Source organism: Cynocephalus volans, chromosome 11 (genome assembly GCF_027409185.1).
Source record: "Cynocephalus volans isolate mCynVol1 chromosome 11, mCynVol1.pri, whole genome shotgun sequence".
NCBI classification, from domain to species: Eukaryota; Metazoa; Chordata; class Mammalia; order Dermoptera; family Cynocephalidae; genus Cynocephalus; species Cynocephalus volans.
This window is the reverse complement of record NC_084470.1, coordinates 122,948,028-123,051,206: the sequence shown is the minus strand read 5'-3', so window position 1 is coordinate 123,051,206 and position 103,179 is coordinate 122,948,028. Positions and strand designations below refer to the sequence as shown.

Below are 103,179 nucleotides of genomic sequence, written 5' to 3'. Positions count from 1 at the left end.
GTTTTATGCCTGTTGTTCTAGCGTAAATGTTAACAGTGGCCCCTTTGCATTCTCAAATGTATCCCAGTTCAGATAATAAATTGCACGGCTACCTTAACATGATCTAATGTAATCATTAAAATTCTATGAGACAGGGCCGGCCCGTGGCTCACTCGGGAGAGTGCGGTGTTGAGAACACCAAGGCCCCGGGTTCGGACCCCATATAGGGATGGCCGGTTAGCTCGCTGGCTGAGCGTGGTGCTGACAACACCAAGTCAAGAGTTAAGATCCCCTTACCAGTCATCTTTTTAAAAATAAATAAATAAATAAATAAATAATAAAATAAAATTCTATGAGACAGATATTGTTATCCCAATTTACAAAGACTTAGAGGCCCAAGAAAGCCATAATTTGCTAGGTGGTCATTCTGGGTTCCTATGACAGTTTTGTTCTTTACTTCCGAGGACTCCCATCCCTAACTGGAGAGCATCTCCAGGAAATTCACAGCAGCCTAGTTGGGAGAGCTGGGGAGCTCGAGAAGAACCCTGGTAGGTTGGGAGAGAAGCGCCCATCCAGCCTAGGCCAGAAGAGCTGCTCCAGAGCCCAGCTGCTGGGAGGGCTGGTGGCCTGACCTTGAGGGTTGGCCCTGCCACGCCAATACACATGGGCACTCCCAGGCAGCCCCAGGTCCCTCCTGATTCTGTCACTACACTGGCCTGCCTTCCTTTTCTTTTCTCTTTTCATTCTTCCAATTTACAAATTTTTAAAAAGTTATCTTCACTTTGGACCTTCTTTCTCTTTGGCCAGACCTAGGACATCTTATTGTCCTAAGAGCAAGGCCTTTGAGGCACTGAATGTCTGGCTTTAGGATTCTGGGAGTGAGAAAACTGTGGGTGAGGCCAGAATAACAAAATTGCCATTTATTTGACATTTGCCCAACTCTTGCCATGAATTACCTGATTGTATTCTTCCACTTCCGTAAAGAAATATGTACTCTTCCTGCCCTCACCTTACCAAGTGGAAACTGAGGCAGAAGGGATGCCCCAGGTCGTCATGAAATGGTGCAGCCAGGATTCAGAACTGGATATGTGTGAGGTCCCTGGATTAACCCCTGGGCTACAGAGGAGTGTGATGAGGGATGTTGAAGAGGTAGCAGAAATGTACTGTGGTTACTCAGAAGTGGTTAGGGAAGTTTTCAGAGAAGAGTTGTGCGTTCACTCAATAAGCATTTATTGAGTACTTGCTGTGTGCCAGGCAGTGAGGGCAGAAAGATGAAAAAGCCCCAGCCCCAGCCCTCAAGGAGCTCACAGCCTGGGTGGATATGTCAAGTAAACGGGTTGTGGAAGAGCGATCTAAGTGCAATATTTGAGGTGCGTGCTCCATACAGTGGGAGGTAAGAGGGAGTGATTAACCCCGATGTGTAAAAAACAAACACATAATGATCGAGAGCTTTACCATGCACCAGATACTGGGCTGTCAAACAAGACACAGGAGGGAGAGGGGCGTCCTACACAGAGCAGACAGACTGCTCATTGTGGAGGCGTGGGGCACTGTGGTCACTCAGGGGTCCAGCATGAAGTTGGACACTGGGGTGCAAACAGGGAAACAGGGTTGGAGAATGAGGCTGGGCCATATCATGGAAGGCTTTGCAGGCCTAAGTAAGGAGTCTGGATGTTACCTGTGGATGGAGGCTTTCCCAGCCTTGTAAAGTATGAAAACTCCCCTTTGCAAGAGCAACTTAACAACTTCCGAGGAGCCTCCTCACGCTAGGAGTTTGGCTTTCCGTGTGTTTATATTGAGAAAAATGCATGCACGCTGTGGACTCTCACAGGGTCCATTTTTCTCCTGCATTACTGACGTCTCTTTCCACAAGTCTGTGTTCCTCCCTTCTCAGTCCTCTCCCCACTCATTGCAGCCCGAGGATCTTTCGAACCTGCAGAACTGGTGCTGTCCATCCCCTACTTAAAGCCCTTCGATAGCTTCCCTTTGTCCTTAGGGTCAAGTCCAAGCTCCTTAACCCAGCTCAGCAAGCTGCAAATGACCTAAAACTTGCCCATCTCTCCAGCCTCATCTTGAGCCTTTCAAACCTTTCCCCTCTGTCTGCTCCGATCATGCTGGCCTTTGTGACCAGCTGCCTGCTCTGTGGAGGCGCTGACACGCTGCTCCGAATCCTACTTCTGCATGGGCCTACTTTCCTTATTGGCACCCCCCCTCCCCGCTTCAAGGTGGAATGGAACAAGGAAACAAGCAGTCTGGTCAACTCTGAAAGATGCCTTAGGAAGCTGTCCTGTGCCCCAGACTTCCACCCGTTCCTACAGCTAACGGCGGGAGGCCAGTGTGGAAGGCAGCTGGTGCACATCCTTCAGGCATGCAGCACTGCTCCCACTCTCCTGCCCATCTCCTGCGTGCCTCCCGCCTCTATCCCAAAGTGTAGGGAGGGCCCTGGGTCTCCTATGTCAGGTGTGAAGTGAGGTGAAGTGGATGTCAGCCTGTGACCTCCTGGACTTGGAGCTCTGTGGGGAGTCTGTGTGCTGCTGGGGTGGTGAGGAGGCAGAATCCTCAGGGTCTGGTCTGTCTGCAGAGGGACCCAGTCCCTCTCTTGCCCATTTGGCTTCAAGTCCTGAAGGTGACTTTGTCCTGGGCAGGTAGGGGGTGATTTCTCAGGGCAAGGTAGACCAAGGCACATGGAAAGGCTTACTTCTCCCTGGTAAACTTCTCTTCCTGCACTAAAGGGTGCTGCAGAGTGGGATATTCTTGGAGGAGGCCTGACATCTGGGGCATGTTTTGGGGCCCCAGGCAGCCTGTTTAAGACTTGAACCCATGGCTCAGGTGGTAAGAAGAGGCTAGCATTTGTCCCTTAGCAGGTTGGTGAGACCAGCTGGACCGCCGGGCTACTTTTTAGCTCTGACTCTGCCCATGTTGGTTTCATGGAGATTGCCCCTCCCCAGACTGTGAGGAGGGGCCCTGGGAGCTGGAGTAAGGGGGGCTGGATGAGGGCAGGGAGGGAAGACACACAAGCCCTGCCCACGCCAGGCTGAAGACCTGGCACTGGTCTCCCAGCAGCCTATAAAGCTGTTATTCTAGAACCTGATAACTGCCTGGGCTGGGCCTATGATAAGAGGCAGCTGTTTGAAGTCCAGAGTGATAACAGCTTCAGAAAAGCTTGATAAGAGGAGTGAGATGCACTGGGTTAAGCTCACCTGTCTCACCTGTTTGCCTTTTGCCAGTTTTAGTTACCAGCACTTATCCCCAAGTCAGATCCCCCAGCACAGCGAAGGACCTCAGTGTCACTGGTCTCTTAATAGGTAGTCTGTGCATCTCTCTTGATTGTTGGCATCTGGGTCTGCAGGCCTCAGCTCTTGCCTTGCAGGATGGCTCTCAGCAGCCCATTTCCAAGCCCATTTCTTTGGTGCCTGCTAGGCCTTCTTTCCACTCCCTCATTTATTCATTTAACCAATACAGTATTTATGAGTGCCCATCGGTGCCAGGCACAGTTCTGGGCACCGGAGATACAGTGGGAAAACCACCAGACATGGTCTCTGCTCTCAGAGGGCTTATTTTCTGAGTGGCTGGGGACAAACTACAAACCAATAATTGCAGTGAGTAGTGAGTGCAATAGAGAAAGTGCTAAGGGGGTGTGGTGGGGATAATTGGGGGGAGACTACTGGGTGGCTTTAGGGTGGCCAGGATGGCCTTTCTAAGGAGACTTGGAGGATAAGAAGGAGCCAAGGCAAAACCTCTCTGGAGAGGAGAGGTCCTGGAGCCAGGCGTGAGCATGATCTGTTTGGGGGACAAACCGAGGCTGGAGAGTGGATGAGACTAAGTGAGAGCTGGTGAGTGGGTGAAGCTGGCGAGTGGGTGAGAGCAGGTGAGTGGGTGAGAGCTGGTGAGTGGGTGAGAGCTGACGAGTGGGTGAGAGCAGGTGAGTGGGTGAAGCTGGTGAGTGGGTGAGAGCAGGTGAGTGGGTGAGAGCTGGTGAGTGGGTGAAGCTGGTGAGTGGGTGAGAGCAGGTGAGTGGGTAAGAGCTGGTGAGTGGGTGAGAGCTGGCTAGTGGGTGAGAGCAGGTGAGTGGGTGAGAGCTGGCTCTTGGGTGAGAGCAGGTGAGTGGGTGAGAGCTGGTGAGTGGGTGAGAGCTGGTGAGTGGGTGAGAGCAGGTGAGTGGGTAAGAGCTGGTGAGTGGGTGAGAGCTGGCTAGTGGGTGAGAGCAGGTGAGTGGGTGAGAGCTGGCTCTTGGGTGAGAGCAGGTGAGTGGGTGAGAGCTGGCGAGTGGGTGAGAGCAGGCGAGTGGGTGAGAGCTGGCGAGTGGGTGAGAGCAGGTGAGTGGGTGAGAGCTGGCTCTTGGGTGAGAGCAGGCGAGTGGGTGAGAGCTGGCGAGTGGGTGAGAGCAGGTGAGTGGGTGAGAGCTGGCTCTTGGGTGAGAGCAGGCGAGTGGGTGAGAGCTGGCGAGTGGGTGAGAGCAGGTGAGTGGGTGAGAGCTGACGAGTGGGTGAGAGCAGGTGAGTGGGTGAAGCTGGTGAGTGGGTGAGAGCAGGTGAGTGGGTGAGAGCTGGCGAGTGGGTGAGAACTGGCTAGTGGGTGAGAGCAGGTGAGTGGGTGAGAGCAGGTGAGTGGGTGAGAGCTGGCTCTTGGGTGAGAGCAGGTGAGTGGGTGAGAGCAGGTGAGTGGGTGAGAGCTGGTGAGTGGGTGAGAGCTGGCTAGTGGGTGAGAGCAGGTGAGTGGGTGAGAGCTGGTGAGTGGGTGAGAGCTGGCTAGTGGGTGAGAGCAGGTGAGTGGGTGAGAGCTGGCTAGTGGGTGAGAGCAGGTGAGTGGGTGAGAGCTGGCTAGTGGGTGAGAGCAGGTGAGTGGGTGAGAGCTGGCGAGTGGGTGAGAGCTGGCTAGTGGGTGAGAGCAGGTGAGTGGGTGAGAGCAGGCGAGTGGGTGAGAGCTGGCGAGTGGGTGAGAGCTGGCGAGTGGGTGAGAGCTGGCTAGTGGGTGAGAGCTGGCGAGTGGGTGAGAGCAGGCGAGTGGGTGAGTGCTGGCTAGTGGGTGAGTGCTGGTGAGTGTGTGAGAGCTGGTGAGTGGGTGAGAGCTGGCGAGTGGGTGAGAGCTGGTGGGTGGGTGAGAGCTGGCTACTGGGTGAGAGCTGGTGAGTGGGTGAGAGCTGGTGAGTGGGTGAGAGCTGGCTAGGTGGTGAGAGCAGGTGAGTGGGTGAGAGCTGGTGAGTGGGTGAGAGCTGGCGAGTGGATGAAGCTGGCTAGGTGGTGAGAGCAGGTGAGTGGGTGAGAGCTGGCTAGTGGGTGAGATCTGGCGAGTGGGTGAGAGCTGGTGTGTGGGTGAGAGCTGGCGAGTGGGTGAGAACTGGCTAGTGGGTGAGAGCTGGCAAGTGGGTGAGAGCTGGTGTGAGGGTGAGAGCTAGCGAGTGGGTGAGAGAGGCAGCGATAGGCCCAGATAAGAAGATTGGAGATGACTGTATGCAGAAGAGGAAGACTGGGGAAGGTGAGTCAGAAGGAATCTGATTCACATTTTGAGAGTTCACTGTGGCTGTCGTGTGGAGAATGGATCAGTGGGACAGGTGTGATGAGCAGGAAGAGTGGAAGGATAGAATCCCCCCGGCTCCGCCACTCACTGATAGACCCTGGCCAGTGGCTTAACGTCTCTGTGCTTCTGTCTTCAGAGCTATGAAGTGAGGTTTCGTTCCACCTGTCCTTACTGAGTACCCAGCATGCCCCACTGCGGCTCTGGTGTGGGACCCCGCGCTGCAGGAGGCGGATGCTGCCCTTGTGGGGCTTACATGTAATGGGGGAGTCAGACATGGAACCGGAAAACCCGCAGGGAGTGTGGGACTTAGAAGGTGACTGGGTGTGGTCAGAGAAGACCACTCTGAAGAAGTGACATTTAGCCTGAGACCCAAATGGCACTGCCAGGGCCTTCCAGCAGTGAAGGGCCCCAGGAGGAAAGGAGCTGAGATGATGGCGGCAGCTGCCTCGCTGTGCTGCTGGGATGAAAGGAGCGTGCAGACAGACGCCAGCCTGTGCTAAGTGCTCAACCAAAGTTAGTGATTTTAGAAATTACTATTACGGCCAATCAGTCAGGAAGAATTGAGGATTTGAAAATTGATCAGATGTAGGGACCGAGGGAAAAGGAAGAATCCAGAAGACTAAGGCTTTGGCTTTATGGTAAGTGGGAGATGTTGCTATTTATTGAGGTACTGCTGTTTACTTGAAGGGTCCCGTGCCCTGACCACAGGCTGCCCTCATCTGGGCCTTATCTCATTCCAAGGAATTTTGAAATCTTTTAGATACATCCTTAAAAGGTCCTCCCATGCCCCGTCCCTCCGTACCCTGCCTCACTCTGCCTGCTGGTTCTCCCCAGAGCCTGTGAGCAAACTGCCCCTCTCAGCCCCACCTCAGCGGCCACCCAGGCCACCCCGGCACAGCCTTCTGACTCCCGGAGATGGATGAAACCGCAGAAATCCAGTTTAATCCCCTCCCATTTTCCACATGGGGAAACTGTGGCCACATGGTTTACCTAACATCTCTTTTCCTGTATTCTTTCAACACCAGTCATTAAAATTTTCATTGAGCTCCTACTGTGTGCTGTTTTAGGCACTGGAGATACAGCAGCATCAGAGCAAAACAGACAAAAATCCTGTCCTCATGGGGTTAACGTTCTACTTGGGGGGACTGATGATCAAAATATAATGAACGAAAAGTAAACTAGTGGGGGAGGGGGGGAGGGAGAAGGGAGGGAGGTTTTGGTGATGGGGAGCATTAATCAGCTACAATGTATATTGACAAAATAAAATTTAAAAAATAAATAAATAAATAAATAAATAAATAAATAAATAAATCCATGATAAAAAAAAAAAAAAAAGAAAAGTAAACTAGTGATTATATCAGGTGCTGATAATTTCCCTGGAGAAAAACGAAGCAGGAGGAAGGGATGGAGGTGGGGCTGGGGAGAGGCTGGGCCCATCCCAGGAGGTCTCCTGGTTAAGGGAATGTTTGAGCAGAGGCCTGAGGACGTGAGTCCAGGACCATCTTGGGGTACAGAACAGCATGTGGGCAGTTGTTGGGGCTTAGAACATGGTACCCCGAAGTATGGTGCTTTGGAATGCTGAATACTTTGAACTCAAGGAGATTGGAAGGCCTCAGAAGCAGCCTCGGAATCGAGGTCTCTCTCTGACCTTCTCCTGCTGTCCTGTCTCCCGCTCCTCTTTCTCCCGATTTGAGTCACAGTGACCAAAATTCCTCTTCTCCAAAGCAAGACATAAAACCTACAAAGTCACTTCTCTCTTAAAACCCCTCATCCCAGAGGGGTCCTGCCCTATACTCAGGAGAAGGAATGCTGTACTCAGAGAGGCCAAGAAGCAGCTGAGCAGACAGCCCTTGCTGGGTTTCCCCCGCAGTCTATTACCGTTAGATCATGCCCTTTTGGACAATCACATTCCTACACGGCTGTTCGTTCTTTATCGTCCTGAGCAAACAAATGGATGGTTTTCCATGCGTCTTTGGGTCTTCTTTTCTGAAGGCTCCTGTGTCACGGAAAACTTTGATTAAATAAATCTGCTATGCTTTTCTCTCGTTAACCTGTCTTTTGTTGCAGGAGCGTTGTGCGGGCCTTCCCCAGGTGGGTGAGGAAATTGATCACACCTTTCGGCCCAGCGCTGGAGCCTGAAGCTCTCCTACGGAACAGCAGGGGGACCTGAGCAGCTGGGAGAGAATGAAGGAGGGAGGGTGGGAAGAGACATGTCTGGAGCAGGGCAGGTTTCACAGGGCCTCTGGAGGACTTTGGCTTCTACTTTGTAAGATGCCAAGCCATGAGGGTTTGAACTCTCTGGCTGGGCTGCTGTGTGAGGAATAGAGAGTGGGGGCCTTGTATCCTGCCTTGAACAGTACACTAAATTTCCTGGGTCAGGACCCTAGGCCACACACCAGAGCCCAGTCAGGGGCTCAGTTCACTTGGTCTGCTGGCCAGCCTGCTGTCCTTGACCCTCAGGTGCCCATACCAGCCTGGCCCGAGGATGGCATAGTGACCCCATAGACAGAACTAGTTTTCACAAGTATTTGTAGCAGGTATGTTTTTGATGTCATCTCAGTGCATTGCATTTGAATCCCTGCATTTACTCATATCTGTCTGTTGCCTGTTATCTATTCCACCTCTGTTTTGTTTTGCTTTGTTTTGTTTTGCTTTTTTAAAAGATGACGGGTAAGGGGATCTTAACCCTTAACTTGGTGTTGTCAGCACCACAGTCTCCCAAGTGAGCTAACGGGCCATCCCTATATAGGGATCCGAACCCGTGGCCTTGGTGTTATCAGCACCACACTCTCCCAAGTGAGCCACGGGCTGGCCCTATTCCACCTCTGTTTGAGGGACTAGGTCTCCAGGCATTTGAATTAACCCTGATCCTTACCAAAGGTCATAAACCCCTGTGGGTGACTGCTGGGAGGGAGACAGCCTGTGCAGAAAAGAGCAGGGATCCACATCCATGGCCCAGAAGTTAGGAAACCTAACTTCTAGCCTTGGTTGTACCATCAAACTTATAGAGTCATTTCCCCACTCTGAGCCTCAGTTTCCCCATCTGTAAAATAACGTGGACTAGTCTAGGTCAGTGATTCTTAAATTACTTTGAAATACCAATAAAATCTACAGATCTCTCCAGAATAATGAATAGGTGCACAAAACTTTGCATGTGATTGGGAGGAGCAGGGTCACAAGCAAGTGACCCTCAGGCCTCTTCCAGTTCTGATAACATAATTTGCTTCTCTCTGATTGTAGCACCAACTAGGGAGGCTCCAAGCGTGGGGGAGAGACTGGTTTTAATCTCCATGTCAGTCATTTAGGACTTATTTTCATTGGGTTCTAAAAAAAGGCATGTGGGATACATTTGTGGAGGCAAAGGAGGAGTGTGTGGTCTGGAAGCTGTGTGACCTCAGTTTCCAGGCCTGGATACACAGGAGGGATAGAGCAGCGGAGGCCATGGGGGTGTGGGGCCGCCCATCGTTCCCATGTGGGAGATGCAGGGGAAGTGGGGAGGCCACAGGGTGGGTGGAGGAGAGATAGGAACTGGGAGGCAGGAATGGCTTGAGGGTGGTGACAGGCAGAGGGCTAGAGAGCTGTGGGCAGAACAGGGGACCTGGGTCATGTGTCTCAGGGCAGAGATTCACTCCATGCCAAAGCAAGTGGTAGAAGAGGCCCCTGTAAGTCTGAGGGGTAGTCCCCTCCCTTGACTGAACTTCTGGGGGATGGGGGGTGGCCCTGGGCCAAACCAGGCACCACCCTTTCTCACCAGGTAGTGCCTCTCTGCACGTTCACACCCAATGCTGCGCTGGCAGGGGCTGTAACCTGAGCCCTGGGTGCCAGGAGGAGGAGAGACCCACCCTGTCGTCCTCCAGTCTCCCCCAGCTCCCTTTCCACTTCAAGGCTCACACAGGCCCAGCCCAGGGAAAAAAGGGTGCTCTCAGTGGGCTTGAGACAGGTAAGGATTAGGGGCCGATGACAGGTTGTCACCGGCTCCGAGGACAGCTTCATAATCCCCAGCACCCCGAGATGCAGTGCCCTTTGATCCAGCCTCTGAAAGCCTGATTATGAGACACAGCCCATGTTTCCATAAAGGGGAGAACAATTGTTTCCAGCCTAGACAAAGGACTCTTTGTACGGCCCTGGGACCCGAGGAGGAGCCGCTGGGGAAGAGGACAGCTCCGCCCCGGGGTGGGGAGGGGGGTTGGGACAGGGTAGAGCTGGGTGAGGCAGCTGCAAGGCCCCCACCAAGCCTGCCTGTGATGGGCAAAGGGCATTAGTGACGTCCCGCTGCCCGCCTACAGGGCACACCCAGTCTCAGCAGGGGGTGGAAGGGTCCCCCCCCGACCCCGTTCTGAATGCATGCAGTCTTTATCCCTGTTAAGGCTCATGTTGGGGGGCATCCAGCTTTCCCCCTCTGTTTGGGGGAAGGGCTGGCTCCTCATTGCCAGGTTTCCACCCCTGAGCAAATAGGTATCAGGGTAAGGAGAGGGCTTTGGGGTGCAGAGTGAGAGCTAAAACATGGAGCATGTTTGGAAATAGGAATAAAGAAGGGGGCATGTTGGGGAGGTGGTCATAACTCTGAATGCAGCAGCGTCTGTCCAGTTCAGAGCTGCCTTGTGCCCACCTCCACCTGCTCTCATAGCTTCCCGGGGGGGCCTGGGCAGAGAATACCCTTAGATTTTGCAAAACAAATCAGCTGTTTGAGAATACAAGCACATTGCTCCCCTTCCAGTGCAAGGGAGAGAAGTCTGGATTGACGGGCTTCTGCCTAGCCCCAGCTGCACCCCTCAGCCATTTGATAGTTAAATCCAACCCCTTTCCTCCCCACCATCCCTCCTGTCCACATGCGAGGAGGCCTGGGGTTGGCCTAGGCTCTGGCCTCCCAGTCAGAGGCAACCATAGGGCAGGGAGTGGGCTTGACCCTGAGGAATTCAGGAGACACATCTGTTGAGAGGGGATGAGGATCAGGTTTGGGATCTTATTGGGGCTGCACCTGTGGAGACCAGAATGGCTCATTTTTGTGAGGAGTAGAAAGTGTTGAATGCTGGCTCCCCAAACATTACCAATACAACCTACTGATAACACAAAGCCCAGCTGATTGTTTACCTTGGTGAGGGAGACTGCCACCTGGACAGAGAGGCTTGGCAGCCTCTCGGAGGGGAGAAGGCAAGGTCGGGATTAAGTATTAAGAATTGGAGGTTTGGTTTGAGAAGGGCCTTTCAGTGCAAGGGGCTTTTATTAGGATTGGGTAAATAGCACGACGTAACGGTCAGGGATTGGTACAAACAGCAAGGACGATTTTTGAGGCAAAGGATTCAAAGCATCCTTGGGAGCAAACTATTTCTGCTGCTTCCATTGAAGAGTGGATGGGCTTTTGGGGAAGTTCCTATAGTGAATAATTAAGTCTTTTACCTGGGCGCAAGTTTACTGGACTAATAAAGTCATGTTTATGGACACAATGGACTAGTAAAGCCATGTTAATGTAACCATAAATTGTGTATGGGGCAGAGAGTTTCTGTTTTAGGTGAAAGTTTAGAGGGTGTGAGGGTAGAAGCTCTCTAAGGGCTGGTCAGGGGTTTGGGGTGAGGAGAGGCTGGTAGGTCTGTGGTCCTGAAGAGCAAGACCAGACTGCACGATGGAGACAGACCTGGAGAACTAGAGGGAGAGAAACTCCAGCTGACCCCAGGAGAGGCTGCGACCCAGGCATGTGGGCTGGAAACCAGGCCTGCAGGTGATAAACCAGTCCTTGCCCATGGAGACGTGTTGTGTTGACTTTGGCAGCCCCACCCTGAGCCTCCTCCTGCCCCAGAAGGGCTTGAAACTGACACCCGGCCCTGCCAGGGGCTGGAGATGTTCCCAACCCAGTCCTGCTCAGGCTGGCTGTGGCAGGTTGCTGCCCTGGCAGAGGAAGCCAGTGGGCCTGTATGGGAGAGGAAGGCTGCTCCGGGAAGGGGCTAGTACCTGGGCCCTGCTGGTTGAGGCCAGGCTGAGGGACATCAAGACTGAACGGGTAGGGTTGGCTGGTTAGCTCAGTTGGTTAGAGTGCAGCCTTATAACCCCAAGGTCATGGGTTCGGATCCCCATACCTGCTAGGTGCCCCCCAAAAAGAAAAGACTGAATGAGTGGCCTCTTGGTCTCAGACTGAAGACCCAGACAGACAAGGCAAAGGGGAAAGATGGGTTTTGGAGATACAGCTGTCATCCTGTGGACTTCTCTTTATGGCCCACCTAAAATGAGCTGAAATCTAGATAAGTACTAATCATCATAACAAATCATTTTATAGATGAAGAAATGGAGGCCTGGAGAGATTCAGTGTCTGAACAGAGGGATGAAATTCAAAGTCAAGTTTCTGTGGCTTCCAAGGCCAGCTCTTTGCTGGGCCACTTGGCAGCATCCCTCTGGGCTATGCAGGCACCTCCTTCCTGCAGATGCAAAGAGGGGAGCTCATATCACTCCAGTCTTGGCTGAAGGGATGAGGTGATAGCTAGAAACAGACCTGGGAAGAAGAGAGAGAAGTTAAGAGAGAGAAATGAGGAAAAGGGCAGTCAGTCCAGAGAGATAGGCAGGGACGGAGATGGGAAGGGAAGGACAGGAGGGGAAGATGGACAGTGTGTGCGTGCGTGTGCATGTGCAGGCACGTATAACACTAATATCATTCCAGGTGTTAAAGGTCACTTCCATATCTGTTGTCCCTTTTGAAAAAGATAGGAACAGGTGAAATGAGGACCTAAGAGAGCCAGTGAGGGACAGAGAAGGGCAAAGACAGGTGCAGAGTTGGGGTGTGTGTTTTCAGGGAGGGAAGGAGGCAGGTAGGAAGACCAGAGAGAGGTGCAGAGGGAGCTCGGGGTGGGGTGCAGAGACAGGCTGAGACAGATCTGTGTTCTCTCCTCTGGGCCAGCTCCTTCCAGCTTGTCACCATGGCGATGGCTGGCTGAGGACTTGTGTCACCTTCTTCTACCCATGCGTAGTCCTCAGGCCAAGATTTTGCCTTGCTGCAGGTTGAGAGGGGGCAGGGAAGCAGGGTGGGGCAGGGCCTCAGGGGTGCACTGAGATCTGGGCATTAGGATTTGAGGGATGGTCTGTCCATAAGATTATTTTCTGTCTGGTGACAGGTGACACTATTTTCAGTACTCCAGACTGAGAGAAATAGAATGCCCGGGTCCTTTGAGAAGCCGACAGCCACATTTCTTGAGGAGTCCAGTCAAGGGTGAAGGGGGGAGGGGAAGAGAGCAAGACCTGGGCTGGACCCTGAGGTTGCTCCAGCCCCAGGTCCTGACCTTCATACCACCTCTCAGCCACACCTCAGTCTCCTGAAAGGGACTTAATTATAATAACAACAAAGTAATAGCAGCTGTCGTTTACTGAAAACATACCTTGGGCCAGACATTTGGTTAAGTGCCTTATTTTAACTTTATTTCTAAAATTTGCAACAACCTGGCAAGTTAGGTATTCTGTACCCATTTTACAAATAAGGAAACTGAGTCCCAGAGAGGTCAAGTAACTTTCACACGTTGTCTAGCAATCCTTTAAAGATCACCAGTCCTGATGGCAGGGCTGATCCCTTTCCTAGTGGTTACTCCACCCTCACCGCCAGCATCCTATGGAGACTGTCCTCTCTGGGGATGCCTCACAGCCACCCAACCCTGCGTCCCCACTGCTATCACCTAAAACGGAAGCCCCTTCTGGCTCATGTCCACCCCTTCATGCTCAGCCCCTTGCTATTCTGAGCTTCCTCTCACCAGACCAAGGCTTCCACTGCTTCCTTCCCTTCCAAACCTTTCCATTTTGCCATCTAACATTCTTTCTTTATTTTTTTTCTGTGGCTGGCCAGAAAGGGGATCTGAACCCTTGACCTTGGTGTTATCAGCAGCGTGCTCTAACCGGCCAGCCCCATCTACAATTCTTGATTCATGAAAACTCTCTACATGTTCAACCCATCCCTTCGTGGACTATTCCCAGCACCTAGGGCCTCAGCTGGGAACCCAGCTCACCTAAGGATCCCACTTCCAGGCAGCATCTCCAGGGAGGCCGTGACCTTCCCGCACTCCAGGCACTGCGGAACCCTCGCTCATGAGTGGCACGTCCAGAAGTTCCTGTAAGGTCTCTTCCCTCCAGCTCTGCCATCTCTCCCCTTTGTCACCTTCTCTCACCTGCTGGTTACTCACTCTCATTCTTTACAGGTTCGAGGGCCTGGACTAGAGACTCTCTTCTCATCCTGCCGTTATTCTGAGTGACTTCGTTGTCCACAGAGTTAACCGTCCAACAGCTTAATCTCTTTGTTCTTTGACCTCAACTCCAAAGATCTTCCTCTTCATTTTACTTCAGCCACCTATTTCCATGATCACATCCTGTTTTGTTTTGATTTTTATTGTGGCTGACTGGTATGGGGATCCAAACCCTTGACCTTGGTATTACAACAGTGCTCTCTAACCAACTGAGCAACCGGCCAGCCCTGACATCCTGTATTCTGTCATCACTAGGAACTGCCCTGCCACTTAAATCTTAAATTAAAATATCCCATGACCTCCCCGCCTCACCACAGCTTCTTCTATTCTTGATTTCTTCTATCAACACCATACTCTAACCTATTGAGCTAACCGGCCAGCCCTCTAATGCATAACTTTGATACCTCCAATCCCATGGTACTTCTGCTTTGTCCCTATATATCAGCCACTTTCTTTGTTTCCTCCTAATCCAGTTTATTTTTTTAAAAAAAGATGATTGGGGGCCGGCCGCGTGGCGCACTCGGGAGAGTGCAGCGCTTGGGAGCGCACGGGCGTGCCCGCTGCGGGTTCGGATCCTATATAGGAATGGCTGGTGTGCTCACTGGCTGGGCGTGGTGCGGACGACACCAAGCCAAGGGTTGCGATCCCCTTACCGGTCACAAAAAGACAAAAAATAAAAATAAAAATAATAAAAATAAAAAAGATGATCGGTTTGGGGATCTTAACCCTTGACTTGGTGTTGTCAGCACCACACTCTCCAAAGTGAGCCAACCGGCCATCCCTGTATAGGATCTGAACCCGTGGCCTCGGTGCTATCAGCACCGCACTCTCCCGAGTGAGCCACGGGCTGGCCCCATCCTAATCCAGTTTAGGCTGTCATCCCAACCCCTATCCAACTCCCTGTCCCTTTATCCTTTTGCTTAAGTTAGTGTTCTGAAGTGCAAACCATAGAATCCATTCTATTTTAAGCAAAAGGGGATTTTTTTTTTTTTTAAGGAAAGCTCCTGGAATTGTTGGGAGGGCCCAAAACACAGAATCTGGGATGAGCTTTCAGAAAAAAACTCCCAAATGCACATCACAGAATTAGGCTGCCTCTGTCCCAATGGAGAAGTGGTGAGCAGGTGGCCACTGCCACGGTAGCAGGCTCAGAACCCACACGCGCCTCTGCCATGGCCCACACCAGCCAAGGTCCGTCTTTTAGGAGCTTTCTGTGCCATGTTGGGGGTGGAATTGGCCTTTATTCTCTATTTGCAATGCTTCTGTATTACTCCTTTTATAAGAAGTGCATTATTTTTGTAATTAAAATGAATTTTAAACATCTTTACCCATTGTCTGCCTCTGTCGATATCCAATTCTACTCCTTTCATTCACACACCACCACCTCTTGCCTAGTGTACGTAAGAGCCTGCTAACTGGTTTTGCAGTCTTCGCCCTTTTCCAGCTCCCCAGCTGCCCTCGAATTTATTCTCCACAGTGTAGTGGAGTGATCTTTCTGAAGTGTGCCTCTGATCTCATCACGCCTACTTAAAGTCCTTCAGTGGCTCTCCGTTGCCCTCAGGATAAAGCCTAGAGGAGGCCCTTCACCATCTGACTGTATCCTCCTTCTCTACTCCACCTGCCAACTCCACTCTAGTGTGGCCCTGCTTGGCCACTCTATGTCTCTGGGCCTTTGCCATCATATTCCCTCTGCTAGGAAACTCATTTTCCCTGCCTTTGCCTGATGCACTCCTACTCTATGCCCAAGGACGTTTTTGCTTAGATGGCACCTCTTCCAGGAAGCATTCCCTGATCACACCCCCTTGATTGCCCTCCCAACTATTTCCACAGAGCTCCATGACACTCTGTTTTGTCACTGCCTTTCTCCACAACCTCAAGTGTGAGGATTATGCCTTGGTCACCGCTTTTGGCCAACACCTAGTGGAGTCTGATGGGTGTTCGATACGTGCAAAATGAATGAATTAAGGAACATTGCCCAAGCTCACGTAGCCAGGAAGTGCCAGACAAAACCAGGTAAGTTGCTTTCCAAGACTCATATACTTCCCTTCCTGCTGTGCTGCTTCTGTGAATTGGTCAGAACAATCTGGCTCTTGGGGTTGTTTTTTAAAAACACCTTCAGCAAATAATAATTGATATACAATAAACTGTACATATTTAGAGCGTACTATCTGATAAGTTTTGATGTATGAATATACCCACGAAACTAACACCACAATGAAAATAGTGAACATATTCATCAGCCCCCAAAAGTTTTCTACAAAGTAAAAGATAGAACAATGGATTTTAATGTTACAAAGCACGAAAAGTTTGATTATATGGTTTCAGATTCCACATTACAACTAACCTCTAAGATATTCAGTTTTCTGAGTTTTGGTGTACTGTCAAGGAATATCCACAATGATATGAAAAGGCTATTAAAATACTCCTCTCTTTTTAAACTGCAGTTCTGCATGAGGCTGGATTTTATTCATACACTTCAAATAAACATATCACAACAGATTGAATGCTGAAGCAGAATCAAGAATAGAGCTGTCTTCTGTTAAGCCAGATATTAAAGAGATTAAAAAATGTAAAACAATGCCATTCTTCTCACTAAAATATTATATGGTTTTGGAAAATGTTAATTTTAAAACAAAAGTTATTTACGTTATCATATAATGGGCCAGAAGTTGTTTGTTTCATAGATTTGCACAGGCAAGTGGCATGTTCGGTGACTCCCCACCTGTAGTTTCAAGTAAACATTTTTTTTTTTTTTTTTTTTTTGTCGTTTTCGTGACCGGCACTCAGCCAGTGAGTGCACCGGTCATTCCTATATAGGATCCGAACCCGCGGTGGGAGCGTCGCTGCACTCCCAGCGCTGCACTCTACCGAGTGCGCCACGGGCTCGGCCCTCAAGTAAACATTTTAAAACTTAAAAACATCAAAACAAAGTTGCAAACTTGTAAACAACAAAATGGAGTTACTTATGCTAGGTTGGTATTGCTCTATACAACAACAATACATATAATCCACATAAACTAAAGATCTTTGGAGTCTTCAACAATTTTTAAGAGTGTAAAGGGGTCCTGAGACTAAAAAGTTTGAGAACTGCTAACAGACCAACAGTTAGGGGAGTAGACTCCTAGGCTGGACTGCCTGTGTTTGAATCTGGGCTTTGCTCCTTACCAGTTTGTAGTAGGACTTTGGGCAAGTTTGTAATCTCTCTGATCCCTAGTTGCCTCATATGTAAAACAGAGGTGATTATAATGGTATTCACCAGGAAAGACTGCTGAGGATTAAATGAGTTAATACATGGAAAACACTTAGGACAGGGCCTGGCACACAGTAAGTGTCCATTAAATGTTAGCTGTCACCATCATCATCATCGTCACCACCACCACCACCATTATCATCATTATCGTCTGCAACAGCAGCAGCATGCTGAACAGCCCAGAGAAGCAGAGAATGCTATCAAAAAGAGCCCTCAGAGTTTAATCTTTTATTTTAAAGACACCCTCCCTGCCCCAAGCATCAGCAAGGGTTCTATGGGATGAGAACTGCCCCAATGACTCTGTAGAACATAGAACAAGTATACACAGGCCCCTGTTCTCTAGGAGCTCATAACAGAACAAGCCGCAGTGGGTGGAGAGGGGTGGTATATGAAACAGATAAGAGCTCTAGGATTCTCTCTCCCCTTGACCATTTATGGCCCCTGCAGTAAGGTGCTTTCATACGCAAGTCCCCATTCTTCCCCCACAACAACCTTGTGGTAGTAGGTAAGGGAAGGGAGTAGTATCCCTGTTTGTACATGAGGAAACTGAGACTTGGAAAGCTTAACGGAAGTGGTAAACGAAGGAGGGGAGATAAGAAACCAGTCCTCTGGCGTTCCTTCTGGAACCCTACAGCGATTTGCACCGTGCAGGAGATGGAAGCCTCGGACACCCAGCAGAATGCTCTCCATGCTCACCGCAGAGCTGGGAGAGATTCCTCCCACCTGCAGACACCTGCGGATTCCCCCCACCCTTACCTCCTTCCCACCCATCTCAGCAGAAGGGAGAAGAGAGATCGCTCCGCTTCCTGCTTCAGAAATCCTCCCACCCACGTGTGTGCTCACCAGCTCAGGGACCTTTTCCATCCCTTCTCTCCTCCAGCTTCATGGAGATATTTTCATACAGTAGAATTCACTCATTTTAAGTCTACATTTCCATGAGTTTTGGCACATGAGTGCGTCATGTACACATCACCACTACCAAGTTTGGGGCATTTGTCACTCCCCAATTGCCCTCAAGCCCCAGTCAATCTTCTCTTTCTACCCCCAACCCCAGACAACCACTGGTCTTGTTACTATTGCTTAGCTTTTTCTAGAATGGAATTATGCAGTCTGTATTCATTTGTGTCTGGCTGCTTTCACCTAGAGTAATGTTTCTGCCTTCTACCCATGTTTTATGTGCCAGTAGTTTATTCCTTATTATTGCTGAGTAGTATTCCACCATGTGACATACCATAATATGCTTATCCAAGCAAATGTGGTGAACATTTGGGTTGATTCCAATTTTGGGCTAGTATGAATATGTTGCTATGAACATTCCTATATAAGTCGTATGGACGTATGCTTTTATTTCTTTCAGAGGATACCAGTAATGGCATCGCTAGGTTGTATGGTAAGGATATGTTTATAAAAAATGACAACACTGGAGGTGGCTCCGTTGCGCAATGGATAGCGCATTGGACTTCAAAAAATGACAACACTGGGCCGGCCTGTGGCTCACTCGGGAGAGTGTGGTGCTGATAACACCAAGGCCCCGGGTTCGGATCCCATATAGGGATGGCCGGTTCGCTCACTGGCTGATCGTGGTGCTGACACCACCAAGTCAAGAGTTAAGATCCCCTTACCGGTCATCTTTAAAAAAAAAAAAAAAAATGATAAAACAGTTTGTTAGTGTCCTATAAATACTCTTCCCTCTATTTTAATGTGACATACAAAGCCCTCCTTTCCCACCATGACCTCAAATATACTCCATCGAAGTATAATTTCAAAAAAGTTAAAAACATGAGTCTCCTACATAAATAGTAAGCACACATCAAAGCTTTATTTGATTCATTAGTAAGTTAAAGCTGGTTAAGTGGAGGGTACAAGAGACCATATACATAGCTAATGGAAAAAAGGATGCTGTAATAAGACTGTGATGTTGTGTACAAAACTGGTTAATGCCCTAAAGACAATAATACTATAACCTTTGATACTATCTTTTCTATCAGATAAAAATTATTTGCAACTTACCAATTTCCTACAAATTAACATCTGAATTTACAGAGCCCTGTGGGCCCTACTCTGTAGTAAATAGTGAGTTAAATGGAGCTATCTTCTCTAAAGTATCCAATGATGCTTAGTTTGGCTTGTTAATTCTCTTGGATGATTTTGAAAGACCATGCAGTCATTTCTTTTGCCTTCTTTTCTTTTTTTTTTTTAAAAAGATGACTGGTAAGGGGATCTTTTTTTTTTTTTTAAAGATGTAAAGGAGATCTTAATTCTTGACTTGGTGTTGTCAGCACCATGCTCTCCCAAGTGAGCCATGGGCCCTTTTGCCTTATTTTCAAATTTTGGATTATCTTTTTTAAGAAGGCGTACTAAAACATGCAAGGTTCTACAAATACTGCACTCTTCCCTGTCTCCCTCAGGGTTCAAGCTTGCTTCTCCCCTCTTCAAACCTGTCTTTCTCCAACTCTTCACCTGGCTGACACTTCAGGCCTGAGGTCAGATGTCAGATCTGTGACCCCTACCCCACCTCGAATGCCAGGGTTCGGGCACTTCCTTGGCTGCAGCGTCACTCTGGCTTCCCTCCACCATCCCAGCAGCTCCGCCAGTCACTGCAGACTCCGTGTGCTCGTTTGTTTGCTCGTTGGCCTCCAGCAGATGTGGTGGGATTGTTTTTTCATTTCTGTATCCCTAGGGCCTAGCCTATGCCTGGTACTCTGTAAGACTTAATAAATGCTTGCTGCATAAATTGGGTGTGGTGCTGGCTAGATGCCCCTCAAGGTCTCTTCCAGACTTCTTGATGAGTCTCCATTTATGGATTGGTTGTCATGGTTACACACTCTCTCTCTTTCTCTCTTTCCCTCTCCCCCCACCTCTCTGTCACACACACTCCACCCTGCACTGCGCTGAGAAACAAGCAGTTCTCCGTGCCTGAGAGGGTCCACTCAGCCACTGTGAGTGTGCATGTGTACACGGTCCAGGGAGACCCTGGCTGGCTAAGGGATCACATCTGCATGTAAAGTCATGTGTCAATGAACAAGGGGGATACATTCTGAGAGATGCATCACTAGGCGATTTCGTCATTGTACGAACATCATAGATGGTTTGTACTTACACAAACCTAGATGGTGCAGCCAATCACATACCTAGGCTATAGGGTATACCATTATAATCTCAGGGGACCACCTTCGTGGCCCATCTTTGACCATCTTTATGTGGTGCCTGACTATTGGGGAGGAGGATCTCCTGGTCTCCACACCTTCACCCTGGGCACTCAGGCTGGGCAGAGGTAGGTGGTCTGTGGGATGGCTCCGCTGAGGCCTCAGAGACTTAGAAACACAAAGAGCTTGACTGTGTGGTAATTTCCTCTTTCCATACTTGCTGGGCCTACTGAATTCTTTGTATGTTTAGTGCTTTTTCTTTTTGACTTCCTCAATTAAATAGGCCCCAGAAGAGGGGACTTTCCTCCTTAGGAGGTACCGCCAGACTTCACACCCTCACTCTGGTCTTCTCTTGACAGGTGTCTTCATGGTTTCCCATTCCCTACCCATTCCCCTTACCTAGACCCGGGCTGGGATGGAATATTCCCTCAGCACCCTGCAGCATGGCTGGGAAAATGAACGCAGGGCCAACGAAGGGAAATAATCGAGAAGAGTAGCGAGGAACCTTTGGCTGGAGGGATGGGCTTCCCAGGCTGAGGGCGACTATAAAATTTATTGTTTAAAACCTGGATGCTTGGGCCGGCCTGTGGCTCACTCAGGAGAGTGTGGTGCTGATAACACCAAGGCCATGGGTTCGGATCCCATATAGGGATGGCCGGTTCGCTCACTGGCTGAGCGTGGTGCTGACAACACCGAGTCAAGGGTTAGGATCCCCTTACTGGTCATCTTTAAAAAAAAAAAAAAAAAAGAAAGAAAAAACCTGGATGCTTGGGAGGGTGGAAGGGGGTGCTAATAACCATGAGAGGACAACAGGAGAAACCACGACTGTCCTGAGCACTTCGGGGTGTACAGTCAGCCAGCCCCCTTTCACGGGCACAGAACCCCAGCAAGACATCACCCCAGAGAGCCCATTTCTTCCTCCCATTCATTCCACAAACTGCTCGCTCCTACTTCTGCTGGGAATTCGAGATAGCAAGAGGTCCCCGGCCTCGGGAAGCTTACGTCTGATGGAGGGGGCGATGCACCAAAGTGCACAGCGTAGGGTAGGCGTTGTGATCAGCAGCAAGAGAGAGGAAGCAGAGTCTCACGGCAGCACACAGGACAGGGGCCACGGTCTGGGTTAGCGTCTCAGGGGAGGCGAAGCCAGATTTGGGTGCCGAAGGAGGAGTCAAAATTAATTTGGTAAAGAACAGGCTTAGAGGGAATAGCAGAGTTCTGGTCAGAAAAAACCAGCCTGTGTAGAGGCACAGAGTAAAGGGTGTGCTGGTTTTTGGCGTAACAGAAAGCTCCTGTCTTTTTCTGGCCTTCCCTTCAATCCATCCTGAGTACTCTGCTTCTGGAAGGATCCCACTCACTTCCATTTTGGTCAGAGGGGCACTTCCTCACTGGCTTTCAGAAGTTTGTTAAATAAACGAAAGCCAAGAAAGAGTTTACACTAGTCTTACGTAAGTGCAAGGTTTAGAACTTTGGTATATTATCATTAGTTCTCCTCTGTTATATTTGTATTTTATCTTTCAAAAATTGAGCCCACATGGCTACAGGCCAGTCATCACGCCCGATTAATACACAGGTGATTTCATTTAATCCGCACATCAATCCTGTGAGGCTGTCTCTTCCCTGGTTTACAGAAGAGGCTTAGTGAGGTCAGAAACCTGCCCAGGTCTCACAGCTGACTGGCGACAAGCTGAGATTTGCTAGGATGACCAATACTCTGAATTCTCTAAATTCCACCCGCTTAACCACAATACTCTGTGTAGTCAGGGAAGGCCTGACTTGATGTTATTCATAACCTGGCCCCGGAGAGATGACTTAGTCACCCGTCGCAGCAGCTCCAGGGATCCTGGGTTTCAGGGGGAGCGGAAGGTGGGCAGCAGAGGGAGTTTCGGTAACCCCTCAGTCAGTTGGCCTGTTCCATAAATCAGTCACGAGACCCACACTGGGATCCCTTCACCCTCCTTTCCAGGGTGGAGCCCTTCTTCCCAGCAAAGCAGGCCCAGCCTCATGATGTCACACCACTGGGCAGGGCTTCCAGGGATAGGTGACACCCTGCTGACGTCAGGGAGGCGGAGAGGCCACAGGGCCCCCTGTCCCCAGGGCAGCTCTGGGGCTTGACTGCATTTTAGCAATGATTGCAATTGCAAATCTCTCTCTTGGAATCTTTTCCCAGTAGGCAGCCAGTCTGGCAGGGCAGGGGAAAGCTTGTTGAGAGTTCTGCTATTGGCTCTGGGGTTTGAACCCAGGCCTGGCTCAGGAAACCCAAGAACACTAACTCATTGTGTGTTGCTATACAAGTCACTTGTCCTCTCTGGACCATTTCTAGGGAGCAGCCTCCTAACTCGATAAAATGAAAAGATTAGAAAAGAGATTTAAGAAGACCCTCTCAGAAGTCTTAGAGGAGGGGAGCATGGGGCCTGAGTCAGCCCTGATCTGTCCTGCCCCCATCCTCCACTCCCTCTCTCGTCCCTGGTGGCCACGGAGCCAGGGCATGACTCACCCAGCTCCCAGCACCCGGTTTCAGCCTCACCCTGTGCCCGCCCCAGGCCTTCTATTTGCTGTTTACTCCCAAGCAGGTGCACCTGGGTCACCTCACCACAGGAGGGAGAGATATGAGGCTCCAGGCCGGGGATGCTAGAGCACTACCTGACCCCACACCCATGGGTGCGCCAAGGCCAGGATGGTGTTTTGGGGCTCCCTAGCAAGGTGGAGGGGTGAGGAGTCATAAAAAAGGCTCCGTACCTGCCCAGCTGCTGAGTCCTCAGCTGTCTGCCTTTAAACTCTTCCCCAAATCTTCCAGCCACCCTGGTCATCAGTGGTTGCAGTGGCTCAGCCCCACCCTCATCCCAAGGCCACCCCATAAGCAAGCCCAGGAAGGGGAGGGCATCTGAAGGTGGTGGGGAACACCAGAACTGCTTCTTACCCTGAGGAGGTGTGGAGGGCAGACTCTGGCCCCCACAAACCCTGTGCCAAGAAGAAAGGACAGGGTGTGTAAGGGGGGACTGGGCTGGGCGATCAGTAGCCTGGTTCAACCCGGGATGGAAGAGTGAGGTTGGGGGAGAGGAGAGCTCTTGGGGAGACTGAAAGGTATGGTGAAGGGCACTGTGAGTCTAGAAAGTTGGCTTTGAATCCAGGCTTGGCTACCACCATCCTTTGTGACTTTAGGCATGTCAACTGTCCTCTTGGTGCCTCAGTATCCCCATCCATACAAGGCAGGGGATCAGTTGGATAAGTCAAGGCTCCTTCTAATCCTGGCAGTCTGTTGTTACCCAGGTGGGCCTCACCACCCTAGTGCCCACCTTTCCATATTGCCTACCAGCTCCTGAATCTCCTCCCCCAGGGAAGAAAAAGAGACCCCATTGGCTGTCATGGAACAAGGGAAGAATTGCAATTCCTATGTGGGGTGGCTATCTAAAAGCTCTCCTCCAGATACCTGAGGCCCCCCCCCCCAGGCCTAGGATCCAGACCACAGAGCAGACAACAAAGCCGTGCAGGTGGAAAATTCCCTCTGGCGCTCTGCCCAGGCACCCTGGACGGCAACTGTGCCAGCCTGGGCGGGCAAGAGCCGGGAGTCCAGGGTATCGACAGACAGTCTGGCAGCCACAAGGAGCTGGCCAGGGGCCTGCCAAGACCTCCCCAGCTCAATTGCTCCCCCACTGCCCAGACACAGAAACTGTATTCTGCTCAGGTAGACAGAGGGGAGGAGGGTCGGGTAATGCCTGGGAGTGTCTCAGATTTGCAGCCCTGGGCAATATGATTGTGCCAGCTCCTCCCAATACCTTGGGCTGAGTGGTCCCCGGGACACTAAAGGAGGACCAGGGGCTGCAGGTGTTTTTGTGGATAGGCAGAAAGAGAGCTTTGTCAAGTGCTGTAGGAGGCAAATGTCCCCATGTCAGCTGGGCTCCTGCTGACTGACCTTGGGCAGTGCATCTCTCAGGGCCTTGCTAGGCCTATTCCTAGCTCAAGGATAACCGTCCGGGCCCCGCCCTCCTGGAACCGCATGAAGCCACGCCCACGCCAGGCCTCGGAGAGTGAAAAGCCCAGTGTGGACGCGGGACTGGAGGCTGGGAGGCCGAACGTCCACAGATCCCTGTGTCTGAAAAGCCAGAGTGGTGGTCCCTTTCTGCCCACACCCTCAGAAGATCCTGAGCCATCATGGGAACATCTCCCTGCCCATCTCCCCAGATGCCTTCCCAGAATCTGGAGTTGGTTTCTAGATCGTTTACCCATAAACGCTTTCATGTTGCCAGTCAGTTCAGTGGGTCTTTGGAACTGAGGAAACCCCTTTGTGGCTTTGCCAGGTCACACCAGGTGGCCCCTCAAATCATTCCTCTGGAGGGCACCATACATTGGGCAATGGATGGCTGAGGAGTTAGGGTGCGGCCGGGTCAAGCTGAACCCACACACAAACTGCTGGGAAAGCTACCTAAAGGGCACGTCCCACTGACCCGGAGCCAGCAGCCTGGGAGCGTCATTGCCAATACAGGGAACATTGTCGTCTAGGCTGGCAGGAGGAGGCCCTAAAGATAAGGCAGGGCACGAACCCACCCCCATGGCAGCAAATTAGCTCCGCTCCAGGAACCCAACTGCTGTGACTCACTGACAGCCAATCAGGAGGCCCTGGGCCAGGTATCTTTTCCAGCCAGACACACCTATAGCCTGCTAGCCATCTGTTGGGGCACACCCCTGCCCCTATCATTCTAGAAAGAAATATAAATCTCTTTATACAGCCGCATGTGGAGAGCTCTTTGACTCTAATATGGAAAGAGATGCATACTGATATGCACTGAGCACAGAGACAGACACAAATGCATAAATATGTACCTGTACAGATGAAAATCCACCCACCCTTAGCTCTGCTCCTTCCTGCCTCTGCCAAGCTCACCACCATCTCCATTCTCCCCCACCTCCTGGGCCAGAAGTTGGGAAGAGAGAAAAGGTCCAGGATATTGCAACTGACCTGAATATGTCTCTCCAATGTCCACTGGTAGCTTTCTATGAACTGTTAGGCCAACAGTGGTCTAGGAATTTTCTAATTTTTTTCTTATCCTCAGCAAGAAAACAAACCAAACAAAACAAAACCATCACCTGGGTATCATCCATAGAGCTTCCTCTGGGAATACTGGGGCTTGAAGGAGACTGAGATGCCCCTAGAAAAGCCCTATTTTATAGATGAGGGGTGTGGCCCAGAGAAAGGGTTTCTCTATCCAGAGGGAGGCTCAGTGCTCCTTATGGTTGGCAAAGGCATCTTGCCAAAATTTCAGGAGCCAGGTCAGACGTTGGTTCCGTGGTTCCACACCAGAGGACTTCCAGGTATGCCCAGAGGAAGACCTGGAAAGGGGCAACGTGCTTGTATTGTCCTTCCAACCTTCCTGTCCCTCTAGGACCTGCCCCAGTGCTGGAAGAACTGGCATCTCATGTCTGTTATTAGGGAGAAACTGTTAGTTCACAGGTGAACTGCAGGAATTCAGTGCTGTGTGCCAGAAGGGACCTCAACAGAGGGAGATGGGGACAACCTAAATGTTTCACCTGTGTAATTCTAGAGTGTTCAGGAGAAATCTACAGTCATGTTTTCAAGCTATCCAGATGCAAGGTGCTCATGCTACTCGGAACCCCTAGACATGGCCTTGACTGAAGTCTGCCATACCCTCGAGCAGAGCCCTGCTCAGAACCAATACAACTCATCCGTATGAAGTACATGCTCGGTGTCAGAGCCTGTCCTGGGCACTAGGCAGACAGGGCTGCACAAGGTGCTTATGCCCCTACTTCAGCAGAGGACCCCTCTCAGCTGCCAAGGTCACAGGCCCAAATCCAGGCAAAACAGTGAGCGAGTCTACTGGTGAGTCCTGCAGACCTGCAGAACTTTCATGCTGGTTTAGACAGGAGAGAAAAAAAATGAGTCCCAGGAAGACTCAGAAGAGGGACAAAATTTGACCTCCATAGCCAAGGAGGTGGGAGGAGTTTTGTCTGTGGCTGGAAATCATTCTATTCATCCATAGGTCAAGTCTCACTCAAAATCTTGGGCAGCCAGCTTGGCCCTGCCTATTCCAGGGAACAGAGGCTGGGGCTATGACTCCAGGGCTAGGTAGGTCCCAAGCAAAACTCAGCATGGGATTTCTGTGTCTATCTTCTTCTTTTTTTTTTTTTTTTTTTTTGGCTGCTGGCTGGTAAGGGGATCTGAATCTTTGACCTTGGTTATGTCTATCTTTAGCCTCTTTTGCATACAGGGAATTTCCTCCATCATTTACAGGGATCTCTGTCCCCCCTCTCTTTGAAGCACTCTCTGCCTCTTCTCCACTCCCAATCTGCTGCAGTGGCTAAGATGGGTGTAGAATAAACTCCTCACTGTAGGAGGGGGAGAAGAAACACTCAAACCCACCCCTCAGATGCCTGGGATCTTAGCAGCATGGACCGAGATCCCTCAGCAATCTAAGTCAGGGCCACATTGCCAAGCTGGCAGGACAGCAGGTCCGTAGACTTCCCAGGGTGGGGACTTCAGGGGGGCTGCATTCTGTGAGCACAGGGTCCAGGGGCATTTGAGCAGTGCTGTTAGTGGAACCAGGGGGATGAAGCAGGTGTAATGGAGGAGGGAATAGAGGGAGAGAGGAAGAGAATTAACATTTATGTGCATTCCTGACTCTGACTCTGTGTCAGGAATGCACTACTTAAGTTATGTAATTTAATGTTTAGAGCAACGTTGGAGGTAAGTATTATAGTCCTCGTTTACAGTAAAAAGAGCTGAGGTTCAGACAGGTTAAGTGGCTTGCCCAAGGCTACACAGCTAGGAAATGAGGGAATGTGGATTGTGTGAATCCGATTTCATGCTACGTCCAGGACAACCCACCAGCTCCACAGAGGGGCAGGAAGAAGATGCTGCTCTTCAGCGCAGAACGACTCAGGAGTAATTCGACCCTTTCCCCTCCACATCCACCCAACCTGCCCCCTGAAAGCTGCGCAGGCAGGTACAGCCCAGGGAAGGGTTAACCCCTCCTCTTTGGCTCCGGCTGCATTCTTTTGTGCTGAGCGCTCTCTCGGTCTGGCAGCTTGTGTCAGGACATCAGGGCAAGAAAGCAGAAAGGACACGGCCAGGGCACCTGGCAATGAATAATCTGCTTGTCTTGGCCCTGCTGTCCTGAGGCTGTGTGGTGCGGGGTGAAGACGGGAAGATGGCAGCAAGTGTTGGGACCTTAGGGCAAGGGGCCCAGGTGAGGGGCCAGCCAGCTGGCAGCAGGCCCAAGACTCCTCTATGTCTAGAGCTTGCATCATCTCCCAGACAGTCACCACTTAACCAGAAAATGTCACAACTTTCCTCATTTCCCCCGGCTGCAGCCAAACCCATCACAGCCATAGCCTGGGGCTTGGCTGTACCCTAAGATTTTATCCCAACCCACTCTACCCTCCCCAGGGCTGCAGAACTAAGTCCCAGACTCCATAGGGCCCTCCAGCCAGCCCTCCAGCTGCCTGAGGATGAGAATCTGGTACAGGTGTCTGCAGGGAACAGCTTAATGCGCCTGGAGCTGCTGGCGGAGGGGAGACTTGAAAGGATGCAGGATTGTCCTCCATGGGTTTTCCAGGCTCCTCCAGCCTCACCTACCCATGCCCCAGCTCAGCTGCCTGGTCTTGGGATTCTGGGGCCAGACTCTCTCCTCAGTGGAGTGACATTGGGCTCTACCCAGCACGCTGGCCCTTTCTGGAGTCAGTCTGTCCTTCCCACCAGCACCCTCCTGCCTGGAACTTTTGCCCCACCTCCTTTCTGCCAGACTAGCTCCCCCACTTCCACCCAAACTCTGCTCCTGAAGAAATCCTTTATAAGACTTCTCTCTAGGAAGCCTATTTTGACTCCCCCTAGCCGACACGATTGTCCTCAGACACTCATGTTCTGCTGTCCTCCCTCACACACCCCTCCTGTCGCTGGGGCCAATCCCTACTCCTTACATATTTGATTTTATGTCTGCTGACTGTGTCTCATACCTGGATCGTGTGTGTGTGTGTGTGTGTGTGTGTGTGTGTGTGTGTGTTCGTTCTGTCTTTTCCAGGGGATCGTGTGTGTGTGTGTGTGTGTGTGTGTGTGTGTGTGTGTGTGTGTGTGTGTGTGTGTGTTCGTTCTGTCTTTTCCAGGGGATAGAACCAGAACCACTGAGTGGATTTTCTCTGAGTCGTATTTCTAATACGGGAGCAACTGGCACATTATCATAGCCATCTGAAATTGGAATGCGCTGCCTTGAAAGGTAGTGATCTCTCTGTCAATGGAAGGGTTAATAACAAATGTTTTCTAGTGTAATTATGTCTCTGCCACATAATATGTTCAGTAAACATTTGTTAAACAAATACCAACATGACTTACTCCCCTCCTACATACAGTATGTATGTATCTCATAAAAATGTGGGGATTTTGTTCTGATGGGGCCAGCCAGCAGGGGGTCCTGAAAGTTCAGATCCTGTAGTTATTCTGATAATGAAAGAGTCATTGCTGGGACACTCTAACCTAGAGGGCAGTCTTTAGGTAAGCAGGAGAGGACCTCCCCCTACCCTCTTTCTTAGTCTGGACTTGGAAGAGAGTATGTCTGTAGATGAGTTCCTGGTGCTGAGTGCCAGCTAGGAGCATAGTGAGGTACTCTGGGATCTGGACAGTAGGATGACCCCTAGCAGGACAGGTCTTTGGGCTCCTTGTATCTCTTGGCATCCTTGAGCCTTCCTTGTGTTTGAACATTCCAGCCTTGACTAGCTGTGCTGTAGTATACTGAGCAATGGGTGAGATATGTTTGGAACGTGGCATTTGCGGGGAGTGAGCTGCCATGGCTGGGGTAAGAGTCACAGTGAGACATCCCCAAGGAAAGGACATCTTGGTTGAAGCTTTTCCACTGACCACCTTGGAAATTGTAAGTTTAGACGTTTCCTTACCTCCCACCCCCATCGAAGGGATTTGACACCATGTAACAGGCAGGTTTTGGTGAGTGGTTTTATGCCTCCACTTACCATTTATTGTTCTCCCCCTCTCCCCCCTCAAACACATGTATCAATCACCTACTGAATGCCAGGCATGGAGAACGCAGACAGGAAGACAGGACATGGGCCCTGCTCACCAGATGTTCGGTGAGTCCATGGTCTGGTAGCTCCCCAGGGCCAGTGTTCCTCCCCAGTCCCCTCCTGTAAGCACCTCCCCTAGGCTTTGCAGAGGGAGTGCTCCCCTCCCTGCCCCCCTCCCCATTTGAATGCAATGGGAATACTTGACATAGTAGCTCTCAGACTCCAGCTTGCATGAAAATCCCCTGGAGGACTTGCTGAGACAGTTTACTGACCCCACCCCCAGTGTTTCTGATTTAGCAGGTCTAGGTGGAGCCTGAGAATGTGCATTTCAAATAAGTTTCCAGGGATTGCTGATTTTGCTGATCCAGGGACCACACTTTGAGAACCACTGACTTACATTATCATAAAACTCTTACCTTTTAGAAATGCCTTCACAATGACCACATTTTATTTTGATAGCATAGTTGTGAGACCTCAGGCCCTGGATAATTAATACTCCTTATCTTTTTTTTTTTTCCTGACTGGTAAGGGGATCACAACCCTCCGCACGCACGGCGTTGTCAGCACCTCGCTCAGCCAGTGAGCGAACCGGCCATCCCTATATAGGATCCAAACCCACGGACTCGGCGCTACCAGCACCGCACCCTCCCGAGTGAGCCACAGGGGCTGGCCCAATACTCCTTATCTTTGATGGAGGAGAAAGTTGAAGGGCAAAGAGGTTCCATGACCTCATGGCACCCTGTCCTTCATCACAATTTATAGTTGTGTTATTTGGGGTTTAGTTTTTTCAGTGACTGCCTCCCTCACTCAAACAGAAATTTCACAAGGGCAGAAATCATGCCAAGTTGGTCACTCTGTTTCCCAGTGTCTAGGACAGTGCCTGGCACATAGGAGGCACTCAACAAATATTTGTAAGATGAGTGACTGAGTGATTACTGACATCACAGAGCTAGTTAGTAGCAAAGTTGGGACCAGGTCCCAGATCCCCTGACTTTTGGAAGCACACTTTCCAACTAGCAGGCCTTTACCTATCTTCCAGAGCATGACCCAAGTACACTTGGGTCCAGGAGCCCAGAGCACAGAGAATTGGCACAGCAGGATCGGGTAGGGTCAGACTTTCTACACCTCCCCTAGCCCCAGTCTGTGCCATCTGCAGGCTGATGAAGTCCCTGTTCAGGCTGGAACCCTGGCAAGGGGAAGACCTTGCCTCAAAATTTGCCCTCCCTACCTCTTCAGCTGCCTCCTGCCTCTCTGTGCTTCAATTTCCAAATCTGTGTAATGAAGATAATAATAGTACCCTACCTCATTAGGTTGCTGAGGAACAAATGAGTTAATTCTAGCCAATAGCTAATATTTATATAGTGCTTACTATGTGCCAGATATTGTCCTAATAATTTACATAGATGAACTCACTTCATCTTCATGACAAGTCTTTATTATCCCATGCTACAGATGAGAAAGCTGAGGCTCAGAGGTGAAGTACATGACCAAAGTCACACACACAGCTAGTAAGTGGCAGAGCCGGGAATTAAATCCAGGCAGTCTGGTTCCAGTGTGTGCATGGAACCACGGCAAATGCATGGCACATGGAGTCTGCTCAGTAAAATGTGAGCTCTCATTAGTTTCCTGAGTAGCACTTCCACATTGGCCCACAGGTCTTTACCACATTCCATGCCAGGGGACAGCCCCAGCCTCTCTCCCACCCTGTCCTGCCTAAGTACCTTTTCTGTAGTCAGCATCAGGGAAATTCCCAGGGAGAAGAATGGGGAATTCCTGGGATCATGGAGAGATATTCCCAAGGGCTAGGAAAGTCTTTGCTTTCTGCCTGGCATGCTTCTGAACAAGGTCTTGGTGCAGAGAGAGGAATCTTCCTGAAGCAGGGGCAGGGGTTGAAGAGCACCTTGGGGGCCATGCTAGGCACCCTCTGGAGGGGTGGGGTGAAACACTAGGCAGATCCCACTGTCCCCCATGGTCTCGGCCCCTGGGAACCCCCCTCTCGTTTTTCTTCAGATTGCCTCCTCAGACGGCCACAGAAAGTCTGTGGGCAGGGCTTGCACAGTGGGGGGCAGGTTAGGTTCCTGAAGAGGGAAGGCCTGAGGTTGGGCCCTTAACTTCCATCACTGATCATTTGGTTCCACCTAGTGGCCTCTGATGTTCCAACTGTCCTAAAAGAGACCAGCAGAGGGGGTGCCCTTTCAGGCATTCAGTGTTTATTGAGTACCTACTTGGTGAAAGGCATGACAGGAGGTACAATGAGGGCACACTCATGAGCGTAAGGAAAGAGCAGAGAACTCAAATTTACTGCACTCGGCTCTCCCAAGTGAGCTAACCAGCCATCCCTATGTAGGGATCCGAACCCGTGGCCCTGGTGTTGCCAGCACCACACTCTCCCAAATGAGCCACGGGCCGGCCCTATTATTTAGGTCAACAAAGGATTGGTGTAGATCATCTGCAGGATCTCTTCCCATGTTAAAAGTCTATAAGGCTTTGTATACAAAGGAGTGGTTAAGAATTTCAGCTTTGAAATTGGACAGACCTACATTCGGATTCCAGGTGTCACCCACCAGCTGTGTGCCCTTGGGCAAGTTACCTTACTTCGTTGAGCCCGGGGTAATAATGTAAAGATTAAGTGACAACCATATCAAGCATTTCGCACAGAGCCTGGCACTCAGTTAGTGCCAATAAATAGCGGTGATGGTGCAGGTGGTGATGATTCTGTTCACCCAAACAGCCACACCACAAGGCAGAAGGTGGCGGGTTGCAATGACAGCAGCCGAATGCCGTGGGAGTCGGGAGGAGGGAAGGCGCTGACTCACTCCAGGGCAGGTCCTCCGGTCAGTTCTCCAGCAGAACTGGGGAAACACAACTCAGAGGATGGACCACACGATGCTTAGGGTGAGGTGTTTGTAACGCCATGTGTCTCCTACAGATTTCCCCCAACTTTTCCTGAGGATGTGAGACGCGGAGATAGGAGGGTGGCTTCTTCCCTCCTCCATGGGGGACCCGGGTGGTGGTGACAATGAAAGCCGCAGTTGACTTATCTGCCTGACTTCTGGGTGACCTCTGCAGCTCTGCCGTGACACCTTGTCTGAGGTTTGCCAGTCTTTTCCTTTTCTTCTTCCTCTCCTCTTCCTTCTCCTTTTTTTCTGGGGACACAGCGTGTCGGGGCCCCTCTCTCAGGACGGTGGCCTTCCTGGCCAGAAAGTCTTCTAGGAAAGCTTCTGGGCTGTGGATTCTGCTCCCTGGAGGCCCTCGCTGCCTGGTTTCCAACCCTGGCCGAACAGTCCAGTTTCTCTCTTTCTCTAGCCTCTGAGGAGTGGGAGCGAAGCTACCTGCCCTGTCCTCACGTTATTCCACTTTCCTCATGAGCACCCCTTCCTCCGGCTGCCTGCGAGTGTGGGGGCTCCCGGGTCCCTGCCCTGCACCCTCCCTCTGTAAGCTCCACACTCTCTGGCCGTCTGATCCACCCCCCACCTCCACCTCGTGCTCAGTGCCAAAGCCCCCGTATCTCCCTGTGTCCAGCTATAACTTTTCTCATGAGCAGCAGATAATTCTTTCCTGAATCTCAATACAAGTGACCTGAGACACTTGGAGTTCCATGTGTGCAAGGCAGAGTTTTTCTCCCTCCGCACTCCACCAGGGCTCCTCGTCTTTCCTGCACAGGTGAATGGACTCACTGGCCACCTGGTGCCTGGGATCAGCCTGGCCCTCTCTTTCCAGGGCACAGCCAGAGCTCCTCAGTGCTGTGGGCTTTCTTTGAATCTGGGCCTCTCTTCATTCCCCCAGGCTGCTGCCTCCCAACAGTCTCCCCTGCCATAGCTGCCAGGACCCCAGCTGCCCATCAGGGACCCCTGTAAAATAACATGGTCAAGTCATTGTTCCTCTGCTTAACAACCGTAGTACTCTCCATTGCCTTTGGGATAAAACCTAAACTCCTTGCTCAGGCATCCAAAGTCCTTCTGGTCCCTCCTCTGCTGCCCTCTCCAGGCTCTGCATCCTGAACGCCGCTGCTCTCTGCCCACACTCCCCGGACTTCCAGCCTCCATGACGGCCTTGCTGTTTTGCAGGCTTGACTTCCAGCCTCCATGACGGCCTTGCTGTTTTGCAGGCTTGACTTCCAGCCTCCATGACGGCCTTGCTGTTTTGCAGGCTTGACTTCCAGCCTCCATGACGGCCTTGCTGTTTTGCAGGCTTGACTTCCAGCCTCCATGACGGCCTTGCTGTTTTGCAGGCTTGACTTCCAGCCTCCATGACGGCCTTGCTGTTTTGCAGGCTTGGCACCCACTGTCTCATCACTGACCTTTGCACATGCTGTGTCTCCTGCCTTAGCACCCTTCCTTCCTCTAGTCTATCGGCTCACAGCCATTTTTCAGGATCCATTCAAATGTGCCCTTGCTTGGGAGGCCTCCCAGATCCTCCCGGGCGCCTCTGGGCTCCCTCAGCCTTGTGACCCTTGTCTTTCATAGCTTCTGTCACACTGAATTATAATCATTTGTTTAGATATTTATTTCACCCTCTGGACTGAAAGCTCCTTGGTGGCAGAGATCTTTTACATTTTTGTATACCGAGTGTCTAGAGCATAGCAGGTACTCAGTAAAGATGTGTTATAGCAAATGTACATCTGTTTTGTGTCTGGATCAGAACGGTGTTTTAAAATTTTGGTTGTTGCTGCTTTCTTTGGGGAGTTTTTGCGGTCAGGAGGCCAGAAGGTGGGCTCTTGCCTGTTGAGAACAGCAAAGAATTAAAAGGCTCTGTAGTCAGATCCAGGTTCTGGGCCAGGCTCTGCTTTGTATCAGCTATGTGGCAAGTGACTGACATCTACAAACCTCATATTTCAAATCTAAAAATGGGTAATAATAGTACTTCCCATAGGGCTGTTAATTGAGAGGATTAACCAAGAAAGCAGCTAAGTGCTAGGACCTAGTAAATGTTCAATAAATGACAGTGATTGTTATTGTTCAGTTTTGAATGCAGGAGCTGCCTCAGAATCAGGTAGAATCAGAAGACCTGTGCCCCAGTTCCAGCTCTGCTGTCACCTCACTGTGCCAGAGGCCTGGAGCAGGTGCCTCTGAGGTCCCACCATCTGACATGCTGTGGTCCTGTGGCCTGAGAAGGAGTGTGAGGGCAGCAAAGATTGCTCTGTGTCCAGCAGAGGGCCCTGCCCAGCCCATGGCCTGCAGGGTGGGAGGGCGGGTTCGCGACGCCAGCCGCCTGACTGGAGGCGGACCCAACCGGCCAGCTGCCTCTCTTGGTTCAGCCCAGCACTTGGGTCCCCTGCCCTCACCTGCTCTCCCCGGGGCAGCTGCCTCCTGCTTGTCTGGCCATGCGGTGGCTGTGGCCCCTAGCAGTCTCTCTTGCTGCATTGTTGGCTGCGGGGCTGAGCAGGGTCTCTGGGGGTGCCCTGTTGTCTTCAGGCAGGCACAGAGCCGAGGCCCCAGAGCCGCAGGGCCGATCCAAGAGAGGCACTGAGGATGAGGAGGCCAAGGGCATGCAGCAGTACGTGCCTGAGGAGTGGGCTGAGTACCCCCGGCCTATCCACCCTGCTGGCCTGCAGCCCACCAAGCCCTTGGTGGCCAGCAGCCCCAACCCAGACAAGGATAGGGACACCTCAGGCAGCAGGCTGGAGCCAAAGAGCAACCTGACGGGGACACCGGGTCAGAGGCTGCGGATACAGAACCCCCTGTATCCAGTGACTGAGAGCTCCTACAGTGCCTATGCCATCATGCTCCTGGCCCTGGTGGTGTTTGCTGTGGGCATCGTGGGTAACCTGTCAGTCATGTGCATCGTGTGGCACAGCTACTACCTGAAGAGCGCCTGGAACTCCATCCTTGCGAGCCTGGCCCTCTGGGACTTCCTGGTCCTCTTTTTCTGCCTCCCTATTGTCATCTTCAATGAGATCACCAAGCAGAGGCTTCTGGGTGACATTTCTTGCCGGGCCGTGCCCTTCATGGAGGTAAGTGTGCATCCTGCTAGATCTCACCGTGGGGCTGCAATCCAGGGAAGGGGTTCAAAGTCTCCATTAGGCCCTTGGATGTGGGATTTGTGGGTTTGCAGAACCCCAGAGCCCTGGAGCTCTGACTTGCTTCTTCTCCTCTACCCTGGGGAAGGTAGCTCTCAGGAGAGTTAGGCAGGTGGGGCGAGCAGGCAGGTGTGCAGGGCACCTGGGCTCCAGCCCCAGCTTTGTCTCCTGCTTCAGGAGCAACCTCAAGGCAGGTCTCCTCCTTTCTCTAGACCCTGAGCCGCTCCCTCTTCTGCCTCAACCTTCCTCCATCATTCCACCCAAGAAATCACTCTGACCTTTGTCTTTCTCCTTTTTCTCCCTTTGTGCCCACAGCAGCTGCCCTGAGCCCACTGATCCCCTTCTTTACTCCTCAATATCCTGCCTCCCTAAGCAGGGTCTGAAGGGAGATCCCACTTTCCTACAGACCCCCCGGATCAAGTCACTATAATTCCCCATGAATACGAACACCAGAAGGAAGACCCTTTCCCCCCCGCCTTACTGTGATTATTGCTATTGCTGCTGTCATCTCCATCAGCAACCTCCTACGTCCTCTCTGAAAGGCAAGACCTAGGTCTGGGCACTGGAGTTAGAGGGGGGTTCTAGTTTCCGCCACTGACATACTGGGTGTCATTGGGCAGGTCTCATCTCCTCTCCAATTTTCTTACCTCCCAATTTGGGAGAGGGAAGACCAGATGGTCCTTCCAGGTGGCCTTTCTACAATTCTAAAGTATATCATTATGTTGTCACTTCTGGGAACTTCCACATTAAGATAAGCTTATGGGTGTTGAAGGATGCATAGATCACATGGAGACAGCTTAATCAAATCACTGCAAAAATATACCAATGTATGTGCATCTTCATGAGACACAGCAAAGCCAGTGTCTCTATATAAGAACACAAAATAAGCAAGCAGCCTTTTCACTTTGGGCTACATGGGGGTTAATAATGAGGACTGTAGTGACAGTGGCCTCCCTGTGGAGGCTGCTGTTCCTCCTGAGAATGGATGATGCTGCCTGACATGTGTGACCTGCCTGGCTAGAGAGGGACATTTGTTTTTTTTTTTTTTTTTTTTTTAAAGATGACCGGTAAGAGGATCTTAACCCTTGACTTGGTGTTGTCAGCACCACGCTCTCCCAATTGAGCTAACCAGCCATCCCTAAATGGGACCCAAACCTGGGGCCTTGGTGTTATCAGCACCACACTCTCCCGAGTGAGCCACAGGCCGGCCCAAGAGAGAGGGACATTTGGATCAGGCATTTGGACACAGGTCCTATTCCCAGCTCTGTCCCCATTTCACTGTGTATTAGTAATGATTTCAGAGCTGGACAGACTCTCTGAGGCTCAGCAGTTGAGATGGTCCTTTCCTGTCCTTCTCAACCCAGAGAGACCATCTAATGTTGGCCCAAAGGTGCTCCAACTCAAAAGAAGACCCTAAAACTGGGGACAGCCTCAGCATCTTAGATATCACCTCATGCTCACAGCCCAGGTGAGCCGAGTGGTTAGACACAGAACGTTGGAACTGGGCAGACTAGATAAGAAGCTGGGCTTTGCCCATCACTAGCTGAGTGACCTTGGTAAGTTCCTTTACCTGCCTAAACCTCAATTTCCTCATCTGTAAATTAGAGATGATGATGATGATGATAAGGATAATGATAATAATAATAATAATAATAATAATAATAATAATAATAGCAGCTATCTGAATGAATTCTTGGAGGGTTAAATGAGTAATGTCTGTGAAGTGCTTGGAATTATAGAAGGTGGGTTTTATTTGGGAATGGTCTAAGGCACAGAGGGCAGACCCATATGAACTCTTGTTTGCATGTGGTTGATAGGACAGTGAATGCCTGGCCCTGCCTGACTGTGGGTGCCACATCCCTACACCTAATACACGGGCTCTGGCCTTGGTCCTCCCAGGCCACCCCCTCCATACCTTCCGGAGGGTAGAGATGATCTACAAGCTGACAGAGAGTCCTCTCTCTAGGCTGGGTGATGGGGTGGGGGTGGGAGAAAGAAATATGCCACCCCAGAGCCCTTTTATAGGGAAGATCTCAGGATGGCCCCTAGAATGGAGCAGGGGAAGGCAGCCTGGAAGAAAACTTGAAATATCTTTTGAGATGTAGGGAAAGGAGAGAGAATGGTATTTTTGTCCAAAACAAAAACTGCTCCTCTGCAGGCCTGGGCTCCACTGCCAAGGGGGGGGGGGGGCTGGGTTCTCACAAAGGACACAAGTGGCAGTGCTAATAAGCCAGGGATTGTGTTCCCCCTGTCAGGAGATGGAAGAATCTGGGCAGGAGGGGGATCTGAGCACAATCCCCGCGTGTTGCTGCTCATCGCTTGATGCCCGGGGCTGCTCTTCTCCCTTTATGCTCGCTGGCACTTGCTTCCCTGCTGCTCTGGCTTCTTCCTCTTGGCTCGCAGGGTGGTTTCCTGTGTGCTCAGTGAACAGCGTGTGGGGATGGTGGGCACAGGCTGGCTCGGAGGGGGGCTGCTTCCCCAAACAGCCGGGCCCCGGGCTTCTCAGGACAGGGCCAGGAGGGTGAGAGAGAGCGTGTGTGAGTGTGTGAACCATGTTCCCCAAGGCCGTTCACCCCACTGAGGCACACAATGGGGTGTGGGAAGATAAAGGACCTGCAAATACCCAGAACTTCCACGTCTTTGTCTTCGTTCTTCCTTAGAGATGATTTTCCAAAGTCTCTAGAGAGCATCAGGGGCTGTGGGATCCAGGCCATTCATCCCCTAGTGCAAACAGCAAAGAGACAAGGCGAAGGAAGGGGCGCGTGTGGGTCCCAACGCTGCCATTCACTATGGCAAGATCCTGGGCAAGTCACTTGTCCTGCCTGAGCCTCAGTTTCTTCTTCTGTAGGATGGTTGATTGAGGATTTGACGACATATGTAAAGTGCCTGTTGTGTAGAAAATGCTCGCCAAATGGTAGTTGTTACCATTACTGGTATTTTTGTGCTTATCACTCAATTTGGCATCTGACTATGGTGGAAACCAGGGTTTTGACCAAGTGCCCCCTTCCTCCTCCACATCCCTGCCCACAGGTCTCCTCTCTGGGAGTCACAACCTTCAGCCTGTGTGCCCTGGGCATCGACCGCTTCCACGTGGCCACCAGCACCCTACCCAAGGTGAGGCCCATTGAGCGGTGCCAATCGATACTGGCCAAGCTGGCTGTCATCTGGGTGGGCTCCATGACGCTGGCCATGCCCGAGCTCCTGCTGTGGCAGCTGGCACAGGAGCCCATCCCCGCCACAGGCACTGTGGACTCATGCGTCATGAAACCCTCGGCCAGCCTTCCCGAGTCCCTCTACTCACTGGTGATGACCTACCAGAACGCCCGCATGTGGTGGTACTTTGGTTGCTACTTTTGCCTGCCCATCCTCTTCACTGTCACCTGCCAGCTGGTGACATGGCGGGTGCGGGGCCCTCTGGGGAGGAAGCCGGAGTGCCGGGCAGGCAAGCACGAGCAGTGCGAGAGCCAGCTCAACAGCACGGTGGTGGGCCTGACCGCCGTCTATGCCCTCTGCACCCTCCCCGAGAACGTCTGCAACATTGTGGTGGCCTACCTCTCCACCGAGCTGACCCGCCAGACCCTGGACCTCCTGGGCCTCATCAACCAGTTCTCCGCCTTCTTCAAGGGTGCCATCACCCCCGTGCTCCTCCTGTGCATCTGCAGGCCGCTGGGCCGGGCCTTCCTGGACTGCTGCTGCTGCTGCTGCTGTGAGGACTGCGGCGGGGCCTCGGATGCCTCAGCCACCAATGGCTCAGACAACAAGCTCAAGACCGAGGTGTCCTCGTCCATCTACTTCCACAAGCCCAGGGAGTCACCCCCGCTCCTGCCCCTGGGCACACCTTGCTGAAGCCAGGCCCGAGTGGGAAGCAGGGCACGGGAGCAGGGGTGGGGCAGGCAGGGCCACCACCCTCAGCCAGTGTCTGCTGTTTCTTTCCCCATAGGTCTTGCTTTGCTGCTCGTCCTGTGTCTAGAGAGGGACTTGGTTCCTTTTGTTGAGCTTTGGGGATGTCAAAGGCCTCTCCCCAACAGGGCCTTTCCTGTTACTTGTGGGGCCCTCCAGCCCTGTCCTTTTCACTGGTGGGTGGTGATGCTTCTAGGTCCTTAGAATTGCCCAGAAATGCTCAGTCCCATCAGCTGGGAGCCAGGACTTTGCCTGCCCTCTCTTGGTTCCAGCCCGACTTCCCTCTCTCTATCATGGAACCTGACTATACCTTAGATGTGTCCTCTCCAAGCATCATCTCCCAACCCCCCATCTTGGGGCCCTGTCCTGGAATGGGGGCTCTGTGGGGATCAGCCCAAGTTGGCTCAATACCCTCTGGACCGGATCTGTCCCAGATGCCCTGGATGCCTCCTGCTACTGCCGCCTTCTCTTCTTCCGGAGGATTTCTCTCCTTCCTCCTCCTTTCTCTGAGGTACCCAGGGTTTCCCTGTCCCAACTCCCCCTTGCTAGGTGCTTTTCTATAGAAGGCCCTTCTTGAAAAACAATAAATGGGGTAGAACTACCCCCGTGCCTGCTGCACTTTTTTTGACTGGCTAGTACAAGGCTTGAACCCTGGACCTTGGTGTTCCCAGCACTGCGCTGTAACCAGCTGAGTGGACTGGCCAGCCCTATGCTTCCTTGTGCTGTATCCTGGCAGTGCCTGGATGCACCTGGGCCTTCCTGGGGCTGGTCAGTGCCCTGGGGGATTCCTCCTGTCCACCTTGGTCCTGGCCTGTGGCTGATGTCCCGCACAGAGCTGTGCCCTGGGGGCTCCAAAGGGCATTATGGCATTTGAGGGACAGAGAGGACGGCGGGTTTGGGGAGCTGGGAGGACTAAGTCATCCTGGCCCAAACCCAGTGGTCCTCGTGAAGTCAAAAGACTGCAAACTTATCTCCTCTGGAGCCCCCAGCTCCGCTCCGCCCTCTCTCTACAAAGCCCCCATTCGAGGGGCCAGTGGCCTTCCCTCCCTGAGTCCCGTGGCTTCCTGTCCTCTCACTCTGAGAGCTGCTCTTGTTTAGCTTCTTAGAACAGACTGTTTTGCCTGTAGACAGCCCAGCTGCCTGTCCCCTGCCTGCCCCCACTCACCCCCACCACACCCCCTTCCCACCCGAGCTCCCTCCTACGTCCCCAACAGACCCTTCTGCTCCTACTGCTGGTCCAGGGCACCCTGAATTCTGTTGGTCTCTGAGAAGCTGGCACGACATCCACCAGAAGTGATGCCTCAGCCCAGGACTCCAGCTGCCCCCTGCCCAGACAAGCTCAGCTTTCTTCAGAACCACCCTCCCCAACTGAAGCTTAGCTCTGGGTCCCACCAGGCCTACCTACAACATCCACGTGGGGCTCCAGGAGGGGTCCCCAGGGGCCCAGGGATGGTGGGGGGAGGGGCTTCTGAGAGCCCTGGGCTCCCTTCTCCTCTGTCCATCCACCCACAGCCCTTGGCCTCCGTCGCCCTGGACCAAGCCTCCCTCCCCTCCTGGGGATCTTAACAGCCTTGTTCTCTCTCGTTGGCACCCACCCCCGGGGCCTGGTGATGCCGCCAAGAAAGAGGGAGGCCGTTGCTAGGTGATGGCGCTACCATGCGCACACCCTTTGTGCTGGGGGTGACGCCCACCCATGTCTCAGTAGACCTGTTGCTACGGGGACTGAAGCCCCCAGCTCTGTAGAGACTTAAGGGAACAGGTTGGAGAGGGGCCAAAGGTGTACTTGCCATGCTGCAGCGACCAGCGCTATTTCTCCCATGTGTTCCCTGTCTCTCCCCCACCTCCGACCCCCAGCCCCAGATGCACAACAGCTTCCGAAGGGATGTAGGAAGGGAGGCCGGGTGAGCTGAGGTGAAGCCCAGGACAGGGGGAAGGCTGAGGATGGAGGGCTCAGGGCAGGGAGGGGGCCACCTCAGCATCCTGTTTGGGGGATCTCTTTCCACAAAGGGCACCCTCCGCCTCTCCCTCCTTGTTGGCGGGCTCAGAGCCGAGGCGGGAGAGATGGTGGCTTCAAGGCCCTGCCACTGCCGCCACCTCCCAGGCCTGCCAACGTGAATGGCTTGCAGAATTAGCAGGCCAGCCGGCCTTGGGAAAGAGCCACTGTCCCTCCAGGCTGGGCCAGCTGGGGGAACAATGTAGGGTTTGTTGCTCAGGGGTCCCAGGCTTGGGGTAAGGGGAGGGAAGGTTGGCATGGTGGTGGGCGGTGGATTTGAGCTGGGATGCTCTAGAGGGGGTGCCGACACTCCTCCCCACATCCTGCCCACCAGCCTGCCGGAGACCAGCCTAAGACCCTGATGCTGGGGTGGGGGATGACCCACCCAGCCTCCCTTGCTGTCTGCGTGGGGCGACTGTCTCACTCTAATCCCAGCACCAGCATTTACGCTGGGACCTGAACGCAGTCACTTAACCTCTCAGTATGAGCTTCCTCATCTGTAAAGCGGGAATGATCTCTCCTTCCCAGAGGGCAGTAATTAAATGAGACAAGATGTATAAAGCATCTGGATGGTGCCCACCGCCTTCTGAATTCAATTCTCTGGTACTATGGAGCAGGCTTGGCCAGGTATTCGTAAACTCATCCAGGTTTGGGTATCAAAGGGCTCCAAACACGACAATTTACATATACTCAGGGCCTATATTCCCTGTTCAATTTTAACAGGTTCTTTAAGTCATATTAGGGGCCTGCTGCATGCAGTAGCACGGATCTCATTAAGATCCCCAGGAGGGGGCAGGGAGGCTTGGGTACAGGGTGGGTGGAGGCCAAGGGGTGTGGGTGGGATGGACAGAGGAGAAGGGAGCCCAGGGCTCTCAGAACCCCCTGTCCCCACCATCCCTGGGCTTCTGGTAACCATTCCTGGGGCCCCATACGGATGTTCTAGGTAGGCCTGGTGGGACCCAGAGGCAGGCACTGTGGAAGGATGGTGTTTGTTTACTGGTAACCAGCTCATCTTATCTCAAACCTTGCCCCTCTCTGGAGGATAATAGGACCTGGGAAAGGCAGCTCAGCCCTGAAACATCCCCAGATGAATGTCACTGTTGGTGCTTCCCCAGCTCCCAGGCCAGCGGCTAATACAGACTCCCTTGCAACCAGGAGAGGGCGGGAGACAGAGCCTGGAAAGCACCCTAGTCATGGAGCAGCAGTTGCCAGATTCTACCCGCAATCTTTCCTATCTCTTTTGGCAGTGAGGAGCTGCCTCTCCAGGCAGGGCATTTTTCTGTGACAGCGCGGATGAAAGTGCCTTCAGGAGGAAGCCCTGGGCACCAATGAAGGGTGAGGAGCAAAGAGGTGCTCTGCAGGGGCCTGCTCCATTTTTCAGGGTGAAGGGGAAGCTGGGGGAGGCGGGTGGATTGTGGGGTGGAGGTGGGGCTTACTGCAAAACTGGGTCAAGATGGCCTCGGATTTGAGCAAGCAGGGCCCGCAAGGCTCTAGGCAGCAGCTGTGGGCAATGCAGAGGGGGGATGAGCTCTGATGGGCAGGGTCGGGGGAGCACTTGAATCAGGCAGAGGAGTGAAGGGAGGCCCCCCCCCCCAGGAAGCCATCAGTATCAACACCAAGAGGCAGCAAACGAAGTGAAGCCACCAGGCCCCACAGGCCCAGTGCCACCCCTGGAGGACAATGAACTGGATCCAGGGAAGGAACTGACAGGGAGGTGGAGGGGACAGCGTTCTGGTTCTGGCCCAATGCTGTGCAGGTGAGGTCCTGGGTCTGGTCGAGAGAGGAGCTAAGGACTGAATTGGCTATAAAGAAATAGCTCAATCTGAGCACAAACCAGCATCCAGCCCCTGTCCCCTGCCACTATGACCGAGGCCCTGGGTGGTTTCTTCAGCAGATCCCCTTAGCTCCACTTGGCAGCTGCCAGCTCAAGGCTGGGACCACGTGGAAGTCTGAAGAGAGAATGAGAAGGGGGTAATGCAAGCGCCCAGACACACATGTGGGGGACTGTTCTGTAAAGTGCCATTGTGCTCTCGGCCTGAGCACGTGCCTCCCTCTCTGGGGGCGTGCTGCTGTCCCCGCAGGAAAATAACCGGCACCACACACCCCCCCAACACAAAATTGGTCATTTATTTTTGCTGTTGTTGTCATTGTTATTAGGAGGCAAAAAAATGTAGTTACAAGAATCATTTTCCAAACAGAGGTTAAATAGGAGCTGAAAAGTGTAAAAAAAGGAAGAGGAACATCACTTTACAAATCATTAAATTAAACAAATAAACAAAAAAACCCAAAACCCAAAGAACCAACCCCCCATGCTGAGTTCTCTCCTTGTGCAACTCGGCAAAATGAGAACAGAAAGTGAGGTGGGCCATGGGGATCAGGGCCCTGGGGAGGGGCAGGAACTAGAGTCAGGAACAGGCAGGAGGGGACTGCTGGGGTGGCATGGACGCTGGATTCCTGCCCCTCGGCCTGGTGGTCTCTGGTACCCCATTGTGCCTGGTGGTCCTACCAAGGCTGGGGGCAGAGAGGAGGCGCCTCCAGGGGCTTCCACCAGCCTGTGGCATTGAAGCACTGCAGGGATGAGCCAGATTGGGAGGTGGAAACACACACACAGGACATGGGGGCGGCCACCAGGACCTGCCCCAAGTGATGGCCTCCACCTTCCTGATCTGAATTTGCCCCAAGCCAACCTTGCATCTCTTTCCTTCTCCCAGACCACCCCCCTCCCAGATCCTGAATGGCCCCTGCAGCATCAAATGGTTGATTTTAGTCTTTGCTTAAATTAAAAAATTAAAATATATATACATATATATACTGTACACACAGGACAATAACAGAGTGTTGGAAAGGGAAGCATAGGACTGGGACAGGGGAGGGCAGCGCTGCGGGGCTGGGGCTGTTGAGAGGGGAGGGAAGCAGGGCTGGGTGAAGGGACAAAGAGAGAGGGGAGGGTGACAGGTTAGGGGACCAGAATGGGGGGCAATTTATTTTACAATAAAAACAGGAGTTCAAACCTCAGCAGAATAGGACTCTGGGATCCCCAGAGGCCCCTCCCCACACCAAGTGAGGAGGGGTGGGCTGGGGGGGGGCGACAGGGGCGGGTGGGGAGCTCGGCTTCAGGTTTAGATGAGGACGGTCCCTGGTCCAAGGGAGGAGGGCCACAGTCTCAGCTTCTCCGTGACTTTGAGTGTTGAATAAGCCACTGTAGGGTGATATCTAAGTGGGAGACAAGAGAGAAGGTTTTAAGGCCTTCAAGTGCTGGGCATGCTGGGTGGCAGAGAAGACAGCTGGGGGAGTGGCTGTAAGCCTCAGGTTTCCCAAAGTGCAGCCAGAGGTCAAGCCTAAGGATGGCAAAAGTCCACAGCTGTAAAGCTCCAAACAACCCCAAGCGGCTGGTAGGGGAATCTGGGTACCGTGAGAGAGACGGAGCCACAGCATGTCAGAGCCAGAAGGGGCCTGAGAATCACCTGGTCCAACCCTGTGATTTTAGAGGGGAGGATGTGAGTCCGAGAGGGACTGATTTGCCCAAAATCACACAACCAGCTGAGGTAGAGCCGGGATAGTGCTCAGAATCTGGGCTCCCTGGCTGCCTGTTCTACCCAAGAACCATAGAGCTTGGGGCTTAAAGGAAAGCTGTGAAGTGAGAACCTTTGAGATCCACTATGCTATAACACCCAGAAATGTCTCTCCCCTCCTCTGCCTTCCCTACGGCTCCTTCCTGGAATGCCAGCAACTCCCCCAAACCCACGCACCAATGTTGTCCTTTTCTTTGCAGGAGATGGAGTAGCAGCAGATCTCTCGGTCTTGGATGGCAGACAGATTCCTGGGGGAAAACCAGAGTAGAGTCTGCTGAGGCTAGGACTGTCCAGGGGGCCTGGGTCTTTTTCTTGCTCAAGGGGATACAATGGGGACGGTGAGGTTCCTGGAAAGGTGGACTCTACTGCCACCCTGTGGCAAACACTGAGAACAGCAACAAGCCCAGCCTCCAGGACTGGTGGCAGGGGACTTTGGGGAGTAGGAAGTATAAAGGGCCACCAAACTCACATTTTCTCAATCAGCTCCTTCTCATCCAGGGCTCCCGGGAGGTCTCGCTTGTTACCCAGGACTAAGACCTACAAAGAAGGGAGGACAAGGATTAGGTCTAGGACAGTTGTGCACAGGCTGTCTGGGTACTGAGCTGGCTTCCCAAGTCCCCCATTCCCTCTGTCCTCCTTACAATGCCTCCAGGCCTGCCCCCACTGACTTCCCCGCTGAGATCCCTTCCCCTCCCGTCCCATCCAGTTCACTGACCGGGATGCCCTGCAGCTGAGGTTTGTCAAGTAGGTTGTGGAGCTCATTCTTGGAGGCCTCAATTTTCTCCTGGTCAGCAGCATCCACCATGTATCTGGGGGAAAAAGGCAGGGTAAGGACAAGCAAGGTGACACCACAGGAGGAGAGGTAGGGAGGAAGAGAAGGAGCGGCTGCCTGGAGGAGAAAATGTCTTGTTCCAGCTTGGTCACCTCAGGATCTATGGGCTAGCTGGGCCTGGCTCAAGGCAGGTGCTCATGAATGTTTCCTGAATCCATAGGAGTGAAAAGCTGCAGGGACTCCTGGGGCCAGCCATTACTCTGTCCTCCAAAGCCCTACTCTGGGGAAGTTGTTACTCAAGTGGCAAAGCTTGGGCCCTTTAGGATTAGCCGTGAGTCCCTCCCAAAGTGACCCACTTGTTTTCACGGAAAGACTAGATAAGGTTAGTGAACACCAGCAGATTTTCTTTCAGTAAGATACTTTTTCTTTTTTTTGATGGCTGGCCGGTAAGGAAGATACTTTTTAAAATCAGGTTAAAAGACAATCTACTATTTATTCCATCAGGAAAACGAAACAATCTATTGTTTAGACATATATATGTAGAATAAAATTATTTTTAAAAAGCAAGGGGATGAATCATTTCAACCACGCACAATTCACACCAGCGGTGACTTTGGGTTGGGAGGGCAGGGCGAGAGCAAGGAGGAATGCACAGGTACATCTGATTTACTGATGCTCTGGTTCTTAGACTGGGTGGCATGTACCCGGAGCATTTATCCGACAAGAAACAAGTGGCAAGCAAAATAAAGGCAGCTTGTGCACGGACAGTGTGTCATGAAAGGAGATTCCGTCTAATCCAGTTCTGTGCCTCTGAGGTCCTTGCAGGCAGTAGGGCTGGGAGATGCCAGGTAAGGCTCAAGAGTACTCACACGATGGCACTCACTCCTCGGCAGTAGCGCTCCCACATGCTGCGGAAACGGGGCTGTCCCCCAATGTCCCAGAGCTGAGCAAGAAGAGGGTGAGATGGCCTCAGTAGCAGGCAGGCAACCAAAACCCATGTTAGTCCCAAGTACCCCTCTAATTCTGCCCTAGTCCCCTTTACCTCCCCCATTTTCTCTCCAAGTCCTCCTCAACTTTCCCTGCATCCCTCTGACTACCTCAGAAGTCTTCTGCTCTCTTGTCCCAGCTCCCCAGCAATTGGAGTCCAGCCTCTGCTGTCCTTTGGCTGGCTCCTCCCAGGGGCCTCAGTTGCCCTTCCTAACACACACTCGGTGCACTGCAGCCCCCTGGCTTGTGCCTATAGTTTCAGGCTCCCGCCCCTCACCTTGATGGTCACATTCCCTTTGGTGATTTTGCGCATGTTGAAACCCACGGTGGGGATCATGTCCTCATTGAACTGTCCGGACTGGAAGGAAGAGTCAGAATTGGAAAAGGTGCAAAAATCGACGGGACCCAGACGCGCCCTCCCTGACAGCCACAGGCTAAGAGGCTGTGAAAATAACGGAGATGTCAGGACAGAGTTCCTCAGACTTCCCACAGGGGGTAGGGGACATCACAAGGGCCATTTCTTGAATGTCCCTTGCTTTCAGACAGGACAGGGAGTAAACAACCTAGGTTCCACCCCACACCTGGAGATGTCCTGTCTTCATCAGGCAGTCTCAAAGTCTTTCAACCTAGACTGGGAGAAAATTCTTCCTAAGGTCTAACCTACATCTCTCTATTGTGATTGAAGCCCCTTTACATCCTTTAGTCCCCCATGGAAAGGAAGAATAAATTATCTCCCAGGAAAAGAACCCTGAATGGGTCATGGTCCAACAGGCAAGAGAAATCTCAAGGAAAGCAGACATATTTTCAAACTAGTTAGTAAATATTCAAGTCAAACTTTTTTGGGGGGGAAGTAAATTGGCCACCCCCAAAAATGCAATGCATGCCAAGTAATTTCTAGATTATCCATGGATTTGTTTTATTTATACTGTACTCCTTGTTAGGGTGGATAATCTAGACTCTATTATCAGTTTACTTATGTGTCTCCTCATTAGACTGAAAGCTTCCTGGGGAGAGGAGCCAGGTCTATGGTAACAGCATTGGTAAATGTTTGCTAAATACTTGGGAATTGACTATAATTTCATTTCTCATAACCCATTTGTAAATTCTTAATTCTCTCTTCTAAATTATCTCTAAGATCTCTGGATTGTTCTAAACTGGCCACGGCTTCAAATTAAGCCAAACCCAATTCCCCTCCAGGTCACCTCCATGTTCACAGAAGCAGGCTGAAGAAGATGGGGCTCACTTAACCTTGAACCTGATGGTGACAGCCCTGTTCCTTTGCCACGCCCTTTTCTCCTACCAGGAGAAATAATTTGCCTCGGGTCACATAAACAGGTCAGGGGCTCAGACCATTATCCAAGGAGATGATAGCTTCTTATTCAGTGCCTGCAAGTCTGAATGAAGACCCCTGAGGTCCCATCTGAATCAGAGTGTATTGGTTCCCTTTTATCTGCAGGAATTACCCATTCACCAAGGCCCTAAGATGATGTGAAAACTGAGCACCCGTGCCTGATGCCCAATGACAAGGTAGATCAAGGGTTCCTAAACTGGGGTCCACAGTTGGGCTTCAGAGATTTTTGAGCGCCCTGAAATTGCACACAATCCGTGTGTGCAAAGTTTTGTTTATATGTACACTTTTCTGGGGAAAGGGTCTGTAAATTTTCTCAGACATCGAAAGGGTCTAAAAGCCCCCAAAAGTTAAGAATCACTGAGGAAGAGGGATTGCCCTCAATGAAGACTGCTTCCCTTCTGGCTAAGTAGGGAGAAGCAAGTGTGGTGTAACTAACCAAATGCCAGCAGAGCGCTGGGGTGTCAGTGTGGCAGCACCTACTGGGCCGAAGTCCACCCCATCGCCATCCAGGCTGATGAAGAACCTCAAGACTGAGGAAGGAAACCCAGTTCTTGTTTATCACTCATCCGGGGGGAGCTTGGACCAGACACTTTAACCTCTCTGGGCCTCAGGGTTTCCTACTGTAAAATGGGGGAGAAGTGTTTTAGTCTTTCAGGAATTACAAATAAGGCTCACAAAGTGCTTGGAGATGGTTTCGACACAGCATGGGCAACCATCATTGTTCTTGGGTAACTAGAAGATCCACAGGCTCCCAAATAAATGAGAAGCCTAGACTGGCAGAATGTGGCCTTGGCAAAGGGGTGTGCTAGGAGAACCTTCAGGTAGCCGGGCTCCCCTGCACCAGTAGTTCCTGTTCAGCTGTGAATCACAGCTAAGACTGAATCAGGTTTCGATTCAATTTCCCTGCTAATGCCTCCCTGTCTCACAAGCTCCACATTTAAGGTTGGAAGTAACTTTAAGTCATGAAGTCCATACTCTTGTCACTGACTTGAATCCCCTCTGGCCCATTTCCTCCTTGGTCAGGTCCAACTATCAGAAAGTTCTTTATAATGGCTCAAAAATCCACCTTCCTATAACATCTACCCCTTGCTCCTGTGAGACACTGGGCACCCCAAGACGAGTTTTTCCATAGGACAGTCTTCTAGATATTTTTAAATGACCTTCTTGTTTCCCTTGGGCAAAACATGTCCCATTTCTCCAGCATTACAACTTTTCCAGAACAGTTTTAGGATCAGTTTTAGGTTCTTTGGAGCATTGTAAAATCTCTGTATAACTTCTTTCCAGCTCACATGAACCTGCTGAGCAGCTAGACACACTAAACTCAATTTCTATTTACAGCTAGACCTCATGGAGTGAGTAGAAGAAAGCCAATGGGGAAAAAGCTGAGACAAACAGAGGCCAAATGAACGGGCAAAGGTGATTCAGAAAGTCAGTGGTGGGCATGGGAACAGAGCCCGGGGGTCCTGACTCTTCATTTCTTTCTGGGAGACACTCTGCTGTGATTTTACATGGGGTGGGCAGAAATGCCAGTGCAGTAGCCCTGGAGGATCTGAGAACACTGGAGTTACCCGAACGCTAGATTTCCAAATACAGCCCACAAGGGGTAGTTTTTCTTGGGAAGCCTCTTTAAAAAAGGGAAATTTAACATGCTGTTTTAGTATGTACCAGCTGAAATGGCAAATTTTATATCAAAGAGGGGGACACACAGGCTGGGGAGGGGGAACTTTCCCTGTACATCACAGAAACCCTAGACACTGGCAGTGGAATTTGGGACTCTGGGGTTCTGTTCCTGACCTGCCATAGCCTCCTGCTCTCTGGATATGATGCTGGTCTGGAGGCCTCCTGTCAAAGGTTGGCCTCCAGACCGGGAAACCAAACCTACCAGGGTACTTGAAAATCCCTGACCAGGAGCATAGCTTTGATAATGCTCCATGAGGAGTACTTCTCTGGGAACAGGGGTGACATCTAGGCTGAGCCACAGCAGCTTGTTTCTCGGCCTGACCCCAGAGACATTTCCCAGACCTAAATGCCTAGAAGCCAAGAAACCTAGGCCTGCAAAGCCAGGTCAGAGGCCAGGTGTTGTGCTCCTAGTCTGGGAGCCCAACAGCCAGAGTCAATGTCAAGTCTAACTAGGGGGTCTCTGACCCTAGGAGCAGAGCCTGGGCAGACAGGAGCCCAGCGGTGCATGATAGCTCAGAGAATCATCATGCCCCAAACCCCGGAACCGGCCTGAAGATACTGCCCTATCAGATGAGGAGCCAGGAGGAAGGGACAGAGGTGGTTTACAGAGCATGTTTAGGACGGGAACCCAGTAAGTAATCATGTGACCACGGGGTATCGGCCCCTCCAGCCCTCTCTCTGCCTCCTGCCTCAGGCCCAACATAATGGCATCCCCTCCCTGGAATGCTGCCTACCGGGATGCTGAGACCTGTCAGGGAGGCCCCTCTTCCTGGCAGTACCTAGGCTGGCCCGCCACATTGCTTTCCTGACCACTCTCACCAGCATTTTTGGCCAGTAATCTGGCCAACTCACGGTTCTCAGAAACCCCAGCTTTGGGACTGGGTCCGAGTCCCTGGACAACCACAGCCCTGGTCCCAAGCCTTCTTTGGCCCCACAAGACCAGTCCAGCCTGGCTCTGAAAAGCAGGCCGCAGCCATTACTGCAGACTCCACTCACACACCCATAGAGCTCATCTTCCCCTTTCTTTTGAGAGAGAGATTTAACTCCTTCCCCACCACTCTCCTGGCACTGGAAGACTTTATCACAATCGCCTACCCAAAGCCCTCAGAGCCACTCTCTCCCAGGTCTCCGGCCTGGCAGTGCCCCTGCAACCCACCCAGTCTGGTCGGGACCACCTCCTCCTGCAACTTCTGGGCCAGGTGGAGTCCCCAAACTCCCTTTACGATGCCATCCTTCCTGGATCCCCAGCTAGACCCCGCAGGTCCGGGAGAGGTTCGGGGAGGAGGAGTCTAGGCTGCAGCCAAGGGCCTCAGCCGACTCCTCCACTCCCAGGGGACCCCTCCCCTCCCCCTCAACAGGGCCGGGGCTTCCTCTTCCAGCAAGGACAGGGTAAGCCCTCGGGGTGGGGCTGGGCTTGCCCAGGCCCCCTCGCCAAGCCGCTCAAGCCTCCTAGTCCCCTGGGCCTCCTGTGCACGCGGGACGGGAAGGCCCAGGCACTTTCGCCCCGTCATGCCCCCTTCCGTGGAGGCCGGAGGGGGCCCGTCTCAGTCGGCAGCGGGTCCCTCCCCCCTCCAGACCCCGTCGGTGCTGCCAGCGCCGGGCCACCGGCCCTGTCTCTCCGTCCCCCCCTCCCCGGCCCACAGCCGTGCCATCCCGACCCTGGCGGGAGAGCGGGTCGCGCGCCACCCGGGTCCCCAACGGGCCGTGCTAGGCCCCAAGCGCCCGGGGCCGGCTCCTCCCCCGCCCGGCGCCCGGCCGTGCCCGGCCATGCCAGGCGGCGACCCCGGCTCACCCGGGCGCGGCGCGGGCGGAGACAGGCCCGACCGTCGGCCGCGCCCCGGACCCGCGCCCCGCGCCCTCGTACCGCGATCACGTTGACGAAGGTGGTCTTGCCCGAGTACTGCAGCCCGACCAGCGTGAGCTCCATCTCCTCCTTCCAGAACAGGGCCTTGAACCAGTCCAGCAGCTTGTTGAACAAAGCGATCATGGTCGCTGCCGCCGGCCGCGCCGGTGCCCGTCCCCGCCGCCCTCGCTGCCCTCGCGCTGCGGCCCGGAGCGGCCCCTCCCCGGTGCGGCCCGGGTCCCGCTGCTCGGTGCCGGCGGAGGCTCGAGCGCGGCGCCGACGACTCGCTGCCCCGAATCCGCTCGCCGATGGGTGTGGCTTCCGCGCCCTCCTCCTCCGCCGCCGCCGCCGCCCTCCGCGCGGCCGGGCCGCGTCCTGCTCGCACCCGAGCGCGCGCTCCTCCCCGCCCGGAGCCGGGGCGGCGTGCGCGGCGAGCCCGCGGGCTGCAGCGCTGGGGGCGGACTGGCGAGATCCCGGGTAAGCAGGAGCATTTCCAGGTGGAAGAAGAGTGGTTCGCCCACTTCCCAGCACACGAAGATGAGATCTCCATGACAGGGAGGCAAAAGGAGGCTTTTGTTCCCTGAACCCTTGCCTCCAAGCACCCCAGGGTGCTGGGTCCCACCCTCTCAAAACGTACCCAGCGGAGAGTAGCAACCTTATTTGGGTCTTTTAGTACTCCATCTTGGTTTGTAAACCACAGTTTACCCCGACCACTTGTTTAGAAAGCCTCTGGCCCAAAGTGAAATGTTTAAACCCGATGTTGATTTTTGCTAGTATGATACTGAAACAGATAAAACCCTGGTAGGTGATTTCCCGTGAGGAACGTCTGTGGCAAAGGAAAATGTCCTGTTTTGGTAAGGAGCAAAGTTTTCTTCAGGAGGGGAACTGATGGTGGCATAGGGCCTGCCAACATGCTCCACTCCCTCTCACCCTGCCTGCAAGAACTAACTGCAGGGCTTGCTAGTCAGCAGGCTGGTCACCCCAGCCGATGTACCTGGCTAGTCCTAGGCTTTTGGGCAGTCCCCACCCAATGTTGGATGCTCCTTAGACTTGGTTTTCAAATGTACTCACATTTAATCTATTTTTTTTTTTTTTTAAGATGACCAGTAAGGGAATCTTAACCCTTGACTTGGTGTTGTCAACACCACACTCTCCTGAGTGAGCCACGGGCCAGCCCCTCATGTAGTCTATTGTTTTAGGCAAAGGCGAATAAACTATCAGTATCAACCACATCTGTTAAACCTGCCCAAGAGTTAGATGACCCCAAATAATCAAACAGTTGCCATAGTGGAGGAATCACAAAGTCTTGGACCAGCATAATATTCTCATTTATTAAGCACTATATCTTTCTAGTCTCTGCCCTTTATAAATCCCTCTCTAGCTCCTAAGATACATGCTATGGTCTGAATATTTGTGTCCTCTCAAAATTCATATGTTGAAATCCTAATCTCCAAGGTGATGTTATTAGGAGGTGATTAGGTCACAAGGTCAGAGGCTTCATGAATGGGATTAGTGCCCTTATAAAAAAAAGGAGAGAGAGAAGAGAACGCCAGCTCATGCACATTCCACCATGAGAGGACACAGAGAGAAGGCTTTGCTTGTAAGCCAGAAAGCAGGCCCTGACATTGAATCTGCAGGTGGCTTGATCTTGGACTTCCCAGCCTCCAGAACTGTGAGAAATACATTTCTGTTGTTAATAAGCCACTCAGTTCATGGTATTTTGTTATAGCAGCCTGAGCAGATTAGGACAGTACACCTCTGTCTCACTTCCTAAATTGACTTCATTTCACTTTGTTTTATGTCCACGGAAGTGCTATCAAAGTGCATATCCCAGAGGTAAAGATTTGTAGCCTATTCCTGCTCTAGGGAGTCATCTTACTGTCTGTATTGCTACAAAGAGGCCCCAGATGCCTGAGAAGAAGATGGAAAGAAAGAGTGACTCAGTCATTCAAGAAGTCTTTATTTTCTCACTTAGTCATTTTTCTGGAGCTTGAACCCTCTGCACTCTGAGATGGGATTGGGGTGACTGCACCAGGGAGGAGAGCCTGTGGGGCTATGAAGTTGCTTCCCTCCAGGCTGGGTCTGAGCTCAGGACAGGATCAGCCACTTGAGAGCCCTCCACCTGGCTACATCAACACACACTGTAGTGCCTCTCACAGGGCTTAGGAAAGGTGGAGGTGTGGGCAAGCCTGTCCCTGATGCTATAAGGAAGGAGCAGCTCCTTAGTGCAACCACGCAGAAGCCTTGAGAAAATTAGCCTCAGTTTTAGCACTGCGTACTCTTCAGAAGAGATGTCATGAATGATGAGGCCCAGCTGTTCTCCAGGAGCCAGCTCCTTGGGAGTTTCCACAGAGAACTGGTATCAGCAAAGCAGATCTCAGGGGCTGAGTACCAGGTGAAATGGTGCCTGACCTTCATCTCCATCTCAGGATGAGCATCCCATCTCAGATTCAAGGAGGGCGAAGGGTTAGATGCCTTCCTGGGTGTTTGGTTCAGCTCTGAGGTAGATCTGGGGTCTCCTAGAAATTGTGTTGATCCTGAGATGGATGAGGGGAATTAGTTCTCTGGGGTAGGCAGTGAGGCATCCCAGTTCAGTCTGAGCCTCTGTGTCTGCATGGAGTGGTTATAACCCAGATTTTTTATGGAAACAACCAAGCTCTCCAGGCATACTCTGCAAATGCAGGGTGTGGAGGGTAGTAGCAGGGGTTGGTTATCTAAAATCAAACTGAGGGCCGGCCCTGTGGCGCACTCAGGAGAGTGCAGTGCTTGGGAGCGCAGCGACACTCCCGCCACGGGTTCGGATCCCATATAGGACTGGCCAGTGCACTCACTGGCTGAGTGCCGGTCACGAAAAAGACAAAAAAAAAAATAAAATAAAATAAAATAAAATCAAACTGAGTTCTGTCTCCTTTTCTTTCCTCTTTCTTTTGTACTTTCTGGGTACCCAGAGTGTCTTCTGAGGTCATGAAAGCAAAGAACAGAAGAGAATGCTGGGTCTCCCTAGAGAGTAGTTGGGGTGAGTGGCCAGCAATTATGGAAGCAGGGGCAGTCCTCTTGGCCTCTGAGTAAGTGGTCCCCACATATTCCCTCTGCCAGAGATTTCAACTGCCAGGCCTGATCACCTCTGTAGCCTGCTCCCAGAACACATGGACAGAAGCAGAAGTAATCTGGGTCCTTGTTCTCTTTTGTAGGGGGGTCCAGCCCTCACAGATGTGAGATGAGGGAGCAGAGAGTCACTGCTAGGATGTTAAGAATTTGACTGAGGTCAGAACCAGACTTTTCCCAGCTCTTGCATCTGGCCTGGGCTTAGGCAGAGCCTAGGTGAAGGATGATCTTGGAATCAGCCTCTTGCCAGCCCCAGGAGGGGGATACAGTTGGAATGGCTTCTAGGAACTTCTCTGATTGCTTTCCCCTTATGGCAGCAAATCACTTAATGTCGATGTTATAGACAAAGAAAATAAAGCTCACAAAGAGCATCTTAGAGAAGACCAGGACACCTAGGCTTCTTTGTTGTAAGTGTCAGCTGCTATCTTTGAATTCAGAGACATGGGAGGTCCCCTCTATTGTCCATCTGGGCCACTAGAAGAAGCAGAGGAGTGGCTAGTGGTTAAGGCCTGGAGTCTGGCTCCTCGTCCTTGCTGATGCAGCTTCCTGTGACTGTAAGTCCTCACTAAGGAGGCATCCCTCTCCCTTGTCCACCCAGGGGGTACCCCCAGATCACACAGCCCATGTTCCTCAGACCCACCCTCCCAGGTCTGAGGGGAGGTTGGCACCTGGGCCGGTGGAGGGAAGCAGGGGTCAGGGGCTGGGGTCTTCAGGCAGCTGGGCTGCATACAGGGCCAAAGTGTGGTGTAGGAACTGGTATTGCTCCGCAGTCTGGATCATTCCCCCTCTGCAAGGAGAAACACACAGCCCATGAGCGAAGGAGGGTCAGGGTGCTTGCCAAATGGCTCAGATCAATGTCTCCATAGTCTATTGGGAAAGTCCAGACTTTCTCAAAGAACATGCCAACTCCTTCACATATGTTTATCCTCTCGTTAAAATTAAAAAATTAAAAAATAAATAGCAAAAAAAAAAAAAAAAGTGAAAATAATAATTCCATACATTTGGATAGTATTTCCCATTTTTCAAAACACTTTCACATAATTTAACTCATTCCTTACAACCCCTCTCTGGGGAAGGAGCCATTACCTTTGTCTATATAAAGAAATGGGGGCTCAGCGAACTATAGTGACAGCTCAGTGAGATAGAGGTCAGAATTTGAACCCTGGTCCTCTGTCTCCAAACCCAATGAGCTTCCGTGCCTTACTTGCGGTGGCCCAGTGTCTAGAACCAACCATGCTCCATTTCCCAACTTTCCACTGAGTAGGGAATTTGGAAACAACAACAAAAGACTGAAGGCTCAAGGTAAATCCATAGAGTGGCATATTTAATTCCAGTACCCCAAGCTAAAACTCCAGATAGATATTATATCCTGGGTGTTAGTTGCAAAATAAACAGCTCTGTAAGCAAAAAGAGTCCCTTCCTTTCTGGCAGGAGTGCTTGATGGTGATGTGCCTGGCAGAGCTCTGATGCTCGAGGCACTGGTGTCACTTGTTAATATTAATGTTGTAAATGTCTTATTCACATCCATGGACCCACCTGTCTAGCCGTAGTTGGCACACGATGCCCAGGATGTCCACTTCCCCTCGGGCCTTCAGCTGTTGACAGCCAATTCGAGTGGCGATGAAGCAGCCAGTGCGACCAATCCCTGCACTGAATAGAGCCAAGGAGGGGAGGGGGAGGTCACAGGAGACCAGGGACCATGGGAGCCAGGCGGCCAGGGAAGATGGGAGCTAGGCTCCAAACTCTGGGTTAAGAAATGGGACCTACAGGTGCTCTATTTGGGGGGGCTAAGGCTCTGGGGATGGAGGCAGGTAGAAATACTTCAGATTCCAGCCTCCTTGGGGACCAGGCTGGAAGAAGGTTATCACGGGCACTGGAGGAGTTTACATTTCTTACCAGCCCCGCTCCACGTGTGTTTCAGTTCACCTTCCGGTCCCTGTGAACATCTTGATGAATCTCTCTTCTGCTTAGCGGTCTACAGCACTTTCCAGCTGACCGTCCCCCACTTGTGGGCTGGCTGGCTCCTGAGCCCTCCTTGTCTAACCATGACTTCCTCCCAGCACAGACTTGTCTTCCAGAGTTGCCAGCGCTCGGCACTCTGCTTCCCACCTCAGGTCCCTCCCACAGGCTCTGCTCTCTGCTCTGCTCTATCATGCCCTTTCTTGATTTCAAAACCCTCTCAGCCCTCCTGTTCTTCAGCAAGTCTTCTTGGGTGAATCCCTGATAGAAGCCACTAATGCCTCCCGGCACTTATGTTCAGGTGGCACCTGTGAGTGGGTTTGTGAGCTCCCTCTGTTCCTACTTTTTGCCTCTATGTTCTGCTTTATTTGGGAGATGTACTCTCAAATGGTGTTCTTTTTTTTTAAAAAGATGACCGGTAAGGGGATCTTAACCCTTGACTTGGTGTTGTCAGCACCACACTCTCCCAAGTGAGCTAACTGGCCAACCCTATATAGGATCCGAACCCGTGGCCTTGGTGTTATCAGCACCACACTTTCCCGAGTGAGCCAAGGGCCAGCCCTCAAATGGTGTTCTTATTTTCAGTCTTGTCTCCTGCTTTACCCCCTCATTTGACCCCAATCCATTTTTCATGATAGCCAAAGTATTCTTTTAAAATGGCCAATCCAAGTGTCTCAGCCAGTCCTACAGGGCCCTTCATCATCTGGCCTTTACTTGACTTCCAGTCTCATCTCTTATTGTCCCCATGCATGACCTTACTCAGGCCCACCCTTTAACCCTGCTCCCAGCAATGTATCAATTTAAAATTTTTTTTCTCTGGGCCTTTGCATACTCTGCTCCATCTGCCTGGAATGCCTCCCTCCCCCTCTATACTTGGCTAATTCATCTTTTAAGTCTTAGCTTAGCCTGGATGTCCTTTGTCTTGGAAAACCTGCTCTGGCCACATCTGGATTAGGCAACTTGGTTCTGTGCTCCCCATGCTACTTCCGTCAGAGCTTCCATCACATTGTGTTGTACTTAGTTCTCTGATCTGCTGTCTTTCCCATAGGCCATAAACTATCAGGGATGAAACCAAACTGTTTCGTTCACTGCTCTCTCTTTAACATCTAAGACTGTGCCTGACAGTAACAGGTGTTCGATAAGCATTTGTTGAACAATATAAGTCCCCAGTGCGGGGATCATGTTTATGGCCTTCCCCAGCAGACCGGGACCTTCCTGATATTCCATCCCCTCTCTGGATTGAGCCCGGGTGTCCAGCCCTGATGTCTGGGCTCTGCATGAAGGAGGTAGCAAGAGCAGAATGACCTAGAGATTCCTGTCCAAGTAAGAACTGGGCTTGCCTGATGCTGTTGATGCTGTTCTGCTTAAACCCCTTCCCAGGAGAGACCCTGTGGGAGGGGGAGGGCAGCACAGTGCAAAGGCTGCTGGGGGTGGGGGGGTAGGGGGCAGGGCCACGCACCTGCAATGGACCACGATGGGCCCAGTGTTGACAGCTGTCTCTGGGCTGTCCTCTACCTCAGCCACCAGGCGTAGCAGGGGCCCAGCTGATTCTGGGGTCTGGTGGTCGGGCCAGGCTGAAAAGAGGACATGCTTCACTGACCGGCACTCCTCCTGGTGCTGGGATGGAGACGAGACATGTGAGCCAGCATCAGGGTGGGGGACACTGCCTGCCTTCTTCTCTGGTGCCACAGAAGGGCGACAGTTGGAATTACCCCATGGAGGAGTCATCAACTCAAAACGGGCAAGGTTGACTGTTTTCCTTCTCATCACACCCTCTCCCCCTGCCTGCAAAATGCTGGGAAAGAGCATTGTTCCGGGAGAGGGGAAAGACCCAAGTTCAAGTCCTGGCTCTGGCTCTCACTAGCACATGACTTTAGGAAGTCCCTTACCCCGATTAGTTTACTTCCCAGGATGCTTGGAGGATAATGAGTTGACAGAGAAATGCTTTGAACAATTTAAAACACAATGCAATGATAGAGGCATTTTAAAAGTACTTTGAATTTTGCATCTCTTCCAACCTCCTCTCACTCCTTCAGCAGGACTCCCGGATCCCACCTCCCTCACCTGGGCCATTCAGTGTAGATGGATGGTCACCTCCTGTTGCTCCCCATTTGGTTTGTTGGCTCTGCCCTATTAGGCTAGAGGCTCCCTGGGGATAGTACCCCAGTTTCTCTTCTGTGGCTCAAGCCCTTCCCTTAGATGTGGGTTCACAAAGGTTTAGATGAATAAACCCTTGGCTCCTAGCGAAGGTTGGACCTGAGTTCCAGAGATGCTGAGGGTGGCCCAACTTCCCTGTGAACTGGGCCTGGCCTCAGGGGGTGGTACCTGGATGGTGAGCTGCCGCACAGTGTATTCTGGGCTCTCTTTCATGTCCTGGATGCAGATCTGGAAGGGTCCGTAGGTTTCCTCTTCTGTGGGCCAGTAGTGGACACATTTCTAGGAGGGAGGGAGCTGGGAGTCAGAAGGGGAGGGTCTATCAGCTGGAGTGGGGGCCAGGACAGCATGGTGGGTGGTATTCCCTCTTCGCTTCCCACCCCCACTGGGGAGGAGTCAGCAACTGGGGCCCGGCTCCCCTGAGCTTGACCCCTGCAGACAAAGTGCTCGCCCCCTCCCATGTTTTGGCTATGGACAGCCTCCCTGGGGTATATCTCAGGGACCTTTCTGAGAGGTAGGAGCTGGGGCTGGCTGACAGTGTTCTCAGCTCCCAGGGAAGCCCCTGGTCTTGACCCGCTCTGCGTGTGCGTGTGTGCGTGTGTGCGCGTGTGTGCGTGTGCGCGAGTGCGCGCGCGCGCGCGCGTGTGAGCGTGTGTGCGCGTGTGTGCGTGCATGTGCGCGTGTGTTTGTGCCTGCGTGTGTGCGTGCGTGCGTGTGCGCGCGTGTGCGTGTGCGTGTGTTTGTGCGTGCGTGCGTGCGTGCGCGCGTGCTTGTGTGTGTGTGATGGCAGGGTGTAGCCCTTTCTGGGTTCACCAAGGACTGTGGCTCTGCCTCCTACCTCCTTGCCCTCTCGGAGTTGAGTGAGCATGACAATGAGGGACACATGTTCTTGCCACACCATCTCCCAGAAGTCAGACACAGTGTTGGGCATGGGGCCCTGGGTTGCGATGTAGACCTTTTCCTGTCCGTCAAAGCCCTGGGGAGGTGCAAGCACAGGGCAAGGGGAGGCGGAGCTGTGAGTCTGGAGCTCTGGGGAAATCCCAGACTCGGCAGGCGCTGAAGCCAGTGAACACGCACACAGACACACACGTGCATGAAGGCACACCCAGAGGCCACATGGTGGAAAGGACATGGGTTCTGGAGTGGGGAACATCTGAGTTCAAGTCCCTGTTCTGCCGTTTCCTAGCTTTCCACTATAAGCCAGTTCCCTGGGCTCTGTACACCTCAGTTTCTCATCTGAAAATTGGGCATTGATAATATCTATCCTGCAGGAATGTAGTACAGATTAAATTCAACAAGACATATTGAGAGTCTAGCATATAGCAGGTGCTCTATAAACGTTTGTTCCCTTCCTCCCCTGCTGTTTTCTTCTAGCACGAAATAACAATAACGAAAGTGTTCAATATTTGTTGAATCAATGTTTTGCTTTTATGTATTACTTTTATATATTTAGTAGCGAAATGTAACACATTCTCCTTCATCTGTCTTTCTCCTCTTCAGGAGCCTCAGCTTCCTGCTCCTCAAGATGATGGTGAAAACCAGACCGCTGTTTGTCTGCCCGTAGGCTGGCCAGTGGGAGACCATGTGGCCCCAAGGCTTCCCGGCTGACCGCTCTCCTCTCTGCACCCATGACTCCATCCTGCCCACCTTCAGCCGCTAGATAGCGCTGTTTTCATATATACCCAGGGCCAGTGGAGGCGGGGAGCTGGGGCAGAGAGCCCACCGGCTTTGCGCTTCCTATCAAACCATCTCCACCAAGGAGGCTCCTTGAGGAGCAGTTAAAGTGAGAGAGGGTGAGAGAGAAGGGAGAAAGGGGAGAGAGCTGAGAGCTCCAATTTGTGCTGGCATCTCTCATGTAGATCTAAGGAGCGACTAGCCCTCAAGAAGCTAGGACTGAGGGCCGGCCCAGAGTGCGGTGCTGATAACACCAAGGCCACGGGTTCGGATCCTATATAGGGATGGCCGGTTCGTTCACTGGGTGAGCGTGGTGCTGACAACACCAAGCCAAGGGTTGAGATCCCCTTACCGGTCATCTTTTAAAAAAGAAGAAGAAGCTAGGACTGTGTTCAACAATGCTAACTCCCTGCCAAGTTTAGAGGGGTGGCATGGATGGGGCGATAGGGTAGGTGAAGGAGACTTGGTGGCCTCTTCTTCCAGAAAGTCTGCCCCCGCTTTCTTTTTTGGCAGCTGGCCGATAAGGGGATCTGAACCTTTGCACTTGGTATTATAACACTGTAGTCTAATCAACTGAGCTACCTGGCCAGCCCTCCAGAAATTTTAAACATCTCCTTTGTTTTCTAGGTTTGTTGGTGTCTTGGGGCCTGTTCAATATCCATCCCAGCTTGGCAGGACTATGGCAACAGTGAATTGGAGCAGAGAGAGAAACCCAGCCAGAGATGGAAGGTATTCTCTGACATCTTCAAACATAGAACTACCCACCCCCACCCCCTAATTCCCCACACTGCCACCACAGCCAGGCCACTCACTCGGATGTAGTTGGCATTGATGTAGTCTCCGTCCTCCTGGCTCTGTGCCCGACCGAGACAGACACGGCTCTGGGGATCTAAGAAGTAAAAATCAGCAGAGGTCAGAGGTCAAAAGGTGACCAACTAATGCAGACTTCAACAGGTCAGAAAGAGGACAGTTGTACTCATCACAGTACCTTGTGTATAGTAGGTGTCCCGATACCCATTGAATTATTTTATGCACAGACAACAGGGATTCATGGAAAGTTTTTGAGGAGGAGAGTGATATGATGAAAGCAATCCTTTGGGAAGGTTAACTGAGTAAGTGCTGTGTGTGTAGGACAGACTAGACAGGGAAGGGAAGGGAGCAGCAGAAACCTAATGGCAAGTTATTATAATATTCTAGCCTTGAGATCAATACGGGTGTAGAACAGGAGGGCACCGATAGGAATGGAAAAAGAGAGGCTGTGGAGGCAGAATTTTCTTCTGATGGGAAAGATGGGATTCAGGTGAAGGACTTGCCTAGGATCACACAGTGGTGAAGTGGGACTAGAATTCTGATTTTGCCCAGCCGCTAGGCAAACTGGCCTCTCCCTCTAAGGCAGAAAGATTTCTTCATATCAAACCTAAACAGGGATGAAGAAGCTGGCTTGCGAGGAGAGGATAGGAGACCCTCACTGTCCCTGTGCCGGCCTGGCTGTAGACACAGGGTACCCCAGTAACCAGGGGAATCTCAGGCAAAGGGACCTTTCCCCTCTCTGGTGGCTGAAGGGCTGGTTAGAGGTAAGCTGAGATTAAGGGCTACTCCTCCCCACCACTTGGAAGCATGCTAATAGCCCCTTGATCCGGCCATGCAGACAGAGGTCACGCCGGAAGGGCTAGCAGGAGGCAGGACCAGTGTGCTTGGCCGAGCAAAGGCCTCAAGACTGCAAGTCGCTGGAACGGGTTAGCCAGACGAGGCTGCTCTGTGAGGAGAGGCTCCAAGGGCCTGATGGTCCGAGGGCCTCATGCCTGCCTCTGAAAAAGAGGAGGTGCTAGTGCTGGGTCGGTCAACTTGCAGGGTCAACCCCTCACAGCCCAGGGTCCTCCATCCCAACCTGTCACTGTTTTCTTGCCAGTCACTGTGCTGCCTCCAGCTGTTTCTCAGTGCCCTTTCTGGGGAGCCATCCTTGTGGTGCCTCTTCCACTGCAAACCTTTGCTGGGCCTGCAGCCTTGGGCAAGTTATGCAACTTCTCTGTGCCTCAGTTTCCCCATTTGTAAAGTGAGCATAATAATACCATAATACTAACTTCATGGGGTCATTGTGAGAAATGAGTTAATATAAAGGAGCGATGCCTGGCCCACAGTAAACATCTGCAGATTCTGTTGTTATGGTGATTGCTCCTTCCTCCCCCAGCCAGGGCGTGCTGTTGGCATTTCTCTGCTGACAGAAGGGGCTCCAGGTAAGGTATCCTCCCTGGCTATGGTTGTGCATTCTGCCTTCTGAAGTTCTCCAGCCACAGGGATGGTGCCCACCTCCCTTGATCCCTGCTGCAGTTCTTACTTGGTAAAATGGTCTTGTATCGGTCCTTGGAGGCATGGCCAGGGATATCCAGGTCTTCGGGGTTGACAAAGTTTGAGGGGATCTTCTGGTAGGGGGAGGAAATGAGTGAACAGCTGATACCATTTCACTGCCTCCTTTTCTCCCCTTCCACCCTTTTCTTGTACAGTTGGGCACTGGCCTTTGCTTCTCAGCACTAACATGTAGGCTGGTGGGCAGAAGTGGAGGCCTAGGGACTAAGGGGCTCAGATAGTGCAGTGCGCATGATGGAATTGTGCCAGCTGGCTGCCTCTATACAGAAGGGCAGAGTCATACAGAGGGGACCCCAAATTCTTACCAAGAATTCCTCCTCCAGCTGCTTGGGGCTGGGAGGCTGGTGCTGCAGGGCCCAGCGGGTAAGGGGGTGTCCAGCTGTGCGCAGAAAGTGCAGCGTGACCTCCCGGGGTGTGTTCACTGAGCAGATGGGCTCCACAGCCCCCAGGGACCGCACATCCAGCATCAGAGCCACATTGGAGCCCCGCCTGCAGGCATAGCCAACCAGTGCCTGGTGAGCACGCAACAGTATCTGCTTTTCTTACAGTTGCTGTTGTTATAAGGTACATCTGACGAGGCTGCTCCTTGTCTTTCCCTTGACCCAGAGGCCCAGGAATTCAGGGTTCAGGCCCCTCTCTGCCTACCCTTCTCCCTCATCAGCCAGAACAGGGCAGCCTTGAGCCCACCTGCTCCTTCCAGCTCCTACCTCTCCCACTCCCAGCGTGGCCCTGAGGCTTGGACCTACATCGGACACCAAGAAGGCCCCTGGCCTTGCCTCAGGGGCTGTTCAGCCCATCCTGGGAGCAGACTCAGGATTGACATGAGACTTTGTGCCCCAGACATGCAAATGACATGCCGACTACATGCAAATGAATGCTATCAGTTTCCTTTCCAGATTGGAGTCAACAACTGAGGGTCTTAGCTGTCAGAGCTGGAGGGGCAGACAGAGGGAAGGGAGGAGCCGAATGGGGGCTCAGGGCTAGGAAGGTCCCCTCTCCCAGGAAAGATCTCACCTCTCCTGCAGCCGCACATGCTTCTTGGCTGGTGCTTTGGTGGGTGGAGGCTGGGTCATGGTTGTCCCCAAAGACAAGGTCGAAGACTGTGTTCTGGAGTGCCCCCTGCAGGTCTGGATCATGCTGGGGTGGGGTGCTGGACCCAGGGGAGGCTCACTCAGCCATGAGGTCCACCTGGAAGAGAAGACCCCTCAGCTGCTGACCTCTGGCCTGCCTGATTAGCCATAAGGAGGCTCCCCAGCCCAGGCTGGCCTTCTGTTCTGTTTTCACTAAGGGTGTCTTCTGTTCCCCAGGAAGTGGTCCTTTTTCATGATGGGAAGGACAGGATCTCTTTGGTGGGACCCAAAGCAGCAGGCAGCCTGGGGTTAGAGTAAGGCAAGATAAAGGGTAGAGACTGTGGGTGAAGATAGGACAGAATCCAGAGGAGGAAGGGAGAGAGGGGAGAAAGGCCTGAGGCCAAAGCACACGGGGCTGTACAGGAGAGAAGTCCAGGACAATGAAAGCTCGTAGGAACCATGTCTAAGTCTGGCCAGTGGGGCTTCTCCTGAATGAGACATTTGAGGCCTCCAACAGTGTTGGAGCCAGTTGGAGGTCTAGCCAGCTGGGCTGCTGGCCCCTAACAGGTCCCCTCCTAACTGCTGGTGATCCCCCTTCCAAGTCCATTTCTGACTTCTTGGGTCTCTGTCCAGGGAGGTAGGCTGGGGGTGTTTCCTTCCTCCTCCTGCCCATCCCCCCTGTCTCCCGCCTCCGTAACCGTCACAGGAAATGGCCTCACCAAGCCCTTGAGTGACAGCGCATGGTGAGGCGACAGCTGGGGGCAAGAGAGGGGCACAGAGGTGATGAGACTCTCTCCTCTTGGGGGCAGTTCCCATCTCCCAGAGCCAGTGTCACAGTGGCTGAGGTGGCAGGGGCATTAGAGTGGCTAAGCCCACAGGTCAGAGGCGAGGGGACAGAGCAGCTGTGCAGGTGTAGGTGGTCGAGAGAGGTCTTCCTGCAGCAGGAGGTGGCCCTTTAGCCTTGCTCTCCTGTGGCTCCCTGGGGCTCTCTGGGGCTTCGCTGCCCTCCCAGCCTCCGGGAATCAGGAATGTCAGTGCCCATTCCCTGGCCAGGCACTGTGGCGCCCACCTTACCCTTTCGCACACCCTCCTCGGAGATGCCCTCCTGTTTCCCTAGAGTCTACACCGCCCCTGGGCCACAGGAGTCCTAATCCCCGCTTTGGTACTTACTGAAGCAGCTGTGTCCCCCAGGCTGCTGCTTGCCAGCTGTCTGTCTGTCTGTCAGTCTGTCTTTGAGGGCTGAGAAGGCTTCAGGAAGCCAGCTTCCTCCCTTCGCCCCTCCTTGCTGCCACCCACGCACACCCAGCTGCCTGCTGCTGCTGCCACCAGGGGTCGGGTGCCTCCTGCCTGTGCCCCTGTGGGGGCAGGCTGGTGGTGTCCCAGCACCTTTGCCTGGGGCCTAAGGCCCTGCTCCTCGGGAATGGGCGGCCACCCCAGTTCCCCCACCTTCTAAGTCCTCTTCCCTCCACTTCTAGGTCTTTGTCATGTACAGTCCCTGCCTGCTTGATGGTCAGAACTCAGCTGACCCTCAGCTCGATGCCATCCCACAGAGACCCAGGTTCTCCTGCTCAACCTGACCCTGGCCAGAGACTTATTTCCACATCTCCGCTTCTGCCCCAGAGCCCTCTCCCTGGAAGCCCTTGCCACGTCTAGCCTTGGGAACTCATGGCCCAGCCCAGGCCGCACCTTCCTGGAGCAGATGTGGCACAGACTTGGAGAGGGGGAAAAGAGAGGCAGGAATCCTTGTTCTGCAATGGAAAAGGAAGGCACAGGGCCAGGCCAGAAAGTCCTCTCCAGGCCCTGAGCCGCACCCCAGCTCTCCAGCCAACTGGGAAGCAGGTATCAGAGACACCTTGTGGGAGAGTCTGAGGGGCTTCCCCCCAACCCCAGCCCCCTTTAAACCTCCCCCAGAACCCTGACATCTACTCAGAAGACTTACAGCAAGTAGACGGTCTCTGGTCCTCACACCAGGGGTCTTCCATGTCCTCTTCGTTGCTGGGGTGCTTGGATGCCTGGAGCCTGGGGAGTGGCCCCCAGGTCCAAGACTCCAGTGCCCCCTGCCCTTGCATGGCCTCAGCAGGCCCCTCGCTGGCCAGCAGCAGCCCGTTCATGCTTGCTGCTTCTCCTTTTACCTTGTAACATTCCAAACCCTTTCCCTTCCCGGCCCCCAAAGCGCACAATCCGCGTCCCCTCTCTTCCTCCCACTTCTCTGATTCAGATGTCAACCCATGACAGCAAAAAAGAAATTATGTACAATAGGCGGAGGGGTGGGCACGCTGGAGAGGGTGGTGGGGAGGGGCCGGTCTTCTGCCGGCCCATGGGGGAGGAGGGTGGAGGTGAGGAATGAGGATGACCCTTTGGGCCTCAGGAGTCCTCCCAGCACCTGCCCTTGCTCTTGGGGACGGGTTCTTTCCTGACCCCTCCATGGCCAGCTGATCCTGGCTCCTTCTTCCTTGTAGTCTATGCTCCTGTGGGGAGTGGGTGGATTTCCCTGAGGAGGAGGCCGATCAGAGCTGGGGAAGTGGTTGGCCCCGGTGCCCAGCATGGGGTGGAGGGGAGCAGGAGCCTGGGAGTCCCTAACATACTTTGAGGCAGTGACCTGAAGCTGGGCTCCACCTCAATTCCCACACACCAGACAGTGTTTCCACTGGTGGACGGTGGGGGCCCTGGGGATAAAGGAGGGGGCAGGAGGGGACTGGAAAGGGGGCCACCTCCTTTGGGTCAAACTGTTGATGGTTATCAAGAACAGGAAGCTAGGATACCACAGGGGTGGGGGAGGAGGAAGCGTGCAAACTGTCCCCACATTGGTCACCCGGTGCCCCCAGGTTGGCTGTGAGCACTACCCTTGCCCTTCACAGTGGTCTGAGCAGTTGGAAACTGAGCTCTTGGGCACAGAACAAGGAAGCTGGAAGCCAGGAGATGGGAAAGGTAGTTGGGGGTGTGTGGGGGGGGCAATAGGTGAGCATTAGGCAAGACCACGAGGCTCTCCCCTTCTGCTTAGAAATGCCTGGATATTCATGGAACAGTGTGGCCAGAACTCGGGAGGGGTGAAGGCACCGACTGCAAGCCTCAGATGAGATACGACATGTATCATCACCCTGCACCAGCCCCTCCGCAGCCAGGCCTGGGGTCCTGGCACACCCCTCTCTGTCCTCTCTGGGGTCAGCTCTGCCCATGCAGGCTGCTGGGAGGTTCCTGGGAGTGACTCCCTCTTCCCTCTGGACCTTCCCACACCTGGGGTGGAACTGTCCCAGGCAGACCTCAAACTTCTGTCACTCCAATTGTTGATTTGTCTTCCTGAGTTGGGATTCAGGTTCTAGACACCCTCAACTTCAGAGCAAGTATAGTAATAGTGGGAAGCCAGAAAGAGCTTCCTGTGATGAGTCTAAACTGTGGCTCATTAGCTGTGTGACCTCGGGCAGGTTACCGAGCTTCCCTGAATCTCATCAGCTTCCTCCCTTGCCCAGCGGCTGACAGCACCTCCTTGTCAGCAGGTGCTGTGAGGCCTGTGGAGGGCTTTGCTCACAGCTGGGTGCTCAGGAGCTGTCAGTGGGCGGGTGAGGGCAGTGGGCCTGGGTCTCACCTCTCCCCAGACTCCACCTTCCTCCCCTTTCCTCCCACTGCTTCCTTTCTCCAGCCAGCCTTCAGGGAGAGGGCTGCCTGGGGCAGTTCCACCCCAGCAGCGGGGAGGTTCCGGAGGGAGTCACTGCCAGGGGCCGCACTGCGGCTGGGATGGGGAAGTAGTCCGATCCAGAGAGGGTGGGGGGGGTGTACCAGGCCCCCAGGCTAGGCTGGGGAGGACTGGTACAGGGCGATGTCTTTCTTTCTGAGGCCTGGGGTGGGTGCCCTCGTCCCTCCTGAGCTCTAGCCATGCATGTCCCGACTCTCCTGTCTCCCTCCTCTGGTCATTCCCAATTCCAGGGTTGTGAGCCACAACTCCCTGTCTCCAGCATCAGAAGCCCCCAGCAGCAGGGGTAGAGGTGGGAGTGGGGTTATATCTGTAATTCCCAGAAGTCTTTGTTTCCAGGCAGCCCCTAGGGAGCTCCTTGCCAGGCTGCTGTTGGCCCCCAGAGGCAAGGGCTGCCACTCTATAATTCTAAGATGTTGGAGATCTTGGGGAGAGGTTCAGCTACTGGGGGCCAGGATTCCTGGGTCCTGCTGATTCCACCTGTCCTGCTCCCCTGCCTGGCCACCCTCCTCAGTTCCTTTCTGGAGAAGCCCTAGGATCCTAGGTGGCTGCCCCTGAGTTCTCCCTGCCCAAGCCTGCAATATCCTAGGCCAGCCTAAGCTGGCTCATTCTGCTCCAACTTTACAGGTCCAGGCTTGCCCCTGGTTGTGTGGGGCAGACAGAGACAAAGAGAACAGGGATCTGGAAAGCCTCATCCAGGAGGAGGCAGGAAGACTGGAAGAAACACGCAGTGAGTTGGGCAGGGAAGTGCTGTGAGGGGGCACAGGACTGGGTCTGGGCCAGCCAGTGTGAAGGGTGAGGGAGGAGACAGACCCACGGAGAATGTCCCAAGGGTTGCATCCCTGTGCCTGGCCATTCTGAATGTCATCTGTCCAGTTTCCCCCCTGCTGCCTTTTGGATGCTGGCTGGTGGGGGTCCTTTCCCATATCCCTTGCCTCTGGCTGATAGCACCAACCAGTGATCGGGGTCAGCTCAGCACTGGGGGAACTAGGGCCAGCCTGCTGGGAGCTCTAGAAAAAAGTCTGGTTCTTTGCCTGTTGCTGGAACTCAGGATCCTGGGGAGGAGGACTTTAGGGCAGAAGAGAGTCCTCCTTTCCCAAGCCCAGAACCAGCACAATGGACATCTGTTCCGCAACATGGCCCTTTCTTCCCAGGGGCCCTCCTGTCTCGCTCCCCCTCCATGTTGTCCCTGGACTCCCACTCATGTGTCCTTCCAGACAGGTCCGTGCACCCTCACAGTCTGCATGTGTGCATACACGCCCAGCTCCTCCCCAGTCTGCTGCATCCAGGCCCTGCTGCCTTCTGCAACCTGGTCAGTGGGGCCTTCCCCAGAGCGTGGGAGGAAAGGGGGCAGCTTGGCTATCCGGAGCCACCTGCCCCTCTCCTGCCTGGTGATTATCTTCCTCTAGCGTGGGGGCTGCCCAAGACCTGGCTTCAGGCTGTAGTAGAGCAGGTGAGGGGCCGGAAGAGATCTGCTGGTACAGCTGTAGGGGGAGACCAGGGCTGCTCACATTGGGAACCAGGATGCATGGACCTGCCCCTGCTGGCTCTCTTCAGGAAGAATCAGTAAGGTGCTCTGAGACCTCAGGAGGACCTCAGGGGTTCTCTAGGGAGAGGATGTGGGTTTATCTGTGGGGGTTGTTGCCAGGGAGGAGGTACAGCCCTTGTGGTAATTTTTTTGCTGAATGGAGAGGCTTGGGCTGCAGAGTCTGCTTCTTATCTGTTAGAACCTTTCTGCCCCCTTTCCTGAGCCCTCTCTCCCATCCCTAAGGCTGCGCAGACTGGGTGGGGGACTGGCTAACTGTGCCTTCTGTGGTTAGGGACTTCCTCAAGGCTCTATCCATAGGACTAGATATGAGGTCTGTACTGTCCCCAACAAGTCTCTCTTTTTGTGGGGCTTCTAAGGCAGGTCCTGAGCTCCCCTTTACCTAAACCCATGTCCTGTTCATCTCCTCTACTTAGATTCTGAATTAGAGAATCTCGCCCACTTCTCGCCTTTTTGGCTGCTGATCAAGGCTTGGCTAGAAAGAGTAATGAGGTCCCCCTGGTGAGGGGAGGGATGAAGGCATGGTGTGTTTCCCGCACCCCTTCATGCCCTGCCTCTTTCAAAAGATCACATGTATGCCTGTGTGTACACACACACACACACACACACACACACACACACACACACACACACACACAGAGCCTGGAAAATCTGATGAGTCTGCAGTGCTGAGTTTCCAGGCCCCCATCCAGGGGCTGGGTGGGCAGCTCTGAGGTTTGGGGCTGGGTGGAGTGGGGGAGGGGCAGCAGCCCCTGGCTCTGGCCTGAGCAGGGAGCCAGGCTGCTCTCAGACCCATGCCAGTCCTCCGGGCAGAGCAGGCCTGCAAGAGTCTGGCTCCCACAGAAGCTGTCTTGGTAGAGTTTCTTTACCTGTCTGTTTCTGCACAATCCTCCTCTCCACTTCCTGAGTTTGATGAATCCTGGTCTTCCTTCTCAGGGCCCAGAGCCATTTCTCCTGCTCTCCCTCCCTCTCCACCCTTGGCTCTCTTGGGGTGGGAGCACCTGGACAAGCAGCTCAAGGTGAGTAGCCAGCTCTAGGCTGGGGTAAAGCAAAGCCTCAAGTTCAGTGTCTTCTAGGCCAGGCTTCAGGCAGGCTTGCCTGGGCAGGGAAACCAGGGTGGGTTCTGCTGTCCCAGGTAGAGGAAGTGGAGGAAGATTATGGGGACTTGAGTCACTCCCCAGAGGTTCCAAGCTGAGAGGACCCCTATTTGGGGGGTTAGAAGCAGGGTTTGCCTTCTCTTTTCTGTGGAGTCCGAAATCCCAGGTTCAAGTCCAGCTTCTCTGCTCACACAGGTGGGACCTTAGGCTGGGCTCTTTCCCTCTCTGGATATCAGCTTCCTCATCTGGGCAGTACGTGGGTGGGACCAGGTGAGTCGCAAGGGCCAAGTGAGCTCTAGATCTACAAATGCTGTGACTCAGGGCCCAAAAGGATGTGCTTCTGTGCCTCTGTCCACAAGAGCATGGTGCCACATGGATACACAAACGGGGACACACTCAGCTGGTCCATCCACCCAGCACACAAGAACACACCTGCCCATGGTGTCATCAGGACCACACACACACACACACACACACACACACACACACACACACTCACACACACTCACACGCACACACACAAACACATACACCCTGTCTATCTCACACATGTTGATGGAGTCAACACCACGCCCCTCTTCCAGGGTCAGGGAGTGGGGGGCTAGCTACCTCTGCTCTATGTGTCCATTTGCAAGGCCATCTCTCCTCTTGGTCTTCCCCAAGGGCGCAGGACATCCCCTGACTGGAGATCCAGCTTCTGGAAGTGTGGATGGTGCGGGAGACAGAGGGCAGAGGTGGGCTTGTCTGCAGTCTGAGAGTTACAGTCCCCTTCCATCTTCTGGGCCCAGAGACAGTCTCCACCTGTCTCCCCTCACGGAGGCTTGCTAAGACTGGGCGGGTGGGGGTCAGGGTCTGAGATTGAGAAGCAGCCCCTCTCTCTTTGCTGACCACTTCCTGCCGTCTGCTTGAAACTCTGCCCTTCCCACCCTTGCCAGCCTGCCTGCCCACCCACCAGCCAGCGGGGCAATGGGTTGGGGGGGACTGGTTCCTCCGTCTGCTGCCTTCCACCTTTCCTCTGCAGACATCAGGATGAGGCCCCCAATCCTGTGGGCATGGGGGGCAGTGGCGGTGGATGGGATTCTGCTCTCCAGGGCACGTCCAGGCTCCCCCCTCACCCCGTGGAGCCCCACAGCTGGTCTGCATTAGGCAACAAGGAAATCTGCTCCCTTCCCACATGGGCCAGCATGGAGGACAGTGAGAACAGATTGCTCCGGGCTGCCTGCCGCACCTTGGGCATGCTTCCAGGAGATGAGTGTCAGACAAGGGGAGAACCTTCTTTCTGATCCTGGCCCTGTCCCCCACTGGCTTTCCCAGAGGCCTGGACCCCAGAGTCCTCTGCTGATCTCCCCTCTCCCCTCCCTTTCTTCCTACAGGAAGACTCGTGCCCCTCTCTGGAAGGGAGCCCAGGTGGGGAGAGTGGAGGTAGGTGTCTTTGGTGAAGGAGGGAGGTGGGGGGGAAAGTGGGGGTGCAGGGCCAATTTCTCCATGCCAAGCCCTGCCTCTGCTCTGGCCCTGTTTATGCCTTCCCTCCTTCTTTAGGGGAGAAGGGGTGTTAGGAAATGCTGAATGCACCTTCTTTCCCCAGGGCCATTCCTGAAAGTGACCATCAGCCCCCAGGGGAAGCCTGTTAGCTTTTTTTCTGAGCTGGGCAGCCCTGGAGCCAGATGGATTCAGCCTTGTCCCCTGCCTCAGCCATCTGAGCCCCTTCAGTTCTCCTGAAGGGCAGCCACTCCAGGCCCTCACCAACGCATCCAGCTTTGAGTTCCAGGATCTGGTGCCAGGGAGTCGCTACCAGCTGGAAGTGACTGCCCTGCAACCCTGTGGGCAGAATGTCATTGTTATCCTCATTACCCGTACTGGCTAGAGGTCTGCAGGCTGTGGGGGAGGGGACATTGCCCAGGATGGCTGCCCTGGAGGGCCGGCGGGAGCAGGGTAGCCACGGGGCAGCCTCTCCCAGAACCATGTCTGGCACAGTGGCCCATTTAGAAGCACTGTAAGCTGAGGGGTGATGCCCTTCGGCACAGACCTTGGTGCTTCTCTCTTTCTCTGATGCAGCCCTGTCAACTCTCCGTGGACTGCAGCTCCACAGCCCTGGGAGCCCATCCAGCCTGGAGGCCTCATGGGGTGATGCCCCTGGGGAGCAGGATGGCTACCAACTTCTCCTCCACCACCTAGAATCCCAGACATTGGCACATAGTATCTCCATGTCCCCCGGCACCCTGTCCTACAATTTTGGCAACCTCTTGCCAGGTATTGAGTATGTTTTAGAAGTTACCACATGGGCTAGCAACCTCCAAGTGAAGACCAGCATCCACCAGTGGACAGGCAAGGTGGACACTTGGGCAGAGCAGCCCAATCTGGGAGTGGCAGGAGTGGTGGTAAGTCCAGAGTCCTGTAGGCAGCCATGCCCCAATGTGGCTGGGCTTTGGGCTCCCCAGCACCGGAGTTGGTGCCAGCACCCTGCTCCAGGCCCTTTCTCAAGGCTGACTTTGCCCTCTCCATTCTCCCTCCAGCCCCTGTGTCTCCAGATCACCTGGTGCTGCAGACCCTGGGCACCAGGGCCCTACAAGCTTCCTGGAATGGCTCTGAGGGGGCTGCCTGTCTCCACCTAGTGCTCACAGACCTCCTAAGTGGCACTAACCTGACTGCAGTTGTCAGACGCGAGAGTTCCAGTCACACTTTCCTTCACCTCTCTCCAGGCACCCGCTATGAGCTGACGCTTAGTGCTGCTGCTGACTCCCCTGCCCCCTGAGCTCTGGGCAAGCTGGAGGGTGGGGCCAGGTGCCCAGGATGGCTACCTGCTGAGGTTAAGTGGACCGGTGGAGGAGAGCACCGTTCTGGGCCCTGAGGCCCTCAACACCACATTTCCAGGGTCCCTGACCACTGGACACTATGCTCTGGAGCTGAAGGTTTTGGCTGGATGGTGAGTCTGGACTGGTGGGAGCAGGATGGGTCCCACCAAGGGCATCTGCATCAAGGAGCAGGTGGATCCTCACTCTGCAGGGCCAGCCTCCTCTCCAGATTCTGCAGCCCACCCCAGACAAAGCAGTGGTGCCAAGCTGCAGCTGGATGGGCTGGAGGCCACCAGGGAGAGGCAGGCGCTGCTCTATGCCAAGGGTGCCCCAGGCCTCACTGGAAACATCTCCGTGCCATCTGGTGCCACCAGCATCACTTTCTGTGGGCTGGTGCCTGGGCCCAGGTACCAGGTGGACATTGCCTCATCTCTGGGAGTCATCACCCAGAGCCTCACGGGCCACACAAGTGAGTGCCAGCCTCTATGTCCCTGGCCCTGGGCCTGGAAGGCCTTGCCATGGGGAGGGGAGTAAGAGTAGAGGAGAGGCTCAAGGGAGCTGGGCAGGGGACATAAAAGGGCCACAGACACTGTATGGCCCCCCTCACCAAACTTCCCCTCTCTTCAGGTCCCCTGGCACCGCAGTCCCTGGAGGTCACTGGCAGAGGCAGTCCCTATGACCTGGACATTGGCTGGGCCCCAGCACCAGGGCAGTGAGAAGGCTACAGGGTCACCTGGCACCAGGAGGGCAGCCAGAGGTCACCAAGAAGTCTTGTCCACTTGGGCCCAGACAATTCCAGCCTGACTCTGATGGGTCTGGTGCCCGGCTCCTGCTATACTGTGTTGGTATGGGCCTGGGCGGGGAGCCTCAGCTCCAGCATCCAGAGGAGCTGCGCCTGCACCTGTGAGTTCCTGGCTGCAGCCCAGGGTAGTGAGGGTGAGGGTCTACTTTCTACCCTTCTGTGTGCCGTGTTCTTGACTCAAAGTGTCACGAGTCCAATATGAGGCCTTTCGTGAATCTATTTACAAGCACTTTCCACCTCTATAATCTGGTTGGCTAGCCATCCACCCATCCATCCATCCCTCTATCCACTCACCCATCTGCTCCTCCATCCCCCATCCATCCACATCTCCAGCCATTCCTCTATCCATCCGTGTGCTCACCCATCCATCTATCCATCCATTCATCCATCCTTCTAACAAATATTTAATGCATGCCTCTCATTTTCTAGGTATGGGTATGTATAGGTGCTGAGGCTAAAAATGAGACAGTCTAGGGAGAAAGACTGACAAGTAAACATATAGTTTACATACATATATAATGTGTATGATTTTATATATCATATTATAATAAATATAAATGCATTGATAGGAATGTTCACTCTGTGTTAGCTTGAACCATATGAAACTCCATTCTTGTAGATTTAAATGGCTGAATATTAGGAATTTTATGTGATTCAACCTAATATTTTAGTACTCACAGGAGGGACACATGCTTAGGGTGTCAGGGAAGGTTTCCCCAAGCTGGGTGAGAAGCAGGAGGGTCTGGGTAGGATGGGTGGAGAGGGCTTTAGCAGGAGGCCGAGCATGCAGCAAGGACCACAGGCCAGACAGACGGACAGACAGAGGCCTTTCAGTAACTGAATGTCAGTGGATGAGCTGGAGACCGGGGCCCTAAGGGGTGTGACAGGGTGGGCACTGAGCAGGGTACTGGAGGGGACTGCAGTAAACCAAGCACTGTGCCCTCAAGGAGCTGCCAGTCAGGGAGGAGGTGGGGGAGCAAGAATCAGGACAGGTGACTTTTCAAGAGGTGTTCCTGAGAAGGGAGGGAGAGTGGGCTTTGATCCTAGTGGGAGCTGGGTTTTTAGACTGGGAGTGTTTGGAGTTTGTTTCAAGGCTGAAGAGAAGCAGCAGATAATGCAAAGGATTCGGGTTCTTTCAAACCACTTCTTCCCTGACCCTGTAGGCCCAGCTCCTCCTGCCAATTTGAGCCTAAGCCTTGCTGCCCAGCTCCCACCCTGAGGGCTTCCTGGAGTGCCCCACCAGGGGGCAGGGATGGCTTCCAGCTGCAGCTTTACCGCCTGAGGCCCCTGACTCTGGAAAGCGAAGAAACTCTGGCTCCGGAGGCCCAGAACTTCTCCCGGGCTCTGCTGTGCATGGGCACTGAGTTCCTGGTGCGGCTGTGGCCCGGATCAGAGCAGCAACATCAACGCCACGGGCCGGACCCGTGAGTGCCCTCTGTATGGCTTTCCTCACCCTTGCTCTCTGGATTCCCAGGGTGTTGCGTGCCTCCTCACCCCCCCACCCTGACCCCTCTTGGTCTGTGGGCGGACAGCTGGGTTGACTGTGGGGCACACACCGGCCTGTGGCTGTTCCTCCTATCCCTAGCACCAGGATCCCCCATCGCCCTCATGAGACTCCCCTGGGGTCCTGGCCCTTCTGGCATTCTAGAAGGTGGGCAGAACCCAGAGTTTGCTCACTTGTCCAGTGGCCATGGCATGCTGCTCTCCATGCTCTCTCCATGGCTGACAGTATGGAGGTGGGTAGCAGTGGAGACCCCGCCAGGACCTGGTCTCTAGTCGCAGCTGGGCCATGAGATGTTAGTAATAACAACAGCAATGGCTAATGCCCATTGGGCACTTTGCTAAGTGTCTTCTCTGCATTCCCTCATTTAATCCTCATAACAGTGCTGGCTGATTAGCTCAGTTGGTTAGAGCATGGTGCTGATAACACCAAGGTCCAGGGTTCACATCCCCATATCGGCCAGCCACCAGAAAAAAAAAAAAAAATCCCCATAACAACACATCTGTAAAGGGAAGTGATGACTAGGTGACTGGGCCAGGCTCGTGTGACTCCAGATACTGGGCTCAAGATCTGAGGGTGGAGGGGCACTGCCTAAGCCTCCAGACCCTGCCTGTCCATCCACTTAAGGATCTACAAGCTTCTTGGGTGCAGAAGCTGGGAAAAGGCACATGATTTAACTCTCATACTGCCTCGTCTAACTCCAGCTCAAGAGGGCTGGTGCTGTGGGGAGAGTAAGTGGTTAATTCATCTACCAACCCGGTTTGAGCCTGTGCTGTGCTGCTGGGATAACTGGCAGGTCCTGCCATCAGGCTGCTTACTGTTGAGGACAGTTGTAGGCTCTTTGATGCCCTGATGTCTCAGGCTCCTGGAGTTTCTTGACTGAGCCAAGGATGGAGGGGGAGTGGAGGATCTTTCAGGGAGGGAGGAGCCAGAGATTTGGTTCAGATTCTTTCTCTCTCCCTATCCTTCCCCCATATCTTGCTTTCCCTGCAGCCCCCCTTGCTCCTCCTCTGGTAAATGTGACTAGTGAAGGCCCTACCCAGCTTTGGGCATCCTGGGTCCATGCTCTCAGGGGCCAGAATGGCTACCAGGTGACCCTGTACCAGGTGGGTGCCCGGGCAGGCGCCAGTGCCATGGGAGCCGAGGTGAACAGCACAAGGTTTTCGGCTCTGACTCTGGGCACTAAGTACGAAGTGGGGACTGTCGCGTGGGCTGGGCCCCTTCACACTGCGGCAGCCAACGCCTCTAGCTGGACGTGTGAGTGGGGTGTGGGAAAGGTGGGCAGGGCTGCCTCTGAGACCCCTGGGCTCTTCCCTGAATGGCATCTTAGCCCCCTTTAGTTCTATTTTCCACCTCCACACCCAAGCATCCTGCATGGAGTCGGCGACCCCTGGAGTCACGCGCGGGGCTCTGAGGACTGGGACCAGCGGCCAGGCTGACCTGATCCCCTCCCCCCAAGCCCCGCTCATACCCAATGAGTTGGTGTCGATGCAGGCAGGCAGTGCTGTGGTCAACCTGGCCTGGGCCAGCAGCCCCCAGGGGCAGGGGGTGTGCCGTGCCCAACTCTCAGAGGCTGGGCGCCTCTCCTGGGAGCAGCCCCTTATGCTAGGCCAGGCCCACCTCTTCCTGAGGGGTCTCACTCCTGAATGCAACCTCTCCCTGTCAGTGCTGTGCCAGGCGGGGCCACTCCGGGCATCCACTCACCCCGTGGTGCTGCCTGTTGGTATGTTGGTATGTTGGTGTCTGCTGGGGGAGGATGAGGGTGCCCTGAGAGGCAGGCCCAGTCCAGGCCAGCAGCAATGGCCATTCCACAGTGAGCCACCTACTCTTTCCAGGGGATGCTGTGCACACCCTTGCCCTGGGTTAAGCTCCCTATGTGTCTCCCAGTGGGCAGTGATGTGCAAAGGAGAAGTTGTTTCTCTGTGTGGCAGGTGTGCCATTCCGTGGACCTAAATGCCCAGTGCCTTTGCACCTGCTGATTTTGAGAGCTCCTGACCCAGATGTCAACCTCTTGGGGTACACTGACACCCACACAATGCAGAACCTTTGATTCTCACAGAGCTGGGCCCCGTGGAGGATGTCCAGTGCCAGCCTGAGGCCACCTGCTTGGCCCTGAACTGGATGGTGCCTGCTGGGGATGTGGCCACCTGTCTGGTTGTGGCAGAGCAGCTGGCAGCAGGAGGGAATGCCCACCTCGTGTTCTAGGCCAGCACCTCCCAGGATGCCCTCCCGTTGCCCAACCTGGTGCCTGCCACTGCCTATCGCCTCGGCCTCACTGTGCTGGGGAGGAATGGTCTGTGGAGTCGGGCGGTCACCCTGGTGTGCGCCACGTCTGCCGAGGGTAGGCTTCTCGCACTGTCTCTGAGCCACCTCTGTTCCCTCAGTCTTTCTCCACTGCTGCCCAGCTGGGGCTGTCTCTCATCTGGTCCTGGCTGCCTGGGGCTGTCGCTGCTCCCCGAGCCCCAACCCTTTCCTCTGGCCCTGATCTTGCTGGTTTGATACCATATTTTGGGCTCGATGCCCTGGCACCCTGGCCCAGGAATGTTCCAGTCCTTATTCTATTGCATCCATTAGCCATGTGTTGCCAGGCACTGTGAACAGGACTGGGTTTATGATGGCATGGTTCCCACCCTTGAAGACTGATTATTAGGCACCTGGTCAGGACCTCACTCTGTTCTTCTCCACCCCCAGCCTGGCATCCTCCAGAGTTAGCTGTAGCCCCCCAGCTGGGGCCTGACACAGAAATGGGAGTGATGATCACCAGGGGCATGTTTGGCAAGGATGATGCGCACATCCAGTGGTATGGTGTCATTACCACCACCAACATGTCACATGGGCCCAGGAGGGGATGGGAAGACCCTGGCTGTTACCTGGCATGGGGTGGGTGAGGGGGTCTGAGACTGATAAGGTGAAATATCTGAGGCTGGCATTAGTCTTGGAGCAGGAAGGAAGACCCAGAATGTTCTCGAGGACAGGACTGATGTTGGATTGTGAGTGATGGGAGCATATTAAAGAAATGGGCTAGCCCCTGTGCAGTGGGGAAAAGAGCCTTGGCCCCACTGCCCACCCACTCTGCACCTTCCTCATTCCTCTCCCAGTGGCTTGGCCTTCCGAGGAAGCCATCAGCCACATGTGGGATGACCACTTCTACAGAGAACAGGACTCCTGCCTCGCCATCCTGCCCCCCAACCCCTTCTCCCCAGGGCCCTGGGCTGTGCTGAGATCCTGGACGGTGCCCACTGGCATAGACGACTGTGGCCACATCCAGGAGATCTGTAGTGGGAAATTCAAGCCTGGTTCCCAGTGTAGGTGAGGGCTAAGGCTGAAGGGAGGGGGAGCCATTATCAGTCTCATTTATGGGTTGTCTACACATTCTTTCAACAAAACATCTGGCTGACTCACAAAGAGAATTCACGTGCTAGTCGGTAAGGGTCAAAAGAGTTATTTTGACTGGGCTTCCTGGCAGGCAAGGCAAAAAAGGAAACACTAATCTGTTACATGGTTCTTTTTTGAAAAAAAAGGAAGGAGGTTGGATTGTTTCAGCTTGCCAGGGCAATTGCAAGGATCTCCAGGTACCTATTTCTAGAGCTTCTTCCTGCTCTCAGAATAGGGCAGGGAAGGCAGAAGAGAAGCTAGAGGCGGTTTGCTCCAAGGTGGCAGGTAGCATGATACATAGTCTCTAAACAGGTGAGAGAAGCTCTCACTGTCTACTGCTCAGGACCCAGTTTCCTGGGAGGGGCTTAGCCTTATCTGCCTGCCTCTCTGCCCCAGGTACAGTGTTGTGGCCTTTACCAGGTACAACTCTCCTGAGACCATTATGTACTTCTCGGCCTTCTCAGGTGGGGCGGGGACCTGGCGAAGGGGAGGAGTGCTGGGACCCCTCTTCTGAGGCTCATTCCCAATCAATAGCAGGAGGGACAGAGCTGAGACTCCTGAGAAAATGTGTCCTGCCTAGCACAGCTGGGAGACCCAGAGCTAGTGACAAAGGTGCTCTTGGCTCTAGACTTGGCCTGGGTGAGCTGGCAGTGGTGGGTAGGAGAGGCAGAGGCACTGAAATGGCTTGCTGCTGCCCACACTCATACTACCTTCCTGCCAGCCCCTCTATGCCTGGCTGCTCCCAGGCCATTGAGGTTCTAGAACGGCACTGCCCAACAGAAACATAAGCAAGCCGCAAATGCAAACCACATATGTAATTTAAAATTTCCTAATAGGTATGCTAAAAAGATAAAAAGAAACAGGTAAAATTAATTTTAGTAACATTTTATTTAAACCAAGATATCTAAAATATTATCATTTCAACTCATGATCAGTTAAAAACATTACTAATAAGATATTATACATTTTTTTTTTTTTAGTAGAAAGACTTTGAAGTCTGGTGTGTATTTTACACTAATAGCAAATCTTAAACTGGAGAAGCCACATTTCAAGGGCTCAATAGCCACATGTGGCTAGTGGCTGTCATATAGGACAGTGCAGTTCTAGAAGGTCCAGGAAGCCACACTCCTACCCTCTTTCTTTTCTTGGGGTGTATCAGGGAGGGGTCTTTGGGGCATGCCCAGGAGCTAGGGCCAGGGAGGGCTTGCTGGGTGTTCTCAGTTCCCATCCAGGATGTCCTCCAGGCAGCCATCTCTGGCCCTGGTCTAGCATCTGAGACTTCTGGTGGGAAGGGGTCGTCACTGTGTTCTCCACCCAGAAGGTCCTACAGGGTCAGTGGGACAAGGCTGCCATCTTCTACCCTTCCTCTGCCCTCCACAGAGCCCCAGTGTCTCCCCAGCAGCAGTGTCCCTTTCAGTAGTGATGGGCATCATGGTGGGCTATGTCCTTATCATCTCTGCTGTGCTGGGCCTGCTGTGCTGGAGGTGGTGAAGGGCCAGAGGTGAGTGGGAGGAAAGGCTGGTGGCTGGGAAGAGCTGGGGGACCACGGCTGGCTGGCCCCTACCCTCTTGGGCTGCCTCCCACATGCCTCTTCACCCTTTGCAGGGCAGAGAAGAGTCAGTTATCCTAAGAGCTGACGGCTTACAACCTGCAGTAAGTACACTTCCCTGTTCCCGGTGGTGCGGTGTGGCCTGCCTTGCATGGGCCGTGGTGGCATTGCCAAGTCCCCCTGGCAGCCTGCTCCTCTGTGACTGTGCATCCCAGACAGGGGACTGCAAGTCTCTGTCAGAGTCCCATTCTTCTTCCTCAGCCACCACCACCCTTCTCAAAGCCTGTTCAACAACGCCTCTCCTCCAAAGTCACTGTATAAGCCAGGGATTCCACAGAAACAGCCGCAGGATGTGTGTGTGTGTGTGTGTGTGTGTGTGTGTGTGTGTGTGTGTGTGTGTGTGTGTGTGTGTACAGAGAGAGGGAGGGAGGGAGAGCGATTGATTGATTTTAAGGAATTGGCTCATGGGACTGCGGAGGCTTGGCGAGTCCACAATCTGGTGGGCTAGGCCAGCAGGCCAGAGACTGAGGGAGCGCCCCTAGGCAGTCCGCTGGCAGAATTCCTTCTTACTCAGGGGAGATCAGTCTTGTTCTCTTCAGGCCTTCAACTGATTGAATGAAGCCCCCCCATATTAGAGAGGGCAATCTGCTTTTCTCACAGGCCACCAATTTCAATGTTAACCTCATCACAGGCTATGTACAGAAGCCCTCTTCAGGACCTCGTGAGGTCCTAAAAGACTCATAAATGCATTCATGTATAGCTCCTGCCTCCCCACCCCTTCTTTCTGCTCCCATTTTCCATCTTTCCATATTGGTGTTTCACAGCTCAGGCTGGGCATCAGAGGACCTTGCTGAAAATGCACACTGCTCCACACCTGAGGGCATAATCCGGGGTCTGCATTTCTAGCAGGCCCCCAGGTGATCAGTGTGTGCAGCCAGGACTGAGGCCCCTGCTCTGTACCCATCACCCAGGAGAGGGTGGGGCAGGACTCTGCACCTGAGGCTGAGGACCTACCTAATCCCTCCCTCTCCCACCAGGCAGACCCACTGGCCCATCCCTATCCACAGCTTCTGGCAGAGCTATGAGGCCAAGAGTGATCAGGCTCATCAGGCTTTCTTTCTGAAGTTTGAGGTAAGGCGTGTACTGCCCTCAGACTCAGTGGAGGAAGGACCGTGGGCATGTGGGCTGGGCTGGACCTGCCAGAAGGTCTGGGAGGAACTCCAGCTGTGCACTCTCACCCCGACCCTCTCCTGGTGTGAGACAAGATGGGTCTACTTCAGCAACCAGTGCCTTCCCCTGATCTCTGCAGGAACTGAAGGAGGTGGTCAAGGAACAGCCCAGATTGGAGGCTGAACATCCTGCCAGCACCACCAAGAACCATTACCCACCTGTGCTACCCTGTGAGTGCTGGGAGCAGGAGAGGGGGAATGGAGGGGGGGGCTGCATGTGCCCAGGCACTGAGTGCACGGTTTTGCCTTCTGCAGTTGACCACTCCAGGGTCAGGCTGACCCAGCTGGAGGGAGAGCCCCACTCTGACTACTGTAAGACCTGTGCACCATGCACAAATCCCACTCCCACAGGGATGGCTCATTCCATGAAGACCATGAGACAGAGACTGCTGCAATCAGGCAAGAGGAGTTTTATCCAGCATGCTGGGGTCACTTAGTCTCCTGGACAGAAGCCACCCCGAGCTTACAATACAAGCATCTTTTATACAGTTTTTCTGAACAGATCTTTGTGACAGGATGAGTTGTTGGTTATCTGTGGCGCCTTTAGATTTACAGATAGGCTTTAGCAGGCTGGCTGGCACCCCGATAAGGAACAGTGCATTTCTTAATCGTTTATCTTCCCCGGGGTCTGGCCAGGTGGCCTTTGGATGAGGAACTAGTCATTTCCTGGAACCGGGTGGGGGTCACTCCCTTCTTGGAATGTTTAGTGTGCTCAGGCCCACCTGACCTCTATACGGCCTCTTAGAAGCTGCTTTACTTCAAATGTTTTTAGCAAGCATTTGTTACGAAACTGCGTATATTAAAGTTATATTTTTCTTTACAATTTCCCCCCTTTTTCTTGTGCGTATTTCAATCATGAAATACTTGTTTCTTGTTGGTTTAATTCCTGATATTGCTGTCTAAACATCATAATCTGGACAGTACTAACACGTTCCCTAACAAAAGCTACTAAGCGATTTAAAATGCAGGGACCAAAGGTCAGAAGTAACACTAAAATAACTAATGGTCCTAGCAGAGTAGACACAAGGGTCGTGAGCCATGGGGAGGAGTTGAACCATGACTCAAACCATCCCTGATTTTGATCTCTTTCTCCTTTTCTTTTGGCCAAGCCTTCCCTAATTTTGGCCATGGAGTCTTTACTGCTGAGTGATCAATGTGAAAACAACATTCTTCTCTTAGTGCAGTGCAGAGCCCCTGCTGCTGAAGGAACACGAGATCTAATCCCCTTCTATTTTGCAAGACCACCTCAGAAAGAGAGGTGAGGGACTCTTGTAACTTAGTAATTGAATTTTCTATTTTTTTAATATCAGCATCTATGGCTGCCTGCAAACTTTGGTAATTCTGATGTTGGATAACTAGAGCTGAGGCTCCTGTAGCCGCTCCAGCTGCTCCCAATCCTAAGCCTAAGAGGACAAAGAGTGTGATACTTAGGGGCTCTCTTTTAGTTCTGTAGTTTCCATTATTTTTATCCCAATATAATAATAGTTCTTCATAAGGATGGTAAATGAGCAGAGGTAGCAACTGAACCAGGACACAGAAATCCTGGGTTTCTTTTAGGACCTTTGAGCTAACGCAGGGTGTAACCCCTGTGGCGCAAGCCTACCATCCCCCCGGAGGCGGCAACAGATATGTGTCACCAGACCACTCAGTCAAGTTAAGTGTCTGATTGCACAGCTGGCTGTGTGAGGAGGGGATCTTTCCCACACACGTTCCTTGCCCTGTAACAGCTGACAGAGTGAGTTTGACCTGTTGTTGCTGCCAATGACAGTTAGAAATGTCAGTTGCAGTTTTAATTTCATTTCTAAAGGCTACTTCTTCATAATATGGGGGGGCAACATCATAACAAAGCCAGCAGGAGCGGGTAGCATTGGGGTTGGTACTTAAAGGCTTCAGAGATTAAGGGGGATATCCCAGATTGTTTTTGAAGCCTAGGTTTAGAAGGTTTAGACATTTTCTTTGGTGCCCTGGTCTTTGACCTTTTAGCAGGGGCTGAGGACTCTGGTTGGGTACCTGGGGGTGCGGAGGTAGTTTTTAGTTTGACCATTGCAGGCCCCACTGGGGCTAAATATTTATTTGGGCCCACAGCAATATACTGGGTTTCTACTTTGAGCTTGATGGCAAACAACAGCCCATCATCATACCTCTCTTTAAAAAACCTTAATCCCCACATATATCCTTTGTCCCATCCGCTAGCCTTTTCCCCTGCTTTTGTGAAAGACACTCTGAGGGGGTGGCACCACTCACTGCAGGCAGGGACATTTTTCCAACTTGGATTTCCTTGGCTCCCTGTCTTTTGGTGGGTATAATTAGCAGTTACCTTTATATAGTCCCAGGATGATGAGGGGCCCCAATATGTGTCCCCCAAGTTCTCGCAGCCCCAGTTCTTACAGAAATAATCTCCTTTTCCTCCACATCTGTGGTTAAGTGCCCTGTTACGGTGGAACCCAGGGCACACATAGAAAGTGAGGGCACCCAGTGTACTTCTCCGATCTCTAGTAGAGCAACCCCCCCATGGATCGAGCCCAAGGCGCCCTGGTGGGGAGGGGATAGAAGGGGGTTTGTGAGCATCAAAGTATCCTTCTAGATCTCAGTTGCCTGGGGCTCCTAAAGCTAGTTTACACACATCTGGAAATAAGTCAGGCCACCACTCTCCTGTAGTCACCTTGGATTGACTCCAGATTGTATCTCCCACCCTATTTATAACATACCAAGTGAAATTTCTGGGGATGTGTGGGCTGCTAGTTCTTGCGCCCTGGAAGAGAATTGTTAGGCATAAGAGGAGCAAGGGAGTTTTCATCTTACAATATTTAGGGTGTTCGAACAATTTTCAGTTTTAAGGGGTGCTCCTTGGAGCTCTGGACTATCCAGGCAGTGTCTCTCAGTCCTTGGTCCTCTGGTGGTGCAGGTTTTATGTGCGAGGCGTGGATCCAAGCAGAGATTCCGTCTATCTTTACAGCCATTGGGGTTGTTAAAAGCACTAGGTAAGGTCCTTTCCAGCAGGGCTCCAGGGTCTGGGAGCGATGCCGTCTCACACAGACTGTGTCTCCAACCTGGAACTGGTGAGAAACTTCGGGGGTCCCAGGCTCATAGGCGGCAGCCAGCTGTGTCCAGACTTCTTTCTGCACCACTTGTAGTCCCTACAACCTGGCATATGTCACTGTTACTGTGGCAAGTGGGTTCAAAGGCGTCCCCAGTAAAGTCAAGGGGGCAGGGGCACCATAGAGAATTTCAAAGGGAGTCAGGTTGAACCAGTAGGGGGTGTTCCTAGCTCTAAACAGGGCCAAGGGAAGGAGCACCACACAGTCCATGCCAGTCTCCATGGTTAATTTAGTCAGGGTCTCTTTTAGAGTCCTGTTCATCCTTTCTACTTGCCCTGAACTCTGGGGTCTATAGACACAATGTAATTTCCAATTGACCCCTAGGTGTCTGGCCACTCCCTGACTTACCTTGGCAACAAAAGCGGGTCCATTGTCGGACCCGATTACCTTGGGCACCCCGAAGCGTGGGAAGATTTCTTCCAGGATTTTCTTGACCACGACAGTGGCTGTTTCTTGTTTTGTTGGGAATGCTTCCACCCATCCGGAGAAGGTGTCTATAAAAACTAGGAGATACTTGTAACCATATCTGCCTGGCTCGACCTCTGTAAAATCTACTTCCCAATACACCCCTGGTCTGTTTCCCCTGAGTCTCTTGCCAGGTCCCGCTGTATTTTTGCAGACATTTACTTTTTGACAAGGTACACAGCTTTTAACCATCTGCTCTGCTAATTGTTTTAGCCCTATGATATGATATTCTGTCCTCAGGGCAGTCTGGGTCAATTTGTTTACTCCCAGATGAGTCCATTGGTGCATTTGTTTGATCATGGCTTGTTCTTGTGGCAAGATAGGCTTGCCTGACGCTGCATGACAATGCCCTTTTTCCTGATAAAAGTAGTTATTAGAGTTCCTTGAGATCACTGCTACGTCCTCAGCTGAGTATTTAAATTTGGGCTTTTCTGGCTCGGGGATGTTAACCAACATAATAGATGAGGACCCGTGGCTGCCACCCTTGCCTCTGAATCGGCCAAGTTGTTTCCCCTGGAGATGGGGGAATCCCTTTTCTGGTGGCCCGGTCAGTGTATAATACTCACATTTAGCGGTCGGTGAAGGGCCTCTAGCAGGGCTATGATCTCTGCCTTGTTTTTAATTTCTTTTCCTCCAGAAGTTAGCAGGCCCCGCTGTTGATAGCACCGTGCACATGGGCAGTGGCAAAGGCATACCTGCTGTCCGTATAGATGTTGATTCTTTTGCCCTCTCCTAGTTCAAGGGCTTTTGTGAGGGCGATGAGCTCTGCCTTCTGGGTGGATGTTCCGGCAGGTAAAGTCTGTGCCCGTATCAGATTCTGGCCATTGACTATAGCGGCTCCTGCCTTTCGTACTCCTTCCTCCAGGAAACTGCTGCCATCAGTGAACCAGGTGGCTTCAGCGTCCATCAGAGGCTGACCTGACAAGTCTTTCCGCCATCCATGTGCCTCAGCAAGCACTTGTTGGCAGTCATGGATAGGAGGGTCAAGGTCGGGGTCTGGGAGCAACGTGGCTGGATTTAAGCTCGCCCGGGGAGCAAAAGTAACCTGGTCTGAGTTCAGTAACGGAGTCTGATAGTGAGTCATGCGAGCATTTGTGAGCCAGCGGTCGGGGGGCTGGTGGACAATACTCTCTAAAGCATGAGGAGCCGAAATTACCAAACTCTGTCCCATAGTTAACTTGTCAGCATCTTTTACTAAAACTGCAACTGCCGCTATGATCCTTAGACAAGCTGGCCACCCCGAGGCTACTGGGTCTAGTTTTTTTTTTAGACAGATATGCTACAGGCCTTTTCCAGGGCCCCAGTCTTTGAGTTAGGACCCCCTTCACAACCCCCTTATTTTCTGCCACATACAAGTAGAAGGGCTTGGTTATGTCGGGGAGCCCCAGAGCTGGTGCAGACATCAAGGCCGCCTTCATGTTATCAAAAGCCTGTTGCTCCTCTCTTCCCCTTTTGAAGGGCTGACTGTTCTTAGTGAGGGGATATAATGGGGCTGCCATCTCAGCAAAACCAGGTACCCATAGGCGGCAGAACCCGGCAGTACCTAAAAATTCTCTGACTTGTCTTGGGTTAGAGGGTGGCGGAATGTGAAACACTGTCTCTTTTCTGGCCTCAGATAACCATCTTTTCCCATCTTTAAGAAGGTACCCCAGATAACTGACCTGTCACTTGCAGATCTGAGCCTTTTTGGCGGACGCTCGATAGCCCAATTCTCCCAACTCCGTAAGGAGATGCTTTGTTCCTTCCAGACACAGTTCCTTGTCGGCCGCCGCCAGGAGGAGGTCATCTACATACTGCAACAGAGTTACCTGGGGGTTAGAGGCCCAGAACATAGCCAAGTCCTGGTGTAGGGCCTCATCAAAGATGGTGGGCGAGGTTTGAATCCTTGAGGCAGGCGGGTCCATGTGAGTTGCCCTGTTAGGCCAGTCTCTGGATCTTTCCACTCGAAGACAAAGTAATCTTGACTTTTTACAGTTAGCAGCAAACAGAAGAATGCATCTTTGAGATCCAGTACCGAATACCAGGTCCTGTCTGGAGGTAAAGAACTTAAAACATTATAGGGATTAGGGACGGTGGCATGGAGGTTGGCCACATGTTTATTTACCTCTCGGAGGTCTTGGACCGGTCGGTAATCATTAGTCCCAGGTTTTCGGACTGGTAGCAAGGGCATGTTCCAGGCAGATTGGCACTTCTGTAGGATCCCCAGCTGATGCAAACGGGCAATGTGGGGTCGGATGCCTTCGTGTGCCTCTCGGGACATTGGCTATTGTCGGACAGCTATAGGGCTGGCTTGAGCCTTCAGCTCTACGTGGACAGGTGGCTGGTTTTTAGCCTTCCCTATCCCTGCAGTTTCTGCCCACACCTGGGGGTAGTTTTCTAACCACCAGTCCATCTGTCCGGTCTCCCGCCCTTGTTTTTCAAACAATTGGTGTTCATCTTCCAACCTGAGAGTTAGTACCTGGAGAGGCTTCCCTTGCCGATTTGGCACCCGAGGTCCCTCGAGGTTAAAATGAATTTGAGCACCCATTTTGGTGAGGAGGTCTCTTCCCAGCAGTGGGTAGGGGCACTCAGGAATGACCATGAACGAGTGGGATACCCGGCCCACGCCTAGGTCCACCGTTCTTCGGGTAGTCCATGGGTACTGTCTGTTCCCTGTAGCCCCTTGTACCCATGTCTTCTTTTTGAGAAGGGGTCCATTTGCTCGTTGTAACACTGAATTTTCAGCTCCAGTGTCTACCATGAACTGAGTGGGTTTCCCCTCCACTTTTAAAGTTACCCTGGGTTCGGGGAGGGGGATCCAAACCCTGTCCCCTCTAGTCACTGACCTCCTGCAGGGCTAAGACTTTGAGGTCCTGAGGCTTTTTCTTTTTCTTGGGGCAGTCTCGAACCCAGTGTCCTCTCTCCTTACAGTATGCACATTGATCCTTTGCCAGGGGTCCCTTCTTGTTGCCCAGTACTGTCTCATTAGGCTCCCTAGTTTCCCTGACTACAGTGGCCAGAATTTTGTGAAAATTTCTTTCTTGGCACTTTTCTCTCTTTCTTTTTCTTCCTCTGACTCTCTATAATGATAAACCTTTTCAGCCACCTGCACTAATTCCCTCAATGACTTATCTTGTAACCCTTCAAGCTTCTGCAGTTTCTTTCTGATATCTCTGCTTGACTGATCAATAAAAGCAACTGTCACAGTAGCTTTGTGCTCTTCACTACCAGGGTCATATGGGGTAAACTGATGGAATGCCTCCATGAGTCTTTCCAGAAAGGCTGACGAAGACTCATCGGGCCCCTGGGTCACCTCTCTTACCTTAGTCAAATTGGTGGGGCGTTTTGCTGCCCCTCGGAGACCTGCCATTAGAGCCTGGTGATAGACGTTCAGGTGCTCCCTACCTTCTGCCGAGTTGAAATCCCAGTTTGGTCTGATCAATGGAAATCCTGCATCTATAACATCAGGGAGCAGGGTAGGTCACCCATCAGCTCCTGGAGCGTTCTTTCGAGCCTCCAGGAGGATCCGTTGTTTCTCCTCGGTGGTGAACAGGACCTGGAGGAGCTGTTGGCTGTCATCTCAGGTGGGCTGATGAGTAAAGAGAAGGGATTCTACAAGGTTAGTGAGACTTTGGGGGTTTTCAGAGAAAGGGGGATTTTGAGTTTTCCAGTTGTAAAGATCGGAAGAGGAGAAAGGCTAGTACTGTAAGTGCTGGTTTCCCTCTCCATCAGGAGGGCCATAAACCCGCAGGGGGAAGATAGGGATTGCCTCTGGAGAGGCCACTCGTTTACTGCGTGTCCCTTGAGCAGGCCCTCACTCGGTTTCATTTTCTGGTGGGTCTTCTGGTGGGGCTGACGGCCGGACTGCCTGTGATCAGAGAGAAGGAGGATAGGGAGGGGGAGGAGGATCAGAAAGAAGCCAGTCTGGGTTGGTGGACGGCAGGACCTCCGGTTTCTTTTTTATTTCTCAAAGAGCAAATACAGCCGTTGGACCTGTTAAGGGAACAAAGGGACAGACCCACAGAGGAGGATCCGTGACTAGATCTTCCCAGACAATGATATAAGTTATCTGGTCTGGGTGACCTTCAGAACTGAAAATTTTCCTTTTTACTGCTGTAATCAATGGCGGGGAGAAGGAACCTTCAGCGGGCCAGCCGAGTTGGAAAGCTGGCCACTCCGAAGAACACAGTGTGGTCCATTTATTCCTTCTAACCTGCACAGACAAATTATTAGCTCTGTCCTTCACATCAGTCCAGTATTTTAGAGTCAGACTTAAAGGGATTGAGACAGTCTGCCCCATGTCGCCCCAGAAAATCGTCAGTCCCTACACACACCCAACCAGACAAACAAAAACAAAACACGGACACGCCCCTGCCACGGGTGCCACAACAAGATTATCAGGGAACTCGGGTGGGGTCTCTTTCCTAGAGATCTCCCATGGAGATGAACTTGTTTGTCTCCCACAGAGGAATCTGGAGTGTCCTCCAGGATTCCTGTGGCCACGACCTGTCGGTATGTCTACCCACCGCTATGACCACTACAGACCGATGGCTCCGCCTTGGAGCCTCAGAAAATCCGAAACCAGTTTACAGTAAACAACAAGAAGACTCTTAGGCAGACACAGCAGACAGACAGAGACAACCACGGTACCTGCTGCTTGAGCAATCCTCCGTTCTCTAGTCTCTGGTCCTGGAGAGAGCGAGCTTCATCCTGGACGAGTCCCCAAAAATGTAAGACCCATGCACCATGCACAAATCCCACACACACGGGGATGGCTCACTCCACGAAGACCATGAGACAGAGACTGCTGCAATCAGGCAAGAGGAGATTTATTCCAGCATGCTGGGGTCACTTAGTCTCCTGGACAGAAGCGACCCCGAGCTTACAATACAAGCATCTTTTATACAGTTTTTCTGAACAGATCTTTGTGACAGGATGAGTTGTTGGTTATCTGTGGCGCCTTTAGATTTACAGGTAGGCTTTAGCAGGCTGGCTGGCACCCCGATAAGGAACAGCGCATTTCTCAATCTTTTATCTTCCCCGGGGTCTGGCCAGGTGGCCTTTAGATAAGGAACTAGTCATTTCCTGGAACCAGGTGGGGGTCACTCCCTTCCTGGAATGTTTAGTGTGCTCGGGCCTGCCTGACCTCTATATGGCCTCTTAGAAGCTGCTTTACTTAAAATGTTTTTAGCAAGCATTTGTTACAAAACTGCATATATTAAAGTTATATTTTTCTTTACACTACCTCAATGCCAACTTCATCCCAGTAAGGGCTGCCTGGGGCTGTCTGTGGGTGTGTCTGCTCAGGAGATGGACAGGTTTTCAGGACATGCTATACTGCCTGAGCTGTAGCAGTTGTCCCTAAAGATTGCCAGCTTGTGTTTCTTTAGGTCAACCCAGCAGGTACTTATTGAGGGTCTACTGTGTGCCAGACTCTGAGCTGGACCCGCAGTGTGACAAGTGCTGGAACAGAGGGATAATACAGTGCTCAGGGTGTACAGGATTCATAAAGCAAATGTACTTCACAGGGCCTGGTTTTCCAAAGCCTTGCAGTTCCAAACATTGACCTTGCAAAGGACAGGAAGTTTTCCCCAGGCTATTGAATCTCTGTTGCAAGATAAGAATTGTAACACAGCAAGGCTGCTGGCTCAAAGACAGACAAGTTACTAATTGATATGTAAAGTTACTAAAAAGCTGCTAGAGGGAAAAGGAATGTTTGCTAAATCAAGCCTTTGTTAGTGGATCACTTAATCGCCTAACAGAATGTCATCTGACTTGTTTTTACTGAATGTTACCAGCTTCTATTGTAAAACTTGTTAAACTGTACTTAGCAAAACCCGACCTATGTCTCCTCCTGTAATTTCTTGGTCTGGAGAATAAATGTAGGAAGAGAACTCCAATTCGTGGTTAATTTCCTAAATGGAAGGATGTCTCCTGCTTGAGGAAGTTCTGGGATATTAACCCCTTTCTGGGACTTCTCACTGCTCAAAAGAGATGGATTTTGAGTAATCTTTGGTGGCTCCATCACCCAGGGGAAAAGGGGTGACAAATCCGTGGGAGACAAAGCAACAAATGGTGCCCTGTGTGAGGAAATTCTGCGTCCACGGATCAAAGACCGACCTGCCAAGCCTTGGAAAGGAAAATAAAGAGTACATCTGTCAGTCACCCTGACAAAAAGGGCAAAGGAAGAAGAGGACATCTACTCATCCCATCAAGAGGGAAATCCTGGTAAAGGGGATCACAGAGGTGGCTTTTGATTAAGCGACTGCACGCCTGCTGCAGTGTTTAGCTATGGCTTTGCCCAGACGTTTTGCTTTCTTACTCTCTCAATTTTCTATCTATTCTTGCCATTATGGGTAGTTTACTGTCTAAGAGGAAAATTAACATGGTACAGTCCTTCTGTGTCTCCTTAAGGCAGTAAGTTATAAAGTAACTAACCGTTGTCTAACTAAATTATTATTGCTTATAGTGGTTTGGAAATTTTGTCGAATTGCTTTAAACATTATTCAGAACCTTAAAAGGAAAAAAATGTGTTTATGCCATTAAAGAGGATGAAAAACAATCTTCACCCCCTCCTCTTCCTCTCCCCCCACATCCGACTTTGGAGGCAAACAATTCATTTGTTCCCTTGCTGGAGTCCTGTCTTAAAGAAGGACATAACATGGGAGCTGATGCTCATCATGTCTTTCCTGTTGTGAGAACTGAGACTCAATCGAGACATGAAAACCTCCCATTCTCCTCATTTAAAAGATTTAAAAAGAGCATCACAGAAAATGGCTTACATAGTACTTTTACTAAGGAATACTTAGAATCAATTGCTAAAGGGGTATAATATGACCCCTTGGCATTGGAAAATACTTGGAAAAACTGTTTTAACTCCTGCTCAATATACTGTATGGCTACAAGAATATCAGGAAGCCTTACATGCTATTTCACTCAAAAATTTACTAGATGAGGTTCAAATTAGCATGGACATGTTACTTGACCAAACAACTAGAGCAGCCATAAAGGCTTGGGACGAAATTCCTGAAACAAAATCTAAACTTCAACCTCTTGCTTTCCCTGATGTGCCTGTGATACAAAGATTATATAAGACTCAGCCACTGTTGACATTATCTGTTGAACAAGAATTAATTACAGATTCAGGGGCTGATCTTACCATAATTGCTAAAAAGGATTGGACCACATTATGTAAAGTAACTTCTTCACTAGTTACACTTACTGGATTAGGTGGGCTCAAAATCCCTTATCAAAGTAAAGATCCTTTGTTGTGTACTGGCCCCGAGGGACAAACTGCCTCCATTATGCCTTATGTTCCAGATCTTCCTCGAACTCTATGGGGCCGAGACCTCCCTGCTCAATGGGATATTTATATTGGGACATCTCTTTCAAGATTTATCATGATGGCCATGGCCACAGTCCCACCATCCAAATTACAATGGACCTCTGGTCCTCTGGTCCAGGTGGAACAGTGGCCTCTTAAAGGGGAGAAATTAAATCAAGCTACTTTATTTGTTAAACAACAGTTGGGACATTTGGAGCCATGGCATGGTCCCTGGAATGCTACCACAAAATCTTTTGCTGCTGTTGGACAGGGACCTGCTGGGCCTTATATAGATTTTATTAATTGTCTTCAAGATGCTATAACAAGACAAATTGACAATGCTTATGACAATCCAGAACTGCTATCACAAGTTTATTTACATTTAATCAAACAAGTTAATAATGCTGGTTTACAAGTAGCTCCAGATAAAATTCACAAAAAGGAGTCTTGGAAATGCCTTGTTTTTTTGATCACTCAGAGAAGTATATGGCCACAAAGTATGTTTTTCCATATTCAGGAGCCTTTTACTCTAAATGACTTACAAAAATTACTTGGCAGCATTAACTGGCTCTGTCCTTCTATGAGTGTTCTAAATTATCAATTACAATATTGTTTAATACCTTAAAGAGAGACCCTGATCTTGTAAGACCTGTGCACCGTGCACAAATCCCACACATTGGGATGGCTCACCTCACAAAGACCACGAGACAGAGATTGCTGCAATCAAGCAAGAGGAGTTTATTCCAGCATGCTGGGGTCACTCAGTCTCCTGGACAGGAGCGACCCCATGCTCTTAACACAAGTACTTTTTAAAAAGTGTTTTTAGATAGACTTTGGCAACAGGTTGAGTTGTATACTGCTTACAGGTTATCAGAGGTGACCTTTGGATTTATTGGTGGGCTTTAATGGGCTGGCACACCGATAAGGAATAGTGTATTTCCTAATCGTTTACCTTCCTTTTGGCCAGGTGGCCTCTAGATAAGGAACTGGTCAGTTCCTGGAACCAGGTGGTGATTACTCCCTTCCTGGAATTTAGCACGCCTGGGCCTGCCTTAACTTGCCTGGCCTCTGCATATCCCCTTCCAAGCTGCCTTACTTAAAATGGCATTAGTTATGTTTTCTCGTTTTTATTAGCACAGAAGCAAATTGCGCATGTTAAAGTTATATTTTTCTTTACAATCTGTCCCTGGTCTCCCCTGGTTACTTATCTGAAGAAGCAAAATTAGAATTAAAGCAGATTGAATCCTTTTTACATTCTAGACAATTAACACATGTTGTTAAATCTCAAGTCATTCATTTCATTATTTTAAACACCCCACATAGTCCCACAGGTTTGCTTTGCCAATTTCTTCCTCAAATAGGAGTCATTGAATGGATTTTCTTACTCCACCAACAAAAAAGGAAATTATATACTGAATTGGAACAGTGTATTCGGCTGTTCACTGAGGGAGGACACTGTTATCTAATGCTTGATGGGTGTGATCCTGATATTGTTAATCATGGTCTTTCTGGAGCTGATTTTTGCGCTGCCCTTGAACGATCAGAATCTTTGCAGATGGCTATGATTGATTTTATTGGTAAGATGCAGTTCTCATTACCCCATGATAGAGTTTTGCAGGGACTCCGAATGCTGCCCATGCAGTTGGGATCCTGTTTGTCCCCTGTTCCCCTCTCTTGGGCGCTGGCTGTGTTTATCTATGGTCCTGGCACATCAGGAAAGGGATCTGTGACATGGTGGGAACAGGGAATCTGGAGGCATTTTGTTGCTGTCCATTGCGGGTCCACTCGGGGGGCTAGGTTGACGGCTGCCATTGCAGCTTTGCAACATTTTTACAATCAGCCACTTAGTTTAGTAGCTGACTCTGCCTACGTAGTTGGAGTATTACAGGGCATTCAAGATGCATCTATCCATGAGGGAAATGATTTTCTTTTATTTGAAATGTTTGGACATTTATAAAACCTTATTCAAAAAAGACATCATTCTTTCTATGTAATTCACATGCATTTTCATTCTGGTCTTCCTGGCCCTTTATCAGTTGGAAATGATATGGCTGATCACTTCATTATGTATAATAATGTTTTACAAAAAGCTATTAATTCTCATCAGTTTTTTTTTATCAGGCTGCAGGAACTCTGGCTAACATGCATCAGAACTCTTACAGGCAAGCTCAAGATATTTTTCGTGCTTTTCTCAATTGTCAGAGGTTTTCTAAATCTAATTTCCCTGGAGGAATTAATCCTTGAGGAATAAAAGGTAATGAAATTTGGCAAATGAAAGTCACTCTTAAATATTTACATGTTACTGTTGATACTTACTCTGGTCTTATTCTTGCCACTGCCCCAACAGGAAAAACTGCTAAACATGTTAAAAAACATTGTCTTTCTGCCTTTGCCACCATGGGAATTCCAAATCAAATTAAAACAAAAAATGGACCAGCATACACCTCCAAAGTCTTTCAAGTATTCTGTGACAACTGGAACATTAAGTTTGTCACAGGAACCCCATTTAACCCCACTGGCCGGGCAATTGTTGAAAGAACTAATGGCCTTCCTAAAACTCAAATAAGTAAACAAAGAAGGGATAATATAGATATAGGACTGGCCTCTCATGAACAGGTCTTTAAAGCTCTGTTTACAATAATTTTTTAAAATTGTAACTCCCCAAACTTAACAGCCACAGAGCGACACTTTATACCTCCTAAAAAGAAACCTAGACTCTTGGTTTTATACTGCCACCTGCCAATGGGACCACAATGCTTGAGATCTGCCGAATTGTTAACACAGGGGAGAGGGTAGGTGTCTGTTCTCTTACTCACAGGCCCACCATGGATTCCTGCTAATAAGGCTGTTAAACCTTATGGGAAACCCCAAACCAGATGAGGAATTGAACCTGATGCCCAAATCTCAACACCTCGCCATCACACCTCAATCCATCTCACCGGGGATGGCACACATCAGACCACTGGTGATAAAAATAATGACAACAAGTTCCACATTGACCCAGGGTAAATTAAAAAACTTTAACAGTCAAATAGCTCTCAATAGCTCAGCTCTTAAGCTCAGTTACTCATTTGAGAAACAAAAACTCACCTAAAATCTACCTGTTTAACTAGATGGTCTCAAATTTTCTGTCATCCTACACAGACTTCTAAATTCTCTCCTAGCCTCATCTATGTATTTCCTCACAAAATCCTATCATTCTATGCTATTTTCTTAAAAGAAAGAGAGCTTTCTCTGCATCTTCCTGAAAAGGCTTGCATACTTTGCTTTACAAGGTCAATTTGTTATCTCGCTTTCCTTAAGGCAGGGTGAGGCCTCACCAATAAGTCTTTGTGAAAAAACACAATCTAAACCTGACTGTCCTTTTTACTAGTGAGCTTTTTTACATCTTGAACAAAACCTACAAGATCCTTGTTTGTTCTTGCTGTTTATGTCTGCATCTATGCATGTGTAACCGGTATGTTATGTCTGCATGTTCATGTCTGTATGTGTAATCATTTCATGTGCAAGGTACCAAATTGGTTTATGATTAATGTGCGCTCATTAAATAAGTATACTTTTCAAGTTCACGTGACTTAAATGTTCTAAAGTTTTGATAAATATATTTTCAAAATTTGATTTAAACCTTTCACCTAAATTTGTCTCTAGGTCAATATGTCTCCTTGTTATTTCAGCTCTGCCTCCTGGCCATGCTGGGAGAAACCATATCTTTTAGACAATGCCACATGGAAACCTGGGACCTGAAATGGCTAGTGAAAAGAAACCTATGCCAAACATCGCATAGGCCCTAGTTAGCATTAACTGATAAGGGTATAGATCTAATACACCAAGTTTTTGGCTGGGAAACCATAAATATGTATTTGGTAAATATAGCTAAAACTCAAACTGAGCTTTGTATAATTTGCTCTGATAAATGGACGCCTAGTTACTAATCTGAATGTATAAAAACGTTCTTATCAGCACACATCATTGCCTGGGTTTACTAATCAAACAGGATTACTAGAGGTCCTTTCAATTGACTGCTCTTAATACAAAATTGTAAAAGGTTTTCTTTGTCCCTTAGATAACTGGTTTAAGAAATTTATTTCATGGTAATTTCTTGTGCTCTCTGCCTTTGAAACCCTCTATCACTTTGGTTTTACTTTTTGTAATAATTTGTGATTTTATTCAAGTTAGTGTTTTAAGCCTTTTGTTACTTGACAAAGCTTTCCAAAATCAAAAGCCCAACCTTTTTGGTTTAAAAGAACTTTGAGGAATTCCAAGGGCCCTGGAATTTCTCAAAGGATATATACAAAATATCAAAACTAATTGGCTTTTTAAATAAATTAGACTATATGGGAAAGCATTGTCAGTATGGAAGGTGTTATGGATATGTGTTCCAAAATCTTGCAAGGTTCTTAAATATCTGTGTCTTGATATAAATGCTACCAGTCATAATCTTGGTTTAATTATAATTTTAAAATGTAATATCTTCAAATATTTCATGAAAAAATCTCTGATAGGTACTATTTTCTGACAAACTTTGAGTTCATAGCTTTAAACCGAGGTTCCATAATTCTAATGAAGAAACTGATGGGTTTGTGAAATTGTTCACAAAGGTCAAAACAACAAAAGTTAATTGGTAAACTAATTAAAAAGTATTATGGGTTTTTACAATTTCCTTATGTTAAAACACTGCTGGTTCTCCTAATGTTTTCCAAATGTAAGAAAACTCTCTCTCTCCTAAGCTGTCTATAACTAACAACAGTTTGGTAAAATGTCATTTAAAACAGAGATAAATGCATTTGTTTTCTCCCTATTTGATCCCCCCAAATTTAATAACTTTAAGTATCCTTATGATTATTATGGCAATGTGGCTATTTTTATAAGTTCAATGAAAATTAACTCTGTCTCTCTTTATAACAGAATATAATTTAAAACTTAAATTTGGCCATGCTGCTGCTTCAGCCTGCTGTTCATCTTTCCCCCCAACGTGGGGCAAAACACACCTGGGAAACAGTCTTCCCAGCGACGTGGGGCAGATCACTGAAAGAAGGGAGCCGAGATGCTTCTTTCCGTCATCACCTGGGAAAGAGCCTTCCCAACACCGAGAGATTTATACAAAGAAAAGTAAGACCTTTTCAATCAAGATATTGATCATCAATGCTTTTATGAGGTATGCCTTGATCATAAAGGGAGAAATAATGTCTTCTCTACAAAAGCAGTTCTCTAAATTTTCCTGGCCTTAAAGAGGGTGTTTGTAACTTGGATGAGACATCCTGCTCTTAAACAAAGGATTCATTATTGATAAAAATTTTACGTAAGACTAGACACTCTAAAAGCAGTAATGTCCTGGACAGATTAACATTAATAAGCTATCTGGACTCAGAATCAACTATTATATGGAGCAGAATCCCATTCCAGAGTTTCAATTGGTAATTACACCCAATTCAGAGCACCTGGAGTGATGCCGCTGCAGCTGCCCTGAAAGAGGATGACATCATCTGTCCTCACCTGAAGTAAATTAAAAGGACTTGCCATGCTAATGATACCAACTTTGCTTTAAATGCTTTTGTCTTAACTGTACAAACCTGGGTTATAGCCTTTGCTTTTTCTTTTAAATAAATAAATGGGGGGGGGGATTTGTAGAGGATTCATAAAGCAAATGTACTTCACAGGGCCTGGTTTTCCAAAGCCTTGCAGTTCCAAACATTGACCTTGCAAAGGGCAGGAAGTTTTCCCAGGCTACTGAATCTCTGTTGCAAGATAAGAATTGTAACACAGCAAGGTTGCTGGCTCAAAGACAGACAAGTTACTAATTGATATGTAAAGTTACTAAAAAGCTGTGAGAGGGAAAAGGAATGTTTGCTAAATCAAGCCTTTGTTAGTGGATCACTTAATTGCCTAACAGAATGTCATCTGACTTGTTTTTACTGAATGTTACCAGCTTCTACTGTAAAACTTGTTAAACTGTACTTAGCAAAACCCCACCTATGTCTCTTCCTATAATTTCTTGGTCTGGAGAATAAATGCAGGAAGAGAACTCCAATTTGTGGTTAATTTCCTAAATGGAAGGATGCCTCCTGCTTGAGGAAGTTCTGGGATATTAACCCCTTTCTGGGACTTCTCACTGCTCAAAAGAGATGGACTTTTAGTAATCTTTGGCGGCTCTGTCACCCAGGGGAAAAGGGGTGACAAATCCGAGGGAGGCAAAGCAACATCAGGGTGCATGGAGGAAGGAGAAATTTGGTCCTGAGAAATCAAGAAGGGTTTCCTCAAGGAGTGGACACTTGATTTCTTCCAGGATGAGTAGAACGTTAAGTGATGAGAGAGGGGAAGGACACTCTGGCTGGAAAGAACAGCCAGAGAAGAGCCCAGCAGTAACACACTGGCAGTGTTGTGGGTGCGCTGGGGGGTGGCCTGTGGTGGGAGATGAGATGGAAAGCTAGACTGGGGCTGGATGAAGGAGGACTGTGATTGTTAGGCTGAGGGTTTTCCATTCTTTTGGGTGGGCAATGGGGAGCCATTTTGCAGCATGGGAGAAATGCGGACTTTTGTTTTAGGAAGGTCACTCTGGGGTTGGTGAAGAGGGTGGACTGGGTAGACTATTTCTGGCATGTCAGTATCTTGTTATTTTCATGTATGTTTTTCTTGTCCCTTTGTGGTAGGGCCTGGGTGGCAGTGTCTCTGAAGTCACCCCTCCCGTTTTGAGTTCTTGGTGCACACATGTGTTCATGTGTTTGTACATGTATAAGCGTGTGCACAGTGTCCTCACTCCTGGAAGTCATACATAGGACATCCACTGCTGTGTGCTTCGTGGTGCCCAGGGGATCAAGGCATCACCTGTTAACACGTACCTGACCTCCGCCCCCACATCCCAGGGCTACATCCACCTGCAAGAATTCACTGCCACCCAGGGGCCTCTCAAGAAATATCTGGCGGACTTCTGGCGGCTGGTGTGGGAGCAGCAGGTCCACATCATCGTCATGCTGACCATGGGCATGGAGAACGGGAGGGTGAGCGTGCTCTACAGGTGCCTGGGATGGCCACCAGGTGGCACACATGCTCCCTGGTATCTTCCATCAGGGACAGCAGGTCAGACAGCAGCGAGGCCAATCAGGTCTGGAGGTTGGTGGGGGTCCCCAGGGTCAGCCAGGGTGGGGAGGAAGGGTAGGGGTCAGGTATGCACGTTCCCAGCCTGACTTAATTTCTACTAGCTTCTTACCCTAGGCAGAGAAGGAGCAAAGGGGTTGGGAGAGGGATGGGGGTGAGGACTACACAGGGCTGGCACCCAAGGTAGGGCACGCTGCGTCCTTTCTTTCCATGAGCCTGGTGGATGCCTCCTCTGTGCCCTACCCAGTGCAGGGCTGTGGGACAGAGAGACAGCCTGTTGACTTTGTTCTCTTGCTGCAGCAGTGAGGCAAGGGCAGATGGTCACTAAATAAGGGCCATCTAAGTGTCATATGAGAGGTCTGGGGGGTGAGGGTGCTGGAGCCCAGCCAGGGGAGGGAGGCTTCTGGAGAAGGTGGCCTTGGAGCTGGGTTGGTACAGAGAGTAGAACTTCAGCAGGGTGGCAGAGACCCGAGAGATTGGTGGGAAGGGTCGGACTGGATAAAGCAGGGGTGGCAGTGCGGAGGCTGGACCCCACAACCCCTCGCCTCTCCCACCCTCTGTCCCTAGGTGCTGTGTGAGCATTACTGGCCAGCTAGCTCCACCCCCTGTCACCCATGGTCACATCACCATTCACCTTCTGGCTGAAGAGCCTGAGGATGAATGGACCAAGCGGGAATTCCAGCTGCAGCACGTGTGTGCCCCAGGGGACAGGGCAGGGTGGGGCGGCCGGTAGAGCTGAGACTCCCTGAGAAGGTTGCCTCACCTGCTGGGTCTCTGTGGCCCCTTCCTTTTGAGGATCACCAGCCCAGGGAAGTGGGTGTTAGGGAAGGGGTAGAGAGGCATAGAGGTCGAGGGTTTATCTGAGGTCACATGTGAGGTAAAGCAGAGCAGGGAGGGAAGTGATGGTTCCTGCTCCCCACCCCCTGCTTGCAGCTCGGGTCTCCCCACTTCACCCCAAGGTCCTTGTGCCCATCTGCCTTCCCAGGCTGTGACCTCCTGGAGCAGGAAAGCCAGGGACCAGAATCACCCCTCTGCCCAGACACCCTCTGTAAGCAGAGATTGGCCAGGAGGCTAGAGAGGGACTCAAGGGCTCAGGAAGCATCCAGTCTGAGGGGGGCGGCATCACCCCTGCCCTCGGGGAACTGGAGTTGGGAAGGTAAGGAGCTGAAGCGTGGCCCCTCTGCGCACCCCCCGCCCTTCCTCAGGTTGTCCAGCAACAACAGCGGAGGATAAAGCAGCTGCAGTTCACGACCTGGTTTGACCATAGCATCCCTGAGGCCCCGGGCTCCCTGCTCACCTTTGTGGAACTGGTGTAGGAGCAGGTGAGGGCCACCTAGGGCACTGGACCCATCCTGGTGCACTGCAGGTGAGGGCGGGCTGCAGGTGAGGGTTCTGTGGAGGCCCCCTGTCCGGCCTTGAGTGGGGGGCGGCCTCTGGCACTGTGGGAGAGCTGGGGGCATGGGTAGCCCCTTCACCCATTCAGCTCCCTGGGTGTTGTCGCTGCAGTGCAGGCATGGGCCGGACGGGCACCTTCATGGTCCTTATGAGGCTGCTGCAGCAATTGGAGGAGGAGCCAGTGGTGGACGTGTTCAATGCAGTGCATGCGCTCTGGCTACACCGGCCCCTCATGATCCAGATCCTGGTGAGGGCCTCAGCCACAGGCTCTGGAGGGACCAGGAAGAAGAGCTCAGAGGGGCACACAGAGGACACTAGGGGAGGAGCTCAAACAGGTCACCATCCTATCTGGGCAACTATTTCCCTTTCTGTAAAAGGGGAGGTGGGACAGGCCCCTACCTGCTTTGTCACTCTGGGACAGGAGAGAGAGGGTTCCCGATGGCTCTCTGCTCCATGCTACCCCACCCCTGTCTTGCTGTTCAGGGCCTGGACTGATGCCCTCTCTGCCCCTGCCAGGGCCAGTACATCTTCCTGCACAGCTGCCTCCTGAACAAGATTCTGGGTGCCTCTGACACTTCTGAGTAAGTTGCAGCTCCCCTTGGGCCCTTGTCGGGATGGGGTACAGACTCATCTGTTACATGGTTCTTTTTTGAAAAAAGGAAAGAGGGTGGATTGTTTCAGTTTGCCAGGGCAATTGCAAGGATCTCCAGGTACCTATTTCTAGAGCTTCTTCCTGCTCTCAGAATAGGGCGGAGAAGGCAGAAGAGAAGCTAGAGGCATTTTGCTTCAAGGTGGCAGGAAGGAGAGGCAGGTGCCAGAGGCTGAAGTTTCCATGCTGGGAGCCTGGCCGTGAACTGCCCACCACCATTCTGCTGCCCTTCCTGGCCGCTGTGAACTGGTGCTGCTCCCAGGGAAAGAGCAGGAAGCCAGGCACACTGCTCAGCCTCTCCAGGTGCTGTTGCACGAAGGGAGGGTGCACTGGAACCTCCCCACTGCCTCCCTGGCAGGTCCTTCCATCTCATCAGGCCCTGCTTGGGTTATGTGTCAAAAAGACATAGTCTCCCAATGTCCCAGGGATATGGTAGGGGTTTACCCCCTCCCTCCTTGGGCCTAGGCTGGCTGCCTCCCTGCCAGTGTCCCTTTCCAGTCTCTGAGCCCAGGTTGCATTTCCACATGTCCCTGCACACCACCGCCCCACCCCTCCAGTTACCCCATCCAACTCTAGGTCAATTACAGCAAGGGCACCACTCAGCTGGGCACCTTCCTGGCCATGGAGCAGCTGCTGCAGCAGGTGGGGGCTGAGTGCACTGTGGATGTCTTTAACGTGGCCCTGCAGCAGTCACAGGCCTGTAGCCTCATGACCCCAACGCTGGTGAGAGGCGACCAGGGGTGCTCAACTGTGGGAAGGGGTCAGGAGATAGTGAAGGTTCTGCCCCAGCTACAGGTGGCCTCTAGGCAGCATCATCCAGGAAGCCACCAGGTGGCGCTGGAGACCGCTATGCTCTCTCCTAGATGGAGCCCTAGGAGTTAGGAGATATAAGGTAGGTCTGGGCAGGCAGGGTGAGGCCCCTTACCCTGTGTCTACCTCCAGGAGCAGTATATCTACCTCTACAACTGTCTGAACAGTGCGCTGGTAGACGGGCTGCCCTGAGTTGGCACTGGGCACCATGCTGTGTCAGAGCAGAAGAGGTCTTTGCCCTGCTGAGCAGGGACAGTGCCCCCAGCCAGTCCACTTGTGCCTGGCTTCCCTGGGAGGGCAGCCTCCACTGGGCCCTGTGCTGTGAAGGGGCAGAGTTGGGCAATAAAGACATGGGTCAAGCCTGCGGCTGAGTGTGTTCTGTCTGTCCATCCTCTGAAATGGTTCAACACAAGGGCTTTGTGGGTAAACATGGATCAGGGATGGGGGCTGGAGCCTGGGTCTGGCCATACTGACCCACAGCTGGTACACGGTTGGCTTTTGCTCCAGAGCAGTCTCTACCCCCTAATCCTCCAGTTTTCCAGTTTCCTCACACTTCTGTTTCCCCACCTAGTGTCCGGTGATGCCAAGTCCCAGTTACTCACTGTTCCCCTGCCACCCACCTCCCCCATATGCAGTAGGATTGATCCTATCCCCACTTCTCTTCTGCCATCTTCTGCCTTCTCTACCTGCCAAAATCCCCAGGGGCCATCCTCAGTCACTGCAGCTCCCTGCCAGGTGGAGGAGCTAGAGCCACATTGTGACTTGGAAGGCAGGGCCTAGACGTGCCCCTCAGGTCTCAGTTGCCAAGTTCTCCCTGCTCCTTTTCTTTCTCCTCCTTCCTCCCCTCCACCAAGGAGGAAGGTGGAAGAGAAAGCAGTGAGGGATATGGAGAAGGGAAACGCCAGGAGGAGAAACAAAGACTAGGAAAGAGGGTGGGAATGAGGCTGTCTGTCCCACATACTTCAGGACTGGACTGCACACCATGTGACACAATCACTGATGGCCTGCCTCCCTGGTCAGGCCGCAAGGTTCCGGATGGCAGGGTGCCCAATGCTGGACATTGATGGCCCCTGGTGGAGGGCCCAGGGAAGACACAGAGAAAGCCTGGACAAATCAGGGCAGGAGTCTCTAAAATGGAGTTAGACACCCACCAAATGGGGGGTGCGTGCTGAGCTCTCACTGGCCAAACTGAGTTCCAAGTAATGTGCAAGGGGTCAGAGGTCAG

At 51.9% G+C, this 103,179-nt stretch overlaps 4 protein-coding genes across 7 annotated transcripts; 2 read left to right on the top strand and 2 right to left on the bottom strand.

Annotated features, from left to right (window-relative positions):
- Positions 1-34,443: 34,443 nt before the first annotated feature.
- GPR37L1 (G protein-coupled receptor 37 like 1) lies at positions 34,444-38,985 on the top strand. The gene is made up of 2 exons (XM_063115434.1): positions 34,444-35,073; positions 38,170-38,985. Exons 1-2 carry the CDS (start codon positions 34,444-34,446, stop codon positions 38,983-38,985), a joined length of 1,446 nt encoding a protein of 481 aa, XP_062971504.1.
- Positions 38,986-43,158: 4,173 nt separating this feature from the next.
- ARL8A (ADP ribosylation factor like GTPase 8A) lies at positions 43,159-51,554 on the bottom strand. 2 transcript variants are annotated; one of them, XM_063114074.1, is made up of 7 exons: positions 51,259-51,554; positions 46,641-46,805; positions 46,246-46,319; positions 45,320-45,413; positions 45,074-45,141; positions 44,782-44,852; positions 43,159-44,245 (listed from the first exon to the last, which is right to left on the bottom strand). In XM_063114074.1, exons 1-7 carry the CDS (start codon positions 51,379-51,381, stop codon positions 44,196-44,198), a joined length of 645 nt encoding a protein of 214 aa, XP_062970144.1. In that variant the 5' UTR covers positions 51,382-51,554; the 3' UTR covers positions 43,159-44,195. The 2 variants fall into 2 exon arrangements, with proteins under 2 accessions (XP_062970144.1, XP_062970145.1); XM_063114075.1 differs by having other exon boundaries at positions 46,641-46,721; positions 51,259-51,552.
- A 3,481-nt stretch (positions 51,555-55,035) lies between these two features.
- Positions 55,036-65,655, bottom strand: PTPN7 (protein tyrosine phosphatase non-receptor type 7). Of its 3 annotated transcripts, none has more exons than XM_063115089.1 (10): positions 65,514-65,655; positions 63,508-63,697; positions 62,799-62,982; positions 62,465-62,549; positions 60,942-61,018; positions 59,294-59,431; positions 58,627-58,737; positions 57,761-57,918; positions 55,879-55,992; positions 55,036-55,129 (listed from the first exon to the last, which is right to left on the bottom strand). In XM_063115089.1, exons 2-10 carry the CDS (start codon positions 63,627-63,629, stop codon positions 55,036-55,038), a joined length of 1,083 nt encoding a protein of 360 aa, XP_062971159.1. In that variant the 5' UTR covers positions 63,630-63,697; positions 65,514-65,655. The 3 variants fall into 3 exon arrangements, with proteins under 3 accessions (XP_062971159.1, XP_062971158.1, XP_062971157.1); XM_063115088.1 differs by lacking the exon at positions 65,514-65,655 and adding an exon at positions 64,734-64,918 and having other exon boundaries at positions 63,508-63,681; XM_063115087.1 differs by lacking the exon at positions 65,514-65,655 and having other exon boundaries at positions 62,465-62,546; positions 63,508-63,629.
- Positions 65,656-65,880: 225 nt separating this feature from the next.
- LOC134390255 (receptor-type tyrosine-protein phosphatase V-like) lies at positions 65,881-102,146 on the top strand. Its single transcript, XM_063113472.1, is given in 35 exon segments — positions 65,881-65,899; positions 66,986-67,120; positions 68,661-68,729; positions 69,734-69,816; positions 71,268-71,316; positions 71,480-71,526; positions 71,528-71,753; positions 71,950-72,219; positions 72,408-72,624; positions 72,626-72,846; positions 72,916-73,155; positions 73,314-73,589; positions 74,652-74,693; positions 74,696-74,867; positions 74,869-74,912; positions 75,983-76,246; positions 76,449-76,712; positions 77,049-77,330; positions 77,681-77,821; positions 78,088-78,298; positions 78,761-78,833; positions 79,745-79,848; positions 80,951-81,044; positions 81,223-81,313; positions 81,398-81,448; positions 89,925-89,950; positions 98,869-99,003; positions 99,668-99,703; positions 99,705-99,791; positions 100,306-100,466; positions 100,607-100,742; positions 101,012-101,076; positions 101,244-101,447; positions 101,732-101,867; positions 102,087-102,146. Coding segments are annotated over 35 exon segments (4,731 nt in total).
- The last annotated feature ends 1,033 nt before the right edge of the window (positions 102,147-103,179 follow it).

Bases quoted from the DNA above. Each gene is read 5' to 3' on its own strand.
- GPR37L1 (XM_063115434.1), top strand. From the start codon at position 34,444: ATGCGGTGGCTGTGGCCCCTAGCAGTCTCTCTTGCTGCATTGTTGGCT. The intron at 35,074-38,169 runs GTAAGTGTGCAT...CCCTGCCCACAG, and splicing joins GGGCCGTGCCCTTCATGGAG to GTCTCCTCTCTGGGAGTCAC.
- ARL8A (XM_063114074.1), bottom strand. From the start codon at position 51,381: ATGATCGCTTTGTTCAACAAGCTGCTGGACTGGTTCAAGGCCCTGTTC. The intron at 46,320-46,640 runs GTGAGGGGCGGG...CTTCTTGCTCAG, and splicing joins AAGGGAATGTGACCATCAAG to CTCTGGGACATTGGGGGACA. The intron at 44,853-45,073 runs GTGAGTTTGGTG...GTTTTCCCCCAG, and splicing joins AAGGAGCTGATTGAGAAAAT to GAATCTGTCTGCCATCCAAG.
- PTPN7 (XM_063115089.1), bottom strand. From the start codon at position 63,629: ATGATCCAGACCTGCAGGGGGCACTCCAGAACACAGTCTTCGACCTTG. The intron at 61,019-62,464 runs GTAAGAACTGCA...TTTACTTCTTAG, and splicing joins ATACAAGACCATTTTACCAA to ATCCCCAGAGCCGTGTCTGT. The intron at 55,130-55,878 runs GTGGGTCCATGG...TTCTCCTTGCAG, and splicing joins TGCCAACTACGGCTAGACAG to AGGGGGAATGATCCAGACTG.